This window comes from Tursiops truncatus, chromosome 3, assembly GCF_011762595.2.
Source record: "Tursiops truncatus isolate mTurTru1 chromosome 3, mTurTru1.mat.Y, whole genome shotgun sequence".
NCBI classification, from domain to species: Eukaryota; Metazoa; Chordata; class Mammalia; order Artiodactyla; family Delphinidae; genus Tursiops; species Tursiops truncatus.
In genome coordinates, this window is record NC_047036.1 from 36,920,200 (window position 1) to 37,064,378 (window position 144,179).

The 144,179-nt window shown below is 37.6% G+C and overlaps 1 protein-coding gene and 1 pseudogene across 10 annotated transcripts; one reads left to right on the forward strand and one right to left on the reverse strand.

Annotated features, from left to right (window-relative positions):
- Window positions 1–20,379: 20,379 nt before the first annotated feature.
- Window positions 20,380–22,284, reverse strand: LOC101327250 (sentrin-specific protease 5 pseudogene; annotated as a pseudogene).
- Window positions 22,285–27,277: 4,993 nt separating this feature from the next.
- MRPS30 (mitochondrial ribosomal protein S30) lies at window positions 27,278–104,046 on the forward strand. 10 transcript variants are annotated; one of them, XM_073802096.1, is made up of 10 exons: window positions 27,278–27,894; window positions 29,286–29,431; window positions 30,161–30,266; window positions 31,464–31,640; window positions 33,665–33,826; window positions 68,343–68,394; window positions 72,142–72,333; window positions 75,164–75,256; window positions 76,141–76,168; window positions 91,060–91,101. In XM_073802096.1, exons 1-10 carry the CDS (start codon window positions 27,303–27,305, stop codon window positions 91,084–91,086), a joined length of 1,575 nt encoding a protein of 524 aa, XP_073658197.1. In that variant the 5' UTR covers window positions 27,278–27,302; the 3' UTR covers window positions 91,087–91,101. The 10 variants fall into 10 exon arrangements, 8 of the variants coding, with proteins under 8 accessions (XP_073658197.1, XP_073658198.1, XP_073658196.1 ...); XM_073802097.1 differs by lacking the exons at window positions 75,164–75,256; window positions 76,141–76,168 and adding an exon at window positions 103,842–104,046 and having other exon boundaries at window positions 91,060–91,134; XM_073802095.1 differs by lacking the exon at window positions 91,060–91,101 and having other exon boundaries at window positions 76,141–78,578.
- The last annotated feature ends 40,133 nt before the right edge of the window (window positions 104,047–144,179 follow it).

Consider the following 144,179-nt stretch of genomic DNA (forward strand, 5'->3'; position numbering starts at 1 on the left):
TAGCTTTACATGGTTTCCAAGGACAGAAGTAGGACCAATGGGTAAAAGCTATAGAGAAGTAGATACTTGGTTCAACTAGGAAGAACTTTCTAGTCATTATTACTATACAACAATGGAAGAGGCTGCCATAATACAAATTCACAAAGAATGGGGAAAAAACGAAAGGTACTGTCAGAGGCAGTAGAAAAATGAGGGGGAAAGAAAAGGACTCTAAAGAAAGCAGAGAGTAAAACAGCAAAACCATAACAAAGTCAGAGTTACGGAGTCTGCTTTGGAAATCAAAACTGTTTTGTCCAGGAAGGTTTAATTGAAGATATGCTGGAAAGTAGTGGATTAAAAATAGATTTCTTCCTACTTTACCTGCAGAGTAATGTTGTAAATCATGTAGTAATAAAGTAAGAGATACAAATTTTTTCAGCCGCTCCGTGGCACGTGGGAACTTCCCGGACCGGGGCACGAACCCATGTCCCCTGCATTGCCAGGCAGACTCTCAACCACTGCACCACCAGGGAATCCCAAGAGATACAAATTTAATACAACCATTTCTAAGCTAGTTTTTGAGGATAGAACCAATTCTAGACACATAAAGCATCTTGCATTATGTTCTTTTTTCATCTTCTATTAAATCTTTTCTGGAGGAAATGTTTGTTAATTCAAATAAAGCTATTGTTATTGGTTAAAAGAATAATATAAAGTCAGAGTGTTTTTTTTGGTGGATTTGTTTTCTATTTAAGAATAGAGCATTCAACTTCATTAGCAAACCATATTGTTTTAAATTAAATTTCCAAATAAATATACTTGGGTGTGAATTCAAGGGAAAATATTTTGCAAAACTCAAGGAAAAAAAATTAACATCCAAACTCAAAACATTCTAGTGGTTTTGTAAAACTGAAACATTTTTTGTCAAGGTTTTTAAAATAATGAATTCTAACCACATATGCCCAGCAAAATCTGTTCTTCAAGGCGTCCTTCCTGCCCATACAAAAGTTAACAGTGACATCTTGTGGTTAGTTTTTACTCTTAAAAAAGCCTGTGTGTGTGTATGCAAAGTACAGAAATAATGCCCTTTTGTTTTACTGCAAAAATATCTAGTTTCTCCTTCCACTTCCAAATATTTTTGTGGTGCTTATCCCCTATGCAGATCTTTAATTGTTAAATTAGTTGTTTAGAATCACAAAAGCATAAGTCATGTTGATAGCATGTATTCTTGATATGATTTGATGAGAATGGCATTTTACCTCTGTGGTCTTCCCTCTCAAAATCCATAACCCCAGGGCTTCCCTGGTGGCGCAGTGGTTGAGAGTCCGCCTGCCGATGCAGGGGACACGGGTTCGTGCCCCGGTCCGGGAAGATCCCACATGCCGCGGAACGGCTGGGCCCGTGAGCCATGGCCACTGAACCTGCGCGTCCGGAGCCTGAGCTCCGCAACGGGGGGAGGCCGCGTCAGTGAGAGGCCCGCGTACCGCAAAAAAAAAAAAAAAAAAAAAATCCATAACCCCAATCTAGCCATGAGGAAAATATCAAACAAACCCAACCTGAGAGGAAGTTTCCAAAAACTGACCAGTATTCCTCAAAACTGTCCAGGTCTTCAGAAACAAGGAAAATCTGGGAAGCTACTACAGACCAGGGGAGGCTAAGGAGACATGACAACTAAATGTAATGTGATATCTTGGATGGGATCTTGGAATAGAAAGAGGACATTACGGAAACACTAGAGAAATCCAAATAAAGACTGGACCCTAATTAATAGAAATGCACCATTGCTGGTTTCTTAGTTGTGATATATGTGCTATGGTCATGTAAAATGTTAAAAATTAGGAGAAACTTGTTGAGGGGTATATGGAAATAGAATTCTATAACATCCTTGCCACTGGTCTGTAAATCTCAAACTATTCCCAAACTTTTAAAAGTTTATTTAAATTTAAAAATACTTTCACGCTATGAAAGGTCACCGGATTTACTGGGTGGGATATATTTACCTTTCCAAAAATAAGAAACAAAAAATAAAGATTTTGCAATTTCTAAATGTTCCAGGTCTTATGTAGTGAACTTATATTGCTATGCAAATGCGATGAATAAAAACCTGATTTCTTTACAGGAAGCCTTAGGGCTTAATCCCAGATACAACATTCCTGAATTCCTCTCCATGGATCTTTCCCACACAAATAAGACAATTTCATTATGAAATTATAAATACAATGGAAGTAATTCCTGCTCCCTTTGATGTCGTCTCCTATGTCTCATCCCCCTCCACCTCCTGTCCCTTCCTTCCCCCCTCTCCCTCCTCACCTACAAACTTTTGCACTTGCTGTTCTGACTGACTGGAACTCCCTTTCCTCAGGTATCTTCATGGTTCACTCCTTGATTCCCTTCAATTTTCTGTTCAAACGTCCCTTGTCAATGAAGTCCTTCCTGATCAGCTTACATAAGTCACCCTCCACCATCACTCTCTGTCCTCTTGCCCTGCTTTATTATCCTCCAGAATGCTTATCCAGCATGTGAATATTACATATTTGTTTATCTTCTATCTCTCTGGGACAGCATGTAAGCTTCAGGAGACTAAGAACTTTACTTGTTTTGTTTACAGATGAATCCCCAGTGCCCAGGGCAGCCCAGTGTCCAGTACATGATATGCACTCAACAGTGTTTTTTTTTTTTTTTTTTTTTTTGCGGTACGCGGGCCTCTCACTGTTGCGGCCTCTCCCACTGCGGAGCACAGGCTCCGGACGCGCAGGCTCAGCGGCCATAGCTCACGGGCCCAGCAGCTCCGCGGCATGTGGGATCTTCCCGGACTGGGGCACGAACCCGCGTCCCGTGCATCGACAGGCGGACTCTCAACCACTGCGCCACCAGGGAAGCCCCACTCAACAGTATTTGTTCAATGAAGCTAAAATCTCCTCTAAAACTGGTGTCTACTGTTCCAGTTCTTCTCACTAGAGGAGAAAACTGATATCTCTTGCCCATTTCAGCCTACATTTATGATGCCCTCAGCTCCCATTTCTGTCTTCCTCTGCTCAGGCTCCACACGATATGCACTGTTTACTCTCTATCTGTAGCCAGCTCCCATATCTATTCTCTGCCATGCTTTGTGCACTGGGAAGCTGAGCCCCGAGGACTGCCTCCCTTGGACTCCCTGACTGGCTGGTTTCTATCTGGGTTTTGATAAAGGGCATGAGAAGTGAGAAGTTGAGGTATTTCTTCTGTGTCCCCCCTGTCTTGTACCCAGATATCCCATGACAACAGGTACCATCAGGTGGTCCCTCTTTCAGGGGACAGGTCTCTCTGGGCTCAGGTAATGCGCTTTCCTTCTTTGCCTCTTCACAACTTGAGGTAGGCATGTCTGTTTGCTGTTGCTGGTCTCTGAGTTTCATCATCCCTAGTGTGCTCTCTTAACCCTGCCCACACCTCTGTAAGTAGGCTGTTAATTAAAATTTCTTCATTTGTACCATGTGGGGTGCATTCTTTTTACTGCCATGACCCAGAGTGATAGCCTGGAGCAGTGGTTCTCAAAAATTAGCATGCATCAGAATGACCTAGAAGATTTGCTAAAATATGGTTTGCTGGGCACCACCCCCAGAGGGGTGAGGCCCCCCAATTTACATTTCTCACTAGTTCCCAGGCAATGCTGTTACTGCTAGTCTGAGGATCACACAATGTTATCACTGCCCTACAGAGTATTCTTTTATGATCCTAAGTGATATACATTGGGGGTGTTATAGTGAAAACTTCCCACAAACGTGAAATAGAAATTGTGAGTGCTGGAGGATGAGGGGTGAGCGCAGGGTCAGGGAAAAGAGTGTTTTAATTTCATTAGGATGTGTGAACTACTTCGTCTTCCTGCGCCCTACCACGAATATCAGAGTGGGTATTCTGGATAATCATAATAACAGCTAAAGTTTATTGAACATTCACAATGCTCCTGTCACTCTTCCAAGCACGTTGAAGTAGTATCATCTCATTTAAACATAACAATGGCCTTATCAGGTAGATATGTTATTGTTTCTATTTTAAAGATGAATGAAGGGGACAGAGAAAGGTTAAGTGACTTGCCCAAGATGGCAAAGCTAAAATATTGTAGAACCATGACTTTTACCGAGGCAATCTGACTCCAGTGGATATACATATCCACTAATCTGAAAAAGAGGTGCTCCTGGGATCAGAGCACTTGGGTCATTGTCACCTTTCTAACCCACATTGTTGGATGAATAATCACCAGAGGTTTTATTCCTAATATTCTCTAATAACATAAAGGTCACAGTCATAAAAATTCTACCTCTCTCTTCACACAACAACACTGTAGTCATGATGATATTTCCTAGTGAACTCAATAGCCAAATAATTCAAGCACTTGAATGAAATATAATGGTCCTTGTAGATCTCTAAGTGCTATAAATTCTAAAAATCTTTGTCACCCATTTTTTTGAACTAGAGATTGAAGTCTCTTCTCTTTCGTGATGATTAAAGTTCAAATTCATTGTACAAAAGACAATTGGGGGGGCTTCCCTGGTGGCGCGGTGGTTGAGAATCTGCCTGCCAATGCAGGGGACACGGGTTCGAGCCCTGGTCTGGGAAGATCCCACATGCCACATGCCATGGAGCAACTAGGCCCGTGAGCCACGACTACTGAGCCTGTGCATCTGGAGCCTGTGCTCTGCAATGGGAGAGGCCACGATAGCGACAGGCCTGCGCACCATGATGAAGAGTGGCCCCTGCTTGCCGCAGCTAGAGAAAGCCCTCGCACAGAAACGAAGACCCAACACAGCCAAAAAATAAATTAATTAATTAATTTTAAAAAAGGCAATTAGGGGATATTAATATTTGCCAAATAATGTACAAAAACCAAATATGAGAAAGTTGAGGGTTGCCTCTGTGTATACACACGTGTGTGTGCTCATGTGTGCACATGTAAACATAGACTTTCCTCTTATCCAACCTAAACCCCATGGTGCATTATTCTAATAACTCAGCCTATAAACCTTAATGTTCCATCTTCGCTTAAATTTTTGCATAGGCTTCTGTGCAACTCCCAGCTGTCTTTTCTACTCCATTGCTGTAGTAGAAAAAAAATTAGAATCATCTAGGTTGCTGCCAGCAAATTTAAGTTTCTACACTTAATTAGTCCCTCAACAATATTGTAACAGTCAGAGTTCAGCCTAGATATTTAGACCAGAATGAGTTTTAATGAAGGAAATTAGAGGCAGGAAGGTTTCTTTCAGAAAATCCAGAAATGCAACTAGTACAGGAATGTCCCCACCATTGGTCTCAGCAGCTGTTGTAAAGAAGGAAATGATTTCATTTGTCACAGGGAAAAACATGAATATTAACCCTTATCTCACACCATACACAAAAATCAATTCCAGATGAGTTAAAGACTAAAATGTGAAAAAATAAGTAATAAAATGTTTGGATGATAATATAATATATCTGTAACATCAGGGTTGAGAAATGCTTCTTAAACCAGATTTAAAAATGAGCAAAACATAAATATGACCACACTGAAGTCAAGAAATGATGTTTATCAAATGATATAAAAAAGAAAGTGAAGAGTCAAGCTACAAACTGGAAAACATAATTTCAAGTCCTTTAAAAAAAGATGGGACTTCCCTGGTGGTGCAGTGGTTAAGAATATGCCTGCCAATGCAGGGGACATGGGTTCGAGCCCTGGTCCGGGAAGATCTCACATACCAGAGAGCAACTAAGCCCGATGCCACAACTACTGAAGTCCATGCACCTAGAGCCTGTGCTCTGCAACAAGAGAAGCCACCACAATGAGAAGCCCTCGCACTGCAACTAGAGAAAGCCTGTGTGCAGCAACAAAGGCGCAAGGCAGCCAAAAATAAATAAAAACATTTATATAAAAAAAAAAAAAAAAGATGAACTCCTGAAGAGGCATTTCATAGCAGAGGAAATACAAATGATCAGCAAACAAATTTAAACATGGTCAAATTCATTAGTAGTCAGGGAAATGCAAATTAGAACCACAAAAATTCTATTTTACACACACCAAATGAGCAAAAATTTGTCTGACAGTATCAAGTGTTGCTGATGATAAATCAGTGGAAACAATTGCCTTGGAAAAATATCTGATGCCCTACCATAGTTGAAGATGACCCCACCATTCCACTTTTAGCATATACTACAGAGAAGGTATGTTCGAGGAGGATTATTTGAAATAGCCAAAAATGAAAAACAATGCAAATGTTAAAAAACTGGAGGATTACCCTACTGAAATCTATCCATAAAAAGTAATACAATGCAACACAAAAGTAAGCAAACCACAACTATAAAATTCAATATGGAGAAATCTTAGAATCTTAAAGTTGAATAATTAAGCCCATCACAGAAGAAAATACATAGCATGACTTCATTTACTTCATTAAAGTTCAAAAACATGCAAAACTAAACAATATGTAGTCAGGACTGCCTTGAATGCTCACACAGGCTGTTCACTGCACAAATCCATGGCTGCCACTTAGAGAATAAATATTTAAGAATGTCCACTTATGGTAAGAATATCCATTACTAAGAACAATTATGTTCTCAGTAATGTAACTAGTAGCTTCCTTGTTATCAAATCAATACGAATTATCTGTTCCTATTTAAGTTCTCTTCAAGATTCAACACTATCTGGGATCCTCTATCATGATTTCTACAAAACTACACTCTTCTGGCCTTCTTTCTATCTCTGAGGATGTTTCTCTTTTACCTTGGCAAAGGTCCTCTCATCTGCTAACCTCTGAAATATTGGTGTCCACCAAAGTCCAAACTACTCTCTTCTCATTGTCAGTAATGTGTCAAGGCAATCTCACTTATGCTCATGGTTTCAACCTACCACACATTTATTGACCTCCACATCTGTACCTCCAGACTACATCTTGGTCCTGAGCTACACTGTCATATGTCTAATAATTGGTAGAAGGATATCCAAAAATGGACTCATCATCTTCCCCCACTAAAACATACTTCCCTCCACATTTGAATAATGATGCCAACATCAGTATCATTTCCCTGAGGGTTATTCTAGGAGATTTTTCACGTTCCTTTATTTCCTATATAAGTTCAGTTGATTATACATCCAAAATTTCTCTCCTATATATCACCCTCTCCATCACCACTTCAGTTCAGACTCTCATCATTTTTCTCTTGACAATTGCAGTAGCTTTATTGTTTTGTATACCTCCATTCTGATCCCTCATATTTATTCTTTGCTGCCATCAGAGTTATCTTTCCTATATGTAATAATTTCTCTGCTTATAGTTCTGCCATGATTGCCCATCCCCTAAAGGATCACAAGCAAAATTATTATCGCATACAAGACTCTACATAAAGATACAGTCATTACAACATAAAGGATAAACTCAGGTCCAAAATCTTCATCCTACATCAAGACTTCATGTTCCTATTACTGTGGGAACAAGCCAGCCCTAGTTGCTGGGCTCAGGGAATCATGGAGGTATAGCTATAAATGAAGAAGCCATTTTGTCAAAGATATCACTTTCTCTCTAGCTCAGAATGACACTTCTTGGGCACAAGTCTAAGATTCTGTTTATTCTCCCACCGATGTAGAGCAGACTAGCTGAACATGATGTTGTGCCTTTTATCCTGTTTCTCTTTCTGCCACCTGTCTTCCTGGGAAGCCTCTGCAACTGTGTTTTTTTGTCAGCTCAATGTGTAGGCCATGGAACCTGCACTTAAACAAGAGGTGAGCTTCTTCCAAGTTAGCTGTTGTCTGTTCTGATTCCACACTGGCTTCTTTCAGGTTATTCTCTGTTGACTTTTGGCATTTCTTCAAGGATCTGATAGTTTCTTCCAATTCCTAGCACTGAATTTTCTAGTTTATCCTCTCCAAACTTGAACTTGGGTGAGCAGACTATTAGACTTTGGCATGGAAGATCAGTACAATCTAAACCAGAATTCTACTTTGGGTTAGAATTTTACTATATGATCAAATTTATTCAACAAGGAATTGGCTATCTGATATAATAAGAAATGGTACATCGGGCTTCCCTGGTGGCGCAGTGGTTGAGAGTCCGCCTGCCGATGCAGGGGACACAGGTTCGTGCCCCGGTCCGGGAAGATCCCACATGCCGCAGAGTGGCTGGGCCCGTGAGCCATGGCCACTGAGCCTGCCCGTCCGGAGCCTGTGCTCCGCAACGGGAGAGACCACAACAGCAGGAGGCCCGCGTACCACACAAAAAACAAAACAAAACAAAAAGAAATGGTACATCTATTCAGATTCTGATTACCTGTTACATTTTTTCCTAACTTTTAATTTCTAAGTTTTGTTCTGATTTGTAAAAGAAAGAAACAATCTGTGTCCACTAAAGATAAATTAGAAATTATAGGGAGGAAAAATGCCAATAATTCCATCACCAATTTTCAACATTTGTTAACATTTTATTGCACTTTTTTCCTGGGCTTTTCTGTGTGTCTTTGTGTACATATATTTCTTAATGGATCATGAAGTTTATGCAGTTTTTTTTAGTCTTGGTTTTTTAGTTTGTATTTATTTCAAAAGCATTTCATACTGAGAAATAGGAAAATATATAACCCAATAATCAGTTTGGTAGGACACTAAGCCACATTAAAATCTGATCCTATATATAAAAAGTATATTCAATTTCATTGGTATCTCCTTAAGAAGTCTTTGTTGGGGAGGAAGGACCAGACCTATGTACAGATAGAGAATAGGATGAGGGGAAACTCACCAATCTAATATTTAAGGAAGCATCAGATGTATGGCCTCTTAGGGGCTTCACTTCTAGACTGGGAATAGATTGTGAGTAGATCAGTGCTACTGCTGATCCTGTCTTCATTTAAAATTTTGACATTTTGTTCACTATGAACTTTTTGGTATTAACTTTGATTTTTTAAAGATGTTTTATTAATAATATCATTTATATAATATTTGATGTTTTTGCACCACTCAAAGTCTGCACTGGAGGTGAGTGAGACACTTGCCTTACTCCTGACTCAATGTGCCTGACTCAATGTGCCTTACTCCTGCCCCAACTACTCTTTTCTCCCCTTCTCTGCTCAGGAGTGTAGCATATTCATGTGGCCACCAAAAAAATCAGAAGTTTCTACTGTATTCTCCAACCAGACCTTTCCTCCATGGACTGTTCTTTCATGCTTCCAAAGTCTTTCATTTTTCTTACCTCACCAACCCCAAAATAAGTCTTAAATACATTCTATTCCTCAGTGTTCTTCTCTTACCTGGTTGTAGATAATAGATAATCTATATGGTGCGTGAATGTTGAAGGATAATTATATTATTATTCTTAGGGTATATGTATGTGTTTAAAAAGAATCTGCCCAGAGATAAAATCTCTTCTCATTAATTTACTACAGAAATATATATTTTTCTGCGCTAGGAAGGTAGCTGTAAACAAGACAGACGAAACTCCTGCCCATGGAATTTACATTATGCCAGATATATAAAGATATGATCAAGAATGGTGACATCTCATACACCTTGGCAAATAGTAAGGAAGGAATGATAACAAAAATGCTGATAACAGAAACAGGACCTAAAAAAATCTTGAAAAGATAGAGTTGTCTGATTTGAATAAGCTGACACTGAAGGGGGTAGATGTAAAATGTTGAATTTGAGATTCAATGGTTATAACTACAGAGCAGGAGATGTAGCTTAGTCATAGTTCATGTGAGACATTAGGGTTAGCTTGACAGAAACTGTGAATTGACAGAAATGTCTGTCAGGTCTCCCTTGGCCACACCATGAATTCAGGTAGTAAGTAATGTGAAGGGAGATGTTTCGGGCTTGTGTTGGGAGTCCCCAAGGCCACCCTTAAGTTTGATGATTTTCAAGAAGAACTCACAGAACGCACAGGCTTTTATGCTCATGGTTATGGCTCATTATAGTAAAAGGATAAAGATTAATATCAATAAAGGAAAAAGGTGCATAGAGTAGAGGCCAGGAGAAAACAGTGCAAGCTTCTAGTTGTCCTCTCTCACTGGTGTCATACAGACAATGTGTAATTCTCCCAGCAACAACATATGATGTGTTGCCAACCAAAAAAGCTTACCTGAACCTTGATGTCTAGGATTTTTACTGAGGGTCAGTCACATAGGCACAGAGTACTTGCTTGACTGACCTTATTAACACTTTAGCCTCTTCAGAGGTCAAATCGACACTGTGTGGTCCAAGACTCCAGTTATACAAAAACACACTCATCTAGCAGGATATTCCAAGGGCTTAGAGGTTAAATCCCAGGACCCACCCCTACCCCTTCCTCTAGCCAGTCTTTTCTTTGGAACGTTCAGAGTTTGAACACTCCAAGCCTGGTCAGTTAATGCCTTACTACACAGTTAACTCAACAATATGAAAATATCATCAGGGAATCGGGACCATCTTTCCATTCTGTCATCTTTAGCATTTCTGTGATGTTTCCATTCATGGTTATAAATGGCTGAAGCAATTTCAAGCATCACATGGAGATACTGGGTTGGCCAAAAATTTCGTTGGGGTTTTTCCATAAGATGTTACAGGAAAACCCAAACGAACTTTTTGGCCAACCCAATACAATAACTGTTGGGGAAGAAGATGGTGTCTCCTTTTATTGAAGAGAAAAACCTTCCTAGAAGCCTCATGGGAAATTCCCCTTCAGGCTTCATTGACCAGGATTGGGTCATATGCCCTTTTCTGAGCCATCATTGAAAATCGGCTAGAATTACCACAATTGGCTCAAGCTAATCATGACCCACCCCCATGGACTGAGGGAAGTGTTGGCTTTGCAGAGCATATTGGATGATAAATGCCTGAACACGGCTAAGGTTCTACCACTCAGGAAGAAGAAGAGACGGATGGTCACTGAATTCCAAAAACATGCCACAACCAGAAAACTGAATAGATGAGAAGATATAGGAATATCCATCTCAATTCAGTATAGTGAAAAACACTGTTTTACACACTATTTTGTATGTGTGTAAAGTAACACCTATTATATTGTATTCTAATTATTTCTTTATGAATTTGTCTTCACAACTGCTATGCTTTTGAGCTCCTCAAGTACAGGGTCTAGTCGTATTCATTTGTATCTATGCCCAATACTTAACATACAGTTAACCTTCAAAAAAGTATTTGAAGAGGACACATAAATAAATAAGCAGGATAGCTCCCAAAACATAGGGATACTCTGGCAGTTGGTGAATTTTCCATCATCCATTTGATAACAGTTGTTTAAGAGAGGAGCCTAGTATAAAATGCTTGCTAATACAAAATAAACTTTCCATACTCTTCCAATCCTGGATATTTAAAAAATGAGATTGCTATATCATGAGAACTAATTAGTTTCTAGTGGTAATAATGAGCTTCTTCCTCTTCCTTTACCTCCCCCAAATAATAATATTAACAAAAGCATAATGCTTAAAGTGCATCTTATTATTTTATTATATTATAGTGACCCTATGATAATAGGTGATAATAGTCCCTATTTTAAGATAAGGAAGTTGAGGCTTAGAGGGTTTCACCAAAGTCACACAACTTATTAAAGTGGTGGAGTCAGGAATACAACCTAGATAACTTCACTCCAGAGTTCACGTTCTTAACCACAACACTTCACAATACTGATCACTCTTTCCTGCCCATGATCTTTATTCTTTGGTAATTAATGAGTTAATTAATTAATGTTGGCTGAGTATTTACTTCCTAAATTTTTCTACCTCTTTCCCATATCAATCTTCTTTTTCTTTCCCTAACTGCATAATGATGTGCATGAACAGTAATGGGGGAAAAAATGGATAGAATTTAGTCTAATTCTCTAGCTTGCAAAGATTTAATTATCTAAATTTCTAATCATTATCTAACTCGATAGCAGAATATCTGACGACCTGTGCTTCTTGTTCATAGTAATAGGTAGTTAAATGTGTACTCAAAGACAACATGGCCTACAGTGCATTTATGGTTCTTTAAAATGTTTAGCTGAATTAACATGATGAAATTGTACTAGAAAAGTAAAAATGTATGTGGGAGGAAAGACAAGTTCCTGGGGTATCTGTTCAGTTAGGAAATTACTTGATTATTGAGAAATTACACTTAGAGAAAGGAATCAACTCAAATTGAGAAAGACAGCCCTTGGGTGTTATCCCTTAAGTTTCCCTTTGTATAGGGTACTATACTAAAGAATACGATTTATAGGAGAAAAGAAAATTGGTAGATATGCAAGTGTCATTAATACAGGTTTCCATTAAAATAGAGAAGAGTTGGGCTTCCCTGGTGGCGCAGTGGTTGAGAGTCTGCCTGCCGATGCAGGGGACACGGGTTTGTGCCCCGGTCCAGGAAGATCCCACATGCCGCAGAGTGGCTGGGCCCGTGAGCCATGGCGACTGAACCTGCGCATCGGAGCCTATGCTCCATAATGGGAGAGGCCACAACAGTGAGAGGCCAGCGTACCACAAAAAATAATAATACTAAAAAAATAAAATAAAATAAAATAGAGAAGAGTTATAAATCTGTATGTTCTCCCATAGAAAATATTCAATGTGACATCAGTGACACTATCCTGAATTGTATGTTGATAACAGAGGACATGGCCTAGGATATAAAAGGAGAAAAATTGTAGAATGGAGCTAGGAAAGTGGATATGATTCTTAAACAAGTTCTAGCATCATATGCTACTTGAGAGGCAATGTGCTCAAGGTAGCCAGAGATAAAAGGACACCTGGCAGGAGACTTTTATCAATACACCTAAGAGATATAACAAAGCAAAACCTGAGCCCAATATTTACTGAACATCTCTACATCATTGACATTGGAACATACAAAATTTAGTAGAATGATGTATGGTCATACTAGAGTCATACTGTGTCTCTGTATTCATTTTAGAGTATTATGAATTGGAGTATTATGACTATGGGTACACTGAGACATCAATGTATACATAGTCACATGTAAGTGACCTCCCCTCCTCAATTCAAATCCACATCTAAATTAATTTAGGACATGCATCAACTATACATCTCTAACTGTACAATAATGGAAATGTTTCTACTGAACTTTTTCATGCATAATCCAGTTGGGCTATTCTTTGTAACTTCTGTAACACTTTCTCTTATTTCAAGGACCACTAATCCAGATGAATTAGATTAAAATCTAAATTTTCACATAAGGTGGGAGGATTTTCTTCAGCAAAACAGAAAACTAGAAGTCAAAAAAAAGAAGATACACATTTTTGAATAGATAAAAATTTTGTGTAGCAAGACTCCAAATTAACAAGGTTAATAACACACGGTGAATATTTTATAGGCAAAGAACTTCAAAGAAAAAGACCAAAAAGGGGCAAAGCCTATTCATAAAAAAGAAATGCAAGTGGTGGACAAATATATGAAAAGATGCTCAACCTCAGTTGCGGTCTGTGTTATAGTAATTAAACAAGGAGGCAGGTAGACTGAGGTGTCTCTAGTGCCTTGGTAACCTAGGTAAGCAAACCGAAATCTAAGTCAGAGTCAAGGCACTCGAATCCAAGAAAACATAACTGAAGAACAACTAATCATTAAGAGCCAACAAGGCTTCCCCAAATAAGGCAACTGCTTAAGCTGTAGCCAATCAGATAATTTCTTTGCTTTGCTTCTGATCTTCTCTGGAAAAGTCTTTCCCTTGGCTTCTGTCAGCAGAGCACTCCTAAACACTTTCAGTTTGGTGCTGCCCAACTTGAACGAATGTTTGCTGAAATAAACTCTTGTAAATTTTAATGTGCCTTGGTTTACCTTTTAACATCTGATAAATAAAAGTTAAAGCAATTATATAATCTATTAAGCTTGATCAAAATTACTTTTTAAAAAGGCATTGTTGGTGAGAATGAGAGAAAATGTGTACTTCACTGTGGTAGGAGTGTAAATTGTTGGTAATATGTCTAAAAATCAAAAGGGCATATAACGTGTGTCCACTCTTCAGAGTCTAGCCTAGGAAAATAAAAGTACTAGTACTTAAACATATTTATTATATAATTGCCTATAATGTAAAAAAGAAAGGAGATTTTAAAATATTGAATTAACCTGAATGCCCGTCTACAAGACTGTCTAAATAAATTATGGTAGATGCATACTAAGGAATATAAATCAGCTATCGAAAAAGTGTTAAATTTTTATCTATTGACCTAGAGGACTCTTCCTATGTATTAGATTAATTCTGTTTTTATTTAAAACTTATCCTACCCAAAGTGAAAAAATAAGTGTCTTGTAAGTATTTGTCTCTCATATAAGCATCTATAGAAAATATTTATAGTTTTATGAGCACTGTGGGAGACAATTATTGGGTCTGCTGCTCTGAAGCCATGAGTGGGGGATAAATCTATCTAGGGCAGAGCAATGAAACCGTATTGTTGGTTCTTTTCCTCACATAACAATAAGTCTGGAGACAAGCATCTGGACTAATGCATGGCTTCGAGAAGATAAGAAGGTCCCAGCCACACCTATCTTTCTGTTTCCTCACTCTTCAAAATGGGCTTTTGTCCCCACTGGTTTATGGCTTCTTGCATCTGTGGTCCAGGAAGAAAAAAAAAGGAGGGGGAGATCCTCTCCTTGTGAAGATTGCCTTTCATTTAGGAAAGATTGTCCTCTCCAAGGACATTCTTTTTTTTTTTTTTTTTTTTGCAGTACGCTGGCCTCTCACTGTTGTGGCCTCTCCCGTTGCGGAACACAACTCCGGACGCGCAGGCTCAGCTGCAATGGCTCACGAGCCTAGCCGCTCCGCGGCATGTGGGATCTTCCTGGACCGGGGCATGAACCCGTGTCCCCTGCATCGGCAGGCAGACTCTCAACCACTGCGCCACCAGGGAAGCCCCAAGGACATTCTTAATATGGCAAAAATGGGTGATTTGATTAATCAAATGTTTTTATTCTTATAAATGACCATACATGCTAGTGGGTGACCAATACTCATATTAGAGTGTAGAAAAATAACTCAATTAAAAATTATGAGAATATTTGATTCCTTGATGATACATCTAAAATGATTTAGAAGAAGGTAGACTTCTCTCTCTCTCTATTTCTGTATATAGACATGCACACACACTATCTCTGTCTTGTTTTCAGCTGAAGCCCTAAAACACTAGGTGCCAAGTAGTTCCATGTTTCCAAGTAAGTGCCAGGCTAAGTATGCAGCAATTGCAAAGGAATTTATAAAACACGGTTTTGTACTTCTTGACCCTCCCCCAATCCAAAGGTGAGGAGAGACCCAGAACATATTGAGAGTCTCTCCCACCCCAACGTCACCCTTGACAGGGCAGGAGGAGCAACTTTCCTTTATCTCAAGCCTACCTAGAAAGACCATCACACCCCCTGGAGGAGCTTAGTACTGGTTTCTTGGAGTTTGGGGGCACAGTGGTGTCTGAGTCACAACTTAAAACATGGAGTTGCCAGGAGCAGCCTAGTGAGCAGGAGCGAAGCTAATGTAGGGAAGCAGAGGAAGCCCACCCAGGCTTCTGCCAGCCAAGCTAAGGCAGCTTGAGTTAAGGCTGGAGAGAGAGGATAGAACTTTAAATGAAGTTGACAGCATTGTTTCTGTTTCTTATTGCATTGAACTGAACATGGAGTTACAGGGTTAAGAAATTTTTGTGACTAGAAGGAACTGGAGGATTTATCTGAGATCAACTAGAAAAATAATAGATCTTGACCTACATTTTCTCCAAGATGCAGGAAGGAAATAGCTCTTCAGAGCGGATTTGAATAAGCAGTCAGTGACAAGAACAAATAACATCTGACCCTCTGAATGTGTATGTATATGTCGAAATTCTTATGCAGGAATAGAGTCTTTAAAAGGATATACCAAATGATATGCAAATGAAGCAACTGACAAAGGATTAATCTCCAAAATTTATAAGCAGCTCATGCAGCTCAATAACAAAAAACAAACAACCCCATCCAAAAATGGGCAGAAGACCTAAATAGACATTTCTCCAAAGATATACAGACTGCCAACAAACACATGAAAGAATGCTCAACATCATTAATCATTAGACAAATGCAAATCAAAACTACAATGAGATATCATCTCACACCAGTCAGAATGGCCATCATCAAAAAATCTAGAGACAATAAATGCTGGAGAGGGTGTGGAGAAAAGGGAACACCCTTGCACTGCTGGTGGGAATGTGAATTGGTACAGCCACTATGGAGAACAGTATGGAGGTTCCTTAAAAACTACAAATAGAACTACCATATGACCCAGAAATACCACTACTGGGCATATACCCTGAGAAAACCATAATTCTAAAACAGTCATGTACCAAAATGTTCATTGCAGCTCTATTTACAATAGCCTGGAGATGGAAACAACCTAAGTGTCCATCATCGGATGAATGGATAAAGAAGATGATAAACAATGGAATATTACTCAGCCATAAAAAGAAACGAAATTGAGCTATTTGTAATGAGGTGGATAGACCTAGAGTCTGTCATACAGATTGAAGTAAGTCAGAAAGAGAAAGACAAATACTGTATGCTAACACATATATATGGAATTTAAGAAAAAAAAATGTCATGAAGAACCTAGGGGTAAGACAGGAATAAAGACACAGGCCTACTAGAGAATGGACTTGAGGATATGAGGAGGGGGAAGGGTAAGCTGTGACAATGTGAGAGAGTTGCATGGACATATATACACTACCAAATATAAAATAGATAGCTAGTGGGAAGCAGCCGCATAGCGCAGGGAGATCAGCTTGGTGCTTTGTGACTGCCTGGAGGGGTGGGATAGGGAGGGTGGGAGGGAGGGAGACGCAAGAGGGAAGAGATATGGGAACATATGTATATGTATAACTGATTCACTTTGTTATAAAGCAGAAACTAACACACCATTGTAAAGCAATTATACTCCAATAAAGATGTTTAAAAAAAAAAAAAGATATACCAGAGACTGGTAACAGTAATTGCCTCTAGAGAAGGAAAAGGAGGAACTAAGAGTGAAAGGAGGAGAGTTTTTCACTGCCCATTCTTTGGTCTCTGAATTATTGACCTTAGACATTTATTATTTAAGAAAAATTTGATTTTAGAAGTGTCACTGGAATTTTGCAGTGGCTCTGATTTATCTTTGTAAGCATCAATTACAAATTGCATAAACATGCTGAAAGCAACTATACTCTAATAAAAATTTTTAAAAAAGAATTTAAAAAACGATGCTGAGAAGTAGCAAGGTCTGATCAATAGAAATACCAATAAAAGGAGCTAACCAAGAGATTCAAGAATCCTGAATTAGCTGTTTCCTTGAAATCTGAAATGCTATCTACTTTTTAATCAAACTTATCTTAGGGAGTGAAAATCATAGAAGAGTTTTCGTTTTATAATTTTTTGTATGTGGTTGAAATTTCCAATCACGAATATGATCAACATATATACTTTTTCAAAACACGTATTATACCTTTGTGTACTGCTTGACCACAAACAGCAACAATGATAAATACAAACTTACACTTTTCAAGTTCTTCGAAGTCTACTTTGCAGATTATTTATCCACTCAATCGTTTACAGCAAATCATTATAACATGCAAGCTCAGTACTGTGTTATAATCATGAAATATTAGTCAATAAGAAAAACACCCCACTTTATTCCTACAAACTTTGACGGTGCACCAAAGTGAACATTTTTTGTGGGTTTTTTCTATAGGCGTATTCACCTTAATTTCTGTGGGAAAATTTTTGGAACATTTTGCTATTGATACGGACTGTAGAAGTTGATCCTAATTACTATTTTTCATTTAATGAATTTCTTTGCCATGACCATATTTTATTGTTGCTGTTGTTATGTAGGTTTTAGGACACTGATGCCTCAGAATTGTTTGCCCACAGTGGAGGACCATATCCTGATCATGGAAGTTAAAGTCCTCTTATTTCTTGGAAGCAGAATTAGATACATGATTATTTGCTGACATGGCAGTCAACTTTCTCCATTCTCCCCATGATCTATGTCATTTTGAGTTGACTTAGGTTGTTGATTCATTATTCCTGAGAAGGCCACGGTGACCTCCTATTCTGTAGTTTAGCAAACTTAAAGCTCTGCTATGCTGTCCTATGACTCCTGTATCTCTGATAAGATTTTTGAGGCCAAGAGAAAATATTTTAGTTTCCCTCACATTGCTTATTTGTGAGGTAGGAAAAGTCATGGACTAGTCAAAATAATGCACAAGATTCTGAAATATTTTGTGCTAAGTAGATATAGGTGAATTTCATATTATCCCAATTTCCTATTATTTCTGAATTGTGCATACAATCTTAGAAAGTTGACTTCCTACCTTTTAAGAATTCCTGGATCTCATCGTTCTAGTTTACAAAACCACTCTTTACAAGCATGGGCTTCATGGTCAGAGATCATGGTTTAATGCTGGTTCTGACCCTTAATGAGCTTGAGCAAATCCCTTACCTCAGGAAAATCAGTGTTCTGATTTAAAGTATGTTGCTGAGGGAATTAAAAACATTGGCACCTACAGAATATTTGGTGCTTGGCAAATGTTGTTTTGCATCATTTTACATATGCCACCTCGTTAAATCCCCATAGCAAACTTGTAAAGTGTGTTTTATTAATCTAGTCTCCTAAATAAGGAAAGTGAAAGTGGCAGAGCTGGGCCTGGATCTCAAATGAGATCTTTCAAATCAGCAAAGAGTGAGAGAGTGGCATGTACATGTATACACTACCACATGTAAAACCGATAGCTAGTGGGAAGCAGCCGCATAGCACAGGGAGATCAGCTCGGTGCTTTGCGACCACCTAGAGGGGTGGGATAGGGAGGGTGGGAAGGAGGGAGATGTAAGAGGGAAGAGATATGGGGATATATGTATATGTATAGCTGATTCACTTTGTTATAAGGCAGAAACTAACACACCATTGTAAAGCAATTATACTCCAATAAAGATGTTAAAACAAACAAACAAACAAAAAACACATAAGTAAATTCATGAAATTCTTTATGATACCAAAAAAAAAAAAAAAATCAGCAAAGAGAATGGTTTGGGGAAGACAAAGAACATACTTCCATAGATGCATATAAATTGTTATATATTGGACCTGTAGGAAAAGAACATTTATCTTCATTTTTTTTCTTGTATCTAACTCTAAATGTAGACTATCTACATTAAAATTTCTCAACCCTATTAGACCCACTGCTCCCTTTTTATAACAATAAATTGTAACCCTACCTTTACTATCCTGAAATAATATTTATAGATAACCTACTATACCCAGGAATGTATATCTAATCTATCTAGCTAGCTAGCTAGCTAGCTAGCTAGCTATCATCTATCTACCTATCTAACTGATACCCCTACTATAATACAAGGAGAAATAAAGGATAGCAATTTAATAAAATAATTTGTATTTTAATACAAAATGCTCAGGCATAATCACACTAGAAATCACATATAAAGAACATCCCTATATATAGAACCACCAGGAATGTGACAGCTGTAGATACATACCTACTGAATCCTATTTAACCTAAAGACTGAACAATAGTTTCTAAGTCCAAATACTCTACTTCATTTGTTTTCATATATATAAATATATATAAGTTATAGACATTATATCAATATATATAAATTATATATATAATTTTAAGATATAGATCTGAGTGCAATTAAAAGAAATAGTACAAAGAAATCTGCCTCCTTTACCCCGTTTCCTCTCATGGTAATGTCTTGCAACACTACAGTAAAATAATGCTACCAGGATATTGACATTGATATAGTCGAGATATAGAACATTTCCAGCACCACTAGGATCCTTCATGTTGCTCTTTTATAGCTACGTCCACTTCCTTTTCATTCTACTGATGCCTTAATCTCTGCCAACCACAAATCTGTTATCCATTTTATCTTCTCAAGAACGTTGCATAAATGGATCATACAGTATGTAACCTTTTGGGATTGGCTTTTTTCTTTTTTAAAAAATGTATTTATTTTATTTTTGGCTGTGTTGGGTCTTCGTTGCTGTGTGCAGGCTTTCTTTAGTTGCAGCGAGCAGGGCTACTCTTTGTTGTGGTGCGCGTGCTTCTCATTGCCGTGGCTTGTCTTTGTTGTGGAGCATGGGCTCTAGGCGCACGGGCTTCAGTAGTTGTGGCATGAGGGCTCAGTAGTTGTGGCTCGTGGGCTCTAGAGCTCAGTAGTTGTGGCTCAGTAGTTGTGGCACATGGGCTTAGTTGCTTGGCGTCAAGTGGGATCTTCCCCGACTAGGGATCGAACCCGCGTCCCCTGAATTGGCAGGTGGATTCTTAACCACTGTGCCACCAGAGAAGTCCCTACAGGGCTATTTTAAGCTAGATTCTTAGAAACTATTTCTCAAGCCTTCTTTCCTTTCTGATATTCAGATAATGTCCTGCTCCAGAAGAATCTCCTTCTAGTCTACATGACCTTGTAACAAACCACTTCTACTTTTCAGTTTCTGTATCCATAAACCTTTTTAGTCCATCTTTTTACTCCATTATATCTTTTGGTTACCAGCTGTCTATGAAAAAAGCTGTTGAAGAAGTGAACTTTGTCTGGGACTGCATCCATTATCAGCTCACTGTACATATTAATGACCTGGTCATTCAGCCAATTCTGACCATGTAGGGTTGCCAGATCCTCCATATCCAGCATGTGCTTATTGTAGAAGATACGGAAGTTGCATTTTTGATGTCTGGCCTGATAGTTTCTTATTTCCCTATTGATAAATGGTTTTCTATTGGAAAAGTCTTCGTTAAAGACACCTTTTAATCTTCCAAGGTCATCTTTTTCACTGAGTGGGACCAAACTGACATACTTCTTCATAACCTCATCCAGGAATCCAGAAAAGCAGATTGACAGCTGTTCACCATCCACTGGAGAGGCTTTTTGACTGTTCTTCCCACCTCCCACTTGATTTTCTAGTTTGAGTCCACTGCCTGTCAGAGGAGCCTCCAGTGGACTTTTACAGTAAGGGTGGTCCAGCAACTTAGAACTAAGAATGTTCTGCTTGAAAGATCCATCCTCATCCCACTGGCATGAGCTCTCATTCTGAACAGTGTCTTTGGACACAGGCCCATCTACACTACTCACAGATTGATCTGCCCCTGACACTGACAGTTTTACTGTGTCATCATTGACAGTACTTGTCCGATTTTCCTGACCCAGAGCCATAACTTCTCTCTCAGTTTCCAAGATAAACATGTTACTAGAATGATGTTCTGGTAAGGGGATGTCATGAATCAGTTCTGTACACTCCCACTTAGGAGAGGAAGAGGCTGACTCGCCCCAGGTGCATTGTGGCACTGCCATTCTGTTGGTCAGGGAATGCTTCATCTAAACTAAGCTCCTTGCCCAAGAGAGGGCTTCCTTTAGTGTGGCCATGAGGCACATGAGAGTTCTTTCCCTTCACCACAGCATTGCTGTCCATATCTGGAAGGTATGGTTAATGCCGACAAGAAGGCTCTTCAGGTTCTGGGGAAGGGAATGGGCTGCAACTGCCACCCGCACTGTTCTCCATAAGGGTCTCTTGATGGTCCCCAGTGACCTGCACCCAGTTTTGCTGGGCTTTTTTTAGCTTGCAAGCTTTGCTTTTTGTTCTGAAGTGCTGGGATCTGAGAACCCTGTACCGAAATCTAATCATGGATCATTTCTCATACATCATATGAGGAGATACTTTTATTCTTCTCTGTTAAGTTGAAACTTTTTTTGGAATCAGGGGTCCCTCATTCCTGTGGTGCTCCAGCCCTTGGTAGCAGCCATAACAAAAGCTCTTTCTCTTATGGTTGCTCAAGGTGACCACAATTGTGCCACTCTCACCTGGACTCTGGCTCTCCCCATTGAACTTCATAGGAAGACGAGAAGCCTGTGGCTCCATCCTAGGTCTGTGACCACTGGCCTGACTTAAAACACTATTTGCTGGTACGTCAGCAGCTGCCTTCAAGAGACTTTTCTCTCCAGAATATTCATGATCAGATCAGAGTTCTTTGCTGATGATAGCAACTTCTCTGCTTGGAATTTCAGGAAGGTACTTGAGGAGGAAATGAAGTGTTTAGTGTCCTTTCTTTTCACTTTAGAGGACAAAGTACTAAGATTCTGAACAGCCATATTGGACTTTGTCTTAGCAAAAAGGGGTTCATCCTGGATCCATATTTTCTGGATTTGAAGGGCCTTCTTTCTGCATTGGAAATGCCTCAAATGCCTGCTCCAAGTAACTGGCCTTCCCAACTTGGCTTTCAGAATGCACAACTGTTGATGAAAGTAGAACTTCTTAAAGCCTCCAAACCCAGTATTCCATTTTTAAGAAAAGGCTAAGTGGATTCCTTTCCTCCATAGAATTTTCATCTGTTTTTTCATTTTTCTGATGCATAATGAGATCTGAAAGCAGCTATGCCCCTCTCTGCTGGAACCTGTCACGCCATGGGTCCAGAGGCTGCGGCAGCTTGGACTGCGGCTCCACCTTCGCCAGCTTTAGGGGAAAGCCCGTCAGCCAGCAGGCATCTGGCCTGCTTACAGCGACCATGGCCGCCGAGCTTCCTCTGGAAGGGTTGGCTTTTTCCACTCAATCTACTTTTCTGGAGGTTCATCCAGGTATTACATGTATCAGTAAGTCTTTCCTTTTTATTGCCGAGAGTATTCCATGGTATCGATGTATCATAGACTGATTAACCATTCACCCGTTGAAGGACACCTGGGTTTTGTTTTGGTTTTTTGTTTGTTTTAATTTGGGGCTCTAACGAATAAGGTTATATTATGTATAGGCTTTTGCTTGAAAATAAATTTTCCTTTCTCTGGGATAGAAGCCCTAAGAGTGTGGGTCATGTGATAGCTGTATGGTTAATTTTTTGAAGAAAATGACAAATTGTTTTCTGGAGTAGCTGTGCCATTTTACATTCACCCAGCAAAGTACTGGGTGATCTAATTTCTCCTAATTCTCATCAGTATTTGTTGTTATTTTATTTTAGCTATTCTGATAAGAGTATAATAAAATCTCATTTTGATTTTAATTTGCATTTCCGTTATGGTTAATGATCTTGAACATCGTTTCATGTGCTTATTTGCCATCTGTATATTCTCTTTGATAGTCATTTTTTAAAAACCTATCTTCTAATTGGATTGTTTTGTTTACTGTTGAGTTTTGAGAGTTCCTTTTTATGTGTTCTAGATATTGGTTGTTTGTCAGATATATGGTTTGCAGTTATTTTCTCTCACTCTGTAGCTTTTTCATCCTTTTAACAGTATGTTTTGCAGAGCAAAAGGTTTATTTTGATGATGCCCAGTTTATCAATTTTTCCTTTTATGGATCATGCTTTTGGTGTCAACACTAAAAACTCTTTGCCTAGCTCTGGAAACTGAGGATTTTTTCCTCTTTTTTTTTCTAATAATTTTATGTTTACATTTAAGTCTGTGGTCCACTTTGAGTTAATTTTTCCAAAAGATGTAAGAAATAGGTCGAAGTTCTTTTTGTTTTTATTTTTGGCTTATGGATGTTCAATTGTTCTAGCACTGTTTGTTGAAGAGTCTGTCTTTCCTCCACTGATTACTATAGCTAAATATTAAGTCTTGAAATCAAATAGACTGGTCCTCCCCTTTCATTCTTTTCTTTTCAAAATTGTTTTAATTGTTCTTCATTTGTTGATGAGAAAGAGCTGTGTGACTTTGCAAAAAAAAACCCAGAGGGAGGATAGTATTCCCTTTGGAGGGTGATTGTGAGATTATGGGCACTGACACATATAAAGTACTTAATATAGTACCTGGCATATGATGCAGACACTTAGCTTTCTTCCTGTTGATTCTAAACCAACCATCAAAAATCTACACATACACACACACACAGACTCTCTCCCCCAGTAATACTGTATATTATGTTCTCTGTTTTATGTAAATGTGTTATATATGCAACCAGGTAAGAAATATGCCTTCAGTAAGAAATACATGTGAAGGAAACAACTCAAAAGGACTAGCTGTTACTCTCATCCACATCTGTAAATAGGAACTATCCAGTCTCCATTTCCTTCCCATACCTTCAGTTTGAGATATAAGCTCTGATAAGGACATCAACTGGGAGGTTATGGTCTCATCCAAACAGCAACAGAACTCATGCCCAGCCAGGAGACAGTGAGATAGGTTCCCAACAGGAAAATAAAAAGTGAGTATAAATATTGTCTAACTCATCAGAACCTGTTTCTGAATTGGATATTGACTATTGCTGGCAAAAGGGTAATGCCCTATTCCACTTTAGCCCACTGGCCTCCCTGCTGTTCCTCCCACTTTCCAGATACATTGTGACCTTTGCCCTGGTTGGAATGTTTTTCCCCCAGATATCCACATGGCTCTATCTTTCATCTCCTTCAGATGTTATTCAAGTGTCACTTTCTCACAGAGGTCTTCTCTGCTCAGTCTATTGAAATCACTCTACACAACCCCTAAACCCAAAAAAGTCTTCTTCCCAGCTTTATTTTTCTTCTTGGCTCCTATCACCATCTAGCATAGAACACGTATATTTGACAAATTTGGTTAGATTTCACGTACTAACTTGTAAGCTCTATGAAGGCCTTTATTTCACTGTTGTATACTATGTACCTAGAAAGGTGTTTCTATGTAGTAGTCACTTGATAAATATTTGTGGAATGAATCAAGTAGAGAGGTTTCAAAAGACCATTGGAGAATGTCATGGCTTTTAACTATAATACTTTAAATCTAAGATCAGTGGCAACCTTAATAGGGAAGATCTTAATATCCATTTCTTCTAGGAGAATGTCAACTAAATAAACATATATAATAGATAAATACATGTTTCACAGATTCTCCTATTTCCTTTCCCAAATCTTAACCCACTCTCCTGCTGCCCTCTCCCCTTCCAAAAAAAGACGACAGATTAAAGGAAAAGTGCATTTCTTGCCCATTGGCCTTCTCCTCTCATTCCACTGCTCAGGACCAAAATCTTGGATACTTTCTCATACCTACTTTCAATTCAGGATCTATGATTACTCTCACGATCTTCACTGCTATTGTCTCTTGAAGCCACAATGAGCTTTTGCCTGAAATACAGCAAATTGTCTTCTAATTGGTTTCTCTACTTCGAAATCTGATTCTCCACAATCTATTTCCAAATCAGCCAGAGTGTTATGGACTGAACTGCGTCTCTCTAAAATTAATATGTTTAAGCTCTAACCTCCAATGTAGACACAACCTTTGAGACAGTCAGAGACAGAGCCTTTATAGAGGTAGTTAACATTATGTAAATACGGTCATAAGGTTAGGGCACTAATCTGATAGGCCTCTCTCCTTATAATAAGCAACAGGGGAGAACTCAGTCTCCACCATGTGAGGGCACAGCAAGTAGGGAGCCGACTTCAGGCCAGGAAGAGAGCTCTCACCAGAACCCAACCACGCTGGCACCCTCATCTTGGACTTCCAGCCTTTAGAAGTGAGAGAAAATAAATTTCTGTTGTTAAAGCCACCCAGTCTATGGTACTAGTAAGCCTAAACTGCCTAATACATAGAGTAATTCTTTTAAAAGCTAAGTTACACCATGCCATCCCTCTGTGTGGAACCCTCCATTGGCTTCTTACTCCTCTGAATATTAGTTAAGAGCCCTAAAAATCCTAGAAATTGCCTTTAGGAACCTATAAATTCTGGATTTTCTTTCCTTCTTAATCTCATTTCCTACTACTCTCCCCATCCATCACTTCCTTCAACCACACTGGCCTCCTCTCTTGTGCTTGAACCCACCAGGCGTGTTTCCATTTCAGGACCTCTGCACCAGCCGTTCCTTCTGCCAGAATCCTCTTTTCTCAGTACTGTCATGATTCACTCCTCACTTCCTTTGAGCCTTTGCTCAAAAGTTAATGACTTAATGAAAAAAATAATGCATTTGGGGCATCTATTTCTAAATGTCAGTTTAATATACTTGCAACTTTATAGTTAGATTGTATCATCCATTATAGCTTAAAGGAATACTTAAGTTATAGCTTCCTTTTATTAACAAAATGTTTGGTTTTCAATACCCTCAAGAACTATTGCAATAAATCCAAATAATATTCCAGTTCCTGATTATAATAGGAATGAGAGTCAATAAATTAGATCACCTGAAATGAGCTTATATTTTTAGTGATTTAGATGGTTTTTATTTTGTTTTTGTTTTTTTTGCAGTATGTGGGCCTCTCACTGTTGTGGCCTCTCCCGTTGCGGAGCACAGGCTCCGGATGCGCAGGCTCAGCGGCCATGGCTCACGGGCCCAGCCGCTCCGCGGCATGTGGGATCTTCCGGGACCGGGGCACGAACCCGTGTCCCCTGCATCGGCAGGCGGACTCTCAACCACTGCGCCACCAGGGAAGCCCTAGATGAGTTTTCTCAGCAGGTATTTGGTAAGTACCCACTATGAAAGGTTGACTGGCCACTGCGGATCAAAAATAAAATAGTCCCTACTTCGAGCAGCTTACAGATTAGTAGCAACCAATTCATGTTAAAATAATAATTGGTTTTAACACAAAGCAAAATTTAAATACAATTCTTTGGTAGTTTTTAATTTATTTCCCTTTTTAAATTAGATCCAAGTAAAAGTATATTCCTCTTTTTGTAAATTATTCTCATTAAACAAATTATATATCAACTAGCATAGAGATATATGTGTAATTATTTTCCCCAAAATTAGCACTAGTCATCTATAAGTGATGCTTGCATCATTTAAAAAATAAGCATGGGGCTCCCCTGGTGGCGCAGTGGTTGAGAGTACGCCTGCCGATGCAGGTGACGCGGGTTCGTGCCCCGGTCCGGGAAGATCCCACATGCCGCGGAGCGCCTGGGCCCGTGAGCCATGGCCGCTGAGCCTGCGCGTCCGGAGCCTTGCTCCGCAACGGGAGAGGCCACAACGGTGAGACGCCCGCGTACCGCCAAAAAAAAAAAAAAAGCATGTATCACAAAACATGTTAGAACAGTATTTTCAATAACAGGACTCGACCCCAAGAACTAAAATAGAAAAGTGATGTGATATCCATAAATGAAACCAGTAAATTTAGCCAAGAGCCAGAGGTTTCGGTGCAGAGCACTCCTACAGGGTTTCTGGCAAAAAGTTTGACCTGGTTCTAACAGGCAGCATCTCCTATTTAAAAGTTTCACTCCTCCCCGACACATCCGTGGAAAACCTATTGGCGCGCGAGCTCTTCCTTTCAGCAACAACCTCTTCGGTTCAAGATAAACTAAGTTGCAGAAGCTACCTGATTGGCTAAGAAATAATGACGTAAGATTTCTCAAGCCCACTGAGAATCGTCCTCCCCTAGCCTGCCTCAGATTCCGCTTTCCGATTGGTTATTACGGCAAGAAGGCGGGGCCAACTGCTGAAGTTGACCTCTGGGTCGGGAACCCCAGCAAACATGGCGGCGGCCAGGTGCTGGAGGCTTGTGCTCCGTGGTTCAGGGCTGTCACTGCACACCGCGGCCGAGGCCGCCGTCAAGGCTCCCGAAGTGACCGGCCCAGATGTCGCGGCAGCCCCAGTCGCGCGCTACCCGCCGGTCGTAGCCTCTCTGACTGCCGACAGTAAGGCGGCACGGCAGCGGCGAGTGGAGCGATGGCAGGCCACGGTGCACGCGGCCAAGTCGGTAGACGAGAAGCTGCGAATCCTCACCAAGATGCAGTTCATGAAGTACGTAGTTTACCCGCAGACCTTCGCCCTGAACGCCGACCGCTGGTACCAGAGCTTTACCAAGACGGTGTTCCTATCGGGCCTGCCGCCGCCGCCGCCTGCCAGGCCCGATACCGAGCCCGCGCCGGCTCTGGACGTAGTGGCCCTGCGCGACGCCGCCTGTGATTGCCTACTGCAGGAGCACTTCTTTCTGCGGCGCAAGAAGCGTGTGCCTCTTTACCTGGAACATGAGGCCATCACCTCGCCTTTCTTGGACCAGCTGGTTGCCTCCCTCACGGGCCTGCTCAGCGCTCGCAATCCGGCCCTGGCTAACGCCGCCCTCGGTGAGCCTCGGGCCCGCCACTCCGGGCGGGGGAGGTGGGGATGGTAGGGGACCTCTCTGCGCCAGATTTGCCCCCTTTTTCTTTCTTTCTGCTTGGTCAGTTTTTTTTCTCAGTCCTTTCGCTCCTGGCTGGCGACAGCGTCCGGAGACTGGGTTCTCGTGCATGTGCTGCCACCTACTCACTGTACAACCCTAGGCTAAGTAGCCTGAGCCCTCCAGGACTGCTTTGTGAAGGTCCAGACAAGTGTTGGTTAAGAAAAGGGGCTCCTGGAGAGCGGGACAGGCCTGGGGTTGCCTTTTAGCTCTTCCATCAAAAAGTTACTGACCTTATGTTAGTTTATAAACCGATTTTGACCTAGTTTTTCTCATTTTCAAGATGAGAATACGATAATAGTACTACTTGGTCATAGATAGAACTGTTAAGATTAAAGGCGATATTGATTAAAATACCTAACGTGTATTCGGTACTCTCTATGTACCTGGCCCTGTTCTAAATTTTATATGTGCCAAATTTAATCCTCACAGTAACTTTACAGTAGGCAGCATTGTTTTATAAATGAAAAAACAAACAGATCCAAGGTACAGAAACGTAAAATGTATCTAGTTAAAGAGGCTACAGCTGGTAGATTTGGAGGACGGGCTTCAAACCCAGCCATTCTGGGTTCTCAGTAAACAATCGGCAACTTCTGTTTTACTGTTAACATGCAGGCATGAAAAATAATTAATGGATAGACAGTTTTAAAAATCAGTGTTTCTGACGTGTTCATCATTTTATATCAGCCACCCAGTAGGTATCTTAATAAATATCTATTGAATTAACGTTACTGTGACTGTAGGTATGTGCTCAACTGAGTCTTGTAGTGTTCTTGTTTCTTTCATCCCAGTTGGGAATGAAGTGGTCTTGAGACAAGTGTCACAGACTTTGCTCATGATTGATGGCCTGGGAAAGTTGACAATCTCGTCAAAACCCAGGTTCCTCTTCTGTATAATGGAGATAACAACTATACATACCTTTGAGAGTTATTGTGAAGATTGAATTAGTAATTCATAAGACAGCTCTGACTCTTAATAAACTTTTTATTTCTGGTGAATGATGCTGCTGTTAGTTTTATTTTATGTTTGTCCTTAACTGAGAAACCTCTTTGGTTACAATGCTTAGTGTAGTGTGGCACAAGTAGACAATAAAGGTTTGAGCGTTATTTTAAAGTTGTGATTGTTTAAGTTAAATTATTACATAATCCAGACGCTATATCTTACATCAAAGAGTAATTTTTGATGTATTTTCAGCTAGCACAGTCATTCTTGAGTTCTGTATTGCAGAGTTTGGTGTGCTTACAATAACTAAATTCATCTAAATTATCATATAAAAAATTTTTGAATATCTTTTGATAGACTGTAAACGCCCAGTTCACTTCTACTGGTTGCGTGGTGAAGAAATTATTTCTCATGGTCATCGGAAAGGTCGAGTTGATGCTTTGAGATACCAAATAAATGATAAACCACACAACCAGATTCGAATATCCAAACAACTACCTGAGGTAAAGATTTATTGCATATGTTTCTGTTGACAGTTGAGGAGGAAGTGTTATAGCAGGCTAGGTAATGGGCTACGTAGGATAAAAAGTTTTGGATAGAACCCTTTTCTTTCAAGTGTATTTGGAATATATCTCAGCTATAATTCTTTTTCAGCTTTTTAACTTGCTATAGTATATATATTTTGCAGAGGTCAAATAATCGTTTTAAGTGGGGTTAAGTCCTCAGTTTTTAGGACCATACAAATCTTTTTTTTTTAATGAAAATACTGATAATAGTTTATGATTGTAATTTACGGTAAAGTACCCTACCTAATTATAAATCAAGGCATTTTTACAGCTATAAGCTGGTCATCTTATGTGTATACACTTCTTTTGGAGAAAACAAGTGTGTTTTGAGTATCATCTGTATGTCCATGTCAGTGGTTGGCACATTTCTTCTGCAGAGGTCCAGATAGTAAATATTTTAGGCCTTGAGCGTCATAAGTCTCTGTTGCATTCTCAGTTCTTAACATGTAACAGCAGCCGTGTACCATAGGTAAATGAATTTGCATGACTGTGTTCCAATAAAACTTTAGAAAAACAGGTGGCTGGCTGGATTTGGCCCATCACTAGATGGTAGTGTTAAATCATTTTGTAAAATCATCTCATTTTTAAGATTTTTAAATCTATTAAGAATGTGACTAAAACATATGCTAGTGTTGCTGTGAATTCACTTATGACTTTTTCTTTAAGTTTGTGCCGCTGGATTATTCTGTACCTGTAGAAATCCCAGTTATGAATTGTAAGCCAGACAAACTTCCATTATTCAAACGGCAATATGAAAATACCATATTTATTGGTAAGTTTCGTCTTTTAATACATGAGTTCAAAGTGTCCTGTGCAAATTTGCATAATTAATTCTTTTATTTATTTATTTATTTTGCGGTACGCGGGCCTCTCACTGTTGTGGCCTCTCCCGCTGCGGAGCACAGGCTCCGGACGCGCAGGCTCAGCGGCCACGGCTCACGAGCCTAGGCGCTCCGCAGCATGTGGGATCTTCTGGGACTGGGGCACGAACCCGTGTCCCCTGCATCGGCAGGCGGACTCTCAACCACTGCGCCACCAGGGAAGCCCCATAATTAATTCTTGATGACCAAGAGGTTCAGATAGTCTATAAGCAATGTAATTCATCTCAGGTTGCAGTTCGCATGAAAATTGGAAAGAAAATATTCTTTCAGCTTGCCATTTAAAATTTTACTTGTTTCTACTGAATTAACAGTATTTAACAAATAGTTATGTTTATTAGGCTTTGTTGATTTATTATTTATATAGAAAAGTAATTTGTGTTTTTTCAAAAGTAAACAGGTAAGAACTGGATTTGAGGTAGTGATTGGCTTTTTTTTTAACAAAAGCCTCCCATTTGTGCCACACACTGATAACCATCAGGAATATAAAAATTAATAAGGCCTGATCTCTGTGCTCATGCAGCTTATACTTTGGCTGTTTTTTCTTTGTTTATTAATTCCTAGCTGATTGAGGAAGATTTTTAAGAAAGCAGCTTCTGCTGGTCCTCCAGAACTGTTTTATCAGTCCCTTCTCAGTCACTGTGGTCTTAGAGAGTGAATTATGGGGAACTTTTGGTTGAAAAGACTTTACCACTAAAACCAAGAATTTCAGCATTATAAAGGAAGTTTTTAAAGTCATGAAGCGTTTGTATCCTTTGGTGATTATGACCAGCAGAATAACAAAACTCCTAGTGATGACCGAGGAGTTTGAGAAAACTGAAATAATAGGGAATTTTAAATAAATTTTACATATATTCTTTTGACTTATGCTATATCATAGTGAGCCGATGATAGCTAGCAGATTGTACTTTCAGATGAAATTTATTGTAATCAATAAAATAAATAAGCCAAGCTTTCCGTTTGTGTATTTTGAATGCTGATCACATAATGAGTTAGAGGAGACAGATAGCCTTGAACCAAATACTGAGGACATGTGCTGCAGATATTCTACTTGTGTATTTCATCTGAAATGTTTTTATTTTGCTCTTCAGGCACAAAGACAGCAGATCCACACTGTTATGGACATACCCAGTTTCATCTGCTACCTGACAAATTAAAAAGGGAAAGGCTCTTGAAACAAAACTGTGCTGATCAGATAGAAGTTGTTTTTAGAGCTAATGCTATTGCAAGCCTTTTTGCTTGGACCGGAGCACAGGCTATGTATCAAGGTAAAACTAGTTTTATGGCATTATAGTTATTGGAAGACATTTTAAGAATTTAATAGATCAGATTGTTTTCCTTGGGTTAAAATGTAGGCTGAATCTTCACATTTTGAAAACTTTTGCATTGGCACAAAATGCAGTTGTTTTAAAGTCCATAATTAAATATTTTACATTTGTAGTTGGTAAGTGGCACTTTGGTAGTTACTCTGATCTTTTACTTTGACCATTTTTGTGTGAATGTATTTTTTTCTGATGATGTTCTCAAGCATTTCAAAGACCACCTGAGTCAGCTCTGTAGATGACAGCAGCTTTCTGAAACTAGAAAATGAAATGTTTTCATGGATTAAATTTTAGATTAAATCACAGTTATGATATATAACTTCTTTGAAGGCCATATCTAGGGTGTGAGTTAGGAGACTGTTCATTCAGTTAATGGCTTATGGTTTTTACATACCAGGTGCTGTTGGCCTTGGAGATACAGTGTTGAGTGAGAGAGACAGATCCTGCTCTCCTGGAGCTTATGTTATAGTAAGGAGAGTAAAATATAATAAACATGTAGTATTTTTAGCTAGTGGTGTTACTCTGGAGAGACTATACTAGATGAGGGGTAGAATGATGCATAGGTTGCAGGTATAAATGAGGCGTGGGGCAGAATCTATTTAAACAGAGTTAATTCAGGGGAGGTCTCTAAAAAAATGACATCTGAACAGAGACCTGAATGGTGAGGAGCTGCCTTTGCACAAACCTGGGAGAAGGACACTTCTAGGCAAGAGGAATGGCAAGTAACTCTGAGCTAGGAACGGACTTGAAGTGTTGAAGGAACAGCATGAAGGCTGATGAAGAAAGGGAGGGGGAGAATGGAAAGCGATAGCAGGTGAGAGAGGAAGCTGGAGGCATGCCATGGAGGACTTTTAGAGCCAGCCCATTGTGAAGCATTTGGATTTTGTTACAATACAATATATACCTAGATTACTCCTATATAAGCATCCGTGAGGAATTTAATACAGATTTAATTGCTGCCAGGCTCACCTTTTTCCTTTATATATATATATGTATATATGTACACATATATGTATACACACATGTGTATATATATATATATATATATTTTAACCTTACACTCACAATTGTTGACTTACGTTTTTGTAATAGAAATAAATGGATAAAGTAGGAATAGGAGTAGACAGAATCAGAAAAAGTAGAAGGAAACTTTCTTGAAGATACTAGAATGGCATTGTTCATTCATAAAAGATATTCTTTTCACAGTATAATTCTATATTTTAACAATACTGTTTATTGGCTATCTTCATTAAAGCTGATATAAAATATGTGTGGCAAAATTTATAAGTTACTCCTTGGCCCTGGCAGTTGGATTTAAAAGTATTAAAGCCAGTTAGCCTGGAACAAGAAGCAGCCAGAAAACTTGAGTTGTAAAGGTATTAAGATACCCTGGAACCTTATGATGACGTAAAATACACTAGGCAAAATGAAAGCAACTCATAAAATCAATTTTGAATTATAAATTAAGACACAGAATTCATCTAATTACATGGTTGAAGTTCTTAGAAAGTCAAGTTTTTTTCTGAAGGGCGTTTTTTTTGGTAGATTTGGTGAAGTAAATGGCTGTAATGGTTATTGGGTGTTAGATGCTGCTGGTATAAGGAAAATTTGAACATATTTGAGGTTGTGAGTAATCATGTGGTTAGTACCAGATGTAGGAGAGATCTGCATAGATAGAGCTTGCTGCTCTTCTTAGATGAAGTGAGTTAAGGTTGAAAGCTGATGAAGTCCAAAGTTGTTGAAAAGGTGTATCCTGAACTTTGGGGATAGTAGAGGGAAGGAAATAGTTCTTGATGCAGAAATGGAATATAGGATTAGAATGGAGAAGATAGGGAAAACTTCGATATCTTTAGGAATTTGGTAGGTAAAATATATAGGTTTTAGGAGTTATTTTATATCCTCCAATGTGTGTGTTTTGTTTTGGTAAAATATATTCTGTATGTAAGTTTCAGCATAACTTTCTTCTACAGGATTCTGGAGTGAAGCAGACGTTACTCGACCTTTTGTCTCCCAGGGTGTGATCACAGATGGAAAATACTTCTCCTTTTTCTGCTACCAGTTAAACACTTTGGCGCTGACTGCACAAGCTGATCAAAATAACCCTCGTAAAAACATATGTTGGGGGACACAAAGTAAGCCTCTTTATGAAACAATCGAAGATAATAATGTGAAAGGTTTTAATGATGATGTTTTACTTCAGATAGTTCACTTCCTACTGAATGGACCAAAAGAAGACAAATCACAGCTGTTGGTAAACTAAGAAAAAACATTTGATTTGAGACTTTGGGAATACTTAAATTTCACTGAAGGAACAATAAAAGGAATTTTAATAATGAGACTTCTGTCAAATATTAAATGTACTGATTTTCAGGCAAACATTTCTTATGTTAACCTCTGATTAGACCTTTCATTTGGCTCAAAATACATCACTAAAGGATTTAATTTTAGATATAGTATGTCGATTAAAAATAATTTTACTTATATGTGACTAACTGATGAGACTAATTGAGCAATCATCAATACCTGGTATTAACTGTGTGTGTAAGCTCATACTACTTGCTGCATACCACTCACTGCATGACAGGCCAGTAATTTGAGAGACAAGGTGTTGGCGTAAGGAAAAATGATGTTATTTGGAAAGCCAGTGAGCCAAGATGGCGGACTAACATCCTGAAGAATTATTTTAATTCAGGGTAGAATTCTAGCTTCTTTTATGCTAGGGAAGGGGGAAGCAGGGTGCCTGATAAGCTTGTGGACAGTCTCCTGACTGGTTGGTAATGAGATAACCAGGTGGTATTTTGGGAGTCAACATTAATCAGCCTTCTGGTTCCAACCTGGCTGGGGTGTATGTGCTTGTGGTCAGCATGTAGTTAACTTTTTCTACGTGGTGAGAATTTTACTATCTATAAAACAACTGAAGTGTATGGCTCAGAATATTATCTATAGCCCTCAAGGAGGAACTAAAGGTCTTTGACGCTGTTTTGTGGCTAAATTATTATTTTGTCTTGCTTGACTATTTTCCTTTGTTTCTGCATTGTCTCATTTCTCTGACTAAATTTGCTGTTTGGAACTCAGGGAAGGCCTTGGAGGCTGAAGCTTTTCTACAAACAAGAGGCAGGGGATATGGGGGTTCTGTACCCTGGAAGGCCCTGCAGGTCCTGCTCAGTTTTCTATGGTTTTAAAAGTAATATAAAGACAATTCAGTGCTTGAGAATATTTAGATGTTTTGTTATATTTTTTCTTTTTATTTTTTTATAATAATATCGTATAGAGTTTCAAAACCCTACACAAACCCCTTCAAAACATGAACAGTATTTTGCACATATAGGAAACTGGCACAGAGGAGTTAAAATGACTTTAATAAGTTTTCACAGATGATTAATGATATAACTGATGAATTCTATGCAACTTAGTTTCCTTAGAGCTTAGAAGTAACATTAATATAGTTCTGCTAGTTTCATTTGTTCTATCACAAAGATTGGTAAACTAGGTTTGATATGTTTGAAAATCAATTGTCGGTAAAATTGTTAATCTTGTTGAGAATTAAGGTTCATTCAAACTATTTTTAGTGAGAAAAAACAATTACCTTTGTTATTGTTGTTGTTGTTTGGCCGTGCTCTGCGGCATGAGGGATTTTAGTTCCCTGACCAGGGATCGAACCTGTATTCAGTGGAAGCACCAGACCACCAGGCAATTCCCCTAATTACCTTTATATAACCATGCTAACACTTACGATTTTATATAACCTCCTGTTGTAGATATCTAAAATAATCCATTATTTACTGTAGTTAATGACAAATGCTGTTTTTTCTTTCTTCCTTCTTCTTTCCCTCCCTTCTTCCCGCTCTTTCAAAACAGAGGTCACAGTTATATGGAATAGATGCCTCAGCTAGAAGGGATTATTTACTACAAATGATTGCTAAGCTGAAGGAATATGATTTGAAAGTTGTAATTCAGTTCAGGCAAGTGCCTCCTTTACAAGGCATTGTGCTAAGTGTTCCATCTTTACTTTCATTTTTTGCAGAATGCCATGTAATTTCACTCCACCATTCTTTTATTTAAGCTGTTTCCAAAGCTTGGAATACTGTTTTCTACCCCTGGTCCTGTTTATTCCAACCTGTCTGTTGCATTCTCACTCATCCTTCATAGAAAAATGCAGGTATAGAGGGAACAACCATATCAAGCTCCAAATAAAATATCTCTTAATCTTCACTCTCTAACTAATTGAACCTTGTGCAATTTGAGTTACCATCCTTGACTTCTGCCTCCATAAAACAAAATAATTTCACAAACTTGTCTAAGGATGAAATGAGCTAGTGTATGTGAAAGTGCTTTTAAAATATTATGTAATTAAAATATCGAGGGTTCAGTTGAAATACTTTTCTTTTCCTAAACAGATTGTAATTGATTGTCCCATCCTTTGAATACTTCTTCCTCTATGGTAGCACCTGTTTCATTGTTTCACAGCAATTTTTCTCATTACAATGGTGGACAACACACACATCAGACATACACACCTGTATGTACATGTCAGGACTTCATACAGCACTTACTATATTCTAGAGCATGGTCTAGATATTTTACCGATATTAGCTCACTTAATCATCACAACCATTTTGTGAGCTAGGGACTGTTATTCTCATTTTGCTGGTAAGTTAACAAGCACAGAGAGCCCAACAGCTTATTGCAGGTCACACAGCTAGAAAGTGGCAGGATTAGAATTTGAGCCCAGGTGGTCTGACTCCAGAGCCTATGGTAGATATTCCCCAGTAATACACTATAGATGTAGTCAGTGCTACAGCAGTGTATCAGTGGTATAAATTTAGATAAAGGAAATGTTAATACTGACTGATATGAATCATAGGAATGTGCCTTGGAGCAAGTAGCATTTGAATTGGTTCTTGATAGATGGCATTTTCCAAAAACAGGAGAGTAAGTGGATAGATCTGTGAATGAAGGTGAAAAGTTCAAGATTTACCTGGGAAGTAGGTGGTAACTTGCTTTACCCAAGTAGGGTGTAGTCTAAAAGCATTTTGAGAAAAAATTTATTTACTAAGAAACAAAATCTAATTGGTGTCCCATCTACATATAACACTGAACATCAGGAAACAGTATAGCAATGTTTAGACTTCTGGGGGAAACATTACATCAGAAGAAATCTGAATTAGTCAAGATAAAGATAGGTTAGGACAATTGAAAAAAATGTTAGAACACCCAAGTCTCTTACCAGTTCATCAGAAATGTATTTCAGTTGATTAGCACATGATTTAATAGAGGAACCAATGAATGGAGGAATCAAAATGAATAAATGTAATGAGTACACAAAGTTGTATCAGGCAAAAGTAGGCATAAAGCAGGGTTAGTACCTATAATTTCAAATAATTCAAGGCAAGAAAAGAAATCTAGTGTTAAAACGTCATTTTATGTTATAAACTGTAATCAGTGTACAAAATGTTAATCTTAGTTTGAGAAGTTGGAGTAACTAAAAATGAGGAATAATGAGTAAAGGTGACTTAATAAAATTTGGTATCTTACAAACAGAATATATCTTTTAAAATGTGATAGAACATGTATACAAGATCATTTATTAGACCACAGAAAGTGTCAGGAAATTATTAAAAGTGGGAATCATATAGGTCGTGAACTCTATCCACACCGCAGTATACCCAGAAATTGTTAGTATAGTTTTAAACCAGGAACACCTAATCATTTGAAAGTGAAAGTATATTCCTCCGTGGTTATTGCCTGGACAGAATTTTCAATATAAAAATCAAACACTCCCAGAGCTATATCACAATCTAAAAGTGAGAGCTAGTTATCTTACTTGCCTTTTCATTTTTGTCAGATGTATTTTTATATGATCTGGACAGTTCTTCCTTTCCTATGCTTTGAGCAGGAAAGCATTGTATTAGTGTAAGTAAAACTTTAGACTAAAATACAAATCCTGCCTATAAAAGCTAGTGGAATATAGCCAAAATTATTCTGAATACATTTACTCCTAAGGATGCATGAAGGTGCTGTAGGAGAGAATCACTGAATAAACAATCTCTTCCTTTTGCAGTTGTCAACTAACTTTGCTTTAATACTTTTTGTTTTTGTATTAAAACACATGGAGTAGAATGGGAAAAGCCACATGTATTTTAAAAGATAAAACATGAAGTTCAGAGAAATTTTCACTAATCTCAGAACTCGGGAAGAGCATCATATCTTGCTTTTTGCAGTCTTACATTTGATTTGATGCCTGTTTACTAATATACTTAGTGGCAAATTTATAATGTTACGTGTTTATGTAAAGCAAGAAAATAAAATCTGTGTTTGCTAGAAGAGTTTAAAAAAACTAAAGAAAATCAGAAGAAGAAAATATAAATGTAGAAGACTGAATTGGAAGAGAAAGCAGACTTGACAAGTAGATGCACTAACTGGTTCTTTATCCTAGCCCCTCCCATATCAGTAAAAGAGTTAATATTCTAGTAAATCTAATCAAGAGGAAAAAAGAAAACATTTAGAATTGGAAAAGGGGAAGTAATATACTTGGTGGAGGCTCTAGATAGATAGGAAAATGCTATGTATAACAAATTTGGACATTTTCTGCTGAGAAATATAAACAAAATGATAAAGATAGAAAGCTTAAATAGACCATGGAAGAAACTGAAAATATTTCTAAGATACCTTCCGACAAGGGTCCAGAGCAGTACAGTTTATCGGTGACTTCTTTAAAATTTCCATGAAACAAAACTAAAGTTTGGAGTGCTACCCAATTCATCTTATTAACTCATCCTAATTTTTAAAAAAATCTCTAAAAACATACAGGTTAAATGCACATTTGTATATAAATGCAGAAATTCCAAATGAAATGCCACATAACAACTTCAACAGTAATTAAAAAATCCACCCTAATAGGGTAGAGTTAATCATGGAAATTCAGTACCAGATTGATGTTAGGAAATATGCTAGTAGCTAACATCAGTAGTTCAAAGGAAAAAAATAAGGCTTTTGATAAAATTCTTACTCTTGGTTAAAAAAGCAAAGAAAAAGGGGTATTAATAGAAGTATATTTTAATAAGAGTTTTATGTTAGGCTACCCCCAATTTATGTTTAATGGTGAACAATAACTGATGTTCCCACTGAACTCAGGTAAGACTGCCAGCTTTGACCTTTATGTGTGGTTTGCTGATTCATTCCAGGTGCCTAGAATCGTACAAGCAAGCACTCCAAAGTTTGTTGAATAGATGTGAATTAATGAACTTAAGGTAGTCAGTCTTTCTAGTTTGAAATCAGGTATATCTCCTCATTTATGTGCACTTTTCATATCTCAGCAAAGTTACAGTTTTCTTTATGAAGATTTGCATGCCTAGATTTTTCTGTAATTGTGAGTTAATTTTTTTCATTTCAGTTATTTTTTATAGCTTCAAAAAAGGGCTTTGTAATAGCTGTTGTTGACTGCTATATATTTATTTTGTAAAAGGCCGTTTAATTAGCTCATTAAATCAGGAATTTTTTAGTTGAGTCTCATGAGGTATATAGCTCCAGTCTGTCTTGGGTTCCTCTGAAACTGCTTATTAGCACAGCTAATCATCAACCTCCATGTAGTAAAATCATTGGACAGTCTCTGACTACTTCACTCAGTACATTTGTCACATTTGGCGTAGATGACCACCCCTTCATTCTTGAAGTGGTGTCTTTTATTGCCTTCAATGAAACATACTCCATTTTCCTCCTATCTCTTTGGCCATTCTTTCACATCCCCCTTTGCTGTTCTTCCTCTAATCTTTCTTTAAATATTGGTATACCTCAGGGTTCTGCCCTAGGCTCCATCTTTTTTTATCCACCATCTTTCCTTAGATGACCTTACCAAGTTTCATGGATTTAAATATATTTATAAGCACATTCAAAATTGCAATTCTGTTTCAATTTTGTGTTTCATGTCTGAACTGTTAACGTCACCATTGTAAATGAATAGGTCTGAGTGATTAAAATTAGGGTGATTTTTCATTAATTTTTCAGTTTCGTAAATTTCCCAGAAATACATATTATTTTTATAATAAAAAATTCACTTTAAAGAACCTAGTTCTCTTTCCTGAACGGACTCCAACATGGAACCACCGTCTTATGTCAAATTGTACTCCACCATAAACAACTTTATTGTGAAATTGTATTTGGTAAAGCATTTCTTGAGTACATTTGTTATTTAAGAAAAGTTCGTTCAGTAAAATTCACGTAAGTTTCATCATACATATATTTAATTTATTCTAAATAGTTGATCCCTATAAACTGAAAACTTATTTATTAGATGCAAAGAGCTTAGATTTTTTTCTTGAGATATTTTAATAGACCAGTCAATTGCTATGCATATTGCATTTTATATTAAATTCTAGCACATTTTGGATAATGCTTAAAATAAAGCTGAGGTACGGTTAATTCACATAAAATGTAAGGCACAATAATTTTTTAATTACTCATTTACTATTATAGAAATCGGAAAAAATCGTTGCTTTGGACAGAGGCAGGAAAAAATAAGAAAAAGAAAATAAAAGGGAAAAAATTGCTACAGAGAATATTGAGAATAGAAATCAAAGACCCACGGGTGAACAACACTGACATTGGCCAATATTTGATTGGACAAGGTTGAATTTCTCATGAAAGGCCTTAGTATTCCAAAGTTTGGTAAAAAAAAATTTGTAAGACAAACAACAATAACAGTACAAAATAAAAAGCAGGGACTAATAAGACTCCACAAAGGGTGAGAATTATAGGTAATAATATTGCAAATGTACAGACGTGATCACTGTCTTGGTGTGTAATAAGCACACTGTAGACTAAAATTCAGCAATAGTTACTATCCAAATAAGCTTATCTCTTCATTAAATGTAGCTTATAAGACTATGTAACTTTAAGAGTATTCTCATAATTAGCCTGCTTTAAATAATGTTCTGGATGTCATCCTTAGAACAAAATTAAGCTCCATTTCTCAATCACATTTCTTTGTTTCTTTCCCTCTATGTAAAAATATGGAATTCTGTCTCAGGTCTTGATTACATTTTGTGTTCTTTGTCATCCTATAGAATTCTGCATTTCACTTTGGAACTTTTTGTAATTAACTTTTGACGCTTGAAATTGGCTTTTGAAACTTTTATAGTAGTTTGGACGTAAGTTTGGGGTTTAATGTGTAGGTTATATTTTTGGCTTTTTGCATCTTTAAAAGAAAGTTATGGTTATGAGATGATTTGTTTTTAAAATTATGTAAAGGAACTGCCATTGGATTTAAAACGCAAGTAATGTTCTCTAGAAATGAATTGAATTGATGGGAAGTCCAAGTTGATACATGCAAATGGGATATCACTTTTTTTTACCTTTTTAGTTTTTGGACAAAATAAATGAAGTTTTAAATTGGTGACATATAGCAAAAACTTATATATTAACCAGTTTAGAAAAGCTGAATACAGAAGAAAGTAACCATCTTTTATTTTTGTTTATTCTTTTTAATTTTTAATTAATTTATTTATTTTTAGCTATGTTGGGTCTTTGTTGCTGCACATGGGCTTTCTCTAGTTGTGGCGAGCAGGCTTTCTGTAGTTGCGGCGAGCAGGGGCTACTCTTCTTTGCAGTGTGAAGACTTCTCATTGCGGTGGCTTCTCTTGTTGTGGAGCATGCATTTTAGGTGCGTGGGCTTCAGTAGTTGTGGCACGTGGGCTTCAGTAGTTGTGGCATGTGGACTTAAGTAGTTGTGGCTCGCGGGCTCAGTTGCTCCATGGCATGTGGGATCTTCCCGGACCAGGGCTTGAACCCGTGTCCCGTGCATTGGCAGACAGATTCTTAACCACTGTGCCACCAGGGAAGCCCCCGTCTTTTATTTTTGAATAGATAACTGTGTAAATGATTATAAACTTGGTGCTTTAATTCAAACAAACACCCTCAGAATGTTTTTATAAAAGTTGTGTATTGATATAAAGATATTCACACCTTTAGCGTTTTTTAGATGTGATACATATATATATATATATAAAATGGGAATTGGCATATTCATTTTTGCTATGGCCTTATGGCCTTATTCATCTTGTAGAGGTATATACTGCAGAAATATGTAACCAAATAGCGTTATAAATGAGCTACCTGTACTTTTTATCATTTTAATTCTAGGTTTGAATTACTAGAACCTGTCATGCTCTTAGGAAAATGAAAGCTTACATGATGTTTAGCCACTTGGAAAGTATTTCTCTGGGTCTTCAGTTCATGTAAAACGTGACTTTTATTTGTAAACTAACAGTACTTTTGTTATAAGCACTTTATTAGGATCTTCTGAAGCATTCCAATAAGTTTCCTCTCTTAATCAGTAATTAATCATTAATCATTAATAAAGAAGGTGGGCAGGATTTAAAGCCAGAACGTACATCAGGGATAATTTAGTTTAGCAGCTGAGTTCTGTTTATGTCATTTATCTTTACCACAGACAGTGCAGGTTTTTTGTCTTAATTGGCAACATTAAAAGGGAGAGAGGTTTTAAAACATCCAGGTTTCAAGTTCTTTTGAAAAATAGTAAAATCTGATGACGCTAGGTTTACATTCTTTTGTGTTAACAATAAACAGGCTCTGGAACTTGTCTGCTCTGGGTCGCTTTAGAGGGGACATACTCTCTCCAGTTTGTCCCAGTCCCCCCACCACCCACTCCTCATTTTTACTCTCTTGACCAACATCATCTGTCATGCTTCACTAATTTCTGTTAAATGTTTTTTCTCTAAGGCATTGAGTTTATGACCCCTGAGGTCCGGATTACCATTAAGAACTTGTATTACTAGTGGTAAAATTCAACCTTTATAATTACTTTTCAGGCTTTAGGATCTCAGTTTTCTATCAACATACATTAATGATAAATTGAATTCAAATGAGGAGTTCAATTTCATTTGAGATAATTAAGTGAAACCTGGTCTTTGAGTGAAAGAAGATATATTAGTTACCTGGCAAAATACATGAACTTCTGTTCCCTACCTCTTTTGCTGAATGAAAGGCAAAGTGAAACCTGCTTTGTTTTGTTTTGACAGTTTATTAATCATGAGGTTGGGAGAAATTTTGTCTATTTTCACAGAACCAAAGTTGGCAACCAGAGAATATTTGGACACTATATGGAGTATTTTGTTTACCTTTATAGTCTATGTTGGGTTGTCTACAGTATCACCCTCCCCAGTTGTGGAAGAATGGTTAGGATGCTCTTACAGAGTTGAGCCCTTATCAGACTAGAGAAGATGCCCAAATGGTGGTCAAAAACAGACTGGTTAGAATGCTGTGAAGTAACCTATTAAAAAACAAAAACAGAAACAAAAGAAACCTTTGACTTCTGTGTCCCAAAATGGTGGACTAGATTATTTGGTTCAATCTTCCTGCTATAATATCTGACTAAATATAACAAATATCCACTTGAAGGCAATTAGAGAGGTAACAAGGTAGTGAGTAATTGCCAGACTGATATCAGGAAGAAAATGAAAATCCAGAAAGGTGAACCTAGTCTTGGGTCTGCTTTTTGCTCTGGAGGGGGAATTTGTTAACCAAGAAGAGGAGGCTGAAAGGTTGAGTAGAATTTTAATAGTCTTGTGAGATGAGAAGGACAAGTTATAGCACAGCATCTCCAAGTTTGGGACTTGGGAAGAATTCCTTGGTTTGAGACCCTGAAGGATCACATTCAAGGTATAAAGGTGAACTAGAAGCAAACCATTCACATAGAATATAGCTTAGAATTGAGTCAACTAGATAGCTTAGAAAAATCTGAAGTTTTGAAAGTAGATTAACATGATCTGAGATTTTTAGTGCCCTGGGAATCTGAAAGATGCAAGTTTGGAGAAAGAGAACAGGTTCCTAGGTTTCAAATTATTTCTACAAAACTTTTTCAAATACAATATATCCATATAATAATTGGGCACAAGAGGAGAAAGACAGAATGAAAATCAGCAGAAACAATAGACAGTAGAAACAGACCCAAAGGGGCATCAAATATTTGGATTGTGAAATAGACTTTAAAATTAATGTTTACTATGTTCAAGGAGATAGAATAAGAGATTGAAAATTTCAGTATAGAACTGGAAACTATAAAAAATGTCATTGCAGATTTGTAAAAGAGCCAAATATTCAAGAACTAGAAAAACAAAACAGTAAACAAAATTAAGAACACAAAACATTGTATTAGTTATCTATTCTGCATAACATATAACTGCAGACTTAGCTTCTTAAAACAACATACATTTATTATCACAGTTTCTGTGGGTCTGGAGTTCAGCCATGGCTTAATTGGGTTCTCTGATTCAGAGTCTCACAAGGCTGCAATCAAAGTATCCGGTCAGGGGAAGGGTGTCATCTGAAGGCTCAGCTAGGGAAAGATCTGCTTCAAATCTGTGTGGTTGCAAGCAGGTTGTTGGACTGAAGTCCTCAGTTCCTTACTGGCCATTGGGTAGGGACATCCTTCAGTTCCTTGCCATATGGACCTCTCCACTAGAGCAGCTTACAATAGAAAGAGCATATAGAGAGTCTGCTAACAAGACTGTTGGTCAGAAGGCCAAGTCACTGTGTCCAGTCCATAACCAAGGGGAGGGGACTGCACAAGGTCATGAATAGGAGGTGTGAATCATTGGGGACCAATGATTCTTAGAGTCTGCCCACCAAAGATTATAAATACCACTGAAGAGAGAATTCCTGAATTGGAAAGTCAGAATAAAATATCCATAATAAATGTTGTCTTCATAAACTTTTTTACTCCGCCATTACCAATAAAGAAGGGTTGATATTTACCCATGCCCAGAAGAATGGAAGTAGTGTGGAAAGGGGATAAATAAGGATATATGTTAATTGAATACATAGGAGCTTAGAAATAAGGAGACTATTAGGGAAGGAAATGAAGGATCAAACTAGGTATTTAGGAATCCCATTTTTTCTTGTTCTGGATGCCAGTGGGTACCCCATCTGTAGTACTCTTTGTAATGAGCTATACATAATTTGTGGCTTAGTTGATATTTTTGATGTTGATTAATAACATGCCAGTGGATAATCAGTAGAAACGTGTGTCTATAAACTACTAGCCATAGCACATATTTTATCTTGCTCATTTTATTTCTGCACAGGATTTTTCAAGGTGCAAACATCATATTTCTGAGAAGTATACAATTTTCTTAAATAAATAGGTTTTTATTTTTTAATTGGCCATTACCTCATGGGAGGTGATATTTGTAAATATATTTCAAATTAGCATGCATTTCAGTAAATAAATTCTTTACATGTCCAAAAAAGCCCAACATGACAACTGTAGGTTAAGAACCAGTTTTAGTTTATCTCATAGGTGTTCTATCTTTGTTCAAGCTTAGTTATAATGGAAAAACTCTTTAATGTTGACAGAATTTCTTTAGAATAAACGATTAATATGTCTGAAAGACCAATTTCACCTGGCAAAATTGGAGAGGAAATAGTAATTTGGAAAACCAAGTTACTGTAACCTTTGATAAGCAAAGGCATCTATAATGTAAGTCATTATAGTATTTCTCCTTTTTAAGAATTCATAAATTTAATGGTCCTATCAGTTGCGTGTTAGTTTGAAAATGATCTCGAGCTAGATTCATACTGAATAAAATCCAGAAACTTTCATCATAATTTGACTAGATGCACAGGAAGCTAGGAAGAAAAGGGAAAACATGGAGAATAAACTTCTTCATTCCAGGTACTATATTAACATGAAATCAGTCAACCTTCAACATCCATATTCATTTGAAACTTGATGACATTGTTTAGTTACTTATCATGCACTACCCAAGGGACATATAGATAAATATTTTAACATCCCTATGTAGAAGCATCCAGTAAGGTTTATGACTTTGTTTATATCAAATCATATCCTAGGTATTAATTTTATCCACTTAGGTAGAGAATGGATAGGCTTTTGATTTAGTTTAGAAAATCAGATTTTCATATTGTTTTTTAGCTTCATTTTAATCTGTAGAATATAAGATTATTTTTGTTGTTGATGTGAAATATGTAATTATTATAGAAAATTTGAAAAACAGAGAAGTGGGAAAAATAATCTCATACTGTTAACATTTTGGACTGTTGCCTTATATCTATGCATTTTTGTCAACAACATGTTTTATGTTTTTATTTCATAATCATCTTATCAAATTACTGTAAGTTTCTATATTCTATGAATAGTCTTTTGGGGGTATTTTAAAAGGTGATTGAATAGTAACAGTATTCTGTTACTGAAGGAGAAATACTTAAACATGAAATTTCCACAATATTAAGTTCACATTCATTTACAGAGGAAAAGAATCATAATTTTTTCAATTGTAAAAAACTTGAACATGATAATTCTTTAAGATTAGCTAATGTGGGTGTAAATATATTCAATGTTGGACTGGTTCACAAGTATGCAGATGATTTTATCCTTTCAGTATATTTGCAAGATTTCCATATCTCACTACCTTAGTGTGATTCATAATTGGAAAAATAAAGGATCTGTGTATTTGGAAAGCCCTAAAGGAAGAAAAAATATCTATACAGTTATCCTCTGGAAAAGTGTAATTTGTTGAAACCTTCAGAACTAGGATTTTAAATGTCATTTAAAAGAACAATGCCAGAGAATTCTAGGTCTCAGGTTACCTGAAAATATAAACAAGTTTTAAAATCAGTTTGACAGTTGGATCTGAAAATCTAGATTGAAGTCTTGCTTCTATCATTAACTAGCTAAGTGACTTAGGACCACTCAGTTTTTCTTGAATTCAGTTCCTTCATATAATAAATTGAGGGGATTGAACAAGAAGATCTTCAAAATCCCTCCTAACTCTAATGTGCGATGAATCATTCCTTCTAAGCCTGTCACAGCAGATGTGATTTGCCATTAACATTATTTTTTTAAATTTCTTTTTTAAACCTCCTGTTTCCAAATGACAAAATGGTAATGTTCTTGAGAGCTGGAGAGTTGTGTGGGGTTCAGCTTGCTCTTTCACTAAATTTCTTCAGTTGTGATATTTTTCTTTCATACATTTTCCCCCATGGCACTATCCCCTGAGGGATAGACTCATAAACTTTTAGAATAAAAGGAAATTTAATGGTCATCAAGTTCAACCCACGATTCAGTGCTCAAATGTCCTCTAAAACATTTGCACCAAATACTCGCCTCTGTGCCTGAAGGTTGAAGATTTATAACCTCCCAAGGCTGCCATTTTCCCAGTTTGTACTGTACTGATTACTAGACAAAGTTTATTTTGAGTTGAAATCTCTTTTCTGGTAGCTTCTTCCCATTTATAATTGCCTATCTCAAGGTTATTTGGATATCTTCTCCATTTCCTTTCATCAAGTACATTTTTTACATCTTACTGTGTTCTCTTTTTTAAAAAATATTTATTTTATTTATTTGGTTGCACCAGGTCCTAGTTGTGGCATGTGAAGTCTTAGTTGCAGCATGCATGTGGGATCCAGGTCCCCAACCAGGGATTGAACCCAGCCGGGCCCCCTGCATTGGGAGCGCAGAGTCTCAACCACTCCACCACCAGGGAAGTCCCTGTCTCACTATGTTCTTTTAATTGGAAACAACCTAACTGTTCAACAATAAGGGATTGGTGAAATAAATTTTTCCCAATCTATATAAAAGGAGTACTGCATTAGTTTTCTAGAGTTGCCATAACAAATAACCACATATTTGGTGGCTTAAAATGACAGAAATTTATTCTTTCACACTTTTGGAGGCCAGAAGTCCAAGATCAAGGTTTGGCAGAGTCATGCTCCTTCTGAAAGCTTTAGGGGAGAATCTTTCCTTGTCTCGTCAAGCTTCTGGTGGCTCCTGGCATTCCTTGGTTTATGGCAGCGTAACTCCAATTTCTGCTTTGTCTTCACATGGTCTTCTTCCCAGTGTCTGTGTGTGTTCTCTCCTTTTCTCACAAGGATGCCAGTGATTGGATTTAAGGTGAACACTAAATCCAGGATGATGTCATCTCAAGATCCTTAACTAATTACATCTTCAGAGACCGTTATTTCCAAGTAAGTTCACATTCTCAGCTTCCAGGTGGACATGAGTTTGGGGGGGATACTATTCAACCCATGACAAATACTATAAAACTGCTTAAAATGATGAAATGGGTAAGTACTCAGTTGGTCATACACTATCTTGTAGGACCAGGCACAAGTTCTCATTGATTGTTTGGGAACATCCTATTTTAATAAGTCTATCATCATTAAGCTTTTTAACAAATTATCAACATGTGTAGTGTTACATGTTGAATTGTGCCTCCCCCCCCCCCCAAATTATACTGAAGTCCTAACTCCTAGTACTTCAGTGTGTGAGCTTATTTGGAAAGAGTCACTACAGATATAATCTGTTAAGAGGAGGTCAGACTGGGGTAGGGTGGGCTCTTTATCTGATATGACGGGTGTCCTTACAAGAAGAAGACACAGGAGAGAAAAACCACGTGACAACAAAGGCAGATTGAAGTGTTGCAGCCGCAAGCCAAAAAATGCCAAAGATTGCCAGTAAACCACCAGAAACTAGGAAGAAGCAATGAAGGATTCCCTCCTACAGGTTCAGAGGAACATCTGCCCTCCCTGCCAACACCCTGATTTTAGACCCCTAGCCTCCAGAACTGTGAGATAATAAACCTCTGTTGTTTTAAATCACCTAGTTTGTGGTAGTTTGTTTTGGCGGCCCTAGTAAACCAACACGGGTACAGTTGACCCTTGAACAAGGTGGGGGGCTTAGGGGTGCCAGCCTTCTGCACAGTCCAAAATCTGAATATAACTCTACAGTTGGCCCTTTGTATACATGGTTCTGCATCTGTGGATTCAACCAACCGTGGATCCAGTAGTACTGTAGTATGTATTTAGTGAAAAAAATCGGCATATACGTGGATCTAGACAATTCAAACCTGCATTGTTCCAGGGTCCACTGTAGTTTAAAAAAACAAAAGAAACTCTGAGCTCTGGGAACAGGATTTCTGAACTCTAAACGCCTCCACCAATAATAAGGTGGGGGTTTTTTTGTTTTTTTTTTAACATCTTTATTGGAGTATAATTGCTTTACAATGGTGTGTTAGTTTCTGCTGTATAACAAAGTGAATCAGCTATATATATACATATATCCCCATAACCCCTCCCTCTGCGTTCCCCTCTTACCCTCCCTATCCCACCCCTCTAGGTGGCCACAGAGCACCGAACTGATCTCCCTGTGCCATGCGGCTGCTTCCCACTAGCTGTTTTATGTTTGGTAGTGTATATGTGTCCATGCCCCTCTCTCACTTTGTCACAGCTTACCCTTCCCCCTCCCCATATACTCAGGTTCATTCTCTAGTAGGTCTGTGTCTTTATTCCCGTCTTACCCCTAGGTTCTTCATGACCTTTTTTTTTTCTTTTTTTCTTAGATTCCGTATATATGTGTTAGTATACGGTATTTGTTTTTCTCTTTCTGACTTACTTCACTCTGTATGACAGACTCTAGGTCCATCCACCTCACTACAAATAACTCAGTTTCGTTCCTTTTTATGGCTGAGTAATATTCCATTGTATATATGTGCCACATCTTCTTTATCCATTCATCTGATGATGGACACTTAGGTTGCTTCCATGTCCTGGCTATTGTAAATGGAGCTGCAATGAACATTTTGGTACATGACTCTTTTTGAATTATGGTTTTCTCAGGGTATATGCCCAGTAGTGGGATTACTGGGTCATATGGTAGTTCTATTTGTAGTTTTTTAAGGAACCTCCATACTGTTTTCCATAGTGACTTTATCAATTTACATTCCCACCAGCAGTGCAAGAGTGTTCCCTTTTCTCTACACCCTCTCCAGCATTTATTGTTTCTAAATTTTTTGATGAGGGCCATTCTGACCGGTGTGAGATGATATCTCATTGTCGTTTTGATTTGCATTTTTCTAATCATTAATGATGTTGAGCATTCTTTCATGTGTTTGTTGGCAATCTGTAATAGTAAGTTTTTTGAAGCCTTGATTACTGCTTTCATCATATGCACTGTTTTCTTGACACTTGCGATAACTTTCAGCCTAGAAATGCTATGGCTTTAAACTGAAGTTTGCCTAAAGCTAGAGTAGAATGTCTTGGAATTCCATGATCAAGATAGCAACTTTGTGGAGGACTGAGATTTTCCTAGATTGAGCTCAGTATCAACTAGAATTTTCCCTGATCTGAAATTTCAGTAACTTAATCAAGAAAACTAAACCTTACACTAAGAACAATCAGTGGGTTATAGTCTAATAGAATCAGTCTTAACTCTCTGCCGGGAAAGGGCTCCGAATTTCAGTACAGGTGAGATTTAGAGACAAATCTCTCTTTGTCTCTCTCTCAGTCTCTTCCACCATCTTTTCATTTTGTTAAAATTGCTGTTCCTACATAGTTGATAGTATGTTGATAGATCGTTTTCTAAAATGTCCAGGAAACCAAGGTAGAGAAATTTCAAAACATGCTTTTCCATAGCTATCTTGGAGAGAAAAAGGGAACCAGGCAGAGCAATAATTAGAGATAATGGCTTAAAATGAAATAAAAGTAGTAGAGATTTCTAGTTCAAGCAACATGGTAGACTAGGGCATCAACTACTTTCTCCCTCTATTACAGATTCTTTATAAAGAAATGTACCATAAGAAGGTACACTAAAGTATGACTGAGCTGAAAGGAAGGAAGGAAGAGAGGAAGGGAAGGAGGGAGGGAGGGAGGGAGGAAGGAAGGATGGATCCATAAGTGGGAACCTATTAGTACACTTAAAGCCAGAACAGTGAGCTCTGAGTGGTGCTTCTGTAGCCTGGGTGATATCATGCCTGGATATGGGCTGTGGAGTTTGAGCATATTCACGTTTGCTTGGGGAAAGGAGGCATGGACATAGCTAACGACTGTTGAGCTTAGAGATTGGAAAACAGCCCCAATCCTCCTATGAAAGGGACTAGAAGAAAGGCAATCCACAGAAAATGAAGCTAAAATATCCTTAGCCTCAGTATCAATGTGGGGAATGCAAATGAAAATAATGAGTTACTATATTATTCTCATTGTATTGGAAAAAGAATGTCTAAATACCACATATAATCTTGGTGTGGGGAAATGGGAGCTCTTGTACACTGCAGGCAGGCATTTAAATTGGTGGAACCACTTTGGATGCTGCTTTGTAGTACTTTGTGCAGTGGAAGATGAACACGCCCTGAGACATACCAATTGCACTTCTAGATCAATACCCTGAATGTACTCTCGCTCAGGTGCACAAGAAGATGTTGTAAGAGATTATTCCTTGTGGCACTATTTGTAATAGGGGAAAAATGGAGAACTTCTGAATGTCTAGCAATAAAGGAATAGATACATCAGTTGTTATATGTTCATATGAACATACTAGTGTTCAAATGAATGAACATGAACAAATCTGGAAAACAAAGTTGGGGAGAAAAAGCAAGTTGTTGAAAGATATGGTCAGTATCATCCCATCTATGTAAGTTTTAAAAATCCAGAGAATATTACACTGGTAATGCTATACAGGTGTAGTAAAATATAAAAATATAAACTGGAAGCTCTGTACATACTTTTGGATATTACAGTATGATGAGGGAGGAAGTGGAATAGCATTGGAGTGAGGTGGCGGTTATGTTTGGTGGTTCTGTTTGGTTATTTTCGTTGTTTGCAACATTTTGTTTTAGAAAAGAAGGAGGATCAGATATAAGTATGGTAAAATAATAGTATTTGTTAAGTTTGAATGATGGGTATATTGGTTTTCATTCAATATTTTCTAAGTTTTCTGAATGCTTGAAATATACGTATGTTAAAAAATTTATGTAAATGTATTGTTTTGTGCCGGTCTCAGTCTATTGATAACCAGTGTTGTGGCTGGACCAGCCCTTATGGTTCTTATTATGACTGCAAGATGCCCTCAGCAATAACCATCACCAAACTTGGAAAAAAAAAGTTTTATTACTTAAAGGTCCTGGAAATTACATGGCACACCTGGGGCCACACAGCAAGGTTGCCGGTAGAGAGAGAGAGAGAGAGCACGAGGCTGGGGTTCTGTGTTTTGGGGGATTGAGGGTGGGGCCTAGGATTTCACGGGCTCACTCTTTATTGGTGAATTTAAATATAAGTGGAAATTTTAAGCACAGAAAGAGAAAAAAAAGCAGCCCAAGTGGTCAGTTACAGAAATCAACAAAGATCTCTAAAACAAAGGAGACTAAAGCAGGGTGGCAGTGGTGTCCTGGCTCTATTTCTGTGGCTGGCAATGTGTTTATTTGAGATAGCTTTCTTTGAGGGGATGACTCTTTGTAGTGGATGACAGCAATCAAAGCTTAAGTCAGGCACTTGCATTACAAAAGAGAAAAAAAACACCCGTTCAGGGCTTACACTACATTTATAAAAATAAAAATAAATATAACATGTCGTATATAACAAAAGCTCTGTGTATATATGTGTGTGTGTGTGTGTGTGTGTGTGTGTGTGAAAAACGTAGGCAAAGGAAAGGCAGGACAGACTTCTGAGTAGTAAAAACATGGAGAATCCTAGGACGAAGAAACTGGCTTAAATACACGAACTTATTTGAGAAACCACATTCCCATATGACAATCTAGTACAATTTTCTGGTTTTAAAGTACAGGCATACCTCAGATATATTGCGGGTTTGGTTCCAGACCATCGCAACGAAGTGGATATCGCAATAATGTGAGTCATACGAATTTCTTGGTTTCTCAGTGCATATAAAAGTTAACTTTATACTATATTGTAGTCTGTACAATAGCATATGTCTACAAGATAATGTACACACCTTAGTTAAAAAATAGCATATTTTTAGCAAAAAAGTATTTTTTTTCTGAGCAGTATGTCTCAACAGTGGGCTTAAGATATCCACTAAGCAATGTTGTAAATATAATCATCCAGTCTTTGTTGTTCCATTTCTAGATTGCGGAGTAGATTGAGCATAATTCTTAAGGGCCCTAGGATTTTTGGAATAGTAAATGAGCATTGACTTCAACTTAAAGTCACCAGCTGCATTAGCCCCTAACCAGAGAGTCAGCCTGTCCTTTGAAGCTTTGAAGGCAGGCATTGACTTCTCCTCTCTAGCTATGAAGCTCCTAGATGGCATCTTCTTCCAATATAAGGCTTGTTTTGTCTACACTGAAAGTCTCTTGTTTAGTGTAGCCACCTTCGTTAATGATCTTAGCTGGATCTTCTGGATAACTTGCTGCAGCTTCTACATCAGCACTTGCTGCTTCACTCTGCACTTTTATGTTATGGAGATGGCTTCTTTCCTTCAACCTCATGAACCAACCTCTACTAGCTTCAGACTTTTGTTCTGCAGCTTCCTCACCTCTCTCAGCCTTCACAGAATTGCAGAGAGTTAGAGCCTATCCGTGGATTAGGCTTTGGCTTAAAGAAATGTTCTGGCTGGTTTGATCTTCTATCCAGACCACTAAAGCTTTCTCCATGTCAGCAATAAGGCTGTTTTGCTTTCCTGTCATTTGTGTGTTCCTTGGGTGGCGCTTTTCATTTCCTTCGAGAACTTTTCCTTTGCATTCACAACTTGGCTGTTTTGTGCAAGACTCACCTTGGCTTTCAACATGCTTTCCTCACTAAGCTTAATCATTTCTAGCTTTTGATTTAAAGTGAGAGACATGTGGCTTTTCTTTAACTCGGACAGTTAGAGGTCATTGTATGGTTGTTAATTGGCCTAATTTCAAGATTGTTGTGTCTAGGGAATAGAGAGGTCAGAGGAGAGGGAGAGAGAACCACTGTCTTAAATGAGCGCAGTTTGTGGCACCCCAAAACAATTACAATAGTAACATCAAAGATCACTGATCACAGATCTCCATAACAAATACAATAACAATGAAAAATTTGAAATATTGCAATAATTACCAAAATGTGATATAGAGACAGGAAGTGAACAAACGCTGTTGGAAAAATTGCACCGATAGACTTGCTCAACACAGGGTTGTCACAAACATTCAATGTGCAAAAACAAACCAAAAAAAGCACTGTGAAGTGCAAAAAAGTCAAAGCTCAATAAAATGAGGTATGCCTGTAAGCCAGAGAAGTTTAGAGATTTGCCCAAGGTCACATGTATATTGGTGTAAAGCTGGGTCTAGAATCCAAGTGTTCCGAGTCCTGTCCCATGTTCTTCCTAAATTGCCACAAATAGGTCATTAGTGTACAAGTCATGATTTGTACTTTGGCTTCATAAGGTAGATCATGTTGTGAGCTGTATTTCATAGATTCCCTTTATTTTATATTCTCCTAGTTCTTTCTATAGTGAAAGGCATTTTGATGTATTAATATTAGGAAGCCCAGAGTAACTCTGAGATGATACAATTTACTTCCATGTGAGAATCTTCCAGTTGGCATCAAGCTTGAGACTCAAGTAATAATTAGCTTTTAGGATTTTTTTGCAATACAAAATCAATGACTTACTGACCTATCTCTGTTTGCCAAGCCAGGCTTAAAGTAGTAGTACAGGTGTGCTGCTGTCACAGCAAAAGATCAGTTGTTTGAGAGTTCTGCTGGTATGTGTATTAACTAAAAGAAAAATATATTGTTTATTTTCAACTCTAGTTAGTAAAAAAAAGTGTTCAGTGATTATATTAGATTCCAGATTGTCTTATCTTTTCTTGACAATCTAGATAAATAGACTGTGACTAGACACCATTTTTAGTGTTGTCAAATATTTTGTAGAACTACATAGATTTTGTGTAGAAGGGGTTATATTTTTAGCAAAGGAATTGTTTCCTTGGGGAAAAATACTGAACATGGAAGCATTAAAACAAGTGACAGGGAATGGAGGTCATTTATTGTACCTATCTTCTTTGTCCTATGTTTATAGTCACTAAGCATCCCCTGGGGAGGGAGCAAAGAGCTGGGTTTCAGGAACTGGATTCTTGCTGTTCTGATAAGTCCACCTTTATCAGTTATTTGCCATATGTCATTTCTCCATCTGGAAATGGATTTTTTTTTTTAAATACATGGACTCCCGTATTATTTTTAACTTTATTTTTGGCTGTGTTAGGTCTTCATTTCTATGCGAGGGTCTTCTCTAGTTGAGGTGAGTGGGGCCCACTCTTCATCGTGGTGCGCGGGCTTCTCACTATTGTGGCCTCTCTTGTTGCAGAGCACAGGCTCCAGACGCGCAGGCTCAGTAGTTGTGGCTCACGGGCCTAGTTGCTCCGCGGCATGTGGGATCTTCCCAGACCAGGGCTCGAACCCGTGTCCTGTGCATTGGCAGGCAGATTCTCAACCACTGCACCACCAGGGGAGCCCCTGGAAATGGATTTTAATGCTAAATAATCCAGAGATACAGTGTGAGAAGGTATTAATTAATTCTTATTAAATATAGCCATTTACAGGGCTTCAGTATCGATGTTTGACTGTTTGAAAATGTTAAAACATCTGCAGCAGAGAGGCATTGGACATGGGGAAAAGTAACAAAACATTTAATTTGGACCTTCTGCAGGAAGCAGTATGACAGCTTACATGATGTGCTTTGGAGGTTACAAAGGCCTGTTGCAGGAGTGGTTTGTTTCTGCTCCACGATGCCCGGGGTTTCACCTGGTAAAATTCAAGTGCTGGGAGTGACTCAACACCTACAGTCTGGGGTCATCTGGAGCCACCTTTACTCACATGTCTGGCAGCTGTTGCCAGCTGTTGGCTGGGATCTCAGCTGGAGCTAGCTGACTAGTCTACACGCACTTGGCCTTTCTATGTGACCTGGGCCTCCGCACAGCATAGAGGACTTAGAGTGGTTGAACTTTTCATGTGATGGCTCAGGGTTCCATAAGGGAGTGTCTAAAAAGAACTATTGGAGGCTGCATGGCCTTTTCTGACTTAGTCTCAGAAGTCCCATAGCATCACTTCCATTGTGACCAGTTATAAACCTACCAAGAATCAAGAGAAGGAGGCAGAGACCCCTCTCCCTGACGACAGGAATACAAAAATAATTTGGAATCATGTTTTAAAACTGACAGAGGCACCTAACTGAGAAGGAAATCCAAAAAAGAGGGGAATATATGTATACATATAGCTGATTCACTTTGCTGTACAGCAGAAACTAACACAACACTGTAAAGCAGCTATACTCCAATAAAAATTAAAAAAAAAAAAACTGACATAGGCTACATGACTTGAAGCCCTCTAAAATCAAAAGAAGAGGACAACAAAAGGAAAATGGTGAGAAACTCTGCCCTCTTTTCCCAGAGCAGGCTGCCTGTGGAAGGTTCAGCTCTAATTAAGCTGTGGCCGCTGCCAGCTATCCAAGTGTTGCTTTAGTGATTACTCTGAGGTTCTCACACGTCTTCTTTCAGGAAGCCCTCCACACTAACATTAGATTAGCATGGACAGTAGGGACCCCTAGCCTCAGCCACATTAATTGGTCTGTGTTACCCACTAGGAGGGAGTAGCAAAAAACGGTCACTTCATCATGTCAGCCTACTTAAAATGTTCAGTGTTAGATTACTCACTCCCAGATGTATGAAAAGGTTTTTCAGGTTTCAACACTATTTTTAGTACAATTTCAAGGAATCTCCTTCCTTAATATAGAGCTCCTCAATATAATATTCTCTTCCAGGAGTACTACCTGTCCTCACACCTACCACAGAACCTTGACGGGACTTGGTTTCACGATTCCCGACGCAGACCCCATGTCCTCTCAGACTCATGAGATGAGACGTTTTTGAGAAGGAGCTGATTATCCCAGTCAAAACCTGGCCGTCCAAGTCTCACTGTGGTGTGGACTCCACAGTGCTTCCAAACATTTTTTTATTTCACAGAGCCCAAAGAAATTTATATTTACTCAGCATCCTCTTTTAAATAGGAAGGGTCTATTTTTAATCAGTGGCAACTGGCTTATGTATTCCTCCCATCCGTTTCTCCACGTGCCTGTGTAAAAGGAATCAATATTTGTATACCTATAGCCCATTCTTGCCAGGCTGATTAGGGAACTGTGGGTAGAGAAAACCACTCTGGACTAGGGTTCTAAAAATCTAAATTCCAAGCCTGTCTTTACCATGTGAGTCGTCTTGTGCTCTTGGTCAAATCAATTGCCCTTATTATTTAGCACTTCCTTCTGCCTCACTTTCCTTTCTCCATTTACTTCTTTCTTCTTCTACCATTCTTTTCCGCATAAAATAGTTCTTCATATTTTTCATTAATGATACTGACCTTACCTGTCCTTTCTGTGCCAATGAAACAGATCATCTTTGGGAGATTATCTCTTCTTGCATAAAAGATGCCTGTATATTCTAAGTGACAATTTAGGTGACTCTGTTTTGTCTATCTGGCAGTGTTTACCAGAAAAAGCTTTTTTTTTTTTTGGCCATTGTAGGGAAACATGTTAGCTATTTGGAATGGTTTCACTGGTTGAAATCCGAATCTAGATAAGGAGACTGTAGCTGCTCAACTGGCATCCCAAATCCTACAGTAAATCTGAAGACACTTATAGTTTGATAGTGCTATGGAAAGGAAGCCTAAGAGAAACTTTTCTTTTGAGCAAACGTGTGACCCAAATGTGACATGCTTCCACTTTGGTTATATCTTTCCCCACGTTTCCTTAGCTGAATATAATTTTTTCCTTCGGGTGGTAGATAAAGATAAAGGAACCAAAAATCAATGTCTGAAGATGAAGTCCTCGGAGTAAAGGAATAAAAAACAAGGTATGAGAAGGAATGATGGGGACTGAGTGTGGAGGTGGATGTAGGCTTGTGGTGAGTGTGGGCGTCGTGGTGAGTGGGTGGAATGGTGGCAGAAATCAGAGGGCTTCTCTTAATACAACATTCAAAGCAGAGGAAAAGCTTTCATTTTGGGGGGTGGGGGGGAAAGAAAGTGAAAAATCTTCCCTGGCCAAATATACTCCTCAGTGTGACTTGCTGATTTATAGAAGAAAAGAGGAGTGTTTCCTAGTTTTAGAAAAGGATGTAACAGAAAGAAACCACGACACAGATAAAGGCAGGTCATGGGCTTAGCTGGTACGTCTTGGCTGGCAGGGTCCTTTCATGGTCCACTCTTGGAGGGTTGCCACATGCTGGGTCTCTGCTCAAGAGCTGTATGTCTTGAGACGACAGCACACTGGGAAGAGTCAGTCACTGGCTGCTGTGGATGTGAGAGGAAGGAAGAGACAGAATGAATAAAGGGCCAGATAATGCTGTACAGACCAAGGGAGCAAGACAGACCCTAGGGTGAGAGGTGCAAAGCCACAGACTAAAGAACCATTTGGTTAACTTTGCTATAACCGTGATCCCCATCATTGACTTTGTCAATGTGGAATGAAGCACAAATACTCTGAGAGGATTCATGACAATAACTTGCATGTTTGTTTGTTTATTCCACAAACACGTATTGCATAGGATGGTGTGGGAAGCACTGAGCTGATCATGGGGGAACCAATGATAAGAAGTCAGACTCCACTTTAAGGAGCAATCAGAGTGGAGTCAGAAGGAAAGACTGTATTCCATGTATGGCTCATCTACCACAAATAATTTATAAAGACTTGTCTCGTCATTTCAGGCTCAACTTTTTCTCCAGACTGACCTAGTTGTGTCCAAACAACAGTTTCACGAATTTTAAGAGCTGGTGGGAGTGGAGTGGTTGTAATAGTGTGTTAGTGGGGGTGGTAGGCTAGAAATACCCCTCCAGTAGGTACCCACATTCTCATCCCTGGAGCCTGTGGATGTTCCCTTATTCGGAAAAAAGGCTCTTTGCTGACACCTTGATTTGAGTCCAGTGAAACTGATTTTGACCTCCTGGCCTCCAGAACTGTGATGTAATAGATTTCTGTTATTTTAAGCCAGGAAGTTTGTGATAATTTGTTACAATATCCACAGGAAACTAAAGTAGTGAGGAATGGCCTGTAAAAATGTGAATATAGTTTTGCTGCTCTTAATTTTTTTGATGATGCCATATTCCTCCCAGTGACGTTTGGGCATATGTATTTATACTATATACCAGAAGATTATTCTTCCCCTTTCCTCTCTTCCTTCCTTCCCCATCCCTTTCTTCTCCTCCCCCCACCTTATCTCTCTCACACACACATCCATGCATGTGCAGAAATAAAAATGAGGCAGTATCGTTGCAGAAAACCAAAATGCCTTGGTGATTTATCTAAACCAAGATAATTATTTACTTATAATGAGTTCCAAAATCCTGCTTTTTTTTGGGTATTGAAAAGGTTTAATGTTTAAAAAAAGAAAAAAAAGACAGGAATATACCTCTCTAAGTCTCATAAGTACATTTCAGGGTTGCAGAAAATTTGCAGCAAGAAAGAACACTGCTCTGAGAATCTGAAGATCAGATTTCAAGTTTCATCTCTGCTGGTAACACATTTAGGAGATCAGCATTTTCCAACAATTCGATTCTTCAATTCTACGGAAAAGTAGAATTGATTTGCCCTAAACTATCAAAATCCTGCTTTGAAGCATGTGCTTCTTCAAGAACTTGGGGTTGGAAACAAAGTGTTGAAAACCATAGCAAAATGTTGATTGTATTTACAATAACTTTGCCATGTTCTCTGCTTTTGAATTTTGATGTTAGTCAAAATTAGAGGCAAATCCTAACAAGTAACAAAGAGCGGTAAGTGATAAGAATAAAGGAAGGCTGATCCCTTAGCAACATCCCTGGCTTGGAGGGTTGTTTGGACAACAGCTGTAAGTAACAATTATGTTGATACCAATGGCCAGTCTATTCAAAATCATGGGCCTCCCTGGTGGCACAGTGGTTGAGAGTCTGCCTGCCAATGCAGGGGACATGGGTTCGTGCCCCAGTCCGGGAAGATCCCACATGCCGCGGGGCGGCTGGGCCCGTGAGCCATGGCCGCTGAGCCTGTGTGTCCGGAGCCTGTGCTCCGCAATGGGAGAGACCACAACAGTGAGAGGCCCGCGTACCACAAGAAAAAAACAAAGTCAATTATGTTCTAAAAAGACACCATTTACATTATTGTCCACGAATCCAAAGGTAAAAATCCCCATGTTTATGTTGATTGCTGTAGCAATAACATTGGATGAGGTTAATTGCACAATCACTGAGCACTTCCAGAAAAGTTCAGCAGCAATTTTGCGTAGATTATCAGAACAATTGTTAGCTTCTGCATTACAGGTTAATGATGCCAGCAGTTGGAATCTCTTAAGACTCTGCATGGCCACTCCAGTAATCTTTTGTCAACTGAGTTGTTTAATGCCAGAAACAATGTTAGTGACCAGTTCAGTTTGTGGCAGGCTAAGCTGAGTGGCGAATCAAGTATAGCATATCCACTTAGCCTCAAGGAAAAGGGAAGAAAAATATCTTAACGTCTGGTCACTTGGTCAACCAAAATAAAGCAAGGATTCAGGTTCTAACAGGAGCATTCTATCATTGTCGTTGTAGCTCCAGAGTAAATGCTGGAATTAAGATTTTGGAGTTATTTAGCTCCAGAGAAATGTGGGATGTGGTTGGAGTCACTGGAGTCAAATAGTAGAAGTAAAAATGTATTCACTTCCTTCATATCTCCTGAATCACTAATGAACCTTTCCACGGGGTATTCTGCTGTTCTTAGTCAGAGGGTACTGCACCATCACTTGTGAGTTTTCACATAATCCCCACATTTTATAAAATAGTTCCTTTATTAAACTATCATTAGTTGCCCAATTCAAGTGTGCATCTTTTTCTTCCTAGACCCTGATTAATTGATGGTTGGAATGTACACCAGACATAGAACATAGCCTTCTTGTTACTTTCATGCATTTATGTGAGGCTTTTCTTTAGTATGTAGTTTATATTTAAATTCCAGGATGTATTGCCCCCAAATGTAAACACTTTTCTTACATTATCACCATAAAATCTTTCAAATTAGCGATTTAACAATACGACACTATCATACAATCTATAAATCCCATTTGGATTTTACCAAACATCAAGCAAAGTCTTTTTCCTTCCTGGGTCAGGATCTAGTTCTGAAACACATGTTGCATTTTGTTGTTAGGTGCCGTCATACTCCTTCATTCTGAAACAATCCCTCACTTTCCCTGTCTCCTATTCCCTTGACAGTCGTACAGGCTTTTCATCATGTAAGATGACTCTCGGCCTGAGTCTGATTGACGTTTTCCTGTGAACAGAGTCTCAATACAAGAATATTTTCCTGCGTTCTTGGTAGGAATGCAAAAGAAAGAAAAAAAAGTGCTGTGTTCTCATTCTCAATGTACCACATCAAGGCACCCGTAACTTCAGGTGATTTCCACCATTGATCACTTGGTCAATTTGGTGTTTACAAAGTTTCTCCAACTTAGAGTCATCATTTTCCTTCTAAATTTTCATCATGTTTTGTGGCAAGTTATTCTGATATTACCTCAATACATTTTCCTTATCAAATCTTACCAAGTCTTAGAATATATTGATACCTTCCATCCTTGTCAACTACCACTATAACGGATGTCAAATACTGATGACCCATTTGTATCATTCCTTATTTACTTATTAAAAATGTTTAAAGTCTTATTTATTTCTTTATTTTTATATCAGTATGGAATAATAGAATCCTAGAAATGTTTCTCTTACCTACTTATCTATCTATCTATATCAATATGGAATCATTGGTCACTGTTTTATTCAATAGATTGTAATTCTATATACTCATTTATATTAATACTCAAACTAGATAAGTTTTGGCCTGTGAGCATCTCCTTATTTTATTGCTTAATTTATGTCCAGGCTTATTTTCTTCTTCCCCTGTTTCTCCCTTGAGTCAGCATGTCCCCAGGAAGCCCGGGTTCGAGTGGTATTTGGAAACCAAGAGATGTATTCTCAGAGTGCTTAGTGCTGCTGGAATTTTATTGCTTCTAAGCTTCTTTCATGGACAAAACTAGGAATGTGTGTGTGTGTGTGTGTGTGTGTGTGTATGTGGAGAGAGGGAGAGAAAGAGACAGAGATATAAGTACATACCTTTATGACTATTTCTAAATCTGCCTCTGTTTATTTTTAAAAGTCTGAGTTCATACAGATACTTTTAGTTCTAATTCAACCTCTCAGGGTTTTTTAAAAAATAGTCTTAAAAAGATAAGTTTTAAAAGGGTAGAAGTAGTGGCCAAGATGGCAAAGTAGGAAAACCCTGAGCTCACTTCCTCCCTCAGGCACACCAAAATTACAACTATTTACAGAGCAACTGTCCATGAGAATGACTTGAAGACTAGCTGAAAAGATTTTCCACGACTATAGATATAAAGAAGGAACCACAACGAGATGGGTAGCAGGGGCAGAGATGTAGTATAGTCAAGACCCACACCCCTGGGTAGGCGACCCACAAAAGGCAGGATAATCACAATTGCAGAGGTTCTCCCCAAGGAGTGTGGGGTCTGAGCCCCGCATTGAGCTCCCCAGCCTGTGGGTCCTGCACTGTAAAGACGAGCCCTCAGAACATCTGGCTTTGAAGGCCAGCAGGGCTTGCATACAGGAGAGCTGGAGGACTGTAGGAAACAAAGATCCCACTCTTAAAAGGCACATATAAAATCTCACATACTCTGAGGCCCACCACAGAGGCAGTAATTTGAAAGGAACCTGGGTCAGACTCACATGCTGATATTAGAGAGCCTCCCAGAGCGGCAGGAAGCGACTGGAACATCCCCTGGGGACACAGCTATTGGCAGTAGCAATTTTGGGGAGCTTGGTCTACAATAAGGACACCGATGCTGACGAGCACCATTTTGGAGTCCTCCCTCTACTTATTAGTGCCGGAGACTTACCCCCCTGCAACTGGTCTGCACCAGTCCTGGGATGCCCCAGTCCAAGTAGCTAGTCACAGTGGGACCCAGCCCCGCCTACCCATGGGCTGGCACCAGCCCTGGGATTCCCCGGGCCATGCATCCAGCTGAGGCAGGACACGGCCCCTTCCACCAGTGGCTGGCAGCCTCTTCGGGAGACAGGGCCTGGCAGTCAACTGCGCCAAGGGCTAGCCCCATCTACCACAGTTATCAGTCCCACCATAACAGAAGGGCCAATGCAGTTGACATAGGAGGCATCGCAGGAGAATATAGTTCTGGTGATCAGAGAGGAATGCACTGCTGCACCCCATAGAGAATCTCCTACATCAGGCCTCTTCTCCAAGATCAGGAAATGTAACTAACTCACCTAATACATAGAAAGAAAAACAGAGAATTAGGCAAAATGAAGCAACAGAGGAATATGTTCTAAATGAAGGAATAAGATAAATCCAGAAGAAGAACAAAGCAAAGTGGTCCATAGTTTCTCAATTTCTTACATTTGAATGAAAAAAAAAAAAAAACAGTACATCAGTAGGGAATCATGGAATTTTCTGTTGCTAAAATATACATTTTGATAGTTATGTATACAAGGATATGCCTTACTTTTAATCAGTGATAAGCCATGGATTAAGAAGTCAGTTATCTGGAGGGCCTTTCATACCTTGTATCTCCCCAAAGTTTTGAGACTACACCATCACTGAACTTGTCAGCTAGGTTGAAAATCCTGCTGTACTAAGCTTTTGGTACCTGTTAAAGTGTGTTTCACATTTTCCAAATGTGAGAAGGAAACTAAAATTTGTAAACTACTGTTTCAACAGACCTTCATATGTAAAAATCTGGATTTAGATAATAGACAAATTGGAGGTAACAGCTTTAAGATATTCCAAACACTTCTCATGTTCTTCACATGTTCAATGGCCATGTGTACCTAAAAAACTCTCAGGTTTCTTTCTACAGCCGGGAGTTTGCTCCTGATCACCACCTGGATGTCCCAAATATGCTCAAACTCCACATGCCCCAAACTGGACTCATTAGCCTCCTATCCTTTTCAGTGTTCCCAAATCCATGGATTCGCACAGCTGTTTACACAGTCTCCCATCTGGAAAGCTGGGAGTCTTTTTTTTTTTTTTTCCGGTATGCGGGCCTCTCACTGCTGTGGCCTCTCCTGTTGCGGAGCACAGGCTCCGGACACGCAGGCTCAGCGGCCATGGCTCACGGGCCCAGCCGTTAAGCAACATGTGGGATCTTCCAGACTGGGGCACGAACCCGTGTCCCCTGCATCTGCAGGCGGACTCCCAGCCACTGTGCCACCAGGGAAGCCCTGGGAGTCATTTTTCACATCCATACTTTCCTTCTCATATCCAGCCAGTTACCAGGTATTGAAAATTCCTAAAGATGTTTCCTTCTCACAATCCATTTCTTCCCCTACCTATTCTGTCTTATTTCAGATCCTCATCACTCATCTGGACAATTCCAAGGGTCTTCTAAAGTTCCTTGCCTCCAGTCTCACTGCTCTCTACTTAGCCTTCACAATGCAATCAGAAGGATACAAAGATTTCCCCCAGAATGAATGAAATCCATGCTTCATAGCAAGGCCTGCAAGACCCCTGGTCACCTTTCTGGCCTGAAGTCCTGTCATTCTTCACTTTTTCATGTTTAGCAATACTGAACAAGATGTCTTTCACTAAATGCACTGAATTGATCCTGAGCTCCTTGTCCTTACATGACGAAGCTCCAGATTTACCTTTATATGTGAACCGCTTCTTGGTTCCTCCGCACAGACTGAGGCTCACCGCCCATTTACTCCGTACAGACGTCCATTATATCCCCACTGTATTGCATTTATTGTGCCTAGGTTCCTTAAGAGTATGGATTGCGTCTGTTCTTTGTTCAGGCTCTAGTACATTGCACAGTGCCTGGTACATTATAATTCTCAGTAAATATCTGGCTAATGAATGAATGCATCCCCCTGATTAGAACCCTCAACAAAAGCAATCAAAATATAATTTACTATGCAACAAAATTTGACTTACAAATTTTGGAGTTGCGAATACATTGAATCTTCTACTGGCTTCACTCATAATCAATCAGAATATTTTAAGAATATAACTATCTGATTTGAATATGTTGACCTTTTGGGGAAAATATAGTTTGCAGCTACAGTGGATTCTCACATAAGTGCTGTAAATTATAGACACCAACACATTTATTATCTCTACTGTCTACTTTGTGTCTTTTCCTCTTTATGATCAGCAGAATGCTTTGTATATCATATTTGTTCTCTTTTGCAAGACACTGTGTGGGCGCTCTGATGTGTAATTTGCCCATGCAAAAAGGAAAATCACTGCTGGAGAAAACTGTAGGCAGTGTCTGTTCTTACCTTTGGGGAAAAAATATTGTTTCATAACTCGTCCCAAACTTTGAAGACATTTTCTATCTTAAGACTTTTCTTTTATGTTACTGTGACTATAGTTGGTCAAGGCTTCTGGCATCATGTTCATTCATTCATTCATTCAATGAATGTTTATTGAGAACCTAGTACTTGCCAGATATTGTCCTAGAGGATAGGGTTACAAAAATGATTAAGACAGAATCCCTATCCTCATAGAGATTGTAGTATAGTAAGAAAAACAAGCCACTAAAGAGACAATTACAATAATGATAAGTATTATAGTAGGTAACCTGAATACAGCTGAACTACCATGTAGCCCATTTCAACAGCATGGTGTCCTACTGGGTATGACATGCATGAGAAACTCAATCTAAAGATTGAAAATTAAATTATTTTTGTGTGTATTCTTGAAAAATGCCAAGAGTGGTTGTCCCATGAAGCACTGCAAAATATCCTAAAAATCTGCGTTCCCAACCATCCCCCCAGCTGATAAACACAGTAAGGCTGCTGCCCTCAATTTTCTCTTCACCCCTTCCCCAACTTTTGGTTTATTTGCTCTTTCCCCACTTCCTCTTTCATTGTCTCTCCTTCTTCAAATTCTCTATCTAAAAATTCACACCACTCTTGGTCTTCTCTATTTATTTCTCCTTTCCCTCCTTTGTTTCAAATCTACTCTTTTCTTTCAAGAATAGACTTTGCCTACCTTAAAGTAAGTAATCTAGTTGGGTTTGTTTGTTTGTTTTTTGGGTTTTTTTTGACTCTGCCGCTTGATACCTACACCATAATCTGGCCAACACAAGAATCAGGATAATAAGTAGCTCAGAAGCCCAGCAAGGATAGGAGAGTGAAGGAAGATGTGACCATTCATGCATTAACATTTTTTCCCCATCACGATAAGAAATTATGACAACCCATCATACCTTCCTTACAGAGGTGGGAATTCTAGGAACAAATTAACACTTTCCAGTTTACACAAAACAAAATGGAACCATGATTATTAAACTCCCTAGACCTAGACACTTAAAATTATGAAAAGAAACATTTTGCTGCTAAAATGGAATGGATATTAAAATCAAACAAATAAAAAAGAGAATTCTAGATAACCTTTTAGAACAATTTGTCTTAAGAAATCCTGAAATGAAAACTTTTGGTCCTGGACTGAAAAGTGGCTGTCAACTTTGGAAATATACTAAATTCAAAATAGACTAGACTCTAGTTGTGTTGTGCCTTTGTATCAGTATAAAAGTCAGTTGTATGCTGACAATTTGCTCCTCCCAAGCTTGGAAACATTTTATTGAGTTATCACAAAGGACTTTTGTGATAATGATCTAGTTCAATTTTTAGCCCAGTGAAGAAATCTCTTCCATAAAGTGCTTGATAAACAGCCATTGACCTTCCTCAGGGTCAATCTGGAGGATGGGTTAAGGTGGGCCGTCTAGGAGAGGATTCCCCATGAAGAAAGTATTTGAGAATTATGTCTTAGAAGTGGGGTAAGAAGGCAGCAGATGGAGAAGGGAAGGAAGGACATCCCTAGGTAGAGGAATTGCATGATGAAATGAGAAAGGGATTGAAATATATATTGTGTTTGCAGAAAATCCAGTGGCTTGATATTATTGTGGCATAAGAGTTTAGAAAAATGAGAACTAAAGATTGGAACTATATTTTGGGAAAAGTGATGAATTCTTTAAATGCCACTGCAAGGAGTTTGGAATTCATCCTGGAAGCAATGAAGAATTCAATCCAACTAATTGTGGGAAGCCTTCTACAATTTTTTAAGTTGGAATAAATTCTTCTTCCCACTGGAGAGATAAAAATAAATGAATGAATAACTAAATGAATCACCTCCAAAGGGTGGGTTTTTTTATGTAAAAGGAAAGTTTATTGTTTATTGTTTCCATTTAGTCCACACCTGGGAGGGGACTCTGGAATGAGGAAGGCCGCTGGGCTTGGAAGGCTCCTTGTCGGGCTTGAAGGTGAGCCTTCTGCGCAGTCTGTTCTGGGGCTGTCAGCCCTCTGGAGGTTGATCAGGTGGTTGCCCAGAGGTGGTTTACACCCTCCAGGACCACCTCTTCACGGTGGAAATGGAAACACAGAGAGGTAGGTGTAGGATGCCTGCATTTGCAGGTGGACCAGACAGTTGGTGGTGGTTTTCACTTTGGTGGAATAATTCTGGCAGATCTGACAGCTCATGGTTGGTTGGCAATGAGGATTTAACTGCAAAAAATAACGTTAGCTGATCTTGGAAGCTAAGATCCTGCAGAGAAGTGGTCCTGGAGGATGGACTGGAGAGGGGATTGGAGGGTGGTCTGAATCTCTGGGTCCATTCGTCCAAACACTGGTAAAGTGAGCTGGCACCAGTGGGCGCTCTGTGCCTTTGCAAATAAGGGAAGTATGCCTTTAAGATTATGGTTCAACCCAATCAAGAGAAGAAGAAATAAATAAATAAGAGTATGATGGTACTTATTCTACTGAAGACTTCTCTCCCAGTTGTCAGGGTCATTGGCTAAGCATTTAGTGGGATAAGTATTCAAACATCTGAGACTTCTATCAACAGTATGACCAGCAACACATTTCGTTTAATTACTTGGAAATATCTTTTATTTCTAGGACTAAAGTCAGAGACAAAATAAACTACATCAGGACCAGAGATACTCTAGTAATACCAAATTTTTTTTTAATTCACATATATTACATCTGGGTTTTCCAGACATTTTATGGGATAATTATGGCAAGGATAATTATTGTAATTTTAGAAAAGAGGAAACTGAATCTAAGATGGTTAAATGATTTGCTTAAGGCCACATAGTTAGGGAGGGGAACCCTAGGGTGCAAACCTAGATATTTCCAGTTCTAAGGCTACTGATTTTTCTTAAACCTTACAATGAATCCCAGATATACTTTAATAAAACATATAGTCAACTTTATGAGGAGGACACAAAACGAGGTCCACTGGAATGACAAAAGAATGAAGTATACACTATGTAAATATACAAATTATTTTCTACATCTATATTGATAAATCAAGTGCATGCAGGTGACAAAGCAAACTACAATGTTAAGTACATCCAGTGTGAGCAGAGATGAACTAATAATGCTGGGGAAATTATTATTTTACTATGAAACATTCTTCACCTCTATTTGTCTTTGGAGATGTAGCACAGGAAATTTGCCTGAGGAGCAGTTCTGAGAAACAAAAGATGCAGACAAATTTTAAGGAGGTCAGATGAGTGCTAGGGAAGAAAAGTGCCCAAGGAAATGTTACTAGAACAAATGTATTTAATCTGCGAATGGTTATTTAAATGGAATTTTTCTTTTGCTTTGAAGCTTTAACTAAGTTTTTAAAAACCTATCTTGATTATTCATGATGATGGGTGTCTTTAATTTCTCCCACCAGGTTTTGTTTGTTCAGGCTCTCCCTAATCCCTAACAATATCATTCCCTGGTTCACTTCTCCCCTCCTCCCCAAACAGGGATATTCACAGTGCTATGCGTGTAAGAGATACCGACTAAGTATGTGTAATTGATCTAAAGTCTGACTTAGCTTTGTTTTTCTGACAGCAACTATATATGCCATGAAATGGATGGAAAAGAGAAGCAATAAAAATCCCAGGTAATAAGTAGACTTTATAATTAGGCACTGAGTAATTGATAAATGTCTGTAGTTAAATGTAGTTGCTTATAAATATTCAGCTAATTAGTTATAAATTTATAACATCCAGAATTGTTAAACACCGTCCATGAACAAGTTCTCTGTTATCTAATCTTTTCATTTTAAGAAGTTTAATCTTCCTTCCTTTCTCCCCCCACCCTTCTCTTTCTCTCTTTAACATAATATCAACTACACATAAGATGAGGATAATAATAGCACATACTTTTTGGTGGTGTTGTGAGGATTAAATGAAACAGTCCATGTAAGGTGCTTAGCATGTTCCCAGCAATGTCAGTTTATTTTGTGATAGGTTGTTTATACTGAACTCTTATTTTTGCCTGGCACTTGCCTAAGTGCCTTTGGTGAGTTATGTCTTTTTATCTTATCACTCTTACTTGGAAGATGGGGTCCATGGTCGCAGAGCCAGTAAATGCTAATGGCAATATTTGACCCTAGGTAGTCTTATTCTAGTTTCCCAATTCTTAGCCATGATACTTCTCAGTCTGGACACCTGTAACTTGCTCTTACTTTTCCTTGATGTGCAGCAAGTGCAGCTTTGCCATATTTTTCAGCAGGATTTCCAGATGTAGCAAAACAGGTCCTTTGAGTTAACTTGAGTGAAGTCCTTCTACAATAAATCAACAGAGAGAGATGTCACATTAATATTGAAATCACTGAGAGTTCCAAATTTAAATTAGAATTATGTTTATATTTATGTTATCAATAATAAAAGCTCTGTCAGGTATCAATAAACGCAATTTGAAATATTCTGGATATAAATGTTAAACACTTTTTACTTAACAGTATAGAGTTCAATTACTCTTTTCCCTTAATGGCTGCAGTAAGGACTCTTGATCTGGTGGAAAATTTCACAAAATTAGGAGTGTTTTGAATGAAACAATCAGAATCCCTCTGATTTTATTAATATACAGATCTCAAAATTTAGTACTTATGTCCAGTGCTATAAAATAGCAAGTATATATTAAAATAAACCCTGCAATTAAAATTTCAGTAAAGCTCTTATATGAATTGTAGATAATTAAAAACAAGGTGTTATACTGATAATAATTTAGGGGACAATATTGGATGTGTGTATTTTTCCTTTTAAAGGTTGTAGACTTATGCTTGACTAATTCTTTGGACAACATCCCTGGCAATGTTATTATTTTTCTTGAAGTAGTTGGTGTTCACAATTTTTAATTCTCATTACCAGCATTTAAATATACATACCAACATTTACTGTTTTGGGGTGTGTATTTAAATCAATAACTGTCAAGCACCCATAGGAAAACAGGAGAAACATGAAGTCTTTCACAGTTTAAGTAGTGTAGCTGTATCCCAGGAAGGTCTGTGCCTTAAAAGACAATTGTCTCGTTCAGAGGACTACCTTAGTTTAAAGACAGCATGTGAATCTATTGAAATGTGTGTGGATTACATACATCTTGCCTCCTGGACCCAGCCCTGGACCCCAGCAGTTGACCCAGTGTCGAGCATATAGGTGGATCTTAATATTTGTTGGATGGGTAAATTCTGACTGATCAATGGAAACACTAGAAATGTGATTTTGTGTGTGTGTGTGTTGGGGGGAGCGGTGGTTTTTAGATGGGAGAGATTCATTCATTCCTGCATAACAAGTGGAAAAAAGTTTGTAAAGCAAAGGTTTTAATGGCAAAGGCTTTGAAAGTAAAAGTTTATTAAAAATTCAGAATCCAAACTTGGGTATGAATGGTAAGTTCATGCAGTGTAGCTATCTTTTACTGTCCTCTTTTTGTACACTTTATTTTAGAGGCATTGACTGTTAACGCAAGATATGTCTTGATAAATATGAATTAGTGGAGCAGAAAAAAAATGATAAGTAAACATTTTCAAAACAGGTTAGAATTAGAAAATATGTTATATAAGGACATATATTCTCCCTCAAGTCTTCACGTATCTAGTGAGTTTGCTATTTCTGTAGGAAACATCATCTTGCATGAGGAGAGAGGGCATTTTAAACTACATAAACAAGGGCTTCCCTGGTGGCGCAGTGGTTGGGAGTCCGCCTGCCCCTGCAGGGGATGCGGGTTCGTGCCCCGGTCCGGGAGGATCCCACATGCCGCGGAGCGGCTGAGCCCGTGAGCCATGGCCACTGAGCCTGCGCGTCCGGAGCCTGTGCTCCGCAGCGGGAGAGGCCACAACAGTGAGAGGCCCTCGTACCGCAAAAAAAAAAAAAAAGTAGACTACATAAACAATTCCATCTAGTTATAAATAGATTGTGTTCTAGAAGTTCATTTGAAAGTTAATTTTTTAGAAGTTATAACCTATTTTCCTGAGGAAGCAATGTGAGAAATAGGACTTAGATTCTCAAGGTGCCAGAAGGTGTAATGACTTGTCCAAGCAATTTAATGTAAAAGCAAGTGCTCCGGGTTAAGAAAGAGCTGGATTCAAATTCCACCTCTCTAAGTGATAGTTTCCTTCTCCATAAAATGGTGCTAATTATAACATTCACTTCATTGTGTCTATGTGGGTTAAATGACGTGGTAGATTATTAAGTGCAGTGCATGCTTCCAAGCAAACATTGCTCAAAAATGGAGACATTGTTTCTCCCATTACAATAAAGCCTACAAAAATCCATGCTCTCACGGTATTTATACTATCTTTATTGTATCCCATTCCTTTTGGGGCCCCAGACATTGTTAGTATTTAAAAATTATCTATGTAATTCTGCTCTGCTCTGGACAGACTTCCATACCTTTCTTCATTCTCTTTTCTCAGCTGGAAATGAATCCATATACTTTTTTTTCTTCCAAGTTCCAGCTCAAATGCTGCTTTCTCTAGAAAGGCTTTTTCCTCACTGGAGCCAGAATTAATGAAGAAAAACTCAAATGGTGAAGAAGGAGCTAAATACTAAGCAGAGCTAGTTCTAGAACCAGAACAGGCCAGTAGACATGTAGGTTTGCCTGCTTTTGAGGGTGGGTAGGGCAGGTGGTTTAGTGTCCTGGGTTAGGATAGGGCTCTTTTGTTAGAAGTAGACTAGGTGAGAGCCCTAATCAAGGATCTGTCAAAGTAAATCAGAAGGGACTGAAGTAGCACGGAAATCCAGCTGGAGCGGTACTGTATAAACTTGACAGTGAGCCATACAAAAGCAGGAGCATTGCTAGACTCTCACAGTCTAACACAGGGTTAGTTAGGTGTTCGTTAACTGACTTGGTGATTTGATTAGAAAAGACAGATGGAAGAAAGAAGGAGAGTATACAAGCTAAGTTGTACAGAGGTTCAAAAGTCTATTAAGGCACATTCGCTGAAGTAAAACGTCATTCAATGTGTAGTTTTCTATGCAGTAAAACAGCCTGCTGCTTTTAAATTTTTTAATTAAAAATTTTAATTTTTGCTCTCATTCACCAGTTCCCTTTTAAGAAGTAATTCCAGCTTTCATTTCAAACCATCAGTAGGAATATCCATATTCCTCATGTGATGATTTAGAATAGAGCAGGGTGGTGGGGTGAGACAAAAGCCTTTAGTGGATATTAAAAACTATGATGCTTTAATTACGGGACTTTTAAATTTGCACATACTCGGTAAACACGTTACCCTTATAAGTTTCATGGCTCAGGTGTACGCATTTATAGAAAGAGCAGACTCCTTTGGGAGGAGAAGGATCAGATACACATTAGCAGACTGAATTAAAACTTGTATCATCTTATTTTCTTTTTTTTTTTTTTTTTGCAGTACGCGGGCCTCTCACTGTTGTGGCCTCTCCTGTTGCGGAGCACAGGCTCCGGACGCGCAGGCCCAGCGGCCATGGCTCACGGGCCCAGCCGCTCCGCGGCACGTGGGATCTTCCCAGACCGGGGCACGAACCCGTGTCCCCTGCATCGGCAGGCGGACTCTCAACCACTGCGCCACCAGGGAAGCCCGAAGGTATATCTATTTCTGATTACTTATCTTTGCTTTTTTTTTTGGCTCACAAAATGATGTCAACAATTCAGACTTTTCTAAGGAAAGAATTTTACATTTTTGGTAAATGTCAGGTGTTTTTTGTCTTTGTGTTTCCTTAAAGGGTAACAGTTACCAAAGGCTATATGATACATTGGTACCTAGTATATTGGGAAGATAGTACTTTCTGGCTTTATTCCAACTCTTTCATTCAGCACATGGCCTTCCCAAGGGGACTGTTCTACTTTATAACTATGCTGTATGGGCAATCGTTTTAGCCAGGTGCAGTGGAAATTTTTATCCCTTTTATGAATGCTAAGCCAGCCACCCCTTGATGCATGTGTTGCATGTGTTTCTATGAGTGCCTATTTGCATGTACACCTTCCGATTTTGTCCTTGACCTTCGTGTGTTCTATTTCTATTAGAGCTCTTTGGCTTATTTCCTTTCTTTCTATGGTTTTTAGTACAATCTCTGTATGTACCAAAGATGCCCCATTTAAACTTCCAACCTATATCTCTGTCCGGAATATTCAGATACATCTATCTAAATGCCCCCTGAACATCTCAAGTTCTGGATCCAACAGACAGCTGTCATAGTGTGGTTTGTAAAGAGAAATATATATTTGGTCTTTGTCCCCATTCGTGGCACAGAAGTCCTGAGTCCCTGGGATTTCCTAAGTGATGAGAGCAATGGGTGTCTTCTGTTATGCTCATGAAGTGACTTTTGAAAAGCCCCTAGGTAACCTAAGGCTGAGGGCTGGTTGCTAGTGGAGCCAACCACATGATTAGAGGGTTGGAACTCAGTACTCCCGCCTACTCCTACCCCAGCCCCACATCTGGGGAGGGGAGAGGGGCTGGAGATGGAGTCCAATCACTAATGGCCAATGATTGAATCAGTCATGTCTAAGAAATGAAGCCTCCAAGGAAAGCCCGAAAGGATGAGCTTCAGAGAGTTTCCAGACTGGTGAACACATGGAGATCTGGAGAGAGTGGTACAGTGGGCGAGCATGGAAGCTCCCCACCCCTTTCCCTAGACCCAACCCTATACATCTCTTCCATCTGGCTGTTCATCTGTATCCTTTATAATACCCTTTATAATGAACTGGTGATTTATTAAGTAAATGTTTCTGTGAGCTGCTGTAGTAAATTAATGGAACCCCAGGAGGGGGGTGTTGGAACCTCTGATCTATAGCCTGTGAATTAGAAGCACAGGTGACAACCTGGATTTGGGATTAGTGCTGAATTGGGAGTGGGGGAGAGGGGCAGGCTTGTGGGACTGAGCCCTTAAGCTGTGGCATTTGATGGTTAACTCCAGATAGATAGTGTCAGAATTGAGCTAAATTTGTGAAATGCCTGGTCAGTGTCCACAGAGAACTGAGTTACTTGCTTGGTGGTGTGGAAAGAACACACATATTGGACAGTTCAAACTCAATATGTTAGAATCTTAACACATAATATTTTCTCTCCTTCTTATACATTTTCACAACAACGTGGTCCTTTTACTATATCCTTATTTCAGTGAAAGTCACCTTTATTTATGTAGCTACCTAAGACTGTATTCTAAGATCAAAATTCAACATCTTCCTCATTTCTTACAGACAATTAATTCACCCTCCTTAACATCTTTAGGATCAGTTTCTTTTTCTTTCCTTATATCACCACCTTACTTTGGAGCCTCATAATATTTTGTTTGCTTTACTGTGATAGTCTCCAAAGTACTTAGCCTACATTCAGTCCAGCTCTTTTCCAATCCATTTTCATACTTTACCCATCCACAGTGATCTTTCTAAAACACAAACCTTGGGTATTAAACTTGTCTAACGTTCATCTCGCTCGGTAAGTTCTGTGAGTTTACCACGTCTGATTCAACTTTGCATCTCTACTGTTTAGGTGAATACTAGATACAGGATATTTACTAATTCATTCCCTTATTCATTCCTTCACTTTAAAGGAAGTGAAGGTATTTAAGACCTTCTGTGATCCAGGGACTGGTACATGTACTGGGTATACAAATGTAAACAAGACAGCTAAAGTTCCTGTTCTATGCAAAAAAAAAATGGTGTGATAGAAAGTAGACAGAAGTGGATATTTTATATAGAGTTATCAGAGAAGGTCTCTCTAAGGGGCCTGGAATCTTTAAGGATGAGAAGGATTCAGCCTTGAGAAACAAAAAGGTGACTGTATATCTGGAGCAGGGTAGGCTAAAGGGAAATTGCAGCGAGGTAAGATTGCCCAGCTGGGAAAGAGCCAGAAGACAGAAGTGGTCAGTACACTTTCCTTCACTGTCTGAGTGAATATAAAGAAGTAGGTGGGGAGCTTCTTTATTCTTTGACTTGGCCAGACACTAGAAGAGTTGCTTTGCAATCTTTCCATGCTATTGCCTTTACATTTCCATTAGATACTGAAATCTGCAATCTGTTTAAAAGTAGTCAGTGTGGATTAGTGAGCTCTGTTGTCTTTTAGACTGTTGATTGAGGACATGCAAGTGCCAACAACGAATAAGCCCGCAAGTCCCTGTAATATTTAAAATGGATCCATTTTGTGACATATTTTCTCCAAGTTTTTTAAAAGCCTTAAGCAGAGACTCAGAAGGATGACTCCAGAGTGAATTAGCATCAAAAAAAGAGGAAATGATGCCTTTGTTTTGATTCATGCTGATGGGCCTGCCTTCACATCAGAGCAGGAAGTCCTCTGATTCTTTTTTAAAGCACTATCAAATTCATATATGCTTTCTGTTGTCTGCATATATTTCCAGAAGTGTCGAAAATTCAAATAGTTCAGCTTACTAACTGCATCTTCAACTCCTTATATGCAGAGGCAAGACAGTTCTATTGAAGAAAATTCAGGATAACGAGGACAGAATTGCAAATTGTAATTCCACATACAAGAGTGTTGATTTCACAATAAGGTAAATAACCAGTACCAAGCTGCATGGTATACTGAAGTGAATTTGATTAGTTGGTTATGGCACTGGATGGAATTTGGAAGTGGGTGGTAATGGAGTTCTATCTGATGTAGTAAAATATTAGGGGCTTTGGAGCCAAACAAATCTCTCTTCTTGCCTCTAATCCTCTGAGCTTTATACTTGAGAGCCAAGTTCCTTTAATGCAGTACATGCCAAACTTGCCTGGCGGTAAAAATTACCTCAGGTAATCCTATCATTTTTACATTCCACAGTCCCTACTGAGACTGCTGACTCTGTAAGGGAGGAGCTGGGAAAGACATATTTAATGCCTCAGATGATCAGGAAAATTTGGGACTCACAGGCCTCATGTGACTAATTAGACATTTTCTTATTAGTCCCTGAAAATTCCAAGGTTCACCAGTTTGAGAAACACTGACTTGGAAAACTAAAGGCTTAGACTTTTAAAATGTCTCTCACATGGTAATTATCACTGAAAAAGAGTGCTTAACCTTTAATCTTGTCAAAATTAGTTTTAAGGCTTACCTTTAAATGAAAAAGTAAAATTTTTAAATTCTCAGAGAACTCATAAACCCCCAAGGGAATGTGGGATGATCCTTAGTTGGAGAGACTCAGTTTTACTACAGAGCCAACTATGACAGTTGTCACTTCATGAATTTATTGTCACTTCATTACTTCCTAACTTTTCCTTATGCAGTGTCTCAATTTCTCATTCTAAAGGCATCTGAGTTGTCCTCAGATTTTGCATTTTGGAATACCTAATATATGCCAGTTGGTAAGATGTTTAGGTCTAGCTCTGTATGTGTTATCACATTAGTTCAAAAAAACTATTTCAATAACTGATTTTATTTTCTGTATTCCTCTTTGAGGGTAAGAAGCAAGTCATCTGAAAATGAGGTATGTCGAGAATCTGCGTGTGTGGTAAAACAACTTCTAGATCCCATCTTTTAGTTAGAAATCCACGAGCTCAATCTCCTTCAGTTTCTATACTCAAAAGGAAAAGTGGTTATTTATTTTCAACATGAAGATTCTTAGATTGTGAAGCTCTTAACCATAAAAGCAAGCCTCACCATACAGAATTTAGCTGATTACTCTGATCCAGATATTGCTAAAACATTTTCAAGGATTATTGAAATATAATGTGCAGTCTTTAATTTTTCTGTATGTATTTTTCATATAGTTTAAATCTATCTAGATATCTAGTTTTCTCTCCCATTTTTCTTTCTGTCTCCCTACCCGGACCCACACCCCCAACATACACACACACACACACACACACACACACCCCAGTGTATTTTCCCTTGGAGTGCATCAGTGTTTTTCTGATTAAGTTTGTATATATTTCTGAGACTGCATTTGACCAGAAAATCTAGGACATGGAGGAGGAGAATTGAAACTTTGATTAGAACATGTGACTTTAGGTCATTATAAGAAATTAAATTATGTACTAACTAGTATTCTCTCCAAAAATAATTATGATAAATAATATTTTGCTTTGAGATGTCATCAAGAGTATCGAAAGATGAATTGTCCTAGGCTACATACTATGTATTTTGCAACACACTCCTTATTTTAGATTTATTACTTTAAATAAATCAAATATATACTTAAATAAATATGAACTCTAGGTCCTCAAATAAGAATAAGATATACATTTCCTCCTCTTTTGGCAATCTCTATCACAAAATAGGCCAAGATGTGCCACATTCAGTCCATGGGAAATTTGCTTTATTCTGAAAGTGCTACTCTAGCTTTTCCGTATGAAATAACGATTTGCATTGAATTTGTCTCATACTTTGGAATAGGCCATCAACTGAGTAAACTATTTGGAACGTTCACTCGAATCTTTGTTATCCCAGAAAATCTTTGTATCCTGTTAAGAATTGATATATGGTTTGTCAGTCCTTTTATTATTGTTATTCTTTTTTAGTTGTATGTTATGGTCATGAGTATTGGAAATGGCTAAGATAGATTAAAAATGGTAGGTAATTATACTATATTATTTCTCAGATGGTTAAATTAAGAGCTCACATGATATTAGGTATCATATGTTCTACATGGAAGAAGACCCTAAGACATATTTTAAAGGGTAGTTTCTCACATAGTGATTATTAAAGAAATAATAAATTTCAAAAAGCAATAACTGTGCTATGATAATGCTTTTTTTAATACCAGTGAAATTTAACAAATACACTAAATTACAATTCTATAAATAACTTATTCCCTATGTGATTCATTAAATATATAAATGATCCCTTGTTTAGTCCTTGCTTAGCTAAACCTGTTATAGTTCCATCTAACAATATTGGAAATTACTTTTTTCACAAACATGTCTTCTTTTTCATTTGGTAGTTTGTCACTTTGGAAAAGAAATGATTTCAAAGTAACACTTCATGCTACACACATGCTATCCACCATGTTGGATTTAAATAAGAAATGACAGGACTTCCAAGTTTTACCTTTTTTGTGTGTTACCTTTAGATTATTGGTGAAGAATGAAGAATTCAAAATCACATATAATTTAAAACAAATGAAAATTGATTTTTGAATTTGCTTTCCCATTTTGTGAGGTTATTTCCCAGATCAGAAAATGTCACTGTTATAAAGTAATAAAGCCATACTGGGGCGATCCAACTGAAAGAAAGGAGAAAAAAACTGTACAGTTTCTTATTTTAAAAATGTTTTCCTTTCTTATTAGAGGAAATTTAGAAAATACAAAAAGGAGAAATAAGATAAAAAAACCCACTTTAAATATTATCCTTCAAAGGTCGTGTCTTTTAACCTTTAGTATATTTTCTTCTAATGTTTTATCTATGTTCACCTTTAGGGATTTTCATAGGTGTATATAAGCAATATCAAATTCTATTTAGTTTTCTTTTACCAGTACACATCATATTTTGCTGTATTATTATAAATTTCTCAGAGATACAGTTATGAATATCTGCAGAATATTTCATTAGTTTAATATCCCATAATTCATTCCATTATTACTCTGATTAGACAGTTAAAGGACCTCTAATCTTTCATTATTTTGTGTACAGCTTTGTATTTCTATCATTGACATGTTGCATTTCTCTATGATTCTTTATTTTTGTAAAGTGATGATTTAATTATTGTTTTCAGATTTTGTGATTATATTCCTAGAAAACACAAACTTATCAAAAAATTATATTGACATATTATGCAGAATTGTACAGAATTATACAGACAAAATTCACTGAAGAAACTGAAAGAAGACATGAATAAATAGACTGATGGTTTGTTTCTCTGGATAGAAAGATTCAATAAAATACAAATACACATTATCTTTCCATTGTTTCTTGTTTGTTTGTTTGTTTTAACGTCTTTATTGGAGTATAATTGCTTTACAATGATGTGTTAGTTTCTGCTTTATAACAAAGTAAATCAGTTATACATATACATATGTTCCCATATCTCTTCTCTCTTGCATCTCCCTCCCTCCCACCCTCCCTATCCCACCCCTCTAGGTGGTCACAAACCACCGAGCTGATCTCCCTGTGCTATGCGGCTGCTTCCCACTAGCTATCTATTTTTTATTTGGTAGTGTATATATGTCCATGCAACTCTCTCACATTGTCACAGCTTACCCTTCCCCCTCCCCATATCCTCAAGTCCATTCTCTAGTAGGCCTGTGTCTTTATTCCCGTCTTACCCCTAGGTTCTTCATGACATTTTTTTTTTCTTAGATTCCATATATATGTGTTAGCATACGGTATTTGTCTTTATCTTTCTGACTTACTTCACTCTGTGTGACAGACTCTAGGTCCATCCACCTCACTACAAATAACTCAGTTTCGTTCCTTTTTATGACTGAGTAATATTCCATTGTATATATGTGCCACATTTTCTTTATCCATTCATCTGTTGATGGACACTTAGGTTGCTTCCATCTCCTGGCTATTGTAAATAGAGCTGCAATGAACATTTTGGTACATGACTCTTTTTGAATTATGGTTTTCTCAGGGTATATGCCCAGTAGTAGGATTACTGGGTCATATGGTAGTTCTATTTGTAGTTTTTTAAGGAACCTCCATACTGTTCTCCATAGCGGCTGTACCAATTCACATTCCCACCAGCAGTGCAAGAGTGTTTCCTTTTCTCCACACCCTCTCCAGCATTTGTTATTTCTGGATTTTCTGATTATGGCCATTCTGATCGGTGTGAGATGCTATCTCATTGTAGTTTTGATTTGCATTTCTCTAATGATTAATGATGTTGAGCATTCTTTCATGTGTTTGTTGGAAATCTGTATATTTTCTTTGGAGAAATGTCTATTTAGCTCTGCCCATTTTTGCATTGTTTTTTTTTTTTTTTCTTTTGCGGTACGAGGGCCTTTCACTGTTGTGACCTCTCCCATTGCGGAGCACAGGCTCCGGACACGCAGGCTTAGCGGCCATGGCTCACGGGCCCAGCCGCTCCGCAGAATGTGGTATCTTCCTGGATTGGGGCACAAACCCATGTCCCTTGCATCGGCAGGTGGATTCTCAACCACTACACCACCAGGGAAGCCCAGGTTGTTTGTTTTTTTGTTATTGAGCTGCATGTGCTGTTTGTGTGTCTTGGAGATTAATCCTTTGTCAGTTGCTTCATTTGCAAATATTTTCTCCCATTCTGAGGGTTGTCTTTTGGTCTTGCTTATGGTTTCCTTTGCTATGCAAAAGCTTTGAAGTTTCATTAGGTCCCATTTGTTTATTTTTATTTTTAGTTCCATTTCTCTAGGAGGTGGGTCAAAAAGGATCTTGCTGTGATTTATGTTATATAGTGTTCTGCCTATGTTTTCCTCTAAGAGTTTGATAGTTTCTGGCCTTATATTTAGGTCTTTAATCCATTTTGAGCTTATTTTTGTGTATGGTGTTAGGGAGTGTTCTAATCTCATACTTTTACATGTAGCTGTCCAGTTTTCCAGCACCACTTATTGAAGAGGCTGTCATTTCTCCACTGTACATTCCTGCCTCCTTTATCAAAGATAAGGTGACCATATGTGTGTGGGTTTATCTCTGGGCTTTCTATCCTGTTCCATTAATCTATATTTCTGTTTTTGTGCCAGTACCATACCATCTTGATTACTGTAGCTTTGTAGTATAATCTGAAGTCAGGGAGCCTGATTCCTCCAGCTCCGTTTTTCATTGTCAAGATTGCTTTGGCTATTTGGGGTCTTTTGTGTTTCCATACAAATTGTGAAATTTTTTGTTCTAGTTCTGTGAAAAATGGCAGTGGTAGTTTAATCGGGATTGCATTGAATCTGTAGATTGCTTTGGATAGTAGAGTCATTTTCACAATGTTGATTCTTCCAATCCAAGGACATGGTATATCTCTCCATCTATTTGTATCATCTTTAATTTCTTTCATCAGTGTCTTATAATTTTCTGCATACAGGGCTTTTGTCTCCTTAGGTAGGTTTATTCCTAGATATTTACTTCTGTTTGTTACAATGCTAAATGGGTGTGTTTTCTTCATTTCACTTTCACATTTTTCATCATTAGTGTATAGGAATGCCAGAGATTTCTGTGCATTAATTTTGTATCCCGCTACTTTACCAAATTCATTGATTAGCTCTAGTAGTTTTCTGGTAGCATCTTTAGGATTCTCTATGTATAGTATCATGTCATCTGCAAATAGTGACAGCTTTATTTCTTCTTTTCTGATTTGCATTCCTTTTATTTCCTTTTCTTCTCTGATCACTGTGGCTAAAACTTCCAAAACTATGTTGAATAAGAGTGGTGAGAGTGGGCAACCTTGTCTTGTTCCTGATCTTAGTGGAAATGGTTTCAGTTTTTCACCATAGAGGACTATGTTGGCTGTGGGTCTGTCATATATGGCCTTTATTATGCTGAGGAAAGTTCCCTCTATGCCTACTTTCTGCAGGGTTTTTATCATAAATGGGTGTTGAATTTTGTCGAAAGCTTTCTCTGCATCTATTGAGATGATCATACGGTTTTTCTCCTTCAATTTGTTAATATGGTTTATCACGTTGATTGATTTGCATATATTGAAGAACCCTTGCATTCCTGGAATAAACCCCACTTGATCATGGTGTATAATCCTTTTAATGTGCTGTTGGATTCTGTTTGCTAGTATTTTGTTGAGGATTTTTGCATCTATGTTCATCAGTGATATTGGCCTGTAGTTTTCTTTCTTTGTGACATCTTTGTCTGGTTTTGGTATCAGGGTGATGATGGCCTTGTAGAATGAGTTTGGAGTGTTCCTCCTTCTGCTATATTTTGGAAGAGTTTGAGAAGGATAGGTGTTAGCTCTTCTCTAAATGTTTGATAGAATTCGCCTGTGAAGCCATCTGGTCCTGGGCTTTTCTTTGTTGGAAGATTTTTAATCACAGTTTCAATTTCAATACTTGTGATTGGTCTGTTCTTATTTTCTATTTCTTCCTGATTCAGTCTTGGCAGGTTGTGTATTTCTAAGAATTTGTCCATTTCTTCCAGGTTGTCCATTTTATTGGCATAGAGTTGCTTGTAGTAATCTCTCATGATCTTTTGTATTTCTGCAGTGTCAGTTGTTACTTCTTTTTCATTTCTAATTCTATTGATTTGAGTCTTCTCCCTTTTTTTCTTGATGAGTCTGGCTAATGGTTTATCAATTTTGTTTATCTTCTCAAAGAAACAGCTTTTAGTTTTATTGAGCTTTCCTATCGTTTCCTTCATTTCTTTTTCATTTATTTCTGATCTGATCTTTATGATTTCTTTCCTTCTGCTAACTTTGGGGTTTTTTGTTCTTCTCTCTCTAATTGCTTTAGGTGCAAGGTTAGGTTGTTTATTCGAGATGTTTCCTGTTTCCTAAGGTAGGATTGTATTGCTATAAACGTCCCTCTTAGGACTGCTTTTGCTGCATCCCATAGGTTCTGGGTTGTTGTGTCTCCATTGTCATTTGTTCCTAGGTTTTTTTTGATTTCCTCTTTGATTTCTTCAGTGATCACTTCGTTATTCAGTAGTGTATTGTTTAGCCTCATGTGTTCGTATTTTCTACAGGTCTTTTCCTGTAATTGATATATAGTCTCATAGCGTTGTGGTTGGAATAGATACTTGATACAATTTCAATTTTCTTAAATTTACTGAGGTTTGATTTGTGACCCAATATATGATCTATCCTGGAGAATGTTCCATGAGCACTTGAGAGGAATGTGTATTCTGTTGTTTTTGGATGGAATATCCTATAAATATCAATTAAGTCCATCTTGTTTAATGTATCATTTAAAGCTTATGTTTCCTTATTTGTTTTCATTTTGGATGATCTGTCCATGGGTGAAAGTGGGGTGTTAAAGTTCCCTACTATGAATGTGTTACTGTCAATTTTGCCTTTTATGGCTGTTAGTATTTGCCTTATGTATTGAGGTGCTTCTATGTTGGATGCATAAATATTTACAATTATTATATCTTCTTGGATCAATCCCTTGATCTTTATGTAATGTCCTTCTTTGTCTCTTGTAATAGTCTTTATTTTAAAGTCTATTTGTCTGATATGAGAATTGCTACTCCAGCTTTCTTTTGGTTCACATTTGCATGAATATCTTTTTCCATGCCCTCACTTTCAGTCTGTATGTGTCCCTAGGTCTGAAGTGGGTCACTTGGAGACAGCATATATATGGGTCTTGTTTTTGTATCCATTCAGCCAGTCTGTGTCTTTTGGTGGGAGCATTTAATCCATTTACATTTAAGGTAATTATCGATATGTATGTTCCTATTCCCATTTTCTTAATTGTTTTGGGTTTGTTATTGTAGGTCTTTTCCTTCTCTTATGTTTCTTTCCTCGAGAAGTTCCTTTAGCATTTGTTGTAAAGCTGGTTTGGTGGTTCTGAACTCTCTCAGCTTTTCCTGTTTGTAAAGGTTTTAATTTCTCCATCAAATCTGAATGAGATTCTTGCTGGGTAGAGTAATCTTGGTTGTAGGTTTTTCCTCCTTCATCGCTTTAAATATGTCCTACCAGTCCCTTCTGGCTTGCAGAGTTTCTGCTGAAAGATCAGCTGTTAAGCTTATGGGGATTCCCTTGTGTGTTGTTTGTTGTTTTTCCCTTGCTGCTTTTAATATGTTTTCTTTGTATTTAATTTTTGTTAGGTTGATTAATATGTGTCTTGGTGTGTTTCTCCTTGGATTTAGCCTGTATGGGACTCTCTGTGCTTCCTGGATTTGAATAACTATTTCCTTTCCCATATTAGGGAAGTTTTCAACTATAATCTCTTCAAATATTTTCTCTGTCCCTTTCTTTTTCTCTTCTTCTGGGAACCCTATAATTCGAACGTTGGTGCATTTAATGTTGTCCCAGAGGTCTCTGAGACTGTCCTCAGTTCTTTTTGTTCTTTTTTCTTTATTCTGCTCTGCAGTAGTTATTTTCACTCTTTTATCTTCCAGGTCACTTATCCATTCTTCTGCCGCAGTTATTCTGCTACTGATCCCATCTAGAGTATTTTTTATTTCATTTATTGTGTTGTTCTTCATTGCTTGTTTCCTCTTTAGTTCTCCTAGGTCCTTGTTAATTGTTTCCTGCATTTTCTGTATTCTATTTCCAAGATTTTGGATCATCTTTACTATCATTATTCTGAATTCTTTTTCAAGTAGACTGCCTATTTCCTCTTCATTTGTTAGGTCTGGTGGGTTTTTATCTTGCTCCTTCATCTGCTGTGTGTTTTTTGGTCTTCTCACTTTGCTTATCTTACTGTGTTTGGGGTCTCCTTTTTGCAGGCTGCAGCTTCGTAGTTCCCGTTGTTTTTGGTGTGTGTCCCCAGTGGGTAAAGTTGGTTCGGTGTATCGTGTAGGCTTCCTGGTGGGGGACTAGTGCCTGTGTTCTGGTGGATGAGGCTAGATCTTGTCTTTCTGGTGGGCAGGTCCATGTCTGGTGGTGTGTTTTGGGCTGTCTGTGGCCTTATTATGATTTTAGGCAGCCTCTCTGCTAATGGGTGAGGTTGTGTTCCTATCTTGCTAGTTGTTTGGCATAGGGTGTCCAGCACTGTAGCTTGCTGGTCGTTGAGTGAAGCTGGGTGTTGGTGTTGAGATGGAGATCTCTGCGAGATTTTCGCCATTTGATATTACGTGGAGCTGGGAGGTCTCTTGTGGACCAGTGTCCTGAAGTTGGCTCTCCCACGTCAGAGGCACATTACTGACTTGTGGCTGTAGCACCAAGAGACTTTCATCCACACGGCTCAGAATAAAAGGGAGAAAAATTAGAAAGAAAGAAAGAGGATAAAATAAAATAGAGAGAAATAAAATAAAGTTATTAAAATAAAAAATAATTACTAAGAACAAAATAATATTTTAAAATAAAAAAAACAAAGAAGAAAAAACAATAAAAACGGACGGACAGAACCCTAGGGCAAATGGTGAAAGCAAAGCTATACAGACAAAATCTCACACAGAAGCATACACATACACACTCACAAAAAGAGGAAAAGGGGAAAAAGTAATGTATCTTGCTCTCAAAGTCCACCTCCTCATTTTGGGATGATTCATTGTCTATTCAGGTATTCCACCGGTGCTGGGTACATCCAGTTGATTGTGGAGATTTAATCTGCTGATCCTGAGGCTGCTGGGAGAAATTTCCCTTTCTCTTTGTTCGCACAGCTCCCGGGGTTCAGCTTTGGATTTGGACCCGCCTCTGCGTGTAGGTCACTGGAGGGCATCTGTTCTTTGCTCAGACAGGACCAGGTTAAAGGAGCAGCTGATTCGGGGGCTCTGGCTCACTCAGGCTGGGGGAGGGAGGGGCACGGAGTGCGGCAGCAGAAGCCAGCGTGACGTTGCACCAGCCTGAGGCACGCCGTGCATTCTCCCTGGGAAGTTGTCCCTGGATCCCGGGACCCTGGCAGTGGAGGGCTGCACAGGCTCCCCGGAAGGGAGGTGTGGATAGTGACCTGTGCTCGCACACAGGCCTCTTGGTGGCGGCAGCAGCGGCCTAAGCGCCTCATGCCCGTCTCTGGGGTCCGGGCTGATAGCCACGGCTCGCGCCGTCTCTGGAGTTCCTTTAAGCAGCGCTCTTAATCCCTTCTCCTCGCGCACCAGGAAACAAAGAGGGAAGAAAAAGTCTCTTGCCTCTTCGGCAGCTCCAGACCGTTTCCCGGACTCCCTCCCGGCTAGCCGTGGTGTACTAACCCCTTCAGGCTGTGTTCACGCCGCCAGTCCTCTCCCCGGGATCCGACCGAAGCCCAAGCCTCAGCTCCCAGCCCTGCCCACCCCGGCGGGTGAGCAGACAAGCCGCTCGGGCTGGTGAGTGCTGGTCTGCACCGATCCTCTGTGTGGAAATCTCCCCGCTTTGCCCTCTGCACCCCTGTTGCTGCGCTCTCCTCCGCAGCTCCGAAGCTCCCCGCCCCCCTCCGCCACCCGCAGTCTCTGCCCGTGAAGGGGCTTACTAGTGTGTGGAAACCTTTCCTCCTTCACGGCTCCTTCCCACTGGTGCAGGTCCTGTCCCTATTCTTTTGTCTCAGTTTATTCTTTTTTCTTTTGCCGTACCCAGGTACGTCGGCAGTTTCTTGTCTTTTGGGAGGTCTGAGGTCTTCTGCCAGTGTTCAGTAGGTGTTCTGTAGGAGTTGTTCCACATGTAGATGTATTTCTGGTGTATCTGTGGGGAGGAAGGTGATCTCCGTGTCTTACTCTTCCACCATCTTCCCCCTCTTCTCTATGATTCTATCTATCCTTAGGAAAATAAACCCTATCAATAACCTTGTAAACAAATTTTTCTCAAATGAAGTTCAGTGGAATTTTCCAGAGATGGCAATGGAAATTGACAACATTTCTTATTATTGAATGTGGAGCTATATGGTTTAGAGAAATCATATTAGATATAATTGATTTAGTACTTTAAGAGTTGATATTTTTCAGGAATTCCCTTGTGGTCCAGTGGTTAGGGCGGCCTGGGTTCGATCCCTGGCTGGAGAGCTAAGATCTCAATGTTTATCAATACCCAATTTGAAAATCATTATCTGGAAAGTTATATATAAAGCAATGTAACTTTAACTAATGACAAACATTACATGAAAACAGTACACTTCCTAACTTAAAAAGTATATGTGATTATAGTTTTGCTAAATGCCTGATGTTGAATATTGTCATGTGAGGAATAAAGTAAATTCCAGCGAAAAGAATATTGGAAACCAATTCTGTCCCTCATCTGCTCTTCAATCTCTCCACGAAAGGACCAGTCTGGGACACGATGTCGATGAAATGTAGACTGCTGAACTGCATTTCCTTTTGTGTCTGGGGCACTGAATCCAAGCAAGGTTACACTGTTATTTGTTGAAATAATAGCTGGAAACGGAGAAAGTGCTATTGATCCTTTCATCAATAAATCACGAGTAAACAGTGCACGCTCCTTGAGCTGCTAGGGGAAAATTATATCTCATTTCCCGTTTGCCTCCTCAAGTAGAGCGGGATCATTCACTAAATATGCAAAAGAGAAGTTTCAATTACGAGTTGACTTCTAACATCTTCAGAGAAAATTTTCTATGTGTTCACCTCTCATGACAAACAGCCTTTAATATAACTCTTCCTTTTCATTTCTCCTCCTCTTTTCTTCCTCTTCCACCCCTCCTCCTCCTTTTCTGCTTCATTCTCCTTCTTTATTCTTCATTTAACACTGCTTTCTTTGGAGGAATACAAGGAGACATTTCTGAGAATAAAAATCAGTTTTTAAAAGGATAAAACAAAAAACAAAAAAACAAACCCAACCCTCTCCCCTGTGCTGTCTTCCCTGACAATGCAGATTGAATCGACTTCTGAATGTCTGTCAGCACTGGGTCTCAGGTGGTATTGGGGTTGCTAAGCCCTGACGAGTACACAGCACTACCACGGCAGATGAAGGATCCAGGACAGACTTTAACAGTAGCCAGTGAGGGGCAGGTAGACATTGCAGGTTGTCGAGGAGGATCTGCCTGTTCAGTAAATGCAGCCGGTGATTCAGGCAACAGTACCTGAGTGCTTGTCATGGTCTAAAGATTTCACATATGATAGGCCATTGGTTTTGACATGTTACAAGACACAGGTAGGAAGGGAATTTAAGAGCAAGTAGAGGAAGCCAACTCACCGGAACTGCGGTACAGCCAAAAGACTCCTGCATACAGGGAAAATAGAGCAAGACAAGTCCAAGCCTAGAGAAAATCCTTAGAGAAATATACACTTATGGATGTGTTCATTGCCCAATATTGTTATGCAAATTGTGCTATAATTACATAAAGTTCTGCTGCCTATTTAGAAGTTTTAGCAGATTTTAAAGTGATTGCATCCTCAATATGATTAAAATGAAAATCTAATTAGAAATAAATGTGTGCACACTGATTTGGCAAAATATTTTAGTATAAATGTAATAAACAAGTCACAGTTAGTTTAGGTTCTATGTGTGTCCTTCTGTACAAGAGTAATAAAAAAAGTCAGTTAAAAAGTTAGCAAGCTTTAGATAGACTCTATTATACCATTACAGTGTCAACCAATTTCAAAATGCGATTATATCTGCAAATGGAAATAAACATTAGAGGGTGATTAAATTGAGTGTAGTTACACATCTTTTGGTTATACAAAAAGCAATTATGGAAGGTACGATAGTTGTATGGTGCACTGGAGTTTTATTTTCATACCAGTCTAATGTGCAACTGTAGATAAATTATGTCCCCAAAATGAGTTATTGTTTTTGTGAAAAGATCCACCAACCAACCGAGCACCAACTTGTCAGAATCAAGGCAATGGTACTTTCATTACAATGAGTCACTTCCTAAAGAATATGGGCATTGGTAATTGCTAACACAGGTTTGAGTGATAATGAAAACTCTTGGTGACTTTGACAACATATTTTCTTTTATTCAATCAAATACTGACTATGTGGAAGAATCTAAGTATGCTTGGGGAGAACTGGGGAAAGTTTGTGGATGGATAGAAAAGGCTGGATATTTCCTACCATCAGAATTTACCTATGTCCTTTATTTTTTAGAAAAGAAATGTGACTATAAATGAAATGTTACTGATACTTCAGACTACGAATTTTGTTAGAAGAGTGCTTAGTTTGTAATAAGAATTTTCCCCTACAAGATAGTCTTTCTTCCCCCTCTGCACCTTTAAAATAGAAGCAGTTCCTTGTTAATGTTCAAAAGTCAGTTAATATTTTCTAGTGGAGGAAAATAAAAATTGCCAGTGTCTGCAGAAAAGAGCAGTGTTATTTGTCTGAAGAGCTTTTGTTTTATTTATAGGCTGAGCAAAGAAAAAATCAAGCTAGAATCTTTCTTTTGGTAATTTATAGGTAAATATAAGTCATCTTTTTTTTTTTTTTTTTTTTTTTTGCGATACGCGGGCCTCTCACTGTTGTGGCCTCTCCCGTTGCGGAGCACAGGCTCCGGACGCGCAGGCTCAGCGGCCATGGCTCACGGGCCCAGACGCTCTGCGGCATGTGGGATCTTCCCGGGCCGGGGCACGAACCCGTGTCCCCTGCATCAGCAGGTAGACTCTCAACCACTGCACCACCAGGGAAGCCCCTAAGTCATCTTTTAATAGTACGGCTAAATATTGAAAATGTTTCAGGCAAGCTTGAAAAGATTATTATTTATTGGGTGTAGGATTCTCAATTATATGTCTGTGTAATTGAGTTTATTGTGTTCTTTAAATCCTCTCTGTTGTCAGTAATTGACTCAATCTATCCATGTATAAAAGAAATAGATTTAAATCTCCAATTATATTTGTGACTTTTATCAATATCTTATAATTCCATAATGTTTACTTTACATATTTTAAGGCAATGCATTTATGTGTTTACATAGAAATGATTATTATCTTTTCCATTTTTATTATGTTATTTACTATCATTTGTTTATTGGTTATTATATTCTTGGAGACTATTTATCAATCTTCGCTGTTAAACTTCCCACTTCAAATTTAAGGAGTATATTGGAGCAAGCATCTAGCTAGATTTTGTGTTTACTGATTTTTTTAACTTATATATGTCATTTTACATTTTTACTTTATTCTTCATTTTCTGGAATTACTGTTATGTGTATGCTGGAGTCTCCCAAGCTATAATTTTTAACCTTGTTTTTAAAGTTTCTATTTTGTTATGTTTTTAGTCTACAGTTTAGGTGAAGTTTTCTACATCTTTGAATTTACTAATTTTCTTTTTACAATACTTCAGGTTGGAGTTTACCTTATTTTAAGTTTTCATTTCAATGAATTTATTTGATCATTTCTTAGTATTTCCATTTTGTTTTCACCCATTCTTGCATAATTTCTTCATGATGGTTTCATAATTTCTTGTTCATTTTGATGAGCGCTATCTCTTCTTTGTGCTCGGTAAGGATGCTAAACGTTCGTATTTCTAAAAATATTTTCAGATTGCCTTGTTTTCATTTTATTTAGAGTAAATTTATCAGCTATTTTTTAAGGTTGTAGGCTATCTCCCTATTCATTATTTAGAGGCTTATAATGAGTGGAAGATTTTATTTCTACCTCACCTGCTTTTACCCACTTCTTATTGGCAGTTTTATAATTTTCTCCATCCAAACTCGCTAGAACTCTCAGACCTGAACTAGGTCTTGTATTTGTGACTCAGGGCTCCTGTTCCTCAGAGATTCAGGAGCCCTGGAAACTAGTCACTAGCTAGGTGAGAATATGGCCCATGTCCTGACCTCTAGGCTGCACTTGCTTGCTTCTACTTTCCTTGCTTAATCTAAGTTTTAACCTCTGGCAGAGTTTGGTCACAGACTGGGACAATTGACCAAACCTTGAGTAGGATGAAATTTGTTTTATTGCCTAAGCTGGCATGGATCACTTTAAGTTTCTCATACTTGCCGAGTTGGGAATTCCCATCTGGCCCTGACTTCTTACAGATGCTAAACTTGGCTGGCCCATGTTTGTGTTTTGACTCCATACCTATGCTACAGAGATGGTTGTCTTATTTCACATCTCAACTGTTTCTTTTAATTTTCTCTCTTTTTTTTTAATTGGTATCTTCCACTGCTTTACATTAGAAGAAACAGGTCTCAAAACATGGAGCTATAACACTATATTGTCTTTAGCTGCACTGTACAATATAGTGGCCATCAACCACATGTGGCATGTTAAATTAAAATCAATTAAAATTAAATAAAACAAAAAATTCAGTTTCTCCATCACATTAGCCACATTTCAAGTTCTCAATAGTCCCATGGGGATATTGGCTACCATTTTGGATAGTACAGATGCAGCCTATTTCCATCATTGTAGACAGTTCTCCTGGGTGCTCTGTCTACAGTATGAAGCTAAATATTGAAAAGAAGACAAAAAAGGCTGCAGATATTTAACCTGTTATGAGGTTGTTGGAAGCCCCGAAGCTTACCAAATTATTGCAACAAGACATACATAGACTCTTCAGTAATAGGATTCTGAGACCATGTGCTTTATTGTCAACAACATGTCTGTAGTTGCCCACTGTGAAGTTTTCTCTGAAGTATAATCTTCTGATTTTGGAACCTGAAGACCTGGGTGCAAGTTCCAGTCCTGCCCCTTGCTAAGAATGTGATCTATAGTTATACACCTAACTTCTCTGAACTTCCATTTTCTCATTTGAAAATTAGGATAATAGTTATTTTGCCAACTCTGTGTGCTTTTTGTAGTATATTAAAGTGTATTTCAGAATTAATTAATAGGTGACCTTTTTATATTGAAAATTTTACATTTCTTTAAATCTTGCTTTTTATTGTTTCTTCTCAAGTAACATAATGTTTATTCTATTTTATTTTTATATTAGAAGTATCCATGTCTAATTACATTAATAGAGACGATTTTGAGTAATGAGAAAATTATAACTTCCTTCCCAAACAGGTACGCCTATGGATTAGAGAGTGCTAATGACGGCATTCCACTGAAGAATCTTCCACTTCAGGCCTAGTGAATGAGGTATATATATTTCTGAACCTTAATGTAATAAATTTCAATCTGTAGTGTTATAGCAATTTTAGCACCTATTACACAATATGACTCACTTTTATTAGACATAATCAGGCAAACCATGAAGCAGAGTGCTGAAACCATAAATAAGATTTGACTCTAATACTTGTATCCATCTCCATAATCAAAGAGTAATCTTCATATGTGTGCAGTTTAGTCAGTTTTTTTTTTTTTGGTAGAACATCTTAAGGGAAGCATTTTTATCAAGACCCTTAAGTTTTAATATAACAGATTTTCAATATTGAGATCTATATAATAATTGTAAAATTTCTATATTAATTCCTGAATCATTTCACTTACTTGTAGGAAAGGCAATCTCTAATTGTACAATAAAACGCTAATGTTGAGGGGATGTAAGTAGTTAAATGATGGCAAATTTTTAACTGTTGTATTTTTTTCTACTTAAAAGAAAATATGTCTATTCTTATAATTGTTTGGTCTAAATTAAACAATATTTATTTCTCATATATGAAATTGAGACATGCATGTTCTAAAATTCATCATTTGTAGCCTATTTTAACTGTCACAGAAACTCTTCAAGGTAAGTGTTTATAACAAATGAGGTGACTGAAACGCAGAAAGTTTACTTTTCTGAAACTGGGTTTTCAGTTCAAGCTCTACTCTGTATCTGTTGTATTTCTTGTAATGAGGCCCAAAACAGAGTCCCTAATTATAATATTGGTTATCTGGTTCTTACCCCACAATGAAGGCTTCTAATGTTTGCATTGACTGAATTTTTTATTAGCCCTTTTGGAAACCTATTTTATACTCTTTGTTAATGTGACACCAAATAACTGTTTTTTGGAAACAACCTATGGACAGTGAATCCTTCCCAGAAGGCCTAAATATTCTCTGTTAAAGTAATCTGTAGCTTTTTCTGGACTATGACAGATTTTCTGTAGAATCTCATTTTATAATCCAGTTTTAGCCTGTGTTCTGTAATTGTCCATTCACTAATGATGTCTGTATCATAAAATTATAATTACGAAGTTAACATCTAAGTTTTAGCTTGACAGGGAGCTAATTATTATTTATAATAGTGGAATAGTGTAAATAATAGTGGAATAAAGAAAAATACAAACTAAACATAGATATCTATAGTAAAATGTTGCAATATATGCAGAGAGATAAGAAATATGACCTATTTGTTTCATTTACTGGAAACTACTAAATCAGTAAAACCTTGGGAAATTCAGTTTTCTATAAAAATGATTTTACAAGTTTTCCGGTCCACTGACAATGTGTAAGGTGAACTTGCACATTCATTTTGAATGTATGACCCAAGTTGTTCCTTTGAACTCAGATTGTAGTAATGGGGCGTCTACATGGAAGATTCATGCAACTGTAATGTGAGGCTGAAATGAATTTTAAAAGATTATCTATTCCTATTCCCTTTTCTTCTCATTTTGGCTGGATCATTCCAGGTGCATAAAGTTTTAAGGCAATCAGAGAAGGAAGCAGCCTTTTACTAACTCTAGTAAACTTTATCTTGCTGTATGCTCTATTTTAAATTTATATCAGCCCTACTGGAGACAGCTCATAGGCGAATTATGAGAACAGTAAGAAAACTTGAAACTATATCAAATGAGGACAGTTGGAAGAATTTTTAGCTAACTAGCAGCATAAGCAATTTCTTAAGCATTTGAACAGATGTGAAAGAGAGAAGGAGAGGACTCTTGTCTTTTAAGAGTTACCTATGCTAATGGATAAAAATTGCAGAAAGACAGATTTCAGTGATATATTGAAAATAATTTTATAGCAATCGTTGAGTGTTTTCCATATTTGAAGATGATATTGTAGAAGGAATTAAAGCACTAAATGGGTGTTGGAAGATGGCTCCCATATTGTAGACAATACATTGAACCTCCGGGAACTTAATTTGTATGACCTAATAATTATGTCAGAGATGGAACTTAAAACTAGGTCTATTTGAAGTCCAATAAGTATGGCATTGCATCCAGTTTCTGATGCTCAGAATTTTAGTCAACCACCATCCCTTCATTTTTGCATAGGAGACAACTGAGTCCCAGATTGAGGTGAGAACTTGCCTAAATTTACATGTAAACAAAGTTTATATTTGGGTATGGCTCGTATAAATGGCAAGTTATTAATATGAATTTGTTTGCAAAGATGGGACGAATTATAGATGAAAAATTCTCAAATATTGAAGCAAGAAGACCTGCAGAGGTCATGTGTCCCATGTAAAGCTCCCTTCTGTAGCTTGCTTGACAAATGGTTATTCAGCTAGAGCTTAAAAACTCAACTTTGTGAATATTCCTTTTCATGTTTGACAGAGAGCATTGTTATATTGAACTGAAAAACTGTCTTCTTTTCTGGTCCAACTTCTATACTTAGAAACAATAAAGAATAAATTTGTGGGCTCCCCTGGTGGCGCAGCAGTTAAGAATCTGCCTGCCAATGCAGGGGACATGGGTTCAAGCCCTGGTCCAGAAAGATCCCACATGCCACGGAGCAACTAAGCCCGTGAGCCACAACTACTGAGCCCGCGTGCCACAACTACTGAAGCCCACGCACCTAGAGCCTATGCTTCGCAACAGGAGAAGCCATGGCAATGAGCAGCCTGTGCACTGCAACGAAGAGTAACCCCTGCTCACTGCAACTAGAGGAAACCTGAGTGCAGCAACAAAGACCCAATGCAGCCAAAAGTAAATAAATAAGTATCTTCACTATGATTAACTGTTTGGGTTTTTGTTGTTCTTGTTGGTGTTTTTGTTCACTCAATTTATAGTTGAAAAAGTTAAGACTCAGGTAATAGAACAGAAGTACATATCTTGGGAAACTATATTAGTTTTTGAATTATTCCTGTGCAAAACAGAAATTAAATAACAGAAAGTGCACCAAGGGAAATTTAACTTCGTGAATTGTGAAGTAGGAGGTGAACAATGCTTCCTTTTTACCACCAGAGGTCTTCAAAAGATCTATAATAGCTGCATTTCCTCCAACTGAGGAAGAAAAATCTCTAATGACAAAGCTGACAGAGTCTTAGCAAATAATATACTCAAGAACTTAAGTAATTATTAGTGTTCTCTAGCCTTAAGGCTAAACATTTCCTCTAGGTAGAATTCAGTCCAAGAAAACAAAAAACTAATAACCAAACCCTCAAATGCAGAACAATTAAAATGTATTATTTTATATTTTAGTTTGATTTATTGCTTAATCATCTTAGTTCCTGTTGGGGAACTTCTGATGCTAATTGCAATGATTAAAAACAATATTACATGATTATCAATATTACATGAAAGTGGAAACCCACTATCATTTACATATGTTTAAGAATGTATTATATATTACAAATGTGAAAACATCCTAATTTTGCTTTTCAATTTAAAGGTTAAGGGACAATGTGGCTTAATTCCTTTGATTTATCCTAAACCACTGGGAAGCAAAGCTAAGCAAAGATTTTTGTATCAACTTAGAAATACAGCTACCTGTTTGGATTTTAAAAGAAAGAAAATGACGTTAGATGAACTAATGGATCCTGTAATATGCATAATAATTTGAGTAACAGTTGTCTAATTTCATTGGTACTTTGTATTTCTTATGCTGATTACTATTTAATTCAATATTTACTGAGAGCGTACTACATGCCTGCCATTTTACTAGTGATGGCATATATAAAAATTGCAATCACACATGATCTTGTTCTCAAGAAATTCACAGCTTAGTGCAGGAAAATAGGCAAAGGATTACAATTCAACTTTATAAATGCCACATTAGAAAGATGATCATAAGGGCAATGAGAACCAAAAGGTGGGCACCTAACTCAGGGAGAATCAGAAGATTTCAACAAAAAGCAGATACACGAACTAGGTATTGAAAGATGAAAAGCAGTCACGTTGTTTAAAGTAGGGGGAAGGAGAGCAGTGCTTCATGGAAGAGAAAAAATATGAGCAAAGCAAAGTGAAGGCAGAAGAGAATATAACATATTAAAGAATGATGGGAAGTGGATGAAGAAATATGCCTCGATCTGTAACCCAGGCTAAGCTTTTTGCATCCTACACGTCAAATGAAATCGAGAAATACATCCTCGATTGTTTTATTTTGAGGGTAAAGAAAGGGCTAAGGTGAAAACATTCTTTTTATTTATTTATTTATTTATTTTTATTTAATTTAGGCTACGTTGGATCTTTGTTGCTGAGTGCAGGCTTTCTCTAGTTGCGGCAAGCGGGGTTTACTCTTCGTTGTGGTGCGTGGGCTTCTCATTGTGGTGGCTTCTCTTGTTGCGGAGCACGGGCTCTAGGCGCACGGGCTTCAGTAGTTATGGCTCGTGGGCTCTAGAGCGCAGGCTCAGTAGTTGTGGCGCACGGGCTTATTTGCTCCGCGGCATGTGGGATCTTCCCGGACCAGAGCTTGAACCCGTGTCCCCTGCATTGGCAGGGGGATTCTTAACCACTGCACCAACTAGGGAAGCCCTAAGGTGAAAACATTCTTAATTCTTGTTTGCAATTTTAATCATTAACCATGTAAAAATAAATAAAGGTTCCCTAATCAGTGTCCAAACAAAATTGAAAACATAAACTCACACAATGATCTGAAAAACAATTTAAAAGTTGTTTTTCTTTTTATAATCTAGCCCCCCATCTCCTGATTTTTGTTTTCTCATGAACTTTTTCATCTCCCCGTTCCCCCTTGCCATAGGTTGGCATGCTTCATTTTTTTTTCTTTTTTTAAGTCTAGTGAAATGGGGGCAGTGGAGAATGAGGCATGTCTGACTTGGAGGAGAGGGGACACTAGATAATGTGGGTGTGTTCAAGGAAATGTTTGTGTGTTTAATGTTTTTGTGAGGCAGGAAACAGGAAGCATAATAAAACCATTCAAAATAGAAAGAAAGCAATATATTTTAATTATAATTTATGGTCATAACAGTACTGCCCCAAAGGGACTTAATTCAACCATCCTCTTCACAGACATTGGACACAGCTGCTGTTGTCTTTGGTTTTGATTGAGTAAAACTGTTAAAGAAAATGCTGGATTCTAGAGTTTGAGGGTTTACATTCCTGCTCTTTGCAGGATTCAATACAAATCTCTCTATTTAAATTTGAATCGGAAACAAAACAGACCGGAAACTCCTAGCCTTGCGTTTAATCTTCCTCTGCCCAATTCGTTTGTTTTGTGGACTCCTCTTTGTTTCACTCCAGTGCAGGATCTCCACGAGACCTCTCATGATGGTTTGCCATCTATCTCCCCAGGCCCATTCCTTTCCTGGCTCCACTCTGCTCCAGTTGTACCAAATTTCTGTCATTTTCACATGTTGACATTTTAGGGAAGCTTCTGGGCTTTTGCACAAGTTGTTCCACAGCCTGGACATCATCTTTCTTTTCTCCCATCCTGTCTGTCTATACAATAAGACAATGATGAACTGAAGAAACTACAGTATAACAAAAAGACTTTCTTTTATAGTAGTTGTCTCTTCGCACATCAAATTCTTCCTAAATTATGAAGGGCAAAGCTCTTATGTTTTCACCGTGATATCACCTGCCTTGGTGAGTATATTTGTGTTGAATAAATGAATGAAGGAAGAGCTGTAGGGAGATAAATGGATACTGAAATAATCACATAAATTATGGAACTATTTGGATCAATTTTTTAAAACTTGATAACAGGTTAATTTCAAATCATGGTGTTTCAATATAAATAATCTATGTATCATTTGCTTACTATTACCTTATGTTTTAATTTTTAAATACCAAAGAAATAGATTTCTCACACTTTTCCAGGGTAGTCTGTTATGGCATTTGAATACAAATCTTCCCTACAATTTATTTAAGCCTGTTTGTTTCATCTTCGTGCTCTCACTTTTTCAAAGGGAAATATATTTTGTTATTTATTACTAGATTAAGCACCTGTTGAACGGAGAGTAATGGATATCTCTGGCAAGCTCTTGAGTCTTGTTAATGCTTGAGACAGGAAACAAAGGAAAAGATCCATTTTTTTCCTAATATGCTTCAAGCAATGAAAATGCATCAATACAGGTTTTACACGTTTGATCTCAACTGTCAATGCCTCTTTCCCGGGAAGCCACCTCTACTCATTTTGTTCTTGGGGAACAGCAGTGGGTCAATACTTGGACTAAACATTCCGCAGAGAAGTTAAAGACCTCTGTGATGCTAATCTTCACTTCTGGACTTCGTTATAGAGACATGCTTTCTTTTTAGTGTCACTTTACTTAACCAGTATTTGTGAAGAATCTCACTTGTAGACTTCATGCATTTGGAATGTTGCTTTTGAATAAGGAGGCTGAAACCTTTATATTAGCCAAACAGGAAGTTGGTGTGGTATCAGCCTCTTCTAGTTCTTCCTTTACATCTAACCTGGCATTTGATAACGACACATTTAAACATGTTGCAGAAGCATTTAAACTCGGAAAAACATACCAGGAAAAACATAGCAGAAAGCACTGCAAGCAAATGAACCAGTACCATGTTGCGCTTCATTGTTACTAAAGAAAAACTTTAAATTTGAACTTCTTTCCTACTGTTTATACCATGATTTAATTTTTGAAAAATTTGCTACAAGTTGATTTTTAGTTATATATGTCTGGAATTTGCAAACTACTACTGGCGCCACCGAATCCAGACTGTCCCTTGTTTTTGTTAATACACTTTATTAGAATACAGCCACTCTCATTTACTGTCTATGGCTGCTTTTCTGCTATAACAGAATTGGGTAGCAGTGATAGAGTCTAAAATATTTATTGTCTTACTTTATCCAGAAAAAGTTTACTGACCCCTGATCGTAGTTTATGATACTTAGTACAATTTTCTTCGTCAGTATGATGTTATTTTTTACCACTTTTTCTTCTTGGGTAATGCTGTAACAAGGTTTATGTTATACATTAAAACTTTACAACATACATTAAAAAGTGGAGATATAAATTTGTGTGCATTGAATAGAAAATAGGTTAAAATATGTATAGGAATTTTTATAAGATAAAAGCAAAATTGATAAAAGAGATGAAATAAAGAAATTATGAGCAGAATGAATATAAATATCATTACAAATATCTATCTGTCAAATAACCTGTTTTTAAGAAGCTTTTTTACTCTGACATTGTTTACTATCCATTTCTCAGGAAATAAAGTTTCTAATTAGAAAAGAGTTAATACTACCTGTGAAAATTGATATACTTCATCCATTTTAGGACAGAGAAATTCTACCAAGGTCAATTAAGATAATTTCCCCGTCTTAAGCTCTAACATTGTTATTTGTGTCATTTGTACTGCAGTTCCCAGTAATTAAAACAGCAGGTTACAGATGGGTTATTTTGGCATGGGCACACTCATTTTCTTGCCCCCAGGTTAGATGGACATTGTCTTCTGTAGGCACTGCCCATTGTCCCTCGGCAAGACTCCCTCAGATTGTCCTTGGACGAGAAAATCAGCCTAAATAGATCTCTTTTATTTGTCTCATAAGTCTTTCAAACAAACTATATTAGTGACTGCCAACTGAGTTGTTCCAAACAGGAAAAACAATCTTATGCTTTTGATGTCAACCCAACATAAAGTTAAAAAGAAAGAGGTTCTGTTTTTAAGAGAAGATTTTAAAAGAGTTTCTTTGAAGTCCATATTTATCTGTAAACTTTTGTTTTTAGGTTGACAAAAAAAATCACATTCCTCTGATAACTCTCTAGTTAGTGTACTCCATAGCAATACCTGCTTAAAGAGTGGTAGTTAGGAAAAATTTAAGGAAGAAAGATGAAAGACGAGAAAGTTTCAAAACAATATACTCATATGTTTTGGGGATGGGAAGGCAGAGTATCAAATGCCCATTTACTCACTTACTTAAGGTTGTGTGGAAAGATCTTAATACATACTGCTTACGTCTCTTAGATGATCTAATGTTTCTGCTCCTTTCCATAATCAGAAACCATTTCTTTTTTCTCCCCCCAAGCCATTGAGTAGAAACTCAAATGGGATTTACCAATGCATGATGGAAAATTCTATTTTAAATCTTATGATTTCTATGTGTTAAATGTGTAGTTTAAATTACACGTCAGTACGTTTGAGTTGTCACAAATGCATGGCACTGACCCAAGTTCCTTTAGACAGGTTTCTTTGTTGAGAATTCCTGATGTTCGAATTAATCGGTTGCCTTGGTTTTAGATGTTATATATAGGATGTTATAAATAGACTATATAGGAATATATTCCTCCTTTGAAACAAACACCCAATTGTGAGAAAAACCCTGTTTGTATCTAGAAAAGATGGGGAAATATCCAGATCGATATATCTATGTCTCAAAATCAGAGGATTAAAATCAATGTAGTAATAAATACCTGGATGCTGTATGATATTGTTTTGAGTAATAAAAGGGAGGGCAGTAGAAAAACTTTTTTGGTTTAGCTCTAAACTTATCAGTGTTTTGAAATTTAATTTCTTGAATTATTTTTGAAGAACTCAAGTTAGGCCTCATCTAAAGATTTACCATTAATTTAGACTGGAGCCTAATGCAGCACAATGGAAAGCACGGTATGCAGATATCAATTAGCACATATTGTGTCCACCCCCTTCCAGGTGTTCAGATAATTAACTCCATGAGGTGGTTCAACATTTTTATCCCATTGCTGACTATCAAGGAACCGAGGCCTAGGAAGAGGGTATAGTGTTTGCCCAAGGTCATGCAACTGAGATGCCATGGAGCCAGGGCAGAAAGGCAGGTGCATCTGATTTCAAAGCCAATGCCTCTTCTGTCCTGTGTTGCCTTTTACAAGAATGTGTTATCAACATCTAGAAATCTTGCTTATAAAAATCCCCCCGGAGAGTTTAGAGCAGATACATATAAATTCATAGCTGGAATATATATTCTCTACATATACATAAGTAGATGAAAAGGAAATTTGCAAATATACTTCAAATTACCTTCAATAAACTTTCTACATGCAGCCTTTGGAAAAAGCAGGATCTACCATTTAACAGAAATTGTTGACTTTTAGAAGAGTATGACATTTTCAACTCATATTCAGTGTGTTCTCCATCTGACCTCTGAATCCTTGCCTGTTTTTCGCTTAACTTGCCTTTCTTCTTTTTAGAAAAACAATTTCCCTCTAATGGATTTTCTTTTAGGGTTGAAACTCAGTTTAATAAGAATCAGACTCTCAGAGCTGCAAGAGACCTTAAGGCAAAATTGAACCTCAACCATCATTTTACTGATGAGTAAAAAGCTGACAGTCAGTGAAGTGAAATGATTTATCTAGTCTACAGGAGGAATCCAGGCCTCCTGATTCTCAACTCAGTGGAATTCTGTGACACACTGCATCTTAATGAGATGCTCAGAGATCAAAAATTTTGAAGTTGATCGACCCTTTTTTTTTCGGTATTTATTGACCAGGTTGATTTAAAGCCATCATTACTAATTCATTGTTTGAATGCTATTTTTAATCTAAAGGCCATTGTTTGAAATGCTATTTTTAATCTAAAGGCCATGGAAAATTGAAAGATGGCATATAATGTAGGAAAGTAGATATTATTATACTTCAATATAGGCTTTAAGCTGCCTTTCCAGCCTCACCTTTCACCCATTTTCCCCTAGTTTATTCTAGAATTTGTCATATAGTTCATGCCTCCATGATTTAGCCCCTTGTGCTCCTGCATCTGGAATTCTCTTCCATATCTTGACTATCTGGAGAAATTCTACTTATTTTTCCTTTTGCATATCTTAACGTTAGCCACACCTTCCTTTGACCTTGGCAGAATTAATTTTCTACTTGTCTGTGCTATCATATCAGTTTGTGCCTTTATTGTAGTATTTATCCTTATTTTATTGCCATTATTTCTTCACTTATCTTTCCTCCTCCAGACTGGAAGCTCCTTGAGGGCAAGATTTTTTTCTAATCACCTTAGTATCCCCATGACAACATAATGTTAGACACATAGTGGGAGCTGCAAATACATTTCTCTTGAATGAATTCCTTGCACATCATGGTCTTTCAAAGACAATGCCCTAAAAGAAAAAGTAAAAGTCTAAAAGTTAGGGCTGTACGTGAGGTCACTTGATCTGATAATTATCACAAATTTTGCTGTCATTCTTACAAGTTGAATTCTGTCTAGTCACAAGGTTTGAAGCTATTGCTTTATTTTCAGTGGTCTGTGTTTTCAGTTCCTTTTTTAGTAATAGAGATTTATATGTCCCCAATCAGAATTTCTTGCCTAGTTGTCATTATTGCTAATGACATTAATTTAGCCATCTCTTGACTCAAGAATAAGCTTCTGACTGCTCCTTCTAAGTTGATATAAGAAATTAAGTCAATGACAAGCATAAGTTACAGGCCTTTACATCACTTCAATTTTGGTAGAACTGAGGTTTAATATATTACACACATACATAGCACAAATCTATTATAAATAAAATGTAACTGCTCATATTTATAGAATAAATTCACATACAAATGATTTGCAGAAAGATATGTTTTTCTCTTCACTATCAGTAAGAATGAAAGAAAGCTAAACTTCAGCTGTAGGACATTAATTCAATAGATTATATTTGTTTATTAGCACAAATGCATTCATCAATATAGCCCCGCAGCCCTAGGCATGATTAATAAGACACTGGGCTCCTGAAGATGGTGTCTTCTGGTCCATATATAGCATTACATAACGCACAGCTGTTGGTGATTAATCACAGTTTGTAATGGCTAGTGAGTTCATTCTGTACTCCTTAGAAAAGAAAAAATGCAATTTGTGTGTGTGTGTGTGTGAGATCTGAGTAAACAAATTTTGAACAAATGTAATGCTGGTTTATCAGTTCCCAGTTCATTAATGGGGAGCTTTTCCTTTCCCAACGATTGAAATCAGTGAAACATCTGTCAAATTATAGTTGCATAATCTATGAGTGAAACAATGCTTAGGTGGTATAAATGAGCTACTTCCTTAGAGGTTCTCAAATTGTGCAAGAGGCAGGTGCTCAAGTGTCCCAGAATTCAGGATTCTTTAAATGAAATATCTAATAGATTTGCTATTTTTCTTTGCCATTTCAGTGAGTACAAACATGATCTACCATTTCAATAGCCCTAGTGGAAACCAGATTGTGGACTTAGGTTTTATTTAACTCTCCTTATCTTCACCCTACTTCACTGCCAGCACCCAGATTGTTATGTATTTGTGCATTACATATAGCTAAGTTAGAGGTATCCTACCTAAATGTTTTGATTAATATACTAATATTAATACTGTATTTCTTTCCTCTTTTTCTTAATGATGAAGTAGTTCTCTGACAAAGCATCACTTTTATTCAGGGGAAATGCATACCCTATAGTTAATTAAATGCTATTACAAAATGCATCATCTTCCAGTTAATTCAAGGAATTGTTACAGTCCTTTAGTAGAAATTTTATCCTCTGTTTTGAGAAAAGTTTCTGTGAGTGCCTGAAACAGCTTCCTGCTGATAACTGAAAATGTGTTCCTAAATGTCCCCAGCTTGCCAGATTAGGTACCTAGGTCATTCAGTTCTTTCTTTCTAGCTACTTCTATTCACTGTGAAATTTTTTCCTGTAGAAAATGAGATGTTATGCTGCTTTCACTGAAACATCATATAAGTCAAGGGAAACTAGTGCCATAGGATAGGTTCCCCAAAAAACAGACCCTGAGCCTCTGAGATTTATGTGCAGGGGATTGCTCTGGGGAATAAATAGAAAAAATGATTGAAGAGATGTTGAGCAGGTTAAGAACATGAGCTATGATGCAGTTGCGACATTGGCTTCGGACCATCTTACAGAAAGCTCTCCACCTGGGATGGCCCTTCAGAGTTTTGTGTTTTGAGGCAAGGAGCCAGATTTTATGCTCCCATCAGCCATTGAATGCAGGCCACCTTTGGGGAGAGGGTTGATTTTGAGCCAACCTGCTCTTTCTGGCTGAGGCTGATTCCTGGAGAGAGATTAATCAGAGAGCTGTTGGCCACCAACATTCCCAGCAATGGATGAAATGAGTGTTTCAGTCCCGAAGAGGAGTTCTGGGCAACACACCACAGTATCCACTATAATGAGATGCCTAACTTTGGTACCACATTTGTAATGCCAGTTGTGAGTGATGATTAACTTGCGTGTTGTATAGAACATTGAAACCATTTAAGCAAACTGTGGGTTGCAAGCAGTGGATAACATCCAAATTATTCTATAGCATGGTTATCTTTAGATAACTTTAGAAATGTTAGCCTCTAATTTCCTACTGAGACCCTAGGGAAGTTATAGTCAAGATTATCATTAGCTTTAATGACAATAATTTGTACAGAATCCCCTGTGTTAGACAAAGATAAAAACATCTCTGCATGTGAAGCTTTGAATATACCTTTGTTTATTTTAGCCTTTAAATGAATACAGAGTTGTTTTGTTTTCAGAGGTTTTATCAAAATGACATTGAAAAGTTTCACATTTTTGTTGCTTTATTCCTAATAGATTTTCAACTGTATTAGTACCAGATATGGGTATTTTAAAATATTTCTATTAATCTGGGTTAAAAATTATAAGTAAAGAATTACTCTGACTACTAAATAAAATACTATGATTAAATTCTAAGGGTTAAAAAGATCAATTTTGAAGCTATGTTTAGAGTGAAAAGGATGATAGTAGCTAAATGATGTAAATTTTTTTTTTTTTTTTTTTGCGGTACGCGGGCCTCTCACTGTTGTGGCCTCTCCTGTTGCAGAGCACAGGCTCCAGACGCACAGGCTCAGCGGCCATGGCTCACGGGCCCAGCCGCTCCACGGCATGTGGGATCTTCCCGGACCAGGGCACGAACCCGTGTCCCCTGCATCGGCAGGCGGACTCTCAACCACTGCGCCACCAGGGAAGCCCCAATGATGTAAATGTTGATATTTATTGACACAATTGTTGCCATAGCAAAAATAAATCCAGATGTGTGGTGATTATAAAGGAGTGGCAAAGTGACATAATTGAATCAAGTACATAAAATTTGCTGGTTGAATGAACAGGTCAATTTGCATTTAACAGTAAGGGATCAACTGGTATTTGGAATGAGTATTGGTGACAGATGGTGTAGTTACATAGTCCTGTTTCAGTCAATTAACAAGTAATTGACAGATATACTCATGGTGCTGAACAATTATTTGAATAAAAATGTTTAGGACTGTTTCCTAAGCTTCAAGGTTTACCAAATGTAATTATAGTTAATTCTTTACATAAATTCCACTAAATAAGTTAGGATATTCACCAATTCAGAATGCCAGTATTGTTTTAACCATATAATTAACTCATTCTCATGGTTTGTTTGCTTAATGGAATAATTCATCTGATCTTGGTCTCTATTAATACTATTTCTTTGTCCATCAAAATGATGACCCTAACAAAATGAATACTTCTATAAAGTAAACATCAATTTTATATAGTAAAAGACCCAGCTAAATAAGACATTGGATAAAGAGAAATGGCATAATAATCATACTCAACTTAAAGTTTTGATTATCAGTGGACACTGCCCTCATAGAATTTTGTACTAGCATGTTTAGGTTAACTTATTATTTAAGCTCAGGATATATAATTTCATCTGCTTTATGTTTTCCTAGAGAAAAATGGTTCCTAGGCCATATATTATACCCCTATACTCAGAATAGGAATCAGGTAACTATAGATAGTTAGATAATAGATAGATAGGTAGATAGATAAAGATACATTCTTATGAAAAAATATGGATGACTGATAGAGAAAGAAAAATATCTTAAAGCCTATGTGGGTAAAATTTGTTAAATTTAGCTGACAAAGACATTGAGATATGTCCCCCTTCCTCCACCCACAAAACAAATAGAAAAGTTGAATAAAATATCAGAGCATTAAGAAAGTTAAACTCAAAGTTACCAAGTGGCAGAAATGTTGAGGGTGCTTATAGCTGAAAAATTAAGTTGTAGACAAACTGTCCCAGCCCATGGGGATATTTGAAGCATGTATTCTTAAGAGATGGTTGGTGTTTAAAGGTCAGTGAGCATTGATCATTCAGGGCCACAGGACTGACAACTTTGAATTCTAAAAAAGAGAAGTGTACAAAAAAGTAAAAGACAAAAATTCTAGAGACTATACATACCTACACATAAGGAAATAAAAACCTCATGTGGGTTAAACAATATATACCTGCAGAAAATACTAGTCAAATACAAGCCAGATTTAATGAAATCACTCAGAAGAAAAGAATTATATTGTATTATCCATCATTCATCAAATTCAAACTCAGACAAGAGAGAATTGAAAAGAGACACTATTCTAATATTGATGAAAAATGTTCCAGATTGAAGAGAAATGTAAATTTTCAGATTGGAAGAAAACATCTCAAGTCCCTATAACCAGACACTGTGCTCTGAAACTATAAGGTATCAAAGATAAAAAAAGATGTGAAGAACCTGGAGAGAAATGACAGATAAAGAGACATAATTCAATTGCTATAATATTTCTCATTAGGAAAAAATAAATGTGTGAATACAATGAAATATTTTCTAATTGCTGGGGAGACATAGACATTCATAAACATAAAAACAAAATTAAAATGGTGTCCATAGACCCTCACTGAAAGACATACTAAAGGATATACTTCAGCAAGAAAAAAACTTAATTCATAAGAAAAGTTTGTAAAGCAAGAAAAAATAGTGACCAAACCAATTGACCTAACAAATTTAAAAATACTAAAATACTAATATCACTAACAATAACTACTTTTGGAGGGTTTAAAAACAAGGTGGAACTTAAATACTGAATAGTAATTTAAATGACTAAAGAGGAGTACCTGAAAGGAATATACTTTGTTACATATATTTGAAAGAAAATAGTGGTATTGATTTACTTTAGATTTTATTAGGAAGAAATAAAGTTAAATGCATATGTAAAAGTTTTAAAGGAAATAGAATCACTGCAACAATAGAAATAGAATGTTTAATTTCCCAACAAGGAAGGAAATTTCTATCAAGTCAATAGAAGATAAAAGAAGAAAAAAACCCACAAGATACTAACAAAGGCATAGTAAATTAAAAAACTCAGAATAAGATGTAGAAATAAATCCAGATATATTAGTAATCAGAAGTATAATAAATTAATCATCCTATTAAAAGACCAAGACTGTCAAATTGGATTAAAAACTTTAAAAAATGTTGTTATTCTATATAAATACTAATCAAAAGAGGCAAGGGAATAGTTTTATCTGAAATATGTAGACTTAATTCTACTTCTTCCTTTCTAACATGGATACTGTTTTTTGTTTTTGTTTTTGTTTTTGTTTTGCCTATTTGCTCTGGCTAGGACTTCCAGTACTGTGTTGAATAAATGTGGTGAGAGTGAGCATCATTGTCTTGTTCCTTATCTTAAAGGAGAAGCTTTCAGCTTTTTACCACTGAGTATATGTTAACTGTGAGCTTGTCATATATGGCCTTTATTATGTTCAGGTACGTTCCTTCTACACCTAATTTGTTGAGATTTCTTATCATGAAAGGATATTGAATTTTTAATTGCTTCTTCTCTACTGACATGATCATATGATTTTATCCTTTATTCTGTTAATATTATATATCATATTTATTGATTTGCAAATGTTGAATCATCTTTGCATCCCAGAAATGTCTCACTTGATCATAGTATATGATCCTTTTAATGTGCTGTTGAGTTCAGTTTGCTAGTATTTTGTTGAGGATATTTACATCTATGTTCATCAGGAATACTGGCCTGTATTTGCTTTCCTTGTAGCATCCTTGTCTATCTGCTGGCCTTATAAAATGAGTTTGGAAGAGTTCCCTCTTCTTCTATGTTTTGGAAAAGTTTGAAAAGAATTTGTATGAATTCTTTAAATGTTTGCTAGAATTCATCAGTGAAGCCATCTGGTTCTGGCCTTTTCTTTGTCTCTATTTTCAGGTGACACAATCTTGTATATAGAAAATTCTGAAGACTCCAGAAAAAAAACTGTTAGAACTAATAAATTCAGTAAAGCTTCAGGACACAAAGTCAGCAAGTTGTGTTTCTACACACTGACAGTAAACTATCTAAAAAAGACAGTACAAAACAATGTTCTCTAAAATAGCCTCAAAAAGAATAAAATACTTAGGAATAAATTTAACCAAGGAGATGAAAGATCTGTTACTGAAAACTGTAAAATATTGATGAAAGAAATTGAAGAAGGTACAAGTATAGGGAAAAATATCCAATCTACATTAATTAAAATAATTAACATTTTTAAAATCTCCATACTATTCAAACCTCTATACAGATTCAAGGTAATGCTTGTCAAAACTCCAATGGCGTTTTTCACAGAAATAGAAAAAACAATCCTAAAATTTGTATGGAATCACAAAATGCCTCAGATAGCCTAAGCAATCTTGAGCAAGAAGAACAAAGCTGGAGGCATCACATTTTCTGATTTAAAACTATATTACTAAGCTACAGTAATCAAAACAGTATGGTACTGGCATAAAAACAGCCACATAGACTAAATGGAAGAGAATAGAAAGCCCAGAGATAAGACCACACATATATGGTCAACTACTCTTTTACAAAGTTGCCAACAACAGACAATGAGGAAAGGATAATCACTTCAGTAAATCGTGTTGGGAAAACTAAATAGCCATATACAAAAGATGTGGGGTGATAATAAAATATACCTAAATAATTGTAGTTACATCTTATGTTTATTTAATATTGTTAAGTTCAGAGAGCAGTGTCCTATAAGTCATTGTGATATTTACTGAACATCTGTTACATGCCAGGTGATATGATAATTTCTGGAGATAGCAAATATGTGTCAGTCCCTGTTTTAAAGAACTCAATCTACTCAGTGGTACAGACACACAAAGAATTCCACAGGTTGGAAGAAAAAGAGGACTAAGAAAAGAATTTGAAAACACAGAGAATTTCAGAGACCTTTGAAGGAACAGTTTTGAGTTATGTTGAGAAGAGGGATGAATAACATAGTGGTTTTAAGCAAGGAAACAAGTGGTTGCAGACCCAAAAAAGGAAATTTCCACATCCCAGTTACATAAAGTTGGTTCAGTATTAGGAAATTTAATTTACTTCATGGAAAAAAGAAAAAAAAATTATATTAGTGCCTGCCAAAGTCTTAAATACCCTTAATAGTTTGTTTCAGGAAGTAACAGCAAATATATGTGGTGAAATATTAAGGACTTTCTATTAAAATTAAGAACACAGCAAGCATTCTGATGGCCACTACAATTATTCAATACTCTTTTGGTGATTTTAGGTAATGCAAAAAGACCCAGTGTGGGATAAATGTAGTAAGAAAATGTTTTGTTTTCAGATGATATAATTGAATACCTAAGAATATCAAGAAATTCAACCAACAATCTTTTTGAACAGAAAAAAAAATTTATTAAGATAGCTGGCTACAAAAAGTCAAAACTTTCCTTTTATACTAGAGTAACAGGATGTTAAGTTGGAGGCTTTGACTGAACTCCAAGTTACAATGTGCTATGAGTCAGACTGACAGGCTGAAATTTCAAAGAAAGTGTCTGGGAACCTGCTGGTTGAGTCATCTTCAATAAGGATCTAAAATGGTCAGGTTGCTGGAGATTCAGCAGGATTTGGTGAGAGCCAGTTTGAAAAAAATCTACACTCTAGTCATATCTCCCACTCAAGGGCAGGGAAGGAAATAATTGATCCTCTTGCTCAAATCTAGGGAGAAGCCTTCACTAAGTGGGGAGTGAGCAAAGGGGGCATGAGAGGGGCTCCTGAGTTGTTGGAAGTGGTCTGTGTCTTTATCTAGACAGTTTCACACATGTGTGCACTATGTGAAAATTTCACTATGTGAAAATTCATTGAGCTTTACACTTATGACATATGCCCCCCCCCACACTTTTTTTTTTTTTTTTTTTTTTTCGGTATGCGGGCCTGTCACTGTTGCGGCCTCTCCCGTTGCGGAGCACAGGCTCCGGATGCGCAGGCTCAGCGGCCATGGCTCACAGGCCCAGCTGCTCCGCGGCATGTGGGATCTTCCCGGACCGGGGCAGGAACCCGTGTCCCCTGCATCGGCAGGCGGACTCTCAACCACTGTGCCACCAGGGAAGCCCCACCCCCCCCTTTTAAAAACATTTTTATTGGAGTATAATTGCTTTACAAAGTTGTGTTAGTTGCTGCTGTATGCTCTTTAATGTGTATTATACTTTAAAAATTTTACTTAAAAAAAAAAAAGTCTTTCTTTGGCTTGTTGAAGTTAGACACTATACAGCTAACTGGGCCTTTTCATATCCCCCAGTCTTAAACTGATTAGATGTCTTTAAAATAAAAATATTTTCTCAGGGATTATTGAGAGATGATCCTACATAATTGAAGCTTGCAGGACTGCTATCATCATTATTTTTTACATAACCATTTTCTTTAACTTTTGTAGAACTAAAGCAGGGATGCCAAATTGAATACAAAGACTCCGACAGGTCTGGATGACTGGTGGGATGGGTGTGGAAGTCTAATATCATCCCAAGAAGGTGATAAAATCCTTGTCTAACACTGAGACTTCATTGCACTGTGCCTGGTTCATAGAATTTTCTCAATAAATATTTGTTGAATAGATAGGTTAATGGAAGGATAGATGGATGGGTGGATAAAACAGAGGGAAAGCTTATCATAAATGACAGAGAGAATAGAGATGACTAAGAAATCAATTTCTGGATTATCAGAAGGTGGATCACTCTAATTAGCAGAGGATCTGTCCCTGGTATTTGTTTCCTGTCCTGATTGATTGCATTGACTTCATGTCCAAGTCCAGAGGCTATCAGGAGTGCTGTGAATGATGTCTATAAAAGTGTTTTCATTAAACCTCAGTAAGACTTGAAACACAAGTAACAATGCTCAGAAACAGAGTGAACCCTTCTTCCCCACATTACAACAAAGCATGGTGAAATTTTGAGAGCTGTCCCTGTAGCAGTGAGTTTATCCTTGACCACTTAGAGCACATGTCCTGGGGTTAGCAACAGTAATTGATGGACATTTGTCATGTGGCTACAACCTGTACTGACAGGTGTTGGAGATAATAACCAATATCATTTGAATTTTTCTGCTAATGTGACTTAATTACAGAGCCAGGACCAGGGCCCTGTGCTGCAAGACCCTGAATGTAATTGTCTCCTTGGCTTTTGTACTCTAGGTACTTTTCCTGCTTCACGCTAGTTCTGGCCTTGCTTGATAACATTAACTGATAGTAACTAGAGAATCTCAGGTTAAAAATATGTATTTCACTGTCTCCCATATCCACTGATGAAGCTTCTTAACAAGCAAATACGCAAAATGGTAAAGCTAACAATACTGACCTTAGGTAATTGCTTTTAGTGGAAAATGACAATAAATGTGAATTCTACATCCCAGACAAATGTCAGTTATTACAATTTCTACTCAACTAACTTCCTTACACATTGATTGAGGTCCTTCCCTAGGAGTGAGTAGACAGCCAAAGATGATGACAGCACAATCATTGTACTTGGGAGCCTAACGCTGATTTATTTTACTAGAATATTTTTCCCCCTAACAATGGTAATACGTATACAATGACCAGTCTCCAGTCTCTTATCTTATATTGTGGCTAAGCAAGACATTTTTTTAAAAAAGTTTTAAAACCATTTAAAAATTAGGAAAGCTTTCAAATTATATATGATGTATAGCATGCTGACAGGCAAACTTGTATGCTCTGAAGCAAAGCACCACTCAGCAAAACTTTAGTTTTATTTCTACAGAGAATGATGTCAAAAAGCTAGGACCAATTCTGGTGAATGTAGGCTGGTGTGGGACCTAATTTTAAAAATAGAAGTGTCCTGACTAATCTGTTATGCTGGCAACAGATCTAAAGACTATAGACTGATATTTTTGAAGATCTGAGAAAATGAAGACAAGCAAAGACAGATTTGCCTTCACCATAGTGGTTGAGATAAATACTTCATTCAGTTAGTACCGCAAGGAAATTTCATTTAGATTTTTAACTTTTTGGTATATAATTCACAAAGGGAATTTGTCTCACTTCGAAAATAACTTCAATTATCAAACAACAGAATGCATGTTTTTTTACACTGGAAAAACATTTCAGATTTTTCTGACAATGCCCTAGATTCTGGGAAAAGAAAAAGCAAAAGCAAACTTTGTTTTCTAGAGTTTTCCTAACAAAGTTCATGCATTTGTCTCTGTGGAAACAGTCTAATTGTTCTGGGTAATTTTGCCACCATATGTTGTCAGAAATTTAACTTTTTTTTTTTGCTGTACGCGGGCCTGTCACTGCTGTGGCCTCTCCCGTTGCGGAGCACAGGCTCCGGACACGCAGGCTCAGCAGCCATGGCTCACGGGCCCAGCCGCTCCACAGCATGTGGGATCTTCCCGGACCGGGGCACGAACCCGTGTCCCCTGCATTGCAGGTGGACTCTCAACCACTGCGCCACCAGGGAAGCCCAGAAATTTAACATTTTTTAAAGGTTAGATTGCATACTTCTATTTGTTTCATTAATCTCGAATGAGGGTTAGTCATATAAAACATTTTAAATTGTTGTGAATTGACCAATCTACTATAAGAACTTACATCCTGAAAGAAAGGAAGACAATTGCCTATCGTGTTCCCAATGATCTGACCTGCAAATGTAGACCTGGATGTTGAGAAGCAAACCAAAGAACTTTGCCGTATGGTGGCCCATATGCAGCTTCCATACAGCGCACTGAGAAAGGGCGTTCACATAGTCTGAGCAAGTTCAAGGTGACTTCTGTAGGAGGAGAAGATCCAGCTATTGAGAGAGAAGGAGAAGGGAGGAGGAGGAAGAAAGGGAAAGGGAAGGAGAAAGGGGAAGGCAGGAAGGGATGAGGGAAGACAGATCTAAATGAATTTTTGCATTTAATATCTGAGCTCAGATTTGAGTGAACACAGTGGTGTGCTAGAGCTGCCCGGTACCAGCCCAGAGCAGATTGTGGACGTCTCTTCCCAACTCTATGCTCAGTAATATCATATAGGTTGCTTCAAACAGACCATAGCAGAAGTATTACACTGCAAAAATAAGCAAATGCTACAAATCAGGGCATCATCTGTTGCTCCCCTCCCCCCAACTCCAGGAGCTAAACATTTATGGGCTTACTCTGGTAGACCTGGAAACTCTCAATGGCCGCTGTGATAAAGAAAAGCAATGTAAGGAAATAGAAACAACTCTTGAGCTAGCATGAACGGATCAAGGAGGAAAGAAGGAGAGAAACTCAGGGTGGTCATGAAAATAATTTCATCTCTGAGGTGATCATGCCTACCCGAAAAGCACACCCCGTTACTGAGCTGACTGGGAAAAGAACACTGGCTGTTTCTCTGGTGGAACATTACTGATGTATGACCCAGGCAGACACTAGAAATAGATCAGGTAGTTTTCCTGGGGGGTTCTTGGATTAGCAGGAAGTAGTCCATTTTTAGGGTGTTAAATAAGATTTGGAGGTAAAACATAATTAAAATGTGATATACATTTGGAACAAAATGAGATAAATACAGGCACTTTTCATGAAGATTTGAGGAAGATTATGAGTAGAAAACCTTTTTAATCTCTTGATTCAAATCATTTTGGTATAATCGATTGCCAGTGCTGCTCATAATAGCTGACTTCTTCAAGGTTCCTAGAATGTGCCAGAATGTCCTAGAATGGGTTATTGACTTGATATACATTATCTGATTTGATACTCATGGAAATCATATTAAATAAGTACTATTATTATCCTCATTTTACAAATAAACTAAACGAAATTTAGAAGTGTGAAAACACTTGCCCAAGGTCTGGTCCAGACTCTCAGCTGTTAGCTGTTTTAGCATGTTTTGCTGTGCCATTCCAGGAGTTGCAAAATCTATTTGAAATGGAAAATTCTGCATCAAACTGAGTAACTGAGGAATGATTCTCAAGTCAGAAAAAGTACCAGTGAGCTTAATTTTTCTATTATAACTGTGGTCTAAATTGGTAACTTTTACAGTACCCTTAATATAGAATATATACTTCTCATACATATCCATTATATATAAAGTATTATTTTATTAGTAAAAAAATATGAACAAACCTGATTCACTGTGTAGTGTCTATCTAGAAACTTCAACAAGCTAAAGAAATAATTTTTCTTTTTTTAAGTAAATTTTTGAAGTATAATACACATAAAATACACATGGGCTATGTCATAAATGTAAAGCTCAATGAATTTTCTTATAGTGTATATACAAGTGTAAAAGCTGCTTCAGTAAAGAAATAGACCATTTCCAATAATCCAGGAGCCCCTCTCTTGCCCTCCTTGGTCACCCCTCACCCCATACACAATACAACTACTACTATCCTGACTTTTATCACCAAAGATTATTTTTGCCTATTTTTGAATTTATAGAAATGGAACAATAAAGCATGAAAATGTATTTGACTTTTTTTTTGTTCAATATTATATTTGTTTGGTCCATCCATGCTATTGTGTGTCATTGTAGATCATTATCATTGCTGCAAGATATTTCGTTTTTTATTTACTTATTTGACTACTAATGGAAATATGGATTGAGAAATATCATTAAAGCATATTTCCTCCTTTACTCTTCCATCTTACGTTAAATCTTTTTAGCTGCAGGAGAAGGTCTTGGGAGTTGGAAGGACTTCTTAAAAGAATTTGCCAGCAAATACACTAATATAAATTAATCTCCATCTTTATTCAAATTTAGCTTTACATAAGTTGTCTTATTTACTAAATTCCTAAAATTTTAAACATTCCTAAAGCACTTCAGAGACAGAAGAGTTTCTTATTACCTATTCCACTCAGAGACCTCAAAGGCCTTTGTAAATTTACATGTGATCCAAAGCTTCCCACATACAACCAATATGGATGTAAAGATCTTTAGTAATCCTGCCAGCTACTTTGAAGCTAAAACTTGGACTAAGTATAAACCCTCTCACAAAAACTCTTGTTCTAAGAAAGCTCTTTAAGACAATGTTCCACTTTCTTTATATGTACTATAGCCATTTTCACAGAGTCAATGCTCAACAAATTTTGAAGATCTAAATTGAATTTGGTTATTTCAACAAATGAAAAATGGAAGCTATTATATAAAATTCATTAAGTCAATCAATGCCTAAAACATTTCCAGTCCTGTAGAAAATAAACAATTTTATCCAGCCTACAAATGTCCCTTTTCCTATTGTTCTAAAACCAGTACTTCTTAATTTCTTTAATATAGTGAAATCTGTGGACCTTCTCAGGATAGTTCTTTTTTTTTTTTTAATTGGTTTGTCTTTGTATTATGTTGAGCTCTAAGTGGTCTTTTTGTATTTTGCATGTAAGTCCTTTTTCTCAAATATATGTTTCAAGTATTTTCTCTCAAGTCCCTGGATTGTCCCTTCATTTTCTTGATGGCATCTTTCAAAAAGCAAACTGAGGGCAAAACAGTTGATTTGACTTACTTAAAATTACCTGGCTTATAAATGTTATGTATGAAATTTGAACTCAAGTCTTCATTTTCCAAATCCTAGCTCTTAGCCATTGTGCTATGTTGCTAAAGAGTATTGAAATAATTCATTTATTTAGATTGAAATATTTTAATGAATGGCTACAATTTTTTATGAATTTTAAATTTATTTCTGTATATATGAATTGGATCTCTAAGCATTAAACTTTAAAATTAAAATAATTGATATACATTTGATAAAAACAATATAAATGCATTACTCGTTTGAATAACTTTTAAACAAATGTATTGGAAATGCTTTCTTTTTCTGTTTGTTTTAACTTATTTTATATTGGAGTATAGCCGATTAACAATGTTGTGATAGTTTCAGGTGCACAGCAAAGCGACTCATATATACATATACATGTATCCATTCTCCCCCAGACTCCCTTCCCATCCAGGCTGCCACATAACATTGAGCAGAGTTTCCTGTGCTATACAGTAGGTCCTTGTTGGTCATCCTTTTAAAATATAGCAGTGTGTACATGTCAATCTCTAACTCCCTAACTACTCCTTCCCTCCACCCTTCTCCCCCGGTAACCATAAAATCATCCCCTAAGTCTGTGAGTCCGTTTCTGTTTTGTAAATACGTTCATTTGTATAATTTCTTTTTATATTCTGCATATAAGTGATATCATACGATATTTCTCTTTCTCTGACTTACTTCACTCAGTATGACAATCTCTAGGTCCATTCATGTTGCTGCAGATGGCATTATTTCTCAGAATAGTTCTTGATGAACAATTTTTTTCCATATGATTTTGGTGGACCTACCCAGGAGTCTATGAAGTTTCTGTGGACATCATATTAAGAAACTCTCTTCTAAATATTTGACATCAAACATTTGTTGTGTGGCTACATGCCAAGCAATGTGCTATTTGTCACTCTGTAGCATGCATTTTCCGTGGGGTAATATCACTCTTAAGGGGATAAAAATTAGTTCTTGAGAGGTGAAAATAATCTTACTATATTTTATGTGCAACATGTAGCTATAGATACAGTACTACATTAACTGATTTACAATATATCTGTAGTATTAAAATTTCTTGGAGTAGAAACAAATAGAAAAAGAAAAAGGTATAAAATATCTCCTTAGGGGGGCAATGGAATTGCATTGGAAATGGGAAGGGCTGAGGGAGAAATACTGGGTAAGAGAGGTTTGACTTTAAGCCTTTTACATATACATTGTAACTCACCCTAGTTTCAATTAAACATCTCCTTTTAAATATCTCTGAATATATGTTATTTTAATCAATCCAAAATGTGTTGGTAAGAATATTCAATTCTGGGAGGCATAACTATGGGTGTTTCCCACAGTAAGCAATAACATAAGTCATTTGTTCTTCAAAGCTAAATTTTAGTAATTTTTTCATGTATTTAAAAAATCTCTGAAGATAGTTTTACATACATTATTGGTTCTGACACACTATAGATGAAATTACCTCTAATTTCTTTAATGATATATCTTAGAAAGTTACAAATTATATATAATCTTTTAGTTTTGTACTTAGTGATATGATTTGGGAAGAAATGATTATTCTCTGAAATAAGAAATATCATCATTTAGCATAATTTTGAGTAAATTTATACTTTTAAAGCTTATAGGAAGACTGAAATCTTGGGACCCATTTTTAAAACAATCAGGAAATTATCTTATAGAAAGAATGAACTAATTGTTCTGTTCCTACAGAACATTCCTGGTGGGTGATTATTTTCTAGGTATAAAGAGTATGTAATTTACTACCCAGTGGCATATTTCCTTGGGTGTTTTCTTGTCGTTTATGTTATTCACTTACTCCTTCAATACAATTACAGTGAGTTTCACCATCTACTAAGAGGTAAAAATCAAATACTTAGAAAAACACAATGACTAACCTTGGCATTTTAAAAATGAATTTTAGACATCATCCAGAAAAATATATCATCTCTCTCTTATTAATCTGATGCAGGAAATCACCTTATCAAACAATAATTTTAGCAAAAAAGCAAAAACAAAACAAACAAAGCAAAACCCACCAAAGCAACAAAAACAAAACAAAAAAATGAAAGCAAACCCTTGTTTGTGTTACTATCAATAGCTTTTCATAATGTGGGTCAACTTTCTCAAAGACTTGTATAATTTTGTTGTGGAAGGAGGACCTGCCCATAAGCAAATGAGACTAAAGATCTTATTAAACTTGGTAGATTGTCTTTGGGCAACTTTGTTAAATATTATATTTGTTCCATTGGGTTTTAGTTGGAAAGCTAGAAATAACATAGAGAAATTGTAATAATAATTCTTACTTCAAATTTTTCAGGCTTTTTGTATTTGGCTGAGTGTTATGGGCTGACTTATGCCCTGCCCCTAATTCAGATTTTGAAATTCTAACCCCAGTACCTTAGAAAGAGACAGCATTTGGAAACAGAGTTTTTATGGTGGTAATTAAGTTAAAGGGAGGTCAGCAGGATGGGCTCTAATCCAATAAGACAAAGTGCTTTTAGAAGAAGAGGAAATTTGGACATAGATGCATACAGAGGGAAAATGATGTGGAAATACAGAGAAAAGATGGCCATCTACAGGTCAAGGAGAGAGGCCTGAGAAGGAAACAACCCTGATGAACTCTGGATCTCAGACTTGCAGCCTCCAGAAGTGGAGAAAATAAATGTCTGGTATTTAAGCTACCCAGCCTATGGTACTTTGCTATGACAGCCCTAGAAAACTAATATGCCGGGTTGACATTTATAAAAAGTTCTTTACAATTTTTTGATATAATACACAGTTGACCCTTGATCAACCTGGTTAGAGACACCAATCCTCCATGCAGTGGAAAATGCATGTATAACTTATAGTCGACCCTCCATATGCATGGTTCCTCCATGTTCATAGATTCAACACCTGTGGATTGTGCAGTACTGTAGGACATAATTAGCAAAAAAATCTGCATGTAAGTGGACCCGTGCAGTTCAAACCCTTGTTTTTCAAGGATCAACTGTATTATTTTCTGTGTTATTTTCTATCCATTTCCATCCCTTTGTTATAGTTGTCTCTTAGCTAGAATGGTTGGGTAGCTATAGGTAGAATTCTGTGGGATAAAGGAGGTTGCTTTTAAGAGAGAACTAAGACTATAGAGTTAGGAAGATACAGGTTTCTTTCTACCTGCATCTTAAATTGTGCCATTTACTTAGCATTTCTTTCACTTTGAAAAGGCTAATTATACTTCCTTCTGCTTCATAATTACACTTGCTGCCACAATGAGGATAGAGTGATGGGACCAAATATTCCATAAAACTGAGATGATACATGCAGTGCATCTAGCAAAGTGCCTGGATAGAAGAGTGATAATAAATACTGGTTCTCTTTCCGTCTTCGTTCTCTGCTCTCTTAAAGAAATGCCATACAAAATATAAAATTGTAAATAGCTTAACTTTGAATAAACATATCATCTACTAATTATGAAACTAGTAGTGATAAAGCATTTGTTTATTTAAAATTAATTTTGTCTAATAAATACAGGGGTTCTTTTCCAGACATTTATTTTTCACATGGAATTTTTATAGAAGCCATCAAATGATATTGTAGATGACATAGAAACAAACACCATGGCTGATTTGATTAGAGGTAATAATTAATTTCAGAAAAAGTACCTACTATGAGTGATCTTTGTTGAGATATAGGTTTTCATCCAGCTGCATCTTCAAATTTCTTAGTCATTACTTTTGAAATGTATAGAAATTTGTTCTAGGCAGTTCTGATTACAACTGTCTTTGATCATTGTACAGGTTTTTTTTTTTCCTGTAACAAGGAAATCTTCACTTCTATTTTTTATTTCTATGGCCAAAAGAGAGTATTTTGAGGGTACTTTGTACTTTGAAACATGTCTCTCCATTTCTACAAAACCAAAGTCTAAAATTGTCAAATGTTTTAGCAGTGCCAAAACTTGTTACAGAAGATTTCTTCATTTTTAACCCATGGGTTCTCTTTGTTATTGCCATTCATGGTAGCATACTCACTAATGGTGGAATTTGTGTGTATCATAGTCTGCAGATTTTATTATTTTGGTCAGATATCTTTCTGATACCTGAAATGCAATATGATTTTAAAAAATAAATTTCTAGGGACTTCTTTGGTGGTGCAGTGGTTGAGAATCCACCTACCAATGCAGGGGACATGGGTTCGATCCCTGGGCTGGGAAGATCCTGCATGCTGCGGAGCAGCTAAGCCCGTGCGCCACAGCTACTGAGCCTGCGCTCTAGAGCCTGCGAGCCACAACTACTGAGCCCACACACTGCAACTACTGAAGCCTGTGCACCTAGAGCCTGTGCTCTGCAACAAGAGAAGCCACCGCAATGAGAAGCCCGCACACTGCAACGAAGAGTAGCCCCCGCTCACTGCAACTAGAGAAAGCCCGCACGCAGCAACGAGGACCCAACACAGCTAAAAGTAATAAAATAAATAAATAAATTTCTAGTCTTTTCATTCTACATCAGTTCACTTCACTAACCTTCCCATAAATCTGGCAGTATTATCATCCTGTCTGCTTTCCAGTTAAACACACAGAGAGGTTAAGGACTCTCATTCTTTTTTTTCTTTTTTTTGCGGTACGCGGGCCTCTCACTGTTGTGGCCTCTCCCATTGCGGAGCACAGGCTCCGGACGCGCAGGTTCAGCGGCCATGGCTCACGGGCCTAGGCACTCTGCGGCATGTAGGATCTTCCCGGACCAGGGCACGAACCCGTGTCCCCTGCATCGGCAGGCAGACTCTCAACCACCGCGCCACCAGGGAAGCCCAGGACTCTCATTCTTATAATCCTTTGTTCAAACCATTGCCATATCCTACTGCTGCTTTTTTGTATCATCTACTGAGTGAGTTCTTTCTGCTCTAACCACTTAAAAAGCTTTGTGCAAATAATGGATTCGAGTCTGGACAGCAGCAACATTCTTTACAGGGACTTTCAATGTTCAGTCATCCCATCTGCATTAATCCAACTTTCAAGAATGGTTAGAGAGGCACATAAATGCTGATTGATGATGTGAAACACAGTCACAAGCTGGAGAGATGCAAGAGAATTTCTAATGATGAAAATAATCATCTTCATAATGTGATATTCCTTTAATAAATATTTAATGAGTACCTACTATGTGCCAAGTACTATTCTAAGTTATATGTATTTTATTAAGTTCCTCAAACTTCATAATCATGGAATCAGAAGTGAAGGTAAACATCACTTTATAGTATAAAACTGTATACTGTGCAGAGACATTTATAAACCTTAATATGGATGGAAGTTAGTGTATTTAAATGAGATTAAGGGAAAGAATAGGAAAGGTAATTCCGGTATGGCAAAAACTTACCGCTATCTGTCCAGTTAGAGGAAATCAGTTGGTGATGTGTATGTTACACAATCACAAAACTGTTATAATGGAATCTACAGAAGTGACACAGAAACTTCAATCTGTTCACCTTCTGGAAGTCTACTCCACATGAACAGAACAACTGACGAAGTCTTGCCTGGTCTTATTGACATTTTCATGCCCTGGAGGGTAAAGGAAGTGATTATACGAACTATCATTTCTGGCCCAATTTTGATCAGCAAGGAGAATTTAGTTCATAAAGGCCAGTGACAAGAGACTGGAAAAACTGGCCATGCCATTTTTAAGAATTTGGAGTACCTTGGGAGGGACATTCATTAGATGGGTACTCTAGACTTTAAGAAGAAAGGCTTCCAAAATTTCAGATATGAAAAACTTAGAAGAAAGCTCAGAAAGGTAGCAAAAGGTGCTAATGATATAACTCTGACAATGCAAATTTCAAATTATTTAAATGAGAAAGAAAATAAGGCTGTTAGTGGAAGAAAATGACATAATTATGCAGAGAATATATATATATATTAAGTCTACAGATCATAAAAAGACATGTACAGAAGGGGAAAAGGAAGATGGATAACCAAAAGGAAGAAAAATAACTTTAAATATAGGAATGTAGCATGGATTGGCAAGAATAGTGCAGGAAGGTCAACATCCATAATGAGCTGAGGTTTGCAAAATTTGCTACCGACAATTGAATTTGGCCTCAAATGGAAATGAGTAGGGCTATTTTGGGTGAAAAGTCAAGACTGTCTGGTTGATATATTTCCCTCCTTGCTCTCTTGCACTTTGCTATTTCTTTCTCTATTAAACAAAGGCATTATCTAATATTAATACAAATTTCCTTTATTTTCCAGTATTTTCCCTAAGCCTTTCTCAGTCCAATATGTAGGATTCACAGTTTAAAAACTAATTTTCTAATCTACCAATGTAGGAAATGGAAGGGCCCAAGGCAAAGATGTTAAGCTGAATATATTGAGTCCACAAGCTCATAGGCAGAAGATATAAGAAGACCTCAGGATACACAACTTAAATGAAGGGCAAAGGTAGTACTCACAAGAGGGTATTTTCCTGCCTTTTTGAGATATTTCTCTAGGAAATTGTGATAGGTTTTTTTTTTTCAATTTATTTATTTTTTGCTGCATTGGGTCTTCATTGCTGTGCGTGGGCTTTCTCTAGTTGCGGCGAGCAGGGCCTACCTGTTAAGGTGTGTGGGTTTCTCATTGCAGTGGCCTCTCTTGTTGAGGAACACGGGCTCTAGGCGCGCGGGCTTCAGTAGTTGCAACTCACAGGCTCTAGAGCTCAGGCTCAGTAGTTGTGGCGCACGGGCTTAGTTGCTCTGTGGCATGTGGGATCTTCCCAGGCCAGGGCTCGAACCCGTGTTCCCTGCATTGACAGAAGATTCTTAACCACTGCACCACCAGGGAAGCCCCAGGATTATTATTAAAATAGTCAGTGAGAGAGAAAACTGGGGGCAGAAATGAGGGATGAGCTTTCTTTGGCCTGACTCTTTTGAAGATGGTCTGGAAATCTCAAACTTCCCAGTGTACTCTCCTGGCATGCAAAACGTCAAAGCCAGCTCTGATCAGATTCCCGAGGGACCCCAGAAACACCAAAGATTAATGTAAGATATTACGGTGTGAGAAATACAACAGAAAGGGGAATTTAAAATTTATATTGCAATTGGAAGAATAAGGAAAATATGGAATGATTTAAGAAAAGTTGAAATTGTTGACTGTTAGGTAGCTATTAGAATTTTTGTCAAGGAAAATACTTTTCAGGATCATTATAGAAGAAACTAATAATGGAGAGGAGACTAATTAAACACAAGATCTTTCATAAAACAAATAATAGACTAGGTCAATCTCCTGCTTAAAAAACTTTATGGTTTCTCATTGTACTTAGTGTAATAGTCCCTCTGACTGTTTCCTCCATCAAATTCTCCTTTATTCTCCCCTTTTCTCTCCTGACAACACATCATTTAAAAACATTTTTTGTTTTGAGATAATTGTAGGTTCACACACAGATGTAAGAAATATTACAAGAGGTTTTTATATACATCGCCTGTTTTCCCCCAATGGTGACATATTGCATAATTATAGTACAGTGCTACAAGCAGACACAACAGCAGTAAGATCTTACTGTGACTTACAAATCTTAAGTGAACAGGCTGGCCCCTACTCTCACACCATCACATGACCACAGCAATCTGTTTTCCTCCTGTATCAGTTTTCTGTTGTTGCATAACAAATTATCACAAAATTAGTAGCTTAAAACCACACATGAAATATCTTAGTTTTTGTGGGTAAGGCATCTGAGCACAGCTTAGCTGGGCCCTTTGCTCAGGGTCCCACAAGGCTGCAATCACGGTGTCAGCCATGTTGCATTCTAATCTGGAGGCTTGTCTGGGTTAAGAATCTACTTCCAACTTCCCTTGGGTCAGTGGCAGAATTCACCTCCTTGTGCTTATAGGACTGAGTTCCCTGCTTTCTTACTGGCTGTTAGCTGAGAGCCACTCCAACTCCAAGAAGCAGCCATGGTTCCTTTCCGTGTGGTCCTCTCACGACATGATACCTTACATTTTCAAAGACAGTGAGGGGAGTCTCTCACTCCAGTCTACTGTGATGAAGCTTATACAATGCCACTTAATCATGTGAGAGGCAGCTCAACATCTTTGCCATATAGTGTAAACTAATCAAGGCAGTGATGTGCCTTCTCCTTTGCTATATTCTTCTATTAAATGTGATACCAAGTAGGGCCCTGTGGGGCTCCTGGGCACAAAAGCCTTTCTGTGTCCCCCTTTTCATTGGTTACAGGAAATAGGCTTCATTCGGCCTCCATGACTTTCCCTGAGTTCCAAGGGCAGATTCAAGCAGTTGTTAATAGGGAAGGGAGGGGATATGAGACAAGGGAGAAACAGTCATGGGAAACAATAGTGGAGCCTTGGGGCAAGGTCCTAGTTCCCCATCAAGGGACACACACAACAACTTTGAAACCCCCATCAGGTGGGAGAAGTTAATGGTAATGACGGTATGCTGCCCAGAAGCACATAGACCCCAGATGGGTTGAAACCTGAAGGTGGGTGATGCTGACTCCCACTTACCTCACCACCAACCAATCAGAAGAGTGTCCACGAGCTGATCATGCCTTCTTTGAACTATTACTATAAAACTTCTCACTACCCTCTCCAAGCTGGGACACACAGTTTTGAGGACATTAACTTGCTGTGGCTCCCTTTACCTGGCAAAGCAATAAAGCTATTCTTTTCTACTTCACCCAAAACTCCGTCTCCGAGATTTAATTCAGTGTCAGGGTACAGAGGCTGGATTTGGCTTCAAAGGGAGGGAACTTTACTGGTGTAATACCAGGGTGCTGAGATTTGGGGAGCCACCTTAGAATTCTGCATAGCAGACCTCCAAAGGTTCCCATCACTCACTCTGCTCCAGCCCCTTGGACCTACCTTCCTTCTACTTCTTTCTGTCTCTTCGTAAAGGTAACTGTAGTAGAGAGGCCTTCCTTCATGACCATCTTATTTAAAATAGCATTTCCATTTATATCCCCTATATGCCTGCGTCCATCCATCTTGCTTTATCTAGCTCCATAGCACTTTACACTGTCTGGCTTAGTATATACTTGTTTGTTTATTGTCTGTTTATCTTCACTAAAATGAAAATTTCATGAGGCAGGGATTTGATCTCTTTTGTTTTCTATCTCTAGCACTTAGAATGGTGCCTGGTATAAAATTGGTCCACAAATATTTGTTGAATGAACAAATAAATACTTTATTTGGTGAATATGGACAGTGTGGTTACATAATAGAAATAATTCAGTGCCTGGATTTTTTAAATGAAATAATTTTGTTTGAAGGAGCATAGTGGTTAAGCTCTCAAGTTTGGGATAATACTGCTTGTGTTCAGATCCTGTTCTCTGACTTAATGTGTCTTTGTGCAGAGAATTTTACCTCTTTATGCCTCAATTTTCTCAGCTATGTAATGGCTAAAATAATAGTATTTCTTATTTGGGTTTATAAGGAATTCTGGAATAAGACATGGAAAATATTTATTAAGCCATCTTATAAACAGGAAATTCTCTACAATATCAACAAATGTAATTTCCTGTGGTAGTTTATTCAGACACAGTGCATTAGATGATTGCCAACTCATCGCTATTTCATATTTTGTGGGCATGTCTGTTTCAATGAATTCTTCCTGCCTAATAAATTACCTCAAAACTCAGTGGATAAAAATAACTATTTAAAAAAATTTATTTATTTTCTTTTCTTTATTTTTGGCCATATTAGGTCTTCGCTGCTGTGCGTGGGTTTTTTCTAGTTGTGGTGAGCGGGGGCTACTCTTCGTCGTGATGCGCGGGCTTCTCATTGCAGGGGCTTCTCTTGTTGTGGAGCACGGGCTTTAGAGCACAGTCTCGTTAGTCGTGGCGCACTGGCTTAGTTGCTCCGCGGCATGTGGGATCTTCTGGGACCAGGGCTTGAACCTGTGTCCCCTGCATTGGCAGGTGGATTCTTAACCTCTGCACCACCAGGGAAGCCCATAACTATTTTATTACTTCTTATTCTGTGGGTCAGAAATTCAGGCAGGGTTCAGTGGGGATGGCTCCTCTGCTTCACATGGTATTAGCTAGGGCAACTCCACTGGAGTTAATGGTTTATGATGGCCTCTATCGTTTGTCCAGAACCTCATCTTGGGTGGCGTTATCTGAGATGGCTGAACCTCTCTCTTTTCATGGAGCCTCCAGACTCAGTTGCATGTATTGTCATTTTTCTTTGAGTGACCTCTCTATCTACATGAAGTTTCATCCACCAAGGTTTATCTCTCCTGTCAGGTTATCCAACTTTACCACGCAGCTGGCTTCTCAGACAGTGGAAAGGAGAAGCTGATGGCCCTCTTGATGCTGAGGCACAGAGCTGGCCCTGAATCAATTCCACTGTCCTCTGTTGGTCAGATCTAGTCACAGACCAGTCAAGATTTGACAGGAAAGAAATAGACTCCAGCGCTAATGGAACAAGTGACAGGAGTGTACAGAGATGGAAGGAATTGCTGGCAACCATTTAGCAGATGACCTGGCACGAAAACCTAAGAAAATGTTTATTTCTGAAAACTTATAGCAGAGGTTAGAATGTGGATAAAGTAGTGAAAATTATATTTTTCAAGCTACTTCCTTGTATCTAACCTAAAATGGAAAGAGATCAACAAACTAACACACACACACACACACCCATATTAACAACAGAAGTATTGAGAGTTTGACACATTAGATTGAAGAAAAATAAGTTAAGTCTAGACCACTCAGTGAATCAATAATTTAAGAGAAAGACAGCCAGTGCAAAATGCTAAAGTGTGCCAAGGAGACAAGCAAATTATAAGAGCTAAAACTCATGGTTGAGAGCAATTTGATGATACCTTACAAAATGAATCTGAGTGTTTAGACTATGAGGAAAATATCTATATATTGGAAATAGGAATGTTATTTTAAAAACAAATTGGCTGTCCTATATTTAATTTACATAAAAGTCAGATTTCTCAGTACTTGTTTTTCTAGCCCTGATGCAGAAATAAAAATAATATATATCCACCTCTTGGTGAGGGAATTAATTTTTTTTCCAGTTATAAAAATCATAAAACTGCAAATTATCTGCAAAAATAAATATTTTTAAAGAGCTAAATCACTAGGGATGCCAAACTAATTCAATTAAACCTGGAATTATAACACCGTATGTGTATGTGGTTGGTAAGGACAGATACAAATTAAAAATAAGAGGCTTAATACTCCCTATTGAAAATAAGGAAATCTCTTTCCTCCTCTCTTTTCTTAGAGCATTTCCTTTAGAAAACTTCTATCTCTGTCTCTTTGAAATATACATAAATCTCTTTAAAAACTAAATAAGCCTCTTGCACTTTATGACTCAAGAATGTCTTTCTCAAGGACCTAGGAGTCATGTCTTTAAAATGCAATCCAGGAATATGGTGGCCCCATCTCCCAGTGTCCATGGAAGGGTGGGAGCCTTACTTCCGTGGGTGCCTTACCGCCTGTCAAAAAGATGAGTTTATTTTTCCTTTGGCTAAAGCCAATTAGCTAACACAGGCAGTCACTCCAATTACCAGATGAGTTTAGGATGAATGTGTGACAAATGGTTCTGTCAAGTACTCTTACTCGAGGACTATTTACTGTTTATCTTGAGAACATGTGTGTAACGAGTTGTATCTGCTTGGTTATACACGAGGGTGAGATTTCTTCCTGTCTTGCAATCTCTGAGCAGCTTGCGGGCCTAATATTTATTCAATAATGAAGTTTTCTTTTCTTCTACCTTTGTTGACAGATTTTCTGGGTTGAGAGGACATTTGGGTTTTAATTATATTTCTGTAACAAGATACAGTTCATGAAAAACACAAATTGATTATAAAAGAAAAACAATGTACTAGAATAGTTTTAAGTTACTTTTGACGACTGAGAAATCTGATAGACTTAATCCCATGGCAACTGAAACCATGGAGTAGAGAGGCAGCATTGGAGAACGGAACAGCCTGGACCCAGGGAATCCACGATTCTACTCTTGGTTTCACCATTTTGGTATTTGTATTTAATCTTATGAGGAATCATTTTTCTCATTTGTAAAATGAGGTTACATTGGACTGGTAGCCTGTTGGCAATATCCATCTTTATATGTGTTTTATTTATTATACATTTTGCTTAGGTTATTTTCAAAATAGAGAGACTACACATAAAAATTGAACTTCTGGATAAAAAGAAGAAGGAAAAGGAGAAGGGGAGGAAGAAGAAGAAGAAGGAGAAAAAAAAGGACGGTTTTGCTATACTGGGCTCATAATAACATTAGCTGGAGCTGAGAAGTGACTGACTCCTTGATCTGGACACACGCTCTTGAGTGGCCCACAGTCTTCATCATTCCCTGCTGTATATTAGTTGGTTTGTTCATCTACTTATATTTCCTGTATACATGTATGCAAGATATAGGTCACTGAACAAACCACTTAAAGTAGATGTGCATGATAAGAGCAAGAAGGAAAGGACTATCTGAATGGTACTTTTCTACTCTCTTTTAGTAGGAAAGTAACACTCACCTGTGTATGTACATGGGCAAGGCAAACAATGGAAGGTTTCCAAGCTGTGCTCCAGTAGGGGATTAATCCTTTGTATCCTGACAGGCAGTTATTGGTGATGTAATCCAAGCATGTCATTACCACCTGTGCCTTAACTGGCCAGAGTAGTTTCAACATAGAGCAAAACACACAGAACAAACAAAAGTTGATGACTGATTCAAAACCTTACTAGCGGTGAATTCTAAAATGCCACCAAAGTTCTTTGGTAAAGTGTATCATTATTGATTAGATGCTAATTTTTAATCTTGGTTATATGTGTGTGTGTATATATATATATATATATATATATTTTTTTTTTTTTTTTTTTTTTTTTTTGCGGTACGTGGGCCTCTCACTGCTGTGGCCTCTCCCGTTGCAGAGCACAGGCTCCAGACGCGCAGGCTCAGCGGCCATGGCTCACGGGCCCAGCCACTCCGCGGCATGTGGGATCCTCCCGGACCGGGGCACGAACCCGTGTCCCCTGCATCGGCAGGCGGACTCTCAACCACTGCGCCACCAGGGAAACCCTATATGTATACTTTAAATATAGATTTGAAACTGCTATTCCCTTTAAATGTCTATTCACTTTTTTTTTTAAACAGAATTGCTCTTTCTCTTTTCCGTCAAACCTAAATTTACCTAGTTCCTAAGATAGGCAAATGATCACTACATAAAGACATGTTATTTCTTCTTCAGCCTTCTAATGGACATTAGTTTTATATCTAGTTTACCAAACTGTGGCAGATCTGTGGGCTTTCACTTTGTAGCATGAATGAACATCTGATGAGGCATGTATGGTATGGTATATAAACTATCTATGGTATATGGTATAGTATATAAACTAATGTATGGTATAGTATATAAACTATAAATATATCATGATTTTTAAAAATCAGAAAATAGCCGTATTCAATGAAAAAAATCTTAGAATATCTACTTGACTTAAAGTACTATTGAACAATGCCATAATTAGTTTCCAAATGATTTACAATTAGCTTTTCTTCCAAAGAATAATAAATAAATAATAAATGAAGGTTAATAATAAGCTTCTCTTTTTTTTAGAAAGTTTCCTCATCAAAGAAATCAATATTGTTAATAATAGGAAATGTCACAAATGTCCAGGTCTGCTAAAAATAAATCTGTCTAAAGTGAAAAAAAGTCAAAGAAAGGTAAAGTAATCTCTTTTATTTTTAGCTTGTCATGTGTTTTGGAGGACTAATTGCTTATATACTGAATACCCTGTCCAGGCAAATTAAAATGGAAGTGAAATTATCATGCTTGGAAATTGCCTGCATCACACATTCAACCATCCAGATTTCAAACGCAATGACCTCAGCAATTCTCTTGCTAAATCCATCACCCTCACATTCTTTATACATATTCCATTTCCAGTCTTTCACCCTGAATAGCTGGCTGAAAATCGTGTTTAGCCTTGAAGTGTTGGCAGCCACCCACCTAATCTTCAAGACCGCATAATGAAACGAAAGGGGTGGAGACCAAGCATAGAGCATGCCAGCCTTAAGCACATTCCTTGTCATTGGGCCTCATTCCATGACTATTAAATTATAATTTTAAATGATTTAATTTTAAAATTATTTTTCATAGCCTGAAGCAATTTATGTGGGTGATATTAGGACCTCAGGGAATTAGCTTCTCCTTTAAATAAATATTAAGTAGTCAAAAAGTTTAGAATACATCAACCTGTTATATGTTAGTCTCAACCCAACAAACAGTGGTATATAGGGTGATGTTTAAAATTTTTAGAACAAAGAATGCGCTTGATTGTTTATGGAATTCAAGTCAGACCTTTACATATGGTATGGAAATGCCTAAAATCTTCTTTCAGTTCTGGAACTATCCAGCATAGGTTAAAAATAAAACCATGTGTATGGTACTAGCAGCTAGGTATTTAAAATGTATTCTAATTTACAATATTGGAAATTTCTCTTTGCTTCATTGACTTATGACTTCTTTGATTTGAAAAATAACCACAACTTAGAGAATAGGAAAATAGCAGATAAGGACACATTGCTAGAAGATAGCTACTTCACTACAATTTTTTATGACAGTTCAGACTCAGGATTTTATGGCTCACTAAAATTGAGTTCAAAGCCTACAGTATGCATTTTAGCAACACACAATTCTTCACCACCTACTGAGAAAGTTTTAGTGTTTAAAGACTTAACAGCTGGGAATATAGGATCATATTTGGTTACATAGATCTATGGACAATAAAAATTGATTATTAATAATCATTGACTAGCATCCTGATTGATTTTTTATTTTCAATTTTTAATTTATGTCTTTACTTGCAAAACCCAGAGACCCATGGCCTGGGATTTTCTGTAGAAAGATTTGACAAAGGTAACAGTCTCAGCTTTATTGCTCTTGAGACTTGTGTCAACACCAGTGAAAAATTAATTGTTACTTGCCATGAAATAATGCTGCTACTTAAATTTGTATTTATTGAAGAATTGAGAAAGTAGGCTGGAAATTAAAGAAACCAACAGAAACGATTAAATCTAGAGAATATTTTACATTTCAAAAGCAAACAATATGCTTCCTTCAGGCAAACAGTTTCCAAATTTCATGGAATCCTCATTATGACCCTCCCTCTTCCTGCATCCCAGGCCACTTTTTTTTTTGTTTTTTTGGAGTAAAATTGCTTTACAATGTTGTGTTAGTTTCTGCTGTACAATGGAATGAATCAGCTATAGGTATACCTATATCCCCTCCTTCCTGGGCCTCCCTCCCTCCCTTACCCCCCATCTAGGTCATCACAGGGCAGCAAGCTGAGCTCCCTGTGCTATATACAGCAGGTTCCCACTTTTGGAGTGGTGTACTTAATTGACCTTATTCTGTTTATGCTGTTACTTCACAGTGGTGTTATTCTGGTGATTCCAGATTTTCTTAGAACTATTATTGTAGGCTTCATGGATTTCAAGGACTATATAATGCTTTAACAGGACAATCATTTTATAAGTTCCAAAGTTGTTGGATAACACCAGTTTTCAACAATTTCCCAGGCATGCACCGTGGTTTATTTTTAATGAAGAACAAACTGATGTACAGCCAACTGTAAAATATTGGAAATAGCCATTTCCAAAGTACATCAGAGAAGGTTAAAAGGTCACAGGATTTCTTACAAAGTTAACATTTGACTTATTTTTCAGTTTAGCAAGCTGAATAAAGGGTACTCTAGATTCTTCAGATGAACTAAAACAACTAAAAATACAAAAACTTTTTCTTCAATCAAATCAAGACAAGTTAACTTAGAGTGGACTGGTGTGCAGGGCCCAAGAAATCACTGTATGACTGAAAAGGGAACTCAACAATCACTTTGAACACTTGAACAAAATTATGGCCCTATTCTTCAGAAATAACTAAAGAAAGAAATGTTGTGTTGTTACTTCTTTCTAAGTGAAAGTGAAACGCACTATTAGGAAAAAGAAATCCGTAGAGTCTACATTAATGAATTTATGACCTGTTTGGCACTTAGAGGGGTGCCTGGATATAGTGCTCAATGAAGGTCAACATCCTCATCGTCATATTCAGTCATTGTTGTAAGTTGTCGGTAGCTGATAACAAGCAAGACATAGGTTGCTTGTTATCAAGAGTCCTGCTTCAAAGGTTATTGACCATACTTCTCTTCATGGAGTAAGGAATGCGTGTTGGGGTCAGAAAGGCTTCCTTAACTTGAACTGTGTTTCTGCTACTTATTAGCAATGGAAACTTGGGGTTTTTTTTAAGTTTGGTGAATCAATTTCTGTTCTATAAAATAAGGCCAATAATTGCTACCTCACACACTGGGCTAACAATGTAGTCTCTGACACGTAGTAGGTGCTTCTTTCATATGTGCTAGTGTTCCCTCTTCTCTTTGAAACAAGTATTCAGTTGAAATGTTTTTCTGTGCACACCCTATGTAAGAGGAGAGTTCTAGCAGTACCACATATCCATTCTCCACTTTGTCCTTAGAACAGAACCTCTGAATGTTCACTGGTCACATTGCTTTCCCGGATATGCTTCATTTCCCAGATATCTTTGCAGCTAAGTGTGGTCATTTGAGTTCTGACAGATATGAAAGTGAAAATAGAAGGTTCAACTTCCTGAAAGTGTGCTAAATAGGCAAACTGACCCACTTCTTCCCTTTTCTAATTTTTGCTGACTGGAATGTAAAAGTAATAACTGGAGCAACAGCAGCCATTTTGAGTCATGCAGAAGAGGGCCACACCCTAGGAATGGATCATTAGAAGCTAGGAAAAATGTGTGTGTCTCTAATGAAATATTGTTCTAATTAAGGTATGTCATCTGACCCCAGAGCCTTAGACTGTCAAATTCCAGGATAAAAACGTTATGCATTTTAGTCACTGTTAATTTCAGTTTTCTATCACAAGTAGCAAAAGCTAATCCTAACTAACAGTATCCCAAAATATATTTGGGAGTACAAGCAGAATTGACATATTATTCATGTATTCTTATGGTTTATTATTTTTGATAGCACTTTTGTTAGGGTTATCTTTTTATGCAAGTTTCTCAGAAATACTTGAATTATATTTGTAACACAGAAAAAAATTCTGTATGAGCCAGAGCAGTTGGTATGGCATAGGGTTACAAATAATAACATTTAAAGACAGGGATCTACTCCCTTTGACTAAGCTTTGGGTTCTATACAATCCACACAGTGGGACTGAAAAAAGTGATTGGTGTCTGATCATCTGTTCTGGTTACTATTGCTATACTACAGAACACCCAAAACTTAGCAGCTGAAAACCACCATTTTATTATGGGCAAGAATTCTGGAGTCAAGAATTGGGACAGGATATAGGAAAGTTGCTAGTCTCTATGTTATGGTGTCTGGGGCTCAAATGAGATCAGCTGAAAGCTGTGGTGACTCAAGAGTCAAGGGCTAGAATTATCTGAATTTCACTCCTTACAGGTATGTCTGCTGTTGTCCTATAAAGACTAGAAGACTAGCACTGCCAATTGGCATAACTTATACATGGCTTCTCCCTGTGTTTTGTCTTCCTCATGGCATAGTGGCCTAAAGGTACTTATTCATATATCTTAAAGAGCGGCACAGGGCTCCCAATACATGTGTTTTCAATCAACGTGATAGAAGCTGCGTCATCCTTTCCTAACTATCCCCACTTACGCTGGTCTGTAGTTGAGGAAGCAGTTCCATGCCTGCTGAGGTATAAGAGGCGGGGACATAGACTCTACCTCTTGTTGGAAGGAATGTCAAAGAACTTGGAGGAAGGAATGATTTAAAATAGCCACACCTTTGTGTACTGAAGGAGACGTAGGTAGCTCCGAGTTTTGTCATAGCGAGGCCTGGTACTGCCCAATGATACAGTGAGGAGTAGAGCAAGGACTTAATGCGACTTGTATTAGTAGGCAAATTATTGAATGTTGCTGTGGTCCTTCCAGCCCAACTAATAGATAAAACACAGGGAGCCCAGAGATGTGAGTAATTCTGACCTAGCAGGATGATTATCCTACACAGGTTGCACTGACCTCTGAAATTTGAACGAACTTTATGAGGAACTAACATCTAGGTAACTAGCAACAGTGAAGCATTGGGGAGCTGCTTCCACTTTTATCATTATCTGATTGATTTCTTTGCATTGCTTAGGTCTGTGTCAAACCAAACACAGCAACCCTGTGTTTGAGTTTCTGTTCTCACCAGTCTTCATACTTCGTGGTCTAGTGTCTTAACCTGGTTTGGATGAACAAGAAGCTTTTATACTTGGAGATATTAAAACTTGATAGTGGTGACATTATTAATATTTCAAGCTCAATAACTTTTCTAATTAGAACCAGGCAGAAATAAACGTCAAGGTATTCTTGCTTATTGGGTGACAAATTATTTCTCGTACCAAGAATTTGTAAACTGAGAAACTAACATTAGAAAAACAATTTTAGATTAACTGTTAAAATTCTGTGTCTCAATTTGCTTGTCATGCAACAAATGAAAATTCTACCTAACTGGGGGAAGTTTGGTGGGAATTAAAAATATGAGCGTGGGGCTTCCCTGGTGGCGCAGTGGTTGAGAGTCCGCCTGCCGATGCAGGGGACACGGGTTCGTGCCCCGGTCCGGGAGGATCCCACATGCCGCGGAGTGGCTGGGCCCGTGAGCCATGGCCGCTGAGCCTGCGCGTCCGGAGCCTGTGCTCTGCAACGGGAGAGGCCACAGCAGTGAGAGGCCCGTACCGCAAAAAAAAAAAAAAATATATATATATATATATATATATATATATATATATATATATATATATATATATATAAAAGCATGAACAGCTCCTGGCACAGAGCAGGCACTTAGTAAATGCTGGCATCCTCTTCCCCACGTGGCCTCCTGTAGACTGTCACACTCCAGGGCAGTGTCTCATTTCCTAAAGTGAGTCTGCAACTTGGAAATTCAATTTCTGATTTACTGAAAAGGAAATTACAACAAGACTCAGAATCACCATTGTTTCAAAAGCTCTACCTTTCTAAAAATTAACAAAAGAGTTGATACTTATATTTCTAAGTCATCTTTTATGATCAAAAAAATATGCTATTCCAGGGTACTATCATTTCAGTGAGAAATAAGGACGTTATGGCTTAGAGAGTTTCAAACTTGAAAAAAACAAATTTACATTTCTTACAGTAATTTTAATAATTAAGTTGTCATTCGTAGCCATAATTGTAGGCTTATAAATCTAACTGTCTCTGAGCATAAGGAGTTGGCTGTTTACAACTAGCTTTTGCCCACGAACATTGGCCTATTTCTCTGCTCACATAAATTAGTCACTAGTGCTTCACAACATTTTATCATCATTATCATACAGCTTTATAACAGAGCACAACAGGGCTCCAGTGGAGTAGCTGTGTGTGTGGCTTGTGTATTCCCTAGTCTAGAACAGTCACAGCCTGTAATGGATGGGATAATAGAAACTGATCCCTACCCAGTGGATTTCATTATACGCTGTCTGCCTTATGCAAACTTGTGCTTTGGGAAACATCAATTTTATTTATTTATTTTTAACATCTTTATTGGAGTGTAACTGCTTTACAATGGTGTGTTCGTTTCTGCTTTATAACAAACTGAATCAGTTATACATATACATATATCCCCATATCCCCTCCCTCAAGAGTCTTAGCAACACGCAAGGCAATTTGTTTCTCTTTTTCATCGGAATCATAGTCTTAAGGGGTGAAAGCTAAGGTGATTATACATGTGCATATTCTCAAAGGGGATAAAGTATTTAGAGATTGCAATAAAGGGATTTAACCTGCTTTAAAATGTGAGAGAAGGCTTCTTTGAATAAGTCATCAGTATTAGTCTGGGTTCTCCAGAGATACAGAACCAATAGTGTGTGTGTGTGTGTGTGTGTGTGTGTGTGTGTGTGTACAGAGAGAGAGAGAGAGAGATTGTAAGGAATTGCTTGCTCACCTGTGGGAGTTTGTAAGTTTGAAATCTGCAGGGCAAGCTGGGAGTTCCCACAAGAGCTGATATCAGTCTCAAATTTGAAGGCTGTTTTGAGGCAGAATTATTGCTTTTTCAGGGGATCTCAGTCTTTTAAGGCCTTCAGCTGATTGGATGAGTCCCACTCACATTATAGAGAGTAATCTGCTTATTTAAAATTTACTTATTTAAATGTTAGTCACATCTAAAGAATAAATACCTTCAGAGCAACATCTCCACTGGTGTTTGCCCAAACGACTGAGCACCATAGCTGTGGTAAGTTGACAGAACTAACCATCACATCATCTTTAGTCTCAAACTCCAAGAATGAGAAGAAATTATCCAAGAGGTGGGGAAAGAGAACTGTAAGAATAAAGAACTGAGTGAATAGAGGCATGAGTCAGGATAGAGTTTGGTACATTTAAGGAAATGAAAGAAATTTGTAATGGCTGCATCAGCTAAACAAGAGTAGTGATGGCTTGAAATGAGACTGGAGATAAGGAAAGGATCTCTATCATGAAAAGCCTTTGAAGTGGACACTTAAAAGTTCTTCAACACTCACATCTTTGTGTTTTAGTGCATTTTGAGTTTTATTTTTTTAAGGTATAACTCAAAAGCTACAATTTCTAATATCCCTTAAGGTGCAGACATGTCACTTATGTTCAGCTAATCAAATATAAAACTTGATTTGATAAGTGAGCCACCTGGGAAAATTGGCTGGGTACTGGACATCCACCTTACTCATGTGAGTGGTTGAAATGGCAACCAGGTTTTGGGGGTCGTGGCAGGTTCCTGATTGAATTATATGGATTTGAGGGGAATTTATAAGATGAAATCAGAAAGACTGGAAGATTAAGTGAGTGTTGGAAATTAGAATGAGGAAAGGATTAGCTTCTATCCATTTTTCAATGTTATCTATAATCTATTTTTACTGAACTTTATCTATATTCCATCCACAGAATCTCACTTATATATTTATGTTTAATACACATCAATATTCACCTCTTAAAAATAATTTGCTCTTTTATCTAAACTGTTCTCAAGATACCACCATTGTATTATTTATTATCTTTCAAAAAGCCATATGCAACACAGTCCTTTATAACTTAATGATAGAAAAAAAGCTTACCTATTATTATGCTTTTTTAAAATAAAATGTTTAAGTGATTCACTATACTTAATATTTGGTTTTAATAGCAAGGAACTTCAAAATCAAATTTTGCACTTATTTGCAACAAATTTAGTGTAAGTTTCTTGAACAAAATTTTCCCTTAAGTTATGATATACTTCTTTTGTTTTTACTTTAAATGTCGCATTTTAGGATTTTTTTTTTCTTTTTTTTTGGTATGATCAAGGGGGAAGCTATGATGGGATTAAGTGTGGAATGTGCCAAGATAGAAAGCAAGCTTTTTCTGGCATTTTTTTTTACCTTCAAAATTATTCTTTAGCATAAGGGATTCACATCTTATTACTTGAGTCCTTGCAAAGGGCACTCCCTCACAATTATTTTGAGCTCAAAGTACTGTTAGAGGAAGCTAGCTTAGTCTGAAATAAACTCAATCAATGTTTCTTTGAGATGCTTAAAAAGTTCACCTGAGGATTTATAACACAGAAGTCAAGGAAATATAATTTTACTCCGCAGATTTTGACCTCGCAATTGGAAGTATCGAAGGAAGTGGTAAACAAAGGTTTTTAAAGCTTTTGGATGAATGAAAAGCATAATCGCATAGACTCTATTTTCCAAGAACACCAAAAAACAAAAAGGTTGAATTCAGGTATGTGTCTTAGCTCAGCATCTGGTCCAAAGTGCATAGGGGATAAGACTTGGGGCTTAGATCTCTATCTTTCCTCTAAGATGCATTTTTATAAAGAAAAATCTAGTTTTCATAAGAATCGAGGCTACATTTCATGTTTACAGTTTTCTATTTTTTCCTCATGGAATTTCTCTTGAACATTTTTTTCACACTTTAGATTAGGGACTATTTTGTCATACAAATTTGTTCAACAGGAGATAATTCGTATATTAAAAACAAAATTAAATTATATTAAGTAAAGGAAATTAGTAAATGGCCACTAAATTTCTCAGGTCCCTTCATTGTATTATAAGCTTTTCATCGTTTTAAGCAAATGTGTATAAACATGATTAGTATATTCCAGTGAAATATTTTAGTAAATAGATTTGAAATTATAGCTTTTGAGTGATATGCACAAGTGGTATAATTAGAGTATAATTTAAAGCAATTTGTTCACATTTTTTTGTTTTTTAATTGAAATTTGTATCAAGATAATTGGAGATTCATATGCAGTTGTAAGAAATAACACAGATAGATACCCTATACCCTTTATCGCAATGGTAATATCTGCCAAAACTATAATATAGTCTCACAACCTGGGTTTGACATTGAATGCCATCACATATTTTCACAGATTTTCTCAGTTTTGCTTATATTCATTTGTGTGCATGTATATGTGTATTTTGCTCTATCACATTTTATCACATGTGTAGGTTTGCATATCCATAATCACAGTCAAAACATGTAATAGTTCTCATAACTAGGATCCTTCATGTTGCCCTTTTATAACCATACTCACTACCTCCACCTTCTCCCATCCCCAACCCTGGCAACCCACTCATCTACTTTCATTTTTAAAAATTTGTTATTTCAAAAATATTATATAAATGGAGCCATATAGTATGTTGCCCTTTGGGACTGGTTTTTTCATTCAGCATAACTCTCTGGTGATGCACAGGTTGTTGTGTGTAGCAATAGTTTATTCTTTTTTATTACAGGGAGTATCCATGGTATGGATGTACCATAGTTTATCCATTCACCCATTGAATATATCTGAGTTAGTTCTAGTTTTTGGCTGTTACAGCTATGTATAGGATTTTGTATGAATGTAAGTTTTCATTTCTCTGAGATAAATACTCAGGAGTGTAATTGTTGGGAAGTTTGATAGCTTTATACTTCGATTTTTAAGAAAATGCCAATTTTTTTTCAAGAGTAAATGTACAATTTTACATACCTACTAGCAAGGTATGAGTTATCTCGTTTTTCCATATCCATGCCAGCATTTGGTGCTCACACTATTTTTTTTTAATTTCGAGATAAGTATCCGCTGATAACTCATAGTAGTTTTAATGTGCATTACTCTGATGAGTAATAATGTAGAACATCTTTTCAAGTGCTTATTTGCCATGTATATAAACTCTTTGGTGAAACGTTTTGGTGAAAATTTGCCAATTTTCTAACTGGATTTTTTTAAACTATTGAGTTTTAAGAGATATATATATATATATATATATATATATATATATATATATACAGATATATATACACTCTGTAGTGTGTATTTTTATCCATTTAACAGCATCTTTGGCAGATACAGTTTTTAATTTAATGAAGTCAAATGTTTCTTTTATGGATCATGCTTTTGGTGTCAAGTCAAAAACTCTTTGTCTTATTCTATATGCTAAAGATTTTTCCCAATGTTTTATTTCCTAGAAGTTTTATAATTTTATAATGTAAGTCTCTGATTTATTTGGTATAAGGTGTGAGGTTTAGTTCGAGGTTCATACTTTTGCTGATGTAGGGTCAGTTGCTCTGACACCATTTATTGAAAACGCTAGTCTTCCTCCATTAAATTGCTTTTATGCCTTGGTCAACAATCAGTTGGGCATATTTGTGTGGGCCTGTCTGACTTCTCTGTACTGTTTCACTGATATATGCCTCTGTCCCTCAACCAATACCATACTACCTTGATTACTGTAACTAGTAGTAAGCCTTAATATTGATTAAGTGATTGCTCCCAGTTTATTCTTCTGTGTTAAGGTTGTTTTACCTATTATAGGGCCTGTACCTTTCCATATAAATTTTAGAATCAGCTTGTTGATGTCCAAAAAGCCTTGCCAGTCCAGGATGCCATTTTTTTTCTCCATGGACCTAAGATGCCTCTTCACTGTATTAACTTTTAAATAATTTGGAAGTTCAAATGTAAGATTTTAGAAAAGCTAAGTCAGGTGAAAAAACATCTTGCACTGACTAGATAAGTGAATAGTCTACGTATACAGAATGTATCATAATTTCTTTTTTTGTATTATAAGATAATACATTTGAAATAAAATACTTTCTCTGAAATGAAAAACCTTGGGAAACATTAAGAAGTATACTCTTCGTATTGGTGTACAGACAGTTCTGTAGTTTAAAAGGAGTACTGGGCTTTAAGATCATCAAAATGAGGATGAGTTATTATTTTTGTGGTGAAACTCCAAGGTTCTGGTTAATAGAAAGTTTGAGAACTTTGAGGGTTAGATTAAGTGATTTTTATATAATTAATTAATTAGCGAAGACTATGCCTTAATAAGATATCATATCTCATTTACATTCAACAACTGAAGAGAAATAGAACAACTTGGGAAGTAAATAAGGTAAAGGTTTTAAAATGAAGCTTTGTGTTGGATATGATTAATTAGCACCCAATATTTACGTTTTTTACCTATTTCTTGGGGACCTTCTTGTTTTGTGTGGCCAGTAAAGCTAAAAACTCCATTTCCTTGTAGTTAGCTTTCTAGCTATAAATCATTTTCTGCCTATTAAATGCACTGTGTGAGATTTAGAAGATAGAAATGAGACAAACATCATCTTCCTTCTACTGCTGGCTGTTTCCTGCTGTAACCCATGGGATGGAGAAATAATTGTTTTGTTTTTGTTTTCTGCAGCAGAATTCCATGTCTAGTCACCAGCTTTGGTATTGAGAAGGAGTTAACAGTGGTGGTGCAGCAGCTTCTCAATCCTGGTTTCTTGATCGTCAGTGTGCTACTGAGAAGTGTGGTTCTTGAACCTAAAACTTCCTTTGGCATCCTTCAGGTTACTAACCCTTCTGGAGTGCGGTTGAGGTAGTAGCTACTCTGGTGGTCTGTTCTGTGGCTTTCTGTGGTACAGGTCTCAATGAGATCCCTTTACTCCAGCCCTTTAAACATTCTACAGGTGTCATTTTTCCACTCTTTCTGCTCAAAATACCTGGACGGTTTCTATTTACTGAATAGAATCCAAATTGATACATAGTTCTGCAGAAACATTATAAAAGTAAGCACAAATAAACATGGAGAAAATATCGAGGAATGATTTAATAACTGACTTTTTAAAGAGGTAGTGAACAGGCTTCTCAATACACTGTTCTTACTGACACGATGGCAATTGTAATTGGACACCTCACCCACCAGCAATATTTGCTAGAAGCAGCTCTGATATGCTGCTCCTTAAGTCAGATGTTTTTGAAGTTTAAGAAAATGAAAGTAAGAAAGTTACCCTGTGTTTTTTACTTCTGCCTGAGCTATCTTCAGTGAGAGACAAATAGGTGGTTTTAAGACTAGTTTTTAAAAATGCAACTCAGGGGCTTCCCTGGTGGCGCAGTGGTTGAGAATCTGCCTGCCAATGCAGGGGACACGGGTTCGAGCCCTGGTCTGGGAAGATCCCACATGCCATGGAGCAACTGGGCCCGTGAGCCACAACTACTGAGCCTGCGTGTCTGGAGCCTGTGCTCCACAACAAGAGAGGCCACGACAGTGAGAGCCCCGCGCACCGCAATGAAGAGTGGCCCCTGCTCGCTGCAACTAGAGAAAGCCCTCGCACAGAAACGAAGACCCAACACAGCCAAAAATAAAAATGCAACTCAGTAGATCCACCTTCTAAATGACAGCATAAAGAGCTCTGTGTATCTTTTCCCCAACAAAACAACCATAGTGGTTTTTGTCCCCTCAAAATTCATATGGTGAAACAATCCCCAATGTGACAGTATTTGGAAGTGGGGCCTCTGGGAGGTGATTAGGTCATTAGGGTGGAACACTCATGAATAGGATTAGTGCCCTTATAAAATAGACCCAGGAGAGCTCTCTGTCCCTTCCTCTACATGAGGACACAGAGAGATGATGTCAACCTATGGATCAGGAAGTGGGCCTTGACCAGAAACAGAATCTGCTGGCACCTTGATCATGGACTTCCCAGGCTCCAAAACAGTCAGAAATAAATGTTTATTGAGATGCCCCGTCTATTTTTGTTATTAGTAGCCCGAATGAATTAAGAGAAGCATTAATTTGTATTTCTCTTAGACTCTCTTTCAAGAGAATCAGGCTTAAGTTTCAATGAAATTAATTAATGGTAAATGAGAAGAATGACTATTACTCTGGAAATATGTTATTAGTCTCTGAAGTTTATTTTTCCCAGTACAAATTTCTAGTGCTTTTTAGCTGTAAAGTGCCTAGCAAAGTATTAATGGTTTTATTATTATTTTAAATAATTAAAGAAGGCAATACAAATACACTTTAACCCTTCATAAAGTGGGCAGTCTCTATTCCCAAGGGTGCAGAGAACTGCAAAATGGAGTGAAAGGCAGGAAGCTTTTATAGGATAAGGAATAAAGAACAAGGAAAAGAGAAATAGAAAATAAATAAAGAACAAGGAAATAAGTACAGGGCCCAAAGTTGGCTTGGCTTTTGGGGATTGGCTGGTTGGATAGACTACATTTCTGGTCAAGCAGAGCATTTACAGAGACACTGTATAAATTTAAATGCTGTATAAATTTTGCTTTGCTGAGTGGCACCCCAGGAGGAGCAGTTCCATCTTGAGTCTACAAATTTATTTCAACATTATCCATAATCACCTTCCTTTCTACATTTTTTTTTCACAGCAGTTTTATACCCTCAGTCTCCTAGTCATTCATATACAAAAATTAGAATTTATCTTTGACTCATTCATGTCTGTCCTTTCATATCAAGTTAATCACTAAAATTTATTGACAATTTATTTTCAATTAATTTCTCCCTTTTTGTTGTCATTACCATGTTCTTGTTTCAGATAGTTATTATCACCTGCTTGTACTAAAGAAATAAATATCTATATGTTTCTCTATTGTCTATCCTCCTTCTCCTAACAATTATACACATTACTGCCAGAGGAATTTTTCATATGTTCATTCTCAGAGTGTCTCTTTTCTGCCTCAAAGTATTCGATGACTGCTGGTTGGCTACTGAATTTATTTCAAACTTCCTGGCCTGGTATGTAAAACCTTTCTTAGTGTGTTAAAGCCTACTATTTCAATGCAGAAGAGATGAACAGTTCTCTGACCATGAATTAATGCATTCTCTCACACATATTAATGTCTCTTATGGAAAAAAAAAATTAAATGGAATCACTGCTTTATAAATGTGGAGCAGTGTGTTGAATCTGAGTGAACAGCTCCATTTACCATATAACAAACCCAGGCTGTACTTTCAAAGTAAAGCAGAACATTTACATTAGCAAATTATGATGTGGATCTCTTTTGGTCACAAAACAGGAAAGAGAGAGGGATTTTTATTTTTGTAATAAAATTGATTACTAGGACCTTATATTAATTTCTTATTGCTGCTAAAACAAATTACTACTACAAACTTGGTGTCCTTAGACAACACAAATTTGTTATTTTACAGTTCTAGAGGTCAGAACTCTGAAATGGGTATCATTGGACTAAAATCAAGGTGTCTGTAGGGCTACATTCCTTCTGGAGTCTCTAAGGGAGAATCTGTTTCTTTGCCTTTTCCAGCTTCTAGAGGCTGCCTATATTCCTTGCCTCATGGTCCTTTTCCATTTTCAAAGCCAGTAGTGGCTGTTCAACTCTCTCTCATCTCATCACTCTGACACTGACTCTTCTGCTTCCCTTGTCTACATTTAATGACCCTTGTGATTGCATTGGGTCCACCTGGATAATCCATCGGGATAATGTCTTTATCTTTAGTCCAGCTGATTAGTAAGCTTAAATTCATCTGCTTCCCTAATTTCTCTTTGTCATGGAATACAACATTTTCATAGGTCCTAGAGAGTAGGACATGGACATCTTTGGGAGGCCATTATTCTATCTACTGCTGGACTATTCAAAATAGAACTGAAAACAATAGACTCCAGAACTTTGTCCAGGGTTTATTTAAAGTATCTATATCAGCTTGGCTACTCTCAACCACTTCCTGAATCCTTCTCTCCCTTCCCAACCGTTAGAAAATTCATTGCATTCAGAAAATCCTGAGTCTTCTACCTGAGGAAGGATTTTTAAAAATTTATTTTATTGACATATAGTTGATTTACAATGTTGTGTTGATTTCTACTGTACAGCAAAGTGATTCAGTTATACATATATATATATACATTCTTTTTCATATTCTTTTCCATTATGGTTTATCACAGGATATTGAATATAGTTCCCTGTGCTATACAGTAGGACCTTGTTGTTCATCTACTCTAAATATGATAGTTTGCATCTGCTAACCCCAAACTCCCAATCCATCCCTCCCCCACACCCCTTCTCCTTGGCAACCACAAGCCTGTTTTCTATGCCTGTGAGTCTGTTTCTGTTTTGTGGATAAGTTCATTTATGTCATATTTTAGATTCCACATATAAGTGATATCATATGGTATGAGGAAGGATGTTTTGACATTCTTTCCTTCTCCTCCTGTCAAGCCAGCTAGAGAATAGCTCCAAAAGAATCAAGAGGAGAAGGTAAGATTGGCAACTCATTTCCTGGATGGACTTCTTTGTATGCAGCAGATTGACATTTTGCCATCTGGGAAGATCTAGCTGGGGCAAGACTAGAATTAGAGGGAGATAAGGGAGTAGAAAGAGAAGCTGTAGTCACTGGGACATCTGCAGTGTATTAAGGCTGAAGGTCAAGTCGGCACTGCAAAAATTGGAAAGTTGTACCACCTGACTGCCCCCCACCACCAATAGGAGTGCTCCACGAGGGGGTCGCTGGCATTACTGCCCCTCAATGGCACAGTCGGTTGATGTCAGCCAGAGAAGCCACAAAAGCCAGAGAAGAACTACATTAGCCCAGTTAAGTAAAAAGTCTTTGCCTCTTTGCCCCTTTGCTCTAAACACTAATCGTGGTCTTTAAAATTCTGGAGGAAATGGACCCAGAAAAGGGAAGGAAGGGGGATATGGGAGAGCTGACCATGCCTCTTCCAAATCTGAGCCATAAATTGCATACGAGCTTGACGTTTAAATTGGATTAGAGTGGATTGGAATTTAAAATCTAAAACTGGCAGAGAATTATAGAATTTACTCAATAAATCTTTAAAGGACAGTGAAGAAAGATTTAACTGCAAATGTTTGAAGGTAATAATGGAAGAAAAATAAAATTATTTCTTGTCTGTACCCTTTCAGTTTAATACTGGTCCATTTCAGTTTACAGATACAATTTTTATTCTGTAATTATCTTTATCAAAGATTCAAGCATATTATAATACAATTGATAAACACTCTAGCTTCCTTGATTAAATACGGGAGTTTTTCCAAAAAAATAATTTGGGACTAACTTGAGAGACTCCATAAGCTTATCTATTAATCACCTTCTCATATGGGTGATGCCCAAGACACACTGTTTGCATCTGAGAAGGTGACATTTTCTGATTTTGCTTGGTGAGATGTGATTGGACCCTCATGCATCTAGCCTATTTAACCCTATGAGATAGTTATAATCTCCTTTTACACCTGAGGAAACAGAGGCAGAGAGAGGTTGTATAACTGTACAATGTCTCAGAGTTTGGAAATGCTAGATCCAGATTTTACTTGAGAATTCTGTCTCCAGAGCTGGCTCCAGAGGCTAGGCTCAGAGCCTAGCAAAACAAAGTAGTTGTTCATGAGTAT

Coding starts and splice junctions, on each gene's coding strand:
- MRPS30 (XM_073802095.1), top strand. CDS start 27,303: ATGGCGGCGGCCAGGTGCTGGAGGCTTGTGCTCCGTGGTTCAGGGCTG. Junction 29,432..30,160: donor TATCCAAACAACTACCTGAG/GTAAAGATTTAT, acceptor TTTTTCTTTAAG/TTTGTGCCGCTGGATTATTC. Junction 30,267..31,463: donor TGAAAATACCATATTTATTG/GTAAGTTTCGTC, acceptor TTTGCTCTTCAG/GCACAAAGACAGCAGATCCA.